Source organism: Capricornis sumatraensis, chromosome 6, assembly GCF_032405125.1.
Source record: "Capricornis sumatraensis isolate serow.1 chromosome 6, serow.2, whole genome shotgun sequence".
NCBI lineage: Eukaryota > Metazoa > Chordata > Mammalia > Artiodactyla > Bovidae > Capricornis > Capricornis sumatraensis.
This window is the reverse complement of record NC_091074.1, coordinates 121042668-121185289: the sequence shown is the minus strand read 5'-3', so window position 1 is coordinate 121185289 and position 142622 is coordinate 121042668. Positions and strand designations below refer to the sequence as shown.

Genomic DNA, 142622 nt, shown 5'->3' with positions numbered 1-142622 from the left:
ATTCCAGCTTGTGTTTCTTCCAGCCCAGCATTTCTCATGATGTACTCTGCAAAGAAGTTAAATGAGCAGTGTGACAATATACAGCCGTGACGTCCTCCTTTTCCTAGCCAGCACAAATGACTACAAAGCACCAAGAAAATGCCATGTGCAATAAGGAATGAAGTTTGTCTCTAGACGGGCATTTCCTGCAGTGTTAATAGTCATCTGGCCAAAGCAAATAGACTGTGCAACTGAAGATAATGAGCATAATTAGGACTGAGTCTACAAAGCCCTGTCTTTCCCAAAGGACAACACTCTCTGACTCTCTATATGTGATTCTGCACTTTCACCCAAGGCTGGTGCGGACAGCAATTGCTGTCCTAAGCGCATTATCCACTGTGGTTTCAAGACGGCTGCATACCAGAAGACCACTTCAGAGGACACAGCGTCAAAGCAGGGTGTGGTGACATCCAGCCTGAGCTGAGGCACGCAGAGGCTCATGGAGGAGAGACGTTCCCCAGGAACCCCGGGTGACGGGCATCAGGTAGATTCTGTCCTGGACAGTGTGTCAGCAGGGCTGAGCCCATTTTTATGATGGTGTTCTGCTTGAGATATTTCAGTTCCAGCTGTTGCCTAAGGACAAACGTCCCCCTAATTAAATCCTCTGCAGTAATTCCGGTCTACGCAGCAGTGGCACACGTGTAGAATGAGTGTGTTTGTTGCAGAATGAAGCTGGTCCTTAATTAAAGAGCATGCAATAGTGAAAGAAAGCAGTGAAGTCCATTACCAGTGTCCTTAACGCGCTTCAGGTGAGCTCCAGGGGATCACTGACCTCGGGGGAGAATTTCTCTCTCCCTGCTCCTAAGAGAGCTCTGCTGACGGGGTCACCAGCCCTCACGTGCTCTGATCATTTCTTTGCTGGGAGCTCACAAGTTCGTATTTGCTCTTAGGATCCTGAGGCCTGGCCATGGGGGACCCTGAGGTCGAGGGGCTTCCAGAGCAGGTGTGAGGTGCAGCGCCTCCGTCCAGGTGCTCTGGGGAAATGTTTCCTGATCAGCTCACTGCCGTTTTGATGAGACGCTCACAATTCTGTCAGCCCTGTTCCCACAGAAAACATCTTTAAACACATGGGGAAAGCTTCAAGAGAACCAGGGAAGGGAGAATTGCTTATGTGCCAGGTACCTGAGTATGCGGAGCATTAGACCCTGCCAGGCCCAGGGATCCTCTTTGGGGTTTCCCACTTTTGATGGGATCCTCGTTTGGATTTCTCGCTTCCTTCATTTCCTCAGAAATTAAGGAAGCTGGGAAAACGGATGTGGGGGCGCCCACTGCATGGAGTGCGGGGGGGCCAGGCGCCTGCAACGCAGGTCAAGGTGCCCTGCGGCTGCCTGGGTGCGGCCTTGAGGGGTAAGCGTGCAGACCACGCGTGGGATCACTGCAGTGCTCAATGGCGTGACGGCGCGGCCTGCCACTGAGGCCTGTCCTCTCAGCGCTGTGACATCATCTGGAAGCACTAAACGGGCGCAGGCATGCAAGCGTGTCTGTCCTCAAGCCCAGCCCCCGACCCAGAGGCGTGCACACCAGTCACTCCCTACGTGTGATAAGAAACCCACCGTCTGGTACTTATTAAAGGGAAGGAGCACATGGGGAAATTGAATCGCTTTGTTCTGTGAAAAGAGCAATGTATTTTACTGACTTTTAAGATATATTTTTATTGTCTTCTATTTTGAAATACTAAATAACCCCCAAAGCAATAATACTTCATAAAATAAAATTGCTTTGAATTGCATAATTTAAAGCGAACACCCAGATTCTGATACACAACAATAAGGTAGGACTTTAGTACCTGTTTCCCTTCCCTTCAGGATAGATAAAGACCTGCTCGTAAGAAGTCTGACAGGAGTGAGCAGAGAGGGCCGGGAGCTTCAGAAGCAGAGAAGCAACAGAGAGGACAAGCTGCGGCTCCTTCTCTTCGGTGTTTAAACGGTGCGACAGTTCAAAGTGCAAGTTATCAGCACAGCCGAGGCTATTTCTAAGGCATGATGTGAAGCTAACGTCCTCTACACCCTCAGCCAGGGGGCTTTTCAGCCAGCCTTCAGTCAGCCAGGGGGCTTTTCTAGCTCTTTCGAAGAGTCTCCTGCTTGGAGACAGAGCTACTTCTACTGCTAATAATTAATGGTAACAGTGAAATAACAAAGAGTGTTTAGTGGGTGCTGGCTTTGGGTAGGGCTCAGCAGGTAAAGAGCCCACCTGCACCGCAGAAGACACAGGAGACGCGGGTGCGATCCCGGGGTCAGGAAGATCCCCTGGAGGAAGAGACAGCAGTCCACACCAGTGGGAGAATCCCACGACGGAGCCCGGCGGGCCACAGTCCACAGGGATCACAGTCTAAACTCACGCACAACACGGCTTTGGTGGACAGTGGGCTATGCCACATACTTCCATAATTATCTTTATTTCAGCCATACTGAGGAGTATAATTTTTGATTCCCAGGTTACAGATCAGAACCTTGAAGTTCAGTAAAGTGAACTCTCTGCCCCGGACACTGAGGCGGAGAAGCTGAGGAAGACAGTCTGGGCTTGAATCAACCGCTCTTGCGATGACCCCGTGTCTCTCCTTCCATCACGGACCGGGGGGCTCTGGCTCCTCCCCTGGCCTCAGGCTCATCACCGGGAGGGCGGTCTCCTGTTGAGGGGCAGGGAGCACCGTGGAGGGAGCATCCTGGCATCAGAACTGCTGCCCTGAGGCCAAGCCAGACACTCCTGAGGACCCGGAAAGACTGTCTTCTGTGTCGGCGGTGAGAGCAGTCACATCCACGAAACCCCAGGAGGCTCCACCTACCGCTGACTTTGTGTCCATGTCTACCATCAAATAAAGCAACAGGGCTCTCCTCTCAAAGTGAACACAAGTCTCAGTTCTTTGGGGAATTTAGTTTTGAAGGTCAGTTAGGGTTCAAGAGAGTTACTCTTGTACAATTACCAAAAGGAGCACATCTTTTTCAAAAGTAAGTCCCATTTGCTTTTCTTGCAAAATCTTCCATTTTGGATTAGCTTGAAAGCAAAAAGTGCTTATGAAGTAAAAAACAAAAACAAAAGCAAAAAACATTCTTCGTATGCTTGCCTGAGACTTACGTTTATCATACAGATTTTATTTCATGGGGAAAGAAGCCTGAATGCTCATTACAATGTGGAGGAAAAGAAGAAAATGAAACTCACCGCTCATGGGCCAGCGGGAATCACAGATCACACTGTTTAGGGTTACACGGCATTCTGCTGTGCCATTATCAATATGAGCAGTTAGTTAAGATGTTATCACACTCTTCACAATAACCCACCAGCTTTATCTACTGCGCCTTGGACCCACCGACCTCAGCCACTACTCTGAGTCTATCAGCTAATAGCCACGCACACAAATCTCGTGTTTGTACAGCATTTTCCTGTGTTTCCTGCTTTTGGTGTTAACAACAGGACTATGAAGAAAAAACTTTTAACTCCATTTCTATTTATTACTGAGGATTGCGTTATAGGTGTGTTTGTGTTCGGTGGGAAAAGTACCAAAATTTACCCGCAAATATGGAACCAGTTTACGGTCCCAGGGAAAATGCCAGAGAACTCCAGCTTTCTTTAATCTAAGCCAAGTCTTATCACTGTGTGTGTTTCCAATGTTTGTTTATTGGTAAAAATGTTAGCTTTTAGTTTCAACATCTCTCACCACCAGTAAGAGGGAACACTTTCTCATGTGAATTAGTCTCAGCTTCAGCTTCGGCTGCTTCCTTCCCCAAGAAGGAGCCCTCTGCCCCATCCATTCACTTCTCCCGTTTCATTTTCTTGCTCCCAGAGGGCAGAGATCATGCGCTCCTGGTAAACCCGGCACGTTGGTTACAAGTGTGAATCGTAAGCCGAATCCATGGTGCGGGGGTCCTAACTCTCACTCGTCTCTCACAGCAGTACGAACGGCTCAGGCTGTTACATGTTGAGACCCTCAGATACTCCCTGCCTTGTTTGCCCATTATTCACTAACTACAATTTCCTGAAAACTATGAGATACTAACTATTAAGGGCTCATGATCTCAACCCGCGCACCCTTCATTGGCAGGCTTCAGGGCACACATCATTTTAACAGAAAAGCTTTAAACTCCTGCAGCCCCTTCAGATCTTCAAATATTCTCAGCAAGGAGCAGTTGGTGTCTCCTCCACACGGCAAGAGGAAATTCAACGTTTGGTCAAAGGGTGTTTCGGATCAGCATTTTTAGGTCGAGAAAATTTCCTCGTATTAACTCAGCTGAAAAGCAGAATCTGCTCTCCAGCCCCTCCACGGTAAGGCGTGGAGATGGGCAGGCTGTGGACGGAGACCCGCGCTTGCTTTGCGGCGTCTCCCCAAAGCCATCCCGGCTGGAGGGAAGTGTCGTGCCTCCCCTGCACGCACGGCTCGCCGGTCATCGAGAAAACGCAGAAGCACACACTGGTTTCCATGCGAATAACACCAGCACGTCCCAAAGCGGTTGATTCTATTCGAAACTGCCGCGCTTTCGTACAGTGACGGTCTGACCACGCGCTACTCACGCCTGACAAACCCAGTGTCTCCAGATGCTAAAGTTGCTCGCGGAAATCCAGGGCGCCCTTTCCACTGCAGCTCCCGGGATTCTCGGGCAGAAACGCCTGGGCAGGGGCGCCCAGCCGCGGGGGGCGCCACCCAGGCCCCGCCCACCCCGAGCTCCCTTCCACCACGCCCCCCAAGACCCGTCTGCCCCTCAGACTCCAGCACAGACGCTCCCCAGGCTGGCGGTTCGATGGAATGACTAACGTCATTCAAGTAGCTTCAGATTTTCAACCTGTGGCTTCCAGAAAGTGGGTGAAAGTCAGTGCCTACTAAGCTGACCAGAGTAGATCCCTGGAGACACAGCCTGGCCCCCAGTGGCGCCCACTGGTCTCTTATGAATATCCCAGAGTGCAGTGAGGGTGCGGTGCATATATGCGGTGGAATGCTGCTCAGCCACAAAAAGGATGGAATAACACCATCTGTGACGACATGAACGGACCTAGAGATTACCACGCTAAGTGAAGTAAGCCGGAGAGAGAGACAAACATCAAATGGTATCACCTACACATGGAATCCACTAAAAAGCAAGCTTCTTACAAACCAGAAATGGACTCCCAGATTCCAAAAGCAAACTTAAGGTTGCCAAAGGGGAAACACAGGGGGAGTGATAAACCAGGAGATTGGGAATAACAGACACACGCTACGATATATGAAACAGACCCGCACCAAGGACTTCCTCTGCAACACAGGACACTGCGCACAATACACTGTGAGAACCTGTAAGGGAAAAATCTGGAAAAGAACACACACACACACACACGTCTGAATCACTCTCCTGCGCGCCTGAGACTGTCGCAGCGCTGTAAACACACACGTCTGAATCACTTTCCTGCGCGCCTGAGACTATCACAGCGCTGTATATCGACTAGACTTCGGCTGCTCTGTTTGCTGCTCCGTCCCCTAAGTAAACACAGATGTTCCTGGGGGTGGAGGCTTCCTCCATAGCTGTCGCTGACATGTTGACTGCACACTCAGCACGATTCCCTGGATCCTTATTGACCACGATTCCTGAACACCACAAGCTTGGGGGTGAGAGAAACACAAACTGCCCACACACCCTGGGGACCAGCCCGTCCTCTCACCGGAAGGCCAGGAAGACACTCGAAGGCCAGTGCCCTTGCCATCACAGGATCCCATGCACACACATTTTGGGGACATTTTCATCAGCTTTGGCATTAAGATTTCTGAAATAAGGAGCCATATGCCATCAGTTTAATTTGGGCTTAATTTTTAAACAGCCTCCATGCTTAAAAAGATGAGAGTGTTGAATAATGTTTTATTTCAAATAGTATTTAGGGCTTTCTTATAAGATTATTTTTAAAACTGCTTGAAGGAATTTCAAAGCCTGCTTAACTTTAGGCTGTCTCAGAGGCAGACGGTTTCCATAGTTTTGTTTTGAGAGTGCAGAGATGCTATTCTTCCAGGCACGTTGAGAAAGCACTTTCTTTAAAAGGTTACAGAACCTTTCTTCCTTCTATCACATTCCTCTTAAAAAAGTAACCAGTCTCAAAGAACAGATAAATATTTTATGTGTGCTTTTAAAATTTTCTGTTTTTAATACTAAGAACTGAGATATTTTGGTTTCCTTGTAGATAGCATCTGCTGACTATATACACACTGAGAGGATGTATGAATGTGTGAATGTGTTAGATGTAGGTATGTACATGTGTGCATTTGATAGGTGGATGCATGTACGTGTATGCATTTGATAGGTGTATGTATGTACTTGTGTACATTTAATCAGTGGATGCCTGTACATGTGTGCATTTGATAGGTGGATGTATGTACGTGTGTGCATTTCATAGGTGGAGGTACACACGCATGTACATTTGATAGGTGGATTCATGTACACGTGTACATTTGATAGGTGGATGCATGTACATGTGTACATTTGATAGGTGGATGTATGTACGTGTGTGCATTTGATAGGTGGACATATGTATGTGTGTGCATTTGATAGGTGGATGTATGCACGCATGTACATTTGATAGATGGATGCATGTACATGTATACATTTGATAGGTGTATGTATGTACGTGTGTACATTGATCAGTGGATGTATGTATGTGTGTGCATTTAATAGATGTATGTATGTATGTGTGTGCATTTGATAGGTGGATATATATGTCTGTGCATTTGATAGGTGGATGCATATGTGTGTGCACATTTGATAGGTGGATGCATGTACGTGTGTGCATTTGATAGATGGATGTATGCACGCATGTACATTTGATAGGTGGATGCATGTACACGTGTACATTTGATAGGTGTATGTATGTACGTGTGTACACTTAATCAGTGGATGCATGTATGTGTGTGCATTTGACAGGTGGATGTATACATGTCTGTGCATTTGATAGGTGGATGCATGTATGTGTGTGCATTTGATAGGTGGATGTATGTACGTGTGTGCATTTGATAGGTGGATGTATACATGTCTGTGCATTTGATAGGTGGATGCATGTATGTGTGTGCATTTGATAGGTGGATGTATGTACGTGTGTGCATTTGATAGGTGGATGGATAGACAGACATTTGGTTTAAAAAGCCCCCTTTGGAGCTGATTCAAATGGTAACTGCAGTTGCCCCGGAAATCCCCTGTGTGTCTAAAAGAAGAGAAAGCAGCCCATTTTAATCGCTTTTATGTTCTCTCAGGACCCCACCAACAAGGTGAGCTAGATGGGCCTTTTAGGCAACTGAGCAAGCAAGGCAGAGCAAACTGGATTAAGAGGCAGAAGATAAGACCCACAAGACTGCCGGGATCTAAGTTACTTAAGCACATGGTTTATCATTAACCTCCAAACCTAGTTTATGCAAAATACCACCACTTTGGGTGAAAACCAGAGGAAGGGCTGTACCCGGGTAGCCAGGCTGCCTTTGAGGAAGCCGTGACAGCCGCCGGAATGCTCCCTTCTGTGCGTCCTGTGAGCATCGCTGCCCCAGGAAGGGGGAGCTGCAGACTCCGCCCTGAAGCCTAAGGGGAGCAGCGCGGCGTGCAGGACACCGGGGAGCCGTCCTGCGCTCGCTCCTGCCCCTGCTGCTGGCCCAGGCGTGGGCCCCCCACACCCCCAGCGGCGCCCACACGGCCCACCGGTCTTGGCACTGGCTCCTGCTCCAGGCCCGTGAGACTGCCTGAGGGAAGGACTGTGTGAACTGTTATTCCCAATATGTCATGGCTGACACAAGCGCACAACACAGCAAAAAGAAACGGCCGAAAATCTGAAATTAAAAATGACAGACTTACAAAATCTGAACTCAGAAATCTGCTGCACCTGATACACGCGTAACAAACAGAGCAGAGACATTTTGTCAAAACGCGTATTTTATTCAAGTTTTCATGTAAGTGATTAACATAGAGAATTGAGAAATTTTCCCAATCCCAAATTTCTGCTTTCACCTTCTGAACTAAAGCAGTACTGAAGCAGAATTCTCCACTGTGGCCGCTTATAAGCTCACTTTGAAGGGAACACAGGGATATCAATGTTTAAAGCGCTGGATGACAAGTGAGCATCCTCTTGCCAATTAATTGATCTCTTCAGGACTATCAGCCCGCAGCCAGGGCGGCACATTTCTAAAGGACTCCGTGCCTCCTTCCATCATCTCTTGTGCGGAAGCTGCTCATCGGTTATGCAGGCAGAGAGAGAGAGAGCAGATATCCGTTTCTTCAAAGTCAGGGGACCCGTTCCTAATCTTTATCAAAATGAATCAGGGGTGACTGCATTTCCAGAATTCCTTTTCAATCTTTTTTAAGTGGTCAGTTCCAACAAATTCTCTTGTAACATTTTAATTAATCATCAATGAAAGACACTGACTCTGTACTTCATACACGTTTGGGTCAGAGTTGACAAGCCCACCTTAAAATATTGCATATTGTCCCTGGCCTTCCAGGCCCAACCACAAAAAGTCGCCTCTGTAAGTAGCCACAGCCTGGTCTCTCAGGGAGGACGTGGGTCCGCCCCCGGGTGGAGCTGAAAATACTCCGGCATCTCTCCTCTGCCACAGGAGGATGGAGCGCAGAGCCGCTTCTAGTAAGCACAGAGGACAGGCCTCCTGTCACAGGAACTCGACTGTTCACAGGGAGAACACGGGGCTCCAGATGGCAACTGTACAACAACGTTGGTCACGGCGGTCTCACTTTTGCACAAGCGAGTGTAAAGCCCTTCCCAGGTGGCCAGGACAGGGGTGGGGTGCTGCACTGATGGAAAATGGAAGGAGGGAGGGAGAGAGGGCAGTCTACTCACCGTGTGAAACTTGACCTGAGACCCACGTCCTCAAAACGCAAGGGTCACCCTCCTTTTCAGTCTGAGCCCCTGCTGGGGGGCAGGTGGCCCAGGCTGTGGGGTGAACTGAGGGTGCAGCAGGGGCTTAGGGGTGGCCGCCAGGAGAGAAGACCCCAAAGAAATGGGGAGAGAAGACCCCAAAGAAACAGGGAGAGAAGACCCCAAAGAAACAGGGAGATAAGACCCCAAAGAAACAGGGGGGAAAGGAGACCCCAAAGAAATGGGGAGCTGCTGCCCCACCCTGATCGCCCAGCCTGAGGGCAACACAGCCGGGTCCAGAAGCCTGACTGCGGGTCTTGGGGTCTCAGGGGCCAGCGCCCACTCTGGACACTCACTGCGTGTGGAGGACTCAGCAGTGAGCCTCCTTCTAAGGGGCTGAGGGCCGCTTTCTTACCAAAGTAGGCTTCTGAGCTGATGAACCACGTCGAGTGTGGGAACCTTAATTTTCTGCTCAGCACCAGAGAAATGAGAGTTACTGAGAAGGATGAAGACAGGCCCGCCCTCCCTGAGTCAGCCCGCTCTGACCCTGATATCCGTGGTGTTCTGAATCATTGGTTTAGAGAATCCTTCCTGTTACCTGAGCCCGCTCACTTGTGCCGTTTCTATCCCCAAGTCTCGGGTCTGAAAGTCTCTCTCTCTCTCTGACTCTAGGCTCCTTGGAATCCTGCTTCCTGAAGATAACCTACAATGTGAGGCAACTATTTCTCAAATGAGTAAACACAAATTCTAAAAAATAGCTTTGCTCTTAGAAACTCCCTCATTATCTCATTTCCAGAAAGATGAGTAATCTCCTGAATAACTGATTATCTCAGACCTAAGATCATGTAGTTTGGCTGATTTTAAAAACCATGAATTTGGTGATACAGAGATTTTAATTATAGTATTTTGAAAGTGTGATAACTGTTAATGTTTAACAGAAACTATCTGAAAAAGAACAGCTGATTTAAAAAATGCATAAAGATGAGTTTTCCTATAATAAACTCATTATATTCAATAGGATAGAGTTTGGGATTAGGTTTTACTTAATTTCCTGATTCCTGTAGGTAATAGCAGCTTGAATAAGACTCTCTTCATACACTTTCCTGACCTGTGGAAATCAAATACTCCTAACAGATGACACCACCCTTATGGCAGAAAGTGAAGAGGAACTAAAAAGCCTCTTGATGAAAGTGAAAGAGGAGAGTGAAAAAGTTGGCTTAAAGCTCAACATTCAGAAAACGAAGATCATGGCATCCGGTCCCATCACTTCGTGGGAAATAGATGGGGAAACAGTGGAAACAGTGTCAGACTTTATTGTTTTGGGCTCCAAAATCACTGCAGATGGTGACTGCAGCCATGAAATTAAAAGACGCCTTACTCCTTGGAAGAAAAGTTATGACCAAACTAGACAGCATATTCAAAAGCAGAGACATTACTTTGCCAACAAAGGTCCATCTAGTCAAGGCTATGGTTTTTCCAATATTCATGTATGGATGTGAGAGTTGGACTGTGAAGAAGGCTGAGCGCCGAAGAATTGATGCTTTTGAACTGTGGTGTTGGAGAAGACTCTTGAGAGTCCCTTGGACTGCAAGGAGATCCAGCCAGTCCATTCTAAAGGAGGTCAACCCTGGGATTTCTTTGGAAGGAATGATGCTAAAGCTGAAACTCCAGTACTTTGGCCACCTCATGCGAAGAGTTGACTCATTGGAAAAGACTCTGATTCTGGGAGGGATTGGGGGCAGGAGGAGAAGGGGACGACAGAGGATGAGATGGCTGGATGGTATCACTGACTCGATGGACGTGAGTCTGAGTGAACTCCGGGAGATGGTGATGGACAGGGAGGCCTGGCGTGCTGCGATTCATGGGGTCACAAAGAGTCGGACACGACTGAGCGACTGAACTGAACTCAGCAACTGGCTTTGTTACCCCCTTGTGGGAAATAGTTACTAAGTTTGGGTGCAGTTTATTTTGCTGTCTCTCAATCATTAAGCATCATTATTGAGGTGGGAACATGGAAGGGGCTTCAGGCCCCAGTTTCCTTCCAATATGCTGCCGTTTGAGCATCCAACATGGGACTTTCAGGCTCCAGGGTGTCCTGCTCGGGCGCTGAAGCTGAGGGGAGGGCTAGGGAAATACCTGACCCCAGGAGACGCAGAGACCCTCACCCACCAAACCTGGCGTCACCCCCCTTCACTTGGCCTCTTCCCAGTACTGATTATAACTTAACTCCTGCCCAGCATTCACCACTTACACTTGCTTCAGACATGCCATCTCCTATACTCTTTCAGGAAAATTTTGATTTGGTTATTAACATAAAAAAGGGAAAGCTGTGAAACCCAAGTACACAGTCTGGAGACTTATCTAAATGCAGCAACCTTTGGTGAAACCAGAGCTCATGACTTTCAGCTTCCAGCAAGCCTCCCCAGGGCACAGCTGTGCTCCCCAGGGGGTCTGCCCCAGGGGGTGGCCCCTGACCCCTGGCCCCTGGCCCAGCCCTGCTCCCTGCACCGTGCCGTCATGCCTGCGGCTCCTGCTCTATCAGAGAAGTCGACTCACCGAGCGAGGCCCAGGCTTGGTCAACTGGACTGTGGCGGCCCCTCCAGAGGAAGAAGGTCCCCAGAATCGAGTCCAAACCAGAGGAGTTCAGTGGGTGGGGCAGGAAGGACTGGGAAAGTGGAATCAGCAGAGCGAACCATTTCGCACAGGATGGACAGGCAACACGGTCCTGCAGTGCGGCTCGGGGAACTGTGTTCAGTACCCTGCGACACTACCCTGGGAGAGAACGTGGGCGAGAGCGTGTGCAGGGACACACGCGGGTCCTCCCTTGCAGCTTGGTTGGTACAGCATCTGCCTGCAACGCAGGAGGCCCGGGTTTGATTCCTGGGTCAGAAAGATCCCCTGGAGGAGGAAATGGCAACCTCCTCCTGGATTCTTGCCTGGAGACTCCCATGGACAGAGGAGCCTGGCGGGCTGCAGCCCATGGGATTGCAGGAGTCGGACACGACTTAGTAACTAAACCACCTCCACCGTATATAATTTATATACATGAATCGCTTTCCCATGCAGCAGAAATTAACACAATATTGTAAATCAACTACTGAAAAATCTATGTGTTATGGCCAGTAACAGGCTGTATATCTAAAAGAGTGATCCCCAACTATCAATGAAAAATTCAGCTGAAGAGAAAACAAAAACCAGAGGAGTGTGATGCATCAGAGCTCAAGGCCAAGGCCAGTCCCGCGGGAGACGCGGCTCGTGGTCTCAAGCAGCCACAGACGCTGCGAGAGAGGGGGCGCTCCCCCTGGGCGAGTGGGTCTCAGGTGAGTCCGCAGAGGCCCAGGGACAGGGAGGCAGCCCGTCGGGGACAGTGGAGCCTGGGGCGGGCGGCCTGGGGCTGTTCAGTCGTCCTTCCGCACCAGGGGCTGCCTCGTCTCAGACCTTCACCTTCCTGACTGCGGTGGTTTGCAGGCAGAAGGCAGGTATGGAGGCCAACCTCAGCCCTCCCAAAGAAGGGGAGATGTGGGTGCGGGCCGGGCCCCTGGGAGCGACGTCCGCTGGGGGCCCCGCTCCTGACCCAGCAAAGGGGCAGGTCACCGCCATGTCCAACCTGATGACCGGCTCGGAGTGCCGGCGTTCCTCCCGGCGCATCCACCCAGGGCTCGTATCCGCCTGGGGCTCAGTCGGCACTCCGGAGGACAGGAAGGGGTGATGGGGAGACTGACGCGGCGGGGGCTGAGCGGCCTGCCCCCCCGGCTCTCAGCGTCCCGCGGGCAGGAAGCGCGTCTCCGTCAGCGCCCAGCTGCGGCCTCCAGAGCGGGACGCGGCGCAGCTCAGACACCCGGAGCCCCGGGAAGCTGGTGGCGGCGCGCAGGGCCCGACGGCCGCGGCGGGCTGCTGGCTCACTGCGAGCGGAACTCACCTCATTTTGGAGGAGCTGCCTTTATTCTCCTCAGAGGGAGGGAAAGGAACGTTCTGGGACCCGGAAGCAAGAGGCACCACGTTCGGATGCTCTGAAATAATTGAAGATGTGATAATACAAGCATTTTGTTTTCAAAACTATTCCCCTATTTGATAACTATTTTGTTATCAAAACTTAGGGCTGCAATTCCCTGCCCGCGACCTCAAGGCCCCTGTTCATTCGTCTCCCCCTCGGGGATGTGACTGGAATGTAGGTCATAGTTTAGACAGTCTGTGGATGTGCGAGGTCACTTTCTGCTCCTTGTCACCGGGCACCGCTGAGACACACAGCCTTCCGGCTTTCTCGTGGAGTCCGCGGGGCCCCCAGGACCGCCTCCCGCTGTTGCCGGGGCCGCAGATGCAAAGGTCTGGGGTCCTCGTGCGTCCAGGCTGCAGGCTCTGGGGCAGGGCGGCTCCTCCTCACCTCCGGGGTCAGACGTCATGTCTGTTCCCAAGTGACTGCTCCTCAGCCCTTGTCCTGCCCAGGGTTGGGAAGCTTGGCCCGTCTGAGAACCTGCCCCCTCGGTTCCTGGCTTCTCCCTATGGGGGTTCCCAGGGTTTGTCCACCAGGTCCTGCTCCGCCGCTGAGACCAGGCTTACCCTCTGCCCTGGTTAGCGGCCTCCACGACCCTCAGGGATCCTGTCCCCGCTGGAATCCCGCAGGGTCCATGGCCCGGACCTCCCAGGAGGGTGAGCCTTCGGGGTCACGCTTGGCGCCAGCACTAGCCGCCCACCCGTCCACCACAGAGGGGCGGAGAGGCCCGGGTCTGGGGGTCTCGGCAGGGACTAGGCCACCTCCCCCGGGAGGCTTCTCGCCGGGCGGTGAGCGCGCGGCCGCCGGGCGGGGCGGGGGCGGCGAGGCTGCCCGGAGCCCGCGGAGCACCGGCTTTTCAGCGCCGTGCTCCCGCACCCGTCTCAGGCCTGCGCGGTGTCCGCAGCGTCCGGAGCACCGGCAGAACGTCGCGTCCCAGTCCTGCCCGGGGAACCGTGGGTGTGGGCAGGACGGGGGCCTCACGAGACTCCTCAGCGAGGAGCTGACCCAGGGCGGCGTGCGCTCACTGCACCGCCCGCCTCGAGAGTCACTGGAGGACCCGTCGGGACGGGGTGAGGGCGAGGAGGACCCCTCAGGATGCGGTGAGGGCAGGGAGGACCCTGCAGGAGGGGGTGAGGGCAGGGAGTACCTTTCAGGATGGGCTGGGAGGACCCTTCAGAACAGGGTGAGGGCGGGGAGGACCCTTCAGGATGGAGTGAGGGCCAATGGGACCCCTCAGGATGCGGTGAGGGCCGCGAGGACCCCTCAGGATGGGGTGAGGGCCAGGAGGACCCCTCAGGACGGGGTGAGGGCCAGGAGGACCCTTCAGGAGGAGGTGAGGGCCAGTGGGACCCCTCAGGATGGGGTGAGGGCGGGGAGGACTCTTCAGAACAGACTGAGGGCCGGGAGGACCCTTCAGGATGGAGTGAGGGCCAATGGGACCCCTCAGGATGCGGTGAGGGCCAATGGGACCCCTCAGGATGGGGTGAGGGCCAGGAGGACCCCTCAGGACGGGGTGAGGGCCAGGAGGACCCTTCAGGAGGAGGTGAGGGCCAGTGGGACCCCTCAGGAAGGGGTGAGGGCGGGGAGGACTCTTCAGAACAGACTGAGGGCCGGGAGGACCCCTGGGGACGGGGTGAGGGCCAGGAGGACCCTTCAGGAGGAGGTGAGGGCCAGTGGGACCCCTCAGGATGGGGTGAGGGCGGGGAGGACTCTTCAGAACAGACTGAGGGCCGGGAGGACCCTTCAGGATGGAGTGAGGGCCAATGGGACCCCTCAGGATGCGGTGAGGGCCAATGGGACCCCTCAGGATGGGGTGAGGGCCAGGAGGACCCCTCAGGACGGGGTGAGGGCCAGGAGGACCCTTCAGGAGGAGGTGAGGGCCAGTGGGACCCCTCAGGAAGGGGTGAGGGCGGGGAGGACTCTTCAGAACAGACTGAGGGCCGGGAGGACCCCTGGGGACGGGGTGAGGGCGGGGAGGACCCCTGGGGACGGGGTGAGGGCGGGGAGGACCCCTGGGGACGGGGTGAGGGCGGGGAGGACCCCTGGGGACGGGGTGAGGGCGGGCGGGGGTGACCGGAGCAGCCCTCCAGCAGGACCGCGACCACTGGGAGACGAGGGGATCTGGGCACCGCACAGGGCTCGGGCCCGCACGCCCCCCACCCCACAGATGGCTCTGGAGGAGGCAGTGTTTTTAGCCTCATGTGTCTTAGACCTAATGGATTTTAACGTTCGAGTCAACACAGTGGATATTACTGGATTCTGAGTCCATTATGTAAAATTCCATGGCTGATTATTTAGGCTACAGGTGGCGTGATTTACAATTCGCCCTCATAAGGCTCAGCCTCTGTGATAATTAGGGCTGAGGAGACCTGCTGTGCCTGATTTCCGCTTTTTGTTTTCTTTTTTTCAATCAGACCTCGGGGTCTGATGAACAGTGAATGTGAAGGCCCACATTCCTATCGAAAATATTCACACTGCTCTAAGGTCTGGAGCTTTCCTGCCTCCTTCGTGATTGATTTCTGATCACCACAGCGCTGTTGGGGGGAGCCAGGCCACAATCTGTACCCCACAGGGGCTGATGTTTAGATAGAACAGTGACTGTGTGTCCAGGGCTCAGGTGACTGGCCAGCTCAGCTCCCAGAGAGTTTGGTGAAAAGCATGGGGTGTTTGGGAGGGAGGCGGTCGGGAGCACGGATGAGAAAGGCCTTGCTGATAGGGAGGTGTCCTCGAGGCTGAAGGAGGCCTGGGAGGGTGGCTGACATGAGCACCACTGATGGAGCGTGGGTATCGGTGCGTGATGGGCACGTCACCTTATCAGACGCATCTTCCCCACATCCCCACCAGGGTTCCCATCTGGCTGCTGCCCCCAGACCCTCGGGGAGGGGTCGAGCCTTAACAGCTCGGCAGGAAGAAGACCCTGGGCTTGGAGGACTCCCGCAGCCCTTCAGGCATCAGGAAAGGCTGTGGTTCTGTGATGTGGAGGCTTAAATTTGATTTCAAGGGAGATTTTCAGTGATGTGATGTTTTAGCTTGGCTTGGAAGGATTAGAAAGGACTTTTCAAAGGCAAAAGAAAGTGGGGAAAAATTTTTAAGGATGAGTGAAAGCAGGAAAACGAAATGGATGTTTAAAAACACAGTTCCCTTCCGTGTCCCCAGCCAGGGGCTCCCCGCAAACGGGCTGCCAACCCCATCTTGTGTGACGCCCACCGCTCCACCCCGACCTGTCGCTCACACCCTACACGCGTCCTCCTGGGGCCTCTGCCCCCACTGGTCACTCCTCCTGGTTCTCAGCGTCCCTCATGTCCTCACCCAGCATCACGAGGAGCTCAAGGGAGGAATGAGGCCTCAGCCCCTAAGAGTTTACCTTCTCACCAGAATTTCTCCAGCTCCAGCCTGGATCTGAGGCTTCCAGAAACAGCACATTGGCAGACCTGTGGGTGTCAAAGCAAATATTAGGATGATAACCAAACAAACTTATTCCTGTTGCTTCAGGTAAGTGATTTGGTGAAATGAGACCTAAAACTAAGGCCTACTATTGTTACATGAGCTGCGACACCTGGGAAACCAGGAGGCATCCCGTGACCTGAGCCCCCTCCCAGCTCTGCTCCTGGGTGAGGCCCCAGGTTAACCCCTCATCCCGGGATCAGCCGTGGGGCCTGCACGTCGCTGGATAGCAGCGCGGGCTCCCCGCATATCCTGGGATCACTCCCCGCCCGTCCTGGGATCACTCAAGCCCCCACGTCCTCCTGCAGCAAAGCCTCCCCTCGGCCTGTGCCCAGGGCCCCACATGGCCCCACACCCGAGACCATGCCCTGCTGCCCATCTCAGCTGCCTGGGGCTGGCTGTGTGCTCAGCACCCCCGAAATGCTGGGATGGGACCCCCACCCCCAAGGTGGAGAGGAGCCAGGACGACCCTCCACGCGTGAGCAGATGTGAGCGGTCAGTGCCCAGCCCGGACCTGCGAAGCCTCCCCACCCACCCAGGGGGAGGAGAGGAGGCCACACGCCTCCCCACCGTCCCCTTCTCAGTTGAGGGCTTAGCTCTCAGAGCAGGTCTCAGCACCAACCTCACAGGCTGGGGCGTTGTTATGCCCAGAGTCCGAGTCCCCAAAACTGAGAGAATAAGACGTCCACAGCAATGCAAAAGCATGAAGGGGTTTATTACCAGCTCGAGCCAGGGCCCAGGTTTCATCCAGCACAGTGGAATCCGACAAGGGCCCCAAGCTCTGAATCACATCTACTTTTATACAGACGGTTCTTTGTTTCTGTAACAGCATAGCTGATTGGTTAAACCATAGGCGCGGGCGGGACTTTTAAACCTCGCACCCCTATCTGGATTGGCTCGGGTCTGGCGCGGGTGGGGGGCTAGGGGGATTTTTCTGATGGGTCTAGCTACACCGCCTGCGGGCCTGCCCCTTAGAGCCTGTCCTGGCTTCAGTTTGGTCCTAACAGGCGTGGCACCCAGCCGACCTCTCTTCCCACGGTTTAGGTGAAAGTGTAAAGGGCACTCGGCATGTGTGACTCACTGGAGCTGCAGTCCGAAAGTAAGGGGCCATCAGTTGACTCATCAAGGTTCCTGGCCTAATGCAGGGTCTGGTGTTTTACAAAGTCATGGTGAATACTTGTTTCATAAATAAACATCTGCAAGAAAGGAGCGAATCAGTAAGAAGCCGTGCGGGAGACAGGGCCGGGCTGCAGGGCCCTCACCACCCCACCGTGTGTGTGGTCGGTGGCGAGCTAGTCCGGCTCGCTAGGCTCCTGCCCCTCCTGCTCCGCAGAGGAAGAGGGCAGGCTCATGACCAGGAGGCAGACCTGGCTAGACAGCGACAGGAGCCCGAGAAGAGAGGGCCGACTGCCTGCGTGGGCCCGATTTTTTCTCTCTTCCATTTAAAATATCATCCCAAACAGTAAGAACCCGCGATGCATTTTCAGCTGAGTTAGTCTGTGTCGGGTGGACTGGATTATAGCCCTGACCGCGTAGACGCTGCTTCTGCACTACGGGATAGAGAAATGTAAAACTGACTTTCTTTAATGTAGAAAGAAACCATTTTTTTCCTCGAATGAGTCTAGTTAAACATGAGAAAAAGACAAGCATGTGCATTCAGGGCCCCAGGTGGCACCCCAGTGCCCATGGAACAGGAGCAGGGCACCTCCGGGGGAGACACGGGAGGACGCCCGCAGCGGTGAGCCTGGGGGCTCGCCCCTGTGCTGAGACTCACGAGTGTGGCCTGAACGGGCTTCCTTGGGGACAGGACGAGGCAGGTGGGCAGCCCCGAAGCTGACCACTGCAGCCACTGTGTCCTGGCCCCGGGGGCCACATCAGAGGACGTGGCAATGCCTGCCCATCACCATGGCAACAGGAAGACCTGACCACACTGGGTAAAGGAGAAATTCAGGTGAGGTCTGGAAACGTGAAAGGAACCAGATTGGATTTCCCGAGGTAAAAAGTCAAGTAGCAGATATTAAAAGTTCCTTGGATGGAATTAGAAGAACATTGAGCAAGAGAAAGAAGAATTTGTAAAAGCTGAGACCTATCTGTAATCACTAGCCAAGCTCAAACAGAAAAAAATGAGAAAAAAGAACAAAGCTTCAATCCCCTGTGACAGTGACAGTGTGAACAACTCACACGTGGGTGACTTTAAGGTGCAGAAAAAATATCAATGAAAATCTTCACTTCAGTTCAGTCACTCAGTCGTATCCAACTCTTTTTGACCCCGTGGACTGCAGCACGCCAGGCCTCTCTGTCCATCACCAGCTACCAGAGCTCTCTCAAACTCACGTCCATCGAGTCAGTGATGGCACCCAACCATTTCATCCTCTGTTGTCCCCTTCTCCTCCTGCCTTCAATCTTTCCCAGCATCAAGGTCTTTTCAAATGAGCTCTTCACATCAGGTAGCCAAAGTATTGGAGTTTCAAGTTCAGCATCAGTCTTTCCAATGAATATTCAGGACTGATTCCCTTTAGGATGGGCTGGTAAAATCTCCTTGCAGTCCAGGGGACTCTCAAGAGTCTTCTCCAACACCACCGTTCAAAAGCATCAATTCTCCGGCGCTCAGCTTTCTTTATAGTCCAACTCTCACATCTATACATGACCACTGGAAAAACCATAGCTTTGACCTATGTTGGCAAAGTAATGTCTCTGCTATTTAATATACTGCCTAGGTTGCTAATAGCTTTTCTTCCAAGGAGCAAGTGTCTTTTAATTTCATGGCTGCAATCACCATCTGCAGTGATTTTGGACCCCCAAAAATAAAGTCGGACACTGTTTCCACTGTTTCCCCATCTATTTGCTATGAAATGATGGGACCAGATACCATGGTCTTAGTTTTCTTAATGTTGAGTTTTATGGCAACTTTTTCACTCTCCTCTTTCACTTTCATAAAGAGGCTCTGAGTTCCTCTTCACTTTCTGCCATAAGGGTGGTGTCATCTGCATATCTGAGGTTATTGATATTTCTCCTGGCAGTCTTGATTCCAGCTTGTGCTTCATCCAGGCCAGGGTTTCTTATGATGTACTCTGCATAGAAGTTAAATAAGCAGGGTGACAATATACAGCCTTGATGTACTTCTTTCCCAATTTGGGACCAGTATGTTTTTCCATGTCCAGTTCTAACTGTTGCTTCCTGACCTGCATACAGATTTCTCAGGAGGCAGGTCAGGTGGGCTGGTATTCCCATCTCTTTAAAAAATTTCCACAATTTATTGTGATCCACACAGTCAAAGGCTTTGGCATAGTCAATAAAGCAGAAGTAGACGTTTTTCTGGAACCCTCTTGCTTTTTCAATGATGCAAAGGATGTTGGCAATTTGATCTCTGTTTCCGTCTTCTTGAAATCCAGCTTGAACATCTGGAAGTTCACAGTTCACGTATTGCTGAAGCCTGGCTTGGAGAATTTTGAGCATTACTTTACTAGCATGTGAGATGAGTGCAATTGTGTGGTAGTTTGAGCATTCTTTGGCATTGCCTTTCTTTGGGATTGGAATGAACACTGACCTTTTCCAGTCCTGTGGTCACTGCTGAGTTTTCCAAATTTGCTGGCATATTGAGTGCAGCACTTTCACAGCATCATCTTTTAGGATTTGAAATAGCTCAACTGGAATTCCATCACCTTCACTAGCTTTGTTCGTAGTGATGCTTCCTAAGGCCCATTTGACTTCTCATTCCTGGATGTCTGGCTCTAGATTAGTGATCACACCATCGTGGTTATCTGGGTCGTGAAGATCTTCTTTGTACAGTTCTTTGTATTCTTGCCACCTCCTCTTAATATCTTCTGCTTTTGTTAGGTCCATACTAATTCTGTCCTTTATCGAGCCCATCTTTGCATGAAATGTTCCTTTGGTATCTCTAATTTTCTTGAAGAGATCTCTAGCCTTTCCCATTCTGTTGTTTTCCTCTATTTCTTTGCACTGATCGCTGAGGAAGGCTTTCTTATCTCTTGTTGCTATTCTTTGGAACTCTGCATTCAGATGCTTATATCTTTCCTTTTCTCCTTTGCTTTTCGCTTCTCTTCTTTTCACAGCTATTTGTAAGGCCTCCTCAGACAGCCATTTTGCTTTTTTGCATTTCTTTTTCTTGGGGATGGTCTTGATTCCTGTCTCCTGTACAATGTCACAAACCTCCGTCTATAGTTCGTCAGGCACTCTATCTATCAGACTTAGTCCCTTAAATCTGTTTCTCACTTCCACTGTATAGTCGTAAGGGATTTGATTTAAATCATACCTGAATGGTCTAGTGGTTTTCTCCACTTTCTTCAATTTCAGTTTAAATTTGGCAATAAGGAGCTCATGATCTGAGCTACAGTCAGCTCCCAGTATTGTTCTTGCTGACTGTATAGAGCTTCTCCATCTTTGGCTGCAAAGAATATAATCAATCTGATTTCGATGTCGACCATCTGGTGTTTAGGATTTGAAATGCAGTGGGAACCAGGATTTAGTGCTAAAATCTCTTGTGGTTGAAGTCAGTGGTATTTTGAAAAGAAATTGATTCACTTAAGATCCAGAAAGCTATAAAAAATAATTTGAACCTACAGAATTTTTAATTTTAGGATGCAATATAAATAATATTTATGTATTTTTTTTATTTTGATGTTGCTGTTGTTTGGTCGGTCACTAAGGCGTGTCCGGCTCTCTGTGACCCCCATGGACTGCAGCCCGCCAGGTTTCCCTTCACTGTCTCCCAGAGTTTGCTCAGACTCGTGTCCATTGAGTCAGTGATGCCAATGTTAATATAGTTATAATATAGTCAATTCTTAATGACATTCAGGATTTTGGAATAATGTTCACCTTGGTGGCTCAGACAGTATAGTATCTGGCTGCAATGCAGGAGACCCAGGTTCTATCCCTGGGTTGGGAAGATCCCCTGGAGAGGGGAAGGGCTGCCCACTCCAGTATTCTTGCCTGGAAAATCCCATGGACAGAGAAACCTAGTAGGCTACATAGTCCATGGGACCACAAATAGTTGGGTGTGACTGAGCAACTGACACTTTCACATTTCAAAACCATTGTATTTCTCTAAGATTTAAGAAATCAGAATACAATTCTGAAATAGGTGATAATCAAAGATGAATAGTGACATGCTCAGTCACATACATATTAACTACCCCCTCTTTATATAAAACAGATTTGTTCCAACTGCCAAAATGAAACAGGAAAAAATAACTAGTAGTATATATAGGAAGTGCAATGCTTAGATCCAACCAGTCCCTCCTAAAGGAAATCAGTCCTGACTACTCATTGGAAGGGCTGTTGCTGAGGCTGAAACTCCAGTACTTTGGCCACCTGATGTGAAGAGCTGACTCACTGGAAAACACCCTGATGCTGGGAAAGACTGAAGGCAGGAGGAGAAGGGATGACAGAGTATGAGATGGCTGGATGGCATCACTGACTCGATGGAATGAGTTTGAGCAAAGCTTTGGGAGTTGTTGACGGACAGGGAGGCCTGGCGCGCTGCAGTCCAAGGAGCTGCAAAGAGCTGCACAGGACTGAGTGACTGAACTGAACTGATGCTTAGATAAGATCTAGTCATGTTAAAACTTAATTTCTAAATCGGATGATGTAGTTTATTGATTTGATATGAGCATATATAACATGTTATGCTAAATTCAGTTCAGTTCAGTCACTCAGTCGTGTCCCGATCTTTCGACCCCGTGGACTGCAGCACGCCGGGGCCTCCCTGTCCATCACCAGCTCCCAGAGTTCACTCAAACCCGTGTCTTGAGTCGATGGTGCCATCCAGCCATCTCATTCTCTGTCGTCCCCTTTTCCTCCTGCCCTCAATCTTTCCCAGCATCAGAGTCTTTTCAAATGAGTCAGTTCTTCACATCAGGTGGCCAAAGTATTGAAGTTTCAGCTTCAGCATCAGTCCTTCCAATGAATATTCAGGACTGATTTCCTTTAGGATGGACTGGTTGGATCTCCTTGCAGTCCAAGGGACTCTCAAGAATCTTCTCCAACACCACAGTTCAAAAGCATCAATAATTCAGCACTTAGCTTTCTTTATAGTCCAACTCTCATATCCATACATGACTACTGGAAGAACCATAGCTTTGACTAGACAGACCTTTATCAGCAAAGTAATGTCTCTGCTTTTTAATATGCTGTGTAGGTTGGTCATAATTTTCCTTCCAAGGAGCAAGCGTATTTTAATTTCATGGCTGCAGTCACCATCTGCAGTGATTTTGGAGCCCCCCAAAATAAAGTCTGACACTGTTTCCACTGTTTCCCCATCTATTTCCCATGAAGTGATGGAACTGGATGCCATGATCTTCGTTTTCTGAATGTTGAGTTTTAAGCCAACTTTTTCACTCTTTCACTTTCAAGAAGAGGCTCTTTAGTTTTTCTTCACTTTCTGCCATAAGGGTGGTGTCATCTGTATATCTTGATTCCAGCTTGTTTTTCATCCAGCCCAGCGTTTCTCATGATGTACTCTGCATGTATGTTAAATAAGCAAGGTGACGATATACAGCCTTGACGTACTCCTTTTCCTATTTGGAACCAGTCTGTTGTTCCATGTCCAGTTCTAACTGTTGCTTCCTGGCCTGCATGCAGATTTCTCAGGTGGCAGGTCAGGTGGTCTGGGATTCCCATCTCTTTCAGAATTTTCCAGTTTATTGTGATCCACACAGTCAATTCTTTGGCGTAACAAATAAAGCAGAAGTAGATGTTCTCTGGACTCTTACTTTTTTGACAATCAGCAGATGTTGGCTATTTGATCTCTGATTCCTCTGCCTTGTCTAAATCCAGCTTAAACTTCTGGAAGTTCATGGTTCACATACTGTTGGAGCCTGGCTTGGAGAATTTTGATCATTACTTTGCTAGCATATGAGATGAGTGCAGTTGTGCGGTAGTTTGAGAATTCTTTGGCATTGCCTTTCTTTGGGATTGGAATGAAAACTGACCTTTTCCAGTCCTGGGGCCACTGCTGAGTTTTCCAAATTTGCTGGCATATTTAGCATAGCACTTTCACAGCATCATCTTTTAGGATTTGAAATAGCTCAGCTGGAATTTCATCATCTTCACTAGCTTTGTTCGTAGTGATGCTTCCTAAGGCCCACTTGACTTCACATCCCAGGATGTCTGGCTCTAGGTTAGTGGATACACCATCGTGATTATCTGGGTCATGAAGTTCTTTTTTGTACAGTTCTTCTGTGTATTCTTGCCACCTTTTCTTAATATCTTTTGCTTGTCCTTTATTGTGCCCATCTTTGCATGAAAAGTTCCCTTCGTATCTAATTTTCTTGAAGAGATCTCTAGTCTTTCCCATTCTATTGTTTTCCTCTATTTCTTTGCATTGATCACTGAGGAAGTCTTTCTTATCTCTCCTTGCTACTCTTTGGGACTCTGCATTCAAATGGGTATATCTTTCCTTTTCTCCTTTGCTTTTTGCTTCTCTTCTTTTCACAGCTATTTGTAAGGCCTCCTCAGACAGCCATTTTGCTTTTTGCATTTCTTTTCCATGGGGATGGTCTTGATCCCTGTCTCCTGTACAATGTCATGAACCTCATTCCATAGTTCCTCAGGCACTCTATCTATCAGATCTAATCCCATGAATCTATTTCTCACATCCACTGTATAATCATAAGGGATTTGATTTAGGTCGTACCTGAATGGTCTAGTGGTTTCCCCCACTTTCCTCAGTGGAAGTCTGAATTTGGCAATAAGGAGTTCATGATCTGAGCCACAGTCAGCTCCCAGTCTTGTTTCTGCTGACTGTGTGGAACTTCTCCATCTTCGGCTACAAAGAATATAATCAATCTGATTTCAGTGTTGACCATCTGGTGATGTCCATGTGTGGAGTCTTCTCTTGTGTTGTTAGAAGAGGGTGTTTGCTATGACCAGTGTGTCTCTTGGCAAAACTTTGTTAGCCTTTACCCTCCTTAATTCTGTACTCTAAGGCCAAATTTGCCTGTTACCCCAGGTGTTTCTCGACTTCCTACTTTTGCATTCCAGTCCCCTATAATGAAGAGGACATCTTTTCTGGGTGTTATTTCTTGAAGGTCCTACAGGTCTTCATAGAACCATTCAACTTCAGCTTCTTCAGCATTACTGGTTAGGGCATAGACTTGGATTACCGTGATATTGAATGGTTTGCCTTGGAAATGAACAGAGATCGTTCTGTTGTTTTTGAGATTGCATCCAAGTACTGCATTTCAGATTCTTTTGTTGACTATGTTAAATTAAGTAACAGAAAACTTAATACAATGAAGAGGGAAAAGCTGGCAGTTAAAGAGAGGAGGTAAAATTGAAAACCTTTCCCATCAGGACAAGACACAGAGCGCTGGCGAAGACTGATGAGTCTCACGCATTCTGTTTCTGATATAGGTGGAGCCAGCCCCGATCTCTGTGCATTAATGCTGCTTCCTTCCTTTGCTTTATCAGAGTCCATTGTGGCCCGTAGGTTCCTTTCACTGTTGTCAGAGTGGAGTGGAAGTACTTTTGGATTTGAGTCTCCATGTTCACAGGTGGGCAGGAGGAGGTGGGGGTTGGTTTGGACCCTGCACTGCAGGTTCCGGAATAGGGCAGAGACTGGAGTCCTGGGGAGAAAGAGATGGTGGTTCAGCCAGTGGAGTCCCTGAGGGGTCAGGGCGGTGTCACCCCGTTTGCTGTGAAAGCCCCCTGCTGCCCTGGGGCTGGAGCGGGACGGGGAGGACTGAGGTGGCAGGGGTGCGGCTGGACCTCAGAAGCAGGTCACAAGGCTGCACCCAGCCCCCTCCCCGGTCCCCCCTGTGGGATCCGGGCCTGTCACCTCCTTCAGTTTAAGTCTCTGTATTCCACACTTCAGAATTTGTGTGAATAGTGACATAACGTTCCTGCCTCAGTGTGGAAAATGTAAAACATTGAACAGCGTAAGAAAAGGGTGTGACCTGGATGCCTGAGTGCAGGCAGCCTTTTATACACTTCTGGCTTTTTTTGCTATGCATCCTATTAGCTAAAACCATCCACTAGGTGCAATTGTTGTCCTGCGTTTTAAATTGTGTCTTTATAAAATGATGATTTTCACACTTTTTAGATATATTCATCAGTACTGCTGAATCTCTGCCCAATAGGCTATTATATCAACGGAGAGGCTTTGCAGCTGTTCCCGTGAGAAAGGACTCAGCACAGCCCCTCCAGGTTGCTCTTGCCAGCTTGCTCATCTGTGGCTAAGCTGACTGTGTCCCTTAGGAATCCTTGGTAGCTGTTAAGTTTACTCACGGTTCATAATCCCATGGGGAGAAAATGCCAGATTTCTAAATCCCACAAGCCTTTCCAGTTCTCAAGCTGGTTGTTTTCATTCGTCAGAAATGCATCAATAGGTCATGTTTTGGGGATGGATTTGTGTGATTCATTTTCTAAATCTAGCATCTCTCCCCTGACTATGGAGGGAAGAAGGCAGTGGCGGGGGGGGGGGGGGGTGTGAGGGGGGGGGGTGGTGCTCTCTGGGGTGGTGCTCTCCAAGTTGCTGAGGGAAAAAGAAACACCATCAGTTCAACATGTTATACCCAGCACAGCTGCTCATCAGAGCTGAGGATGCCGGAAAAGCAAGTCCAGGTGGACGAGAGAAGAGTGTGTTCCTGTAACAAGACCTGGGAGCCCCCAGAGACTGGACCCAGTGGGCACAGACCCCCTAGTGCCCTCTGTCGATGGGATGTGCTCTCTTGTCTGTTAACTTCAAAAGTGAGACTTTATTACTGATTTTTCTAGAAGCTCTTTCCACACCTTGCACTTTTCTTGTGCTGTCCGTCTGTTATCGTAGGTGTTCCTTCTGGGATCCCCGTTCTTCCTAAAGAACATCTTTCAGTTCAGTTCAGTTGCTCAGTCGTGTCCGACTCTTTGCAACCCCATCAATTGCAGCACGCCAGGCCTCCCTGTCCATCACCAGGTGGCAAAGGTCTCTCTGGGACTGAAATCTCTCCTTTTACCACACCTTGCTTCTGAAAGACTTACAGAATTCTGGTCTATTTTTTGTTGCTCTTTTGGAAGTGTGTTTCCTCTGATGCCCCTGTTGCTGCTCAGAACTCTGCCATCACTGGACTTGTCATTGGTCAGAGACTGTTTGCGTCTGTGTCTGAAAGACCTTTTTTCCTTTGTATTCTTCAGTATCATGATGGCCTTGGTTCTAAGCCGTCCTCCAGCATTTTCTCTGAGAATTCTGCTCCTCTGCACAGCACCTCTTCTCCTTGTGGGGAATTTCACCTGGACATGAGGGACTGTGAAGTATTACTTATTTTCTTGTATTTTTGATTATTTCTCTTTGTGTTTCTTAGAAATCTGATGGTCAGCATTCTTTGCAAACTATATTTCTGTAAACTTTATCTCTGAGTGTTATAAGATTGGGAAGGGCGTTTATAATGCAGAAACCATAAGAAGAAGGTGGATAGACTATAAAGAAATGTTTTCTAATCTCATAAAAAAATAGACAAATTACAAAATAAAGTGAAAACAAGATAGAAAGTTATTTCTAATATAAATGATAATTGAAGAGTTATAGTTTTAATTAAAAAAAAAAAACGACTTCCAAGATTGCAAAAAGAACCCAAGAGGAAAAAAATGTACAAAGGATATAAACTTGCCTTTAAATAAAGAGATTGCAGCTAGTCATAACTATATGAAAAAGATTCATCCTGTCCCAACCAAAGCAGTGGGAGGACCGTAGGTTCTTGGATTTCCTACGTTGGTGATGGTGTTGTCAGCAGATAAGGGAGCACTCCACTGCTCGTCTGGTCTGCCCCAGTACGGTGCAGAGTCAGTCAGATGAGGGCTGCACCGCTTTTGCCGGCAGGAGGGCACGCCGGGACCCCCTCGGGAGGTTAGAGCCTGGGGCGTCTTCCAGACCCCCCTGTGTCTCCTGGGGCTCAGCTGTGCATCCTGAATCCCACTGTGACAGTCCCCAGCCATGAGCAAGGCCACATCCATGCTTCTGGTGAGCCTGCCAATGAGGTTCTGCGGACGCAGCACACGTGCTTTCAGCCACGGTATTTCCTCATTTGCTCTTTGATCCTTGCAGTGACTCGTGGTTTACAAGGAAGTACATAGTTCACTTTGCAAATACTTCAGGATTTCCAGATACTCATGTTTAATCTGCTGTGAATGGGGACATACTTTGTCTGCCTGGCACATGATATGAGTTAGACTGTTGAGGGCTGTGTGTTCATGGACGCCTGGCTGTGGCTGCTCAGCACCAAGCCTGAGGGCTCAGCGAGGGCTCCTCTTCTCCGCAGATCTCATAGGAAAGGCCTGAGGTGCCATTCATGGTCTCATGGAAACTTGGGGAAGGGCTGGTCGCACAGAGGCGACAGGCTGGGTCGCGGCATGGCTGATGCCTGTGGGCTCAGCGCTGTGTGGTGGTGACGTCAGCCTGCCAGGGGTCAGTCCCCAGTCGGCTTCATGCCTGCCCTCCTGCTGGCACAGAGGCAGCATCCATCCCGGACCCGGACGGGGCCAGAGGCAAAGCCAGCAGTCTCGGTGGGTCTAGAGGGTCTGGGGACAGCTGGGAGCTGCCTCTCCCACCGTCTCGCTGACCCCTCGACCCCGTGTCTCCTGGATGGTGGACTGACCCGGCTTCTTCACCTCCCGAGTTGCCTCTGGGGAGCTGGGGAGCACCTGAAACTTTCCCGGGGCTTTGAGCTGAGGGATTTCTTCTTCTAAACGTGGTTTTAGGGAAAGCGCTCCTTGCCTGTGATCTTTTCCTGTTCTCCTTTTACAAGGTATTTCCCTTTCTTGAGGCTCCGCAAGAATAGGAGCGACCAGTGCCACTGACTCTGCCCACGTGTGGGCTTCTTTCAGCTCCTAGAGCGATTTTCCACTTAAAGACGTTTTAACTCTTAATGTTGTATTTGCAACTTTCCAGCCCATTGAATGCCCACAGAGTGGTGATACCTTTTAACCAAGTTGTCGCTGAAATTTACAGAAAGAGACTCTCATTTAATTTAAATTATATGCAATGAAATAATTTATGAAAGTACTGTACAACATTTTTGTTAAGGAATATGTAGACATATTGTCATTCAGAATCTCTAGTGGAAGAAATTCCACGGACGTTAGGTGACCTTAAGATCTGATGCTTTGGTCGCAGTTTCCGTGACCTCGTGGGGAACCGCATGTCTCATTACAGCCTGTCTCAAACTCAGAGCGACCAGATGAGCCTTCTTTTTGTCTGCAGTTAATTCTTTATCACACACGCTCCAGTCTAACCGGGTGTCGTGTAAGGATCGAGTTTTCAACCACAGCTCAGGGTTAGGGCCTCTCTTTGCAGGTAAAACAGATGAGAAAGGGTGATTTTCATAGTAAACAGCAAAACGAGAGAAAGTGCCTAGGAGCGAACTGAAAGCCTCTGATGACGAGTCATTCCTGAAGGTTCTGTTTCCTCCGGATCTCGGGGCCAAGCACCACCTTCAGGAGCTGTTGTGTTCTCGAGTCACTGGGACTCCACACAGAGAAAACGAACACTTTTGGATGACAATATCCACATTTTCACCCACTGTTGTATATGTACATTTAAGATAAAGTGAAATCATGGTTTATCATCTCTTTTACCAAGAATACAATGGTTTCTGCAGAGCTTGTATTTGCAACCAGATGTTTATCTGAAAGTTTAGCCCCATGAGCTCTCTGAAACAAGTGTAATAAATGGACCGATCTGGAATGCTCTGCTTTTTAATAAATAAAAATAGAGGCATGTAACGAAAGCTTGTTTTACGTGCTTCACGGAGAGAAGATGCTTTTGTTTCTCTTGGACGGCGGTGACAGACGCGGTGCCGGAGGGCAGCTGGCTGATGCCCAAGCCCAGGTCTGGACGCAGGACCGTTTCCTTATCCTGATGGCCTGTCCAGGCCCTGCCCTCCCTGGTTTTCCACGTTGTCCCCGGGTGAGAGCTGACGCTTCAGAGCTGGCATTCCAGCCCCGAGTGCCCCGTCCTCAGCTTCAGCACTGCGGCGTCTGCGCCCACCTGGCCGTGTGCCCCCGGGGCAGCAGGCATGAGCAAGTCAGGGGGACAAACCGCCACCTCCTTTAGAACCTGCGGCATCATCGGGGAGGCACCTGGGCAGGCTGCTCACAGGATGGACACGCGCCCTGCTGGCCGGGCTCCTGTTCCAGGTCTCTCCCTCTGCTCTTTCTCCCTGGTGCCCTGGCGCCTCTGCCTGAGCAGCGCACGCTTCAGAGGAGGCGACCCGGCGTGGCACGTGGTCCCGGATCGGCCGGGGAGGCTCGTTTCCAGCTCATTTCCCGTTGCCTTTCAGCACCTCAGTGCCCTTCTCTGCTGGGGCCTCCTCCTTTCTGCCTGGTGTGACCCCCCCGTTGCCCACACCCACCACAGCCTCTGTGCCCTGCAGACCCCGCTGTGCTGCGCGCCGGTGGTGATGGGCAGAGTCAGGAGGGCGGAACCGGGCGCAGGATCCAGGGCGGCGCAGGGCGTGTGAGCGAGGAAGCCCAGGGCGGAGGCCCTCGTTGGTGCCGCCTCGGGGGCGGGGCGCCCGGACCGCTTTCCGGCCGGAGCCCAGGTCTGAAGTCTGCAGGTCCGGGACTGGGACTGGATTTTCAGCAGGAGAGAGGGAGTTTCAGCATCAGAGTTTAACCGGGATGGACGTAGACTTTCTTGTTTCTTTTACAGGGCTTTTTCTTCGTAGCAATAGAAAAGAGATGTGCTGAGCTACACAATTTGCTGGGAAAGATGCTCTGGGCACAAGTACATTATACATTGCTTTGTTCCCAGGAAACCTTTGTTCATTTTTCCCCGAGAGCAATCACCTCAATTTGTGAAGATACAAAATCCAATCATCAAGTGTTGCTGAAGAACCAAATGTGTGTAAATCACTTCTTTCTTGAACACAATCTGGTTTCCAAGGAACAAAAACTGCCTCCTGAGGAAAACCCCACCTCCTGTAGAGTCATTGCCTTTTCCTCAGTGAATAAGAAGCAGGTTCTGAAAAAGAAAATCTACGCAAACATGTGTGCCCAGTTTCATTAGATGAAAGCCTAGTTGCTTTTCCTTTTCTTTTGGGCAAATCAGAAACTGGCGAGAAAGAATTTCTTGCTACAGCAGCTTGTATGGTTAAGACATTTCTCTCTTCCAAAGCAGCAGGGTTTGTATCTGCTGATGGATGTCTATTTCTCTCAGTTGGCGTTTTCTTTTCTAGGATGTGGGAGAAACCAGATTCTCCACCTGAATTTTGGGGCTTCTGCTGGAGACAGCCTTTATATTCTCCGGCTTACGTGGTGCTGGTCCAGGCAGAGATGTCCCCACAAGGGTGAAATCTGGCGCCCGGGGACATCTGTGCTTTAGCTTCAGACATGTCTACAGAGAGTCCGAGAAGGCACTGGCACCCCACTCCAGTACTTTTGCCTGGAAAATCCCATGGACGGAGGAGCCTGGTGGGCTGCAGTCCATGGGGTTGCCAAGAGTCAGACACAACTGAGCGACTTCACTTTCACTTTTCACTTTCGTGCGCTGGAGGAGGCACTGGCAACCCACTCCAGCGTTCTTGCCTGGAGAATCCCAGGGACGGCGGAGCCTGGTGGGCTGCCGCCTACGGGGTCACACAGAGTCAGACACGACTGAAGCGACTCAGCAGCAGCAGCAACAGCACAGAGCAACTTTCTTTGAAGAGAGAAACTGACTCTCGGTACACTGGCCCCTCAGGACTCCAGCCAGAGTGGCTGTCTGAGGTGATGTCCCAGGAAGGCTTGTCCCCACAAGCCCACGATGACCCCTCCTCTGCAGGACCGGGGACCTTCCCCCAGGGAGCCCTTCCCGGAATCGACAGGGCTGCTGCTGCTTTGGGATGGGCCCTCATAACTACTTCGCTTATTCTCACAAGAGTTACTAGTGTTAAGGCAGGCAGGTATTACCACAGCTTCATGGATGGGAGAATAGAGGAAATGACCGTGCTCAAAGACCCAAGCTGTTTATTTGTTTATTTTGAGAAGCCAAGTGAGGAGAGAGGAGAGAAGGGGAGAGGCCTCTTATCTTTGCTCCCATTTTTTCCAATGTGTGTGATTGGATTATATGCTGAAATTATGGATATAAAATGCATGTGTGTGTATTTTCCTGCAAATAGCCGTAAAATCATATAACCTTTTTTGAGAGAGATCAAACTGAGAGAATTTCATATTTGCCAAATGTCCACTTTCCTCTTACACCACAAGGCTGGAGGGCCAGGGCAAAGAGCTAGGGTACGTGGTGGGGCGGGATGGTGTCTGCTCGCTGCTCCTCGGTTCTGAGCACAGCCAGGGGACCTCCTGGGGTCTCATAGCAGGGGTCTCCTGGGATCTTCTCTCAGGGGACCTCCTGGGATCTTGTGTTAAGGACCTCCTGGGATCTCATAGCAGGGGTCTCCTGGGATCTTGTGTTAGGGACCTCCTGGGATCTCATAGCAGGGACCTCCTGGGATCTTGTGTTAGGGACCTCCTGGGATCTTGTGTTAGGGACCTCCTGAGAATATCCATCAGGGGATCTCCTGGGAGTCTCATGATCTCTGGGGCCTCCCAGCCACCCTTCTCTCAGGCTCTAACAGGGTTGTTTTGGAGAGAGGAACAAAAAGTAACTAGACCTTCAGAACAAGAGAAAATCTCACACGGGATCGGCTTTCTGTTTTCATTTCCATGTTCTTAAAGATGCCTTGTACTTGAGTTGGCCTGGACTCAGTGGCCAACTGGATAATGTGAATTAGAATAATTAAACAGTGCTTTCCGTGAAGAGGCTGGAGTTTGGCAAATGCTCTGAGTCCACAATGCTGAATTACAAGGAAGGAGAGAACACTTACAGCAGCGTCCGGAAGCTCAGGCCGAGGCAGGAAGAAATCCATCGGCCAGAGTCATTCCTGAGGCTGCTGTCTTCTTAAAGAGCCCAGAGCCTTGGAGACTCCCAGCAATTCTGTGAAAGATCCAGGGAGATTGCTTCCTTAGTGAGTGGGACAATTTTTCTTCCTTAAATAGAGGATTTGTTCCTATAGTAGAAAAGACAAAATGTAGTACTTTTCAAATTAAAGAACAGATTGTGTTGTTTAAAGAAAACATCCTTGGCATTCCTGAAAGATGAAGCATCTTAGGAAAGCCAGTAAAATGCTCAGCATTTTCAGAGTGAATAGCTAAGGGCTAAACTTTACAGAATATTCCTAAAATACAGTATATTTTCCTCATTAATAGCTTTAAAGTAAAGTTGAAATATCACTCTGTAGTTAATCTGTCAATGAGCGACTGAGTACACCATAATATACTATATGTACATTCATGTATATATGTATTAACACATGATTTTCTGACACAGATTTTTGGAATGTTGATTATTGACTTAATGCTGGGCCAAGTTGTCTGGAAAATGCACAAGTTACAGAAAATGTGGGAAGATGGCGCCTGTCTGGCCAGAGGACGTGTCTGAGTGGCAGCGGGTTGGTGACAAGCTCAGCTGCCCGGCCTGGCTGTCCTGGGGACCACGAGGAGATGGGATTCTGAGGTCAGGAGTGGTCGTGGAAGGCGCCCGAGAGTGGACCCTGGGGCCAGAGGGTGAATTCCGATGGGGGTGCATCCCTGTCCTGACTCCGGAACCTGCGAGCCTTTGCGGAGCAGGAGAGCATTCACAGCTGCGGCTTGATGTCCGTAATTCCGGCTTGGTGAGGTAAGTGGGGAGCTGTGTGGCTCCTCTTGGTCATTCTGGGAGGTTTGTAAAGAACTTCCAGGAAAGCAGCTGGGGCCTCCAACTTCCTTTGTAGAGGTGATAGAGGGCCGTTTGGGCTATCTGGTATCGGGTGAGTTTGGTCATCTGACTGTTTTAACACCCTTGTTAATTGCATCCTTGTTATCCAGCTTAATATCATGCAGCCGTCCACAGCATTCTCGCGTCCCCTCCGACCCCTGGAACTTCAGTTGCATCCCGGCTGTGAACCTCTACCCTCCTCTTCCTCTCCCCATTTCCCCAGGCCCTTTAGCTAACAAGCTCTCCATTTTGTTGATTTCCAAAGAATTCTGTTTATTGTTTCTATTTTCTAAAAAAAAAAAAAGCTCATGTCTGTTTTATAACTTATTTACTTCTTGTTGCTGACTTTGGGATGATTCTCCTTTTAGTCTCTTAAGGGGAAAGATCAGATCACTGATTTTGGGACTTTCGTTTCTATTTTAAACATTTAGTGTCATTAACTTCCTCTAAGCGCTGTGGCTGCCTTTCATAGCTTCTGAGCTGCCATTTTGGCATCTTTACTTCATCTCCGGTGCTTTCTGATCCTGCTTATGATCCTTTCTCTGAGATACAGGTTGAACGCGGTCCTTTTTGGTTAGCATTTCATTTTCACTCAAAGGAACGTGTGGCATCATTAGGGCGTCCAAGCTTCTGATGGGTGTTTGACGGTGTGCGCTTCCACAGTGTGCCATAGGACTTACTGAAGGTGTTAGGTGTTGAAGAGGGCTTCCTTCTTAGCTCAGTCGGCAAAGAATCTGCCTGCAGCACGAGAGACTTAACCAGCAAACCACCACGGATGTAGCGAACAGACTGTGGGCACAGGGGGAGGAGGGCTGGCATGGATTGAGAAAGTAGCACTCAGAGATGTACTGTCTCACGTGAAACAGCCAGCTAGCGGGAAGCTGCTGTAGGGCAACGGGAAACCAACCTGGCGCCCTGAGATAGGGAGGGGAGGGAGGCGAGGTGCATGGCTATGGCTGGCTCACACTGTGGTACAGCAGAAATTGACGCAACGTCGTAAAGCAATTTTCCTCCAATTAACTGAAAAAACCTTCGGTACCTGGTGGTGATTTAGTCACCAGGTCGTGTCCGACTCTTCAGACACCATGGACCAGCCCAGCAGGCTCCTCCATCCATGGGATTCTCCAGGTAAGAGTACTGGAGTGGGTTGCCATTTCCTTCTCCAGGGGATCTTCCCAACCCAGGGATGGAACCCGGGTCTCCTGTGCTGCAGGCAGACACTTTACCAACTGAGCTTCTCTACGTCTATTCCTGCACATAGGTTCCTGGGTACCATTCTCTAGATTCCATACGTATGGGTTAATGTACAGTATTGGTATTTCTCTAGTTTCACTCTGGTAAGGGGCTCTGGGTTCACCCACCTCTCCACAGCTGGCTCAGATCCACCCCTTTCTATGCCTGAGTAACAGTCCGTTGCACACGTGTGTGCCGCAGCTTCTTATCCGTCCATCCGTCGACGGCATCCAGGCTGCTTCCGTGGCCGGACATTGTGAGCCGCGCTGCAGGGAGCACTGGGGCGCTCGTGTCCTTCAGAACCGGGTTTTTCTCAGGGTGTACGCCAGTGGTGGCTTCGCTGGGTCATATGGTAGGGTTATTCTTAGCTGTTTAAGGAACCACCATACTCTCTCCATAGTGGCTGTATCAGCTTATATTCCCACCAACGGTGCAGGACGGCTCCCTTTTCTCCACATGCTCTCCAGCGTTTGTTGTCTGCAGGTTTTTGATGAGGATCGTTCTGACTGGTGTGAGCTGATAACACTGTGGTTTGGGTTTGCGTTTCTCTGGTAGTAAGTGTTCTTGCCTGGAGAATCCCAGGGACGGGGGAGCCTGGTGGGCTGCCGTCTGTGGGGTCTCACAGAGTCGGACACGACTGAAGTGACTTAGCAGCAGAAGTGAGTGGCGTCGGGCACCTTTCCATGTCTTCCTTGGCCATCTGTGTGTCTTTGGAGAAACGTCTCTTAGGTCTCCTGCCCATGTTTTGATTGGGTTCTTTGTTTTTGTGATGTTGAGTTACATGAGCTCCTTATATGCTTTGGAGATTAATCCTTGATCAGTTGCTTCATTTATAATTATTTCTCCCATTCTGATGGTTGTCATGCATCTTGTTCATAGTTTCCTTTGCTGTCCCAAAGCTTTTAAGTTTTATTAGGTCCCGTTTGTTATTTTTATTTCCGTTACTCTAGGAGGTGGGTCAGAGAGACTCTTTCTGTGATTTATGTCAAAAGTGTACTGCCTGCGTTTTCCTCTAAGAGCTTTATAGTTTCTGGCCTTATATTTAAATCTTTTAAGCGCTGAAGGTTTGAAAACAATAGTAGGGAGGATGCGGAAAGGGCTGAATGACATTATAAGGTTCTCGTGGTTATACGGGAGGTCATGTATTACCTGAAGGCAGACCGTGGGGATTGTGGTATGTTAAAGATGTGTGGTGTAAATTCCAAGTCAGTCACGCGCACATTTAAAAAGAATTATAAAGTTAAAAAAGAAAGAGAGCGGAAAATATTAAGTAATAAAATTATTGACTCTAAAAGGCAGGGCAACAAGGAAAAGACGGATGAAACTAAAAAGCAGTTGTTAAACCATAAGCATAACTATGTCACCTTCCATTATAATGCCTTCAGCCCTGCATCAGAAGCCAGGGGACGGCAGGTTGGGTAAAGAGGCGGCGATGGCTGCTCTTGCTGTCGACAGTTGTCTGTTGGGGAGGTTGTAATTGGGAAAGTCTTGCCTGTAAGGCATCCTCCCGCCTCCCTGGGGCTTCCTCTAGCCTCACTTGCGGTGTGCGTCTCATCCTCGTCTCTGAGTGAGGCTTCCTGCTTCTCTGGATGCTTCTGAGGCTTCCCCTGGGTCTTCGGAGATCAGTATGACCGTGGTGTGTCTGGGTGTATTCTGTCCTGGTTTTCCACCTTGGTGATCTCCCGTTACAGGCACAGATTTTTCAGTCTGAAGTGTGTAGGCAACTCCGTGGAGCTCTTCATAAAGACAACTCTTTAATAAAGTCTGTCTTACAGATTTCTCCAGGATTTCCAGTGCAGTTAATTGCTTTTCTGCTGAAACTCTTCTGTCCGTGATTGCACCCAGCTTTCCGATGGGTTGTACCTGACTTGTTAATCGTGGCTCCTTCAGCTGCATGTGCTCACGGGCAGGCGTCTGGCTGTAAGGGGGTGTCGGGAGATTCAGCATTTCTCCCCATGTTTGGCCAGACTTCCTTTCTTGTGTCTCGGTTCGGGGGCTTTGGCAGGTAAGAGGGAGGGCAGTGGCACCCCCGGGGGCTTCCTGCTTGTGAGGGGCTGTGCCTGGTCCATCCGGGGGCATCCTGTGGCCCTGGGATGGGCGCGTGCGCGTCTCTGCAGGGCGCCTGTCAGCTCAATTTGGAAAACTATTGTTCACCGTGTGCACTTGAAGTGACTTTGCTGAAACACCACCTTTCTTTGTGTATAGCCTTGTTATTTCTCAAATAAGTTACTGTGAATGGTCCTGCTTCTTGGTTTGCTTACTCGTTAATGTACTGTCCTGTGGTCTTCTAAATTGCCGCTGCACCCTCAACACTTCATTTTACTATTGCAGTGACCCCAGTGGTGTTGTCTAGGAAGTGAGTTATTGCAAAGCGGATGCTGTTAGAGATGAGACTCTGCTGACTAGTATGTAAACGAACCTGAAAGATGCAACGCACCTTAATTTTAAAAATTACACTTTGTTTTTTAATAACTGTTGTTATTGTTCAGTCACTAAGTCATGTCCGACTCTGCAACCCCATGAGCTGCAGCATGTCAGGCTTCCCTGTCTCACTGAGTCTGCTCAGAATCATGTCCACTGAGTCAGTGAAGCTGTCTAACCGTCTTATTATCCCCTACTCCCTCTTCTCTTTTCGCCTTCAGCCTTTCCCAGCATCAGGGTCTTTTCCGATGAGCTGGCTCTTCACATCAGGTGATTGGATGTGAAGAGTATTGGAGCTTCAGCATCAGACTTTCCACTGAATGTTCAGGGTTGATCTCCTTTAGAATGGACTGGTTGGATCTCCTTGCAGTCCAAGGGACTCTCAAGAGTCTTCTCCAACACCACAGTTCAAAAGCATCAATTCTTCAGCACTCAGCTTTCTTCACAGTCCAACTCTCACATCCATACATGACCACAGGAAAAACCATAGCTTGACTAGACGGACCTTTTTCAGCAAAGTGGCGTCTCTGCTTTTTAACGTGCTACAGTCCATGGGATCGCGAAGAGTCAGACGCGACTGAGTGACTCATACTCTAGGCTGGTCACAGCTCTCCTTCCAAGGAGCAAGCGTCTTCTAATTTCACGGCTGCAGTCACATCTGCAGTGATTTTGGAGCCGAGAGAGGGAAGCCTGTCACCGTTCCCCCTTCTTCCCCTTCTATAACATTCCCCATGAAGTGATGGGCCTGGATGGCCCCGTTTTAGGTTTTTGAGTATCGAGTTTTAAGCCAGCATTGTCACTCTCCTCTCTCCCCCCAGCAAGAGGCTCTCTAGTTCCTCTTCCCTTTCTGCCATAAGGCTGGCTTCATCTGCACATCTGAGGCTGTTGATGTATCTTCCAGCAATCTTGATTCCAGCTTGTGATTCATCCAGCCTGGCATTTCGCATGATGTACTCTGCATGAAAGTGAAAGAAGAGAGTGAAAAAGTTAGCTTAAAGCTCAACATTCACAAAACTAAGATCATGGCATCCAGTCCCATCACTTCATGGCAGATAGATGGGGACACAGTGGAAACCATGTCAGACTACTTTTTTGGGCTCCAAAATCACTGCAGATGGTGATTGCAGCCATGAAATTAAAAGACACTTACTCCTTGGAAGGAAACTTATGACCAACCTAGACAACATATTAGAAAGCAGAGACATTACTTTGCCAACAAAGGTCTGTCTAGTCAAGGCTATGGTTTTTCCAGTGGTCATGTATGGATGTGAGAATTGGACTGTGAAGAAAGCTGAGCATCAAAGAATTGATGCTTTTGAACTGTGGTGTTGGAGAAGACTCTTGAGAGTCCCTTGGACTGCAAGGAGATCCAACCAGTCCATCCTAAAGGAGATCAGTCCTGGGTGTTCATTGGAAGGACTGATGTTGAAGCTGAAACTCCAATCCTTTGGCCACCTGATGCGAAGAGTTGACTCATTGGAAAAGACCCTGATGCTGGGAGGGATTGGGGCAGGAGGAGAAGGGGATGACAGAGGATGAGATGGTTGGATGGCATCACCAACTCAGTGGAGATGAGTTTGGGTAAGCTCCAGCCAGGAGTTGGTGATGGACAGGGCAGCCTAGCATGCTGCAGTCCATGGGGTGGCAAAGAGTTGAACATGACTGAGCAACTGAACTGAACTGAACTCTGTGTTTAAGTTAAATAAGCAGGGTGACGATATATAGCCTTGAGGGACTCCTTTCTCAAATGTGAACTGGTCTGTTGTCCATGTCTGGTTCTAACCGTTGCTTCTCGTCCTGCATAGAGGTTTCTTAGGAGGCGGGTAAAGTGGTCTGGTATCCCCATCTTTTTGAGAATTCTCCACAGTTTGCTGTGGTTCACACAATTAAAGGCTTTAGCGCAGTCAGTGAAGCAGAAGTAGAGTTTTTTCGAATTCCCTGCTTTTTCTATGACCCAACAGATGGTGGCAATTTGATCTCTGGTTTCTCTGTCTTTTCTCAACCCAGCTTGTACATCTAGAAGTTCTTGGTTCATTTACTATTGGAGCCTGACTTGAAAGTTTTTGAGCATTACCTTGCTAGTGTGTGAAATGAGTGCAATCGTACAGTAATTTGAATATTCTTTGGTGTTCCCTTTCTTTGGAATTGGAATGAAAACTGCCCTTTTCCAGTCCGGTAGCCACTGCTGAGCTTTCTAAATTTGTTGGCATCTTGAGTGCAGCACTTTAGCAGCAGCATCTTTTAGGATTTGAACTAGCTCAGCTGGAATTCCATTCCTCCACTGGCTTTGTCTTAGTTTTGCTTCCTGAGGCCCCCGTGCCGTCACCCTCCAGGATGTCTGGCTCTAGGTGAGTGGCCACACCATGACTATCCGGGCCATTCAAATCTCACTCTGTGCAGCTCTTCTGTGTATTTTGCAGTCTCTTGTTAACGTCTTCTGCTTCTGTTAGGTCCTTGCCATTTGTGTCGTGCCTGACATCACTGTCATGACAGAGATTACGTCCTCGGTCTCTGTTGCAAGAAGGTGGATGCCCCTCTCACTACTGAAGTCTTCAGCTTTTTATGGCAAACTGAGAATAACCCTGTTCTTGCTGTAAAACAGAGACAGCATTCTCAGTAGACCAGGTTTGTGAGGGAAAAAGCTCACAGCACACTAAGGGATGCCGTTCGGGTCGACTCCTCTACGGGCCGACCGTACGGTGACTCGCGTGAACTGTTTCACAATATGCTTGAAGTTTCTACTTAAAGGGAACTCCTTTTCTAAAATATCTTAATTACATGAGATCAGTTCTCTAAAGATTTAAGCCTAGTTAGAATGAAATTGATCATACAAAAGTTATTTTTTAAAAGTTTTGCTAGTTGTAGTGAACAGCGATTTATTAAAAATAGACGTCTCAGTTATTAACTTTCCTGGTATGCTAGTTGGTGGTAGGAATGAAATGTGGTGGTGAGCTCAATTGGGTTTGTTTTTAGGTTGGGGTACTTTGAGTTTTACGCAATTATAACCAGGTTTGAACTGTTTATTGGTGAGTCTGGCGTGTGGCTGGCCCAACCACTGCACCGTGGACTTCCGAACTGTTTTTTAAATCATGACAGATGACAGATAAAAATGGGCATTAAGACTGTCTTGCAGTGATTTCCAAGGAAGATTCTCAATTTTAATGAGAAGCTTCCTTGCAGCTTTTAGAAAATAGCTGTTTGCATTTTGTGCCGTGAATCAAATCCGGTTCGAGATGACATACTGACCTGTGCTTCTGTAAATAAATTTGCATTTGTTATTTGGAATTTAGTATGTTTATAACCTTCACAGGCTATGAGTGGATTCTGGTAATCTTATCTTTTTTATTTTATTTCGCGTTGGTATTAGTGTTGAGAATTTATAGCCACTCTTGACTATTCTAAGGGCTTTACAACAGACTGTAATAGTTTTACCACTTATACCGTGATAAGAAAGGACGTCTAATTTGGAGAAGATTTGGATAGTAATTATGTTTTACTCTTACATAAAAATAAAGACAAGCTTATGAATTACATGTATTTAAAGTCTTCTTAAATTTGACTTTTTGAAGTTTCCCATGCAATGTAATTTTCAGGTCTGTCTTTTTGACAGACTTGGTGATGTATCAGTGCATGTGACAGAAAGTGCTGTTTCAAAGCATCTAATGTCAGTGTGGCAGGAGAGAATAGGATTACGACAGCGCGAATTGCACGCACATAATTGTCTTTCAAAGAACCGTCGTGAAGAAGGAAAAGACACTGTTTGGAAAAGAGCACCTGGGAACGTCTGTTTTTGCATAGAAAGTTCTGCCGCGTGGGCAGCCTGCTCTGTGGCCACCACACCTAGTTCTGTGGACGTGTGTACCTGAGTCACACCTGGGAGCTCAGGAGATGTGGGGGCGCTGATGTCGAGTCTTTAGACACACTTACACACGTGCACACACACACACACCCGACACACGGGTTCATCATCATTTGTCAAGGTCCACGGTCCATCTAGTCAAGGCTATGGTTTTTCCAGTGGTCATGTATGGATGTGAGAGTTAGACTGTGAAGAAAGCTGAGTGCCAAAGAATTGATGCTTTTGAACTGTGGTCTTGAAGGACTCTTGAGGGTCCCTTGGACTGCAAGGAGATCCAACCAGTCCATCCTAAAGGAAATCAGTTCTAAGTGTTCATTGGAAGGATTGATGCTGAAGCTGAAGCTCCAATACTTTGGCCACCTGATGGGAGGAACTGAGTCACTGGAAAAGACCCTGATGCTGGGAAAGATTGAGGACAGAAGGAGAAGGGGACAACAGAGGAGGAGATGGCTGGATGGCATCACTGACTTGATGGACGTGAGTCTGAGCAGCTCTGGGAGATGGTGAGGGACGGGGAGCCTGGCACACTGCTGTCCTGGGGTCACAAAATATTGGACGTGACTGAGCGAGTGAACAACAAGCAAAGTCGCCTAATCTCGGATTCACGCCAGAGAGCGAGGGGCTCTCCTTTCACCCTCTCTTCCTTCTTTCTGTTTTAAAGAAGATCGGAGGCTCTGTCCGGTGGGGAAGACGTCCTGTTAAGGTGCTCTCTGCCCGCTGCCGTCGTGTCTGATGAGGGAGTGGAGTGTCCTGGTTGAAAGGCCGAGGCTTCTGCTGGTGTCCTTTGTGTTTGAGAGAGAAGGGGATGAACTGTCAGAACGAGCCGTTCACCTCCAGCGGTGGTTGAAGGGTGTTGGCTTGTGATTCAGAACAAAGTAGTGGCCACTATGACGTGCCAGAAAGGGATAATGCAGTGAGACAGCCAGCCGGTCAGTCCGCACGTGGTGCGAGGTGTGAGGACGGGGCCAGAAATTCAGGCAGCCAAAATGAAGACAGAGCCTGGGCACTCAGAACAAGATGAAGACGGAGAGGGTGGACACTGAGAAAGTCAGCTGACGTGTTTGTCCTGAAGATTTATTTATTGCTCATCGTTGAGCTTTAGAATATAGTCAGTTATGGACTTACAGATCAGTATACTGTTCAAAATTATTTGGAATACTAATTATCTCTCTGTAGTCCATTATGCAGTCAGCTTTAATAATTAATCAGTTTCTATCGTTTGCGTTTTAATGTTTTTCTTTTAACTTAATTAAATTTTGAATTTGTAAAAAATTACATTGTGAAAAATTAAAACTATAGACAAGAAAACTCAGAGAATTCTCAATCCAGTCCCTATTCACTCAATCTGGATATTTCCTGCACATGTTGGTAATCATTTTGGTTACTTTCTGGGTTAGGTTATGATATTTACTTCTGAAAAATTAATATGTTCTTTCCTCATTTTCTTATAGATCCCTCTCCTTACAACATCATCCTTCAGATGGAAGTTATCAGACACTGTGTACATGGCATGGCGCCTCAGCTTGCCTTGAGCCCAGCTCCATGCTGGATGCTGGGGTCCCCCTAGATGCTGGGGTTGCCATGAGCCTGGCTCCATGCTGGATGCTGGGGTCCCCCTAGGTGCTGGGCTTGCCATGAGCCTGGCTCCATGCTGGATGCTGGGGTCCCCCTAGGTGCTGGGCTTGCCTTGGACCTGGCTCCATGATAGATGCTGGTGACCCCCTAGATGCTGGGCTTGCCTTAGCCCGGCTCCATGCTGGAGTCCTGGTGACCCCCTAGGTGCTGGGCTTGCCTTGAGCCTGGCTCCATGCTGGATGCTGGTGACCCCCTAGATGCTGGGCTTGCCTTAGCCCAGCTCCATGCTGGATGCTGGTGACTCCCTAGGTGCAGGGCTTGCCATGAGCCTGGCTCCATGCTGGATGCTGGGGTCCCCCTAGGTGCTGGGCTTGCCTTGGACCTGGCTCCATGATAGATGCTGGTGACCCCCTAGATGCCGGGCTTGCCTTAGCCTGGCTCCATGCTGGATGCTGGTGTCCCCCTAGATGCTGGGCTTGCCTTGAGCCTGGCTCCATGATGGATGCTGGTGTTCCTCTTGATACCTCAGCTTGCCTTAGCCTGGCTCCGTGCTGCTGTGTGACTCTCCCCTCTTGGTGGCAGAGCAGTCACTGCATGGCAGTGCAGTGTGTACCGGTGCTGATGACACTGCTCTTTCCCGGCCTTGGGGAATACAGAAGTGTTGCAGGTGGTATTTCTGCGTGTGCTGTTTTCTGTAGGCGAGGGCTTCTTGAAGTTAGAATCTTTTTGAGGAGGGTCACAGGGTCGAACAGTAAAGGCACGCTTCACTGGGGGATTTGAGTTTCTCTCCCTGGGGTAGTGCGTCTTGCACTTAACTGAACAGTTTATTTCCTTCAGGGGTTCACCGGTGGAGGCTGCTGGCTCGGGTTTGTGTGTTTATGAGTCAGAGCTTTGATACACGGCTCCCCAGCTGGGAGCGCGGGGCCTGCGCGTCTGGTTGACCAGGTGTATTTCCACCTTCACCTGCCTCCTGGCTATGCCTCCGGTGTGAGCTGTGGGTAATCTTACCTGCTCTCCTTGTCAGCCTCTAAGCTTTCTGCAAGACGTCTGTCAAACTGTAAAAGCCACAGCTTTGCAGGGGGACCTGAGATTAGTCCTCTGACTTAATTGTGCAGTCTTTCTCCTTTGGCTATAATAGAAGTGCCGTGGAACCGTCACCTAATTAAACGCTGACCAAACACGGCGCTGATGGTAAAGTTGTTAGAGAAAAGCGCCACCTGGGCTTCTAGTGGCTAATCCCGCGGCGACGGCAGGGAAGTCCGGCTGCAGGGGAGCCGGGCCGCGGGTGATGGGACTGCCCTCCTGGCAGTCTTGGGAAGAGCCTCCCAGGGGCCCTGAGGCTGCCTGTTCCCCGCTCAGTGCATCTCAAGTGTGAAGACTGCTCTGTACTGCCATATCACCGCACACATTTTGGAGCTGGTAAATGTGTTTAGTGCTCAGTTAAGGAATTAAGAAATTCCATTGCAGTATAGTCTCTGGACAATTCATTGAGTGGTGATCTAATTTATTATCATAGCATTATAAGCAGTAAAGACAAAGTGCAGTGAAGTGGTTCTGAAGCTTAGCATTAAAACTTGAATTTGCGTTAGGTAACAATTTGTTTTTACTTAAAAAAAAACAGTGTTTGAAATATGCTGTTACTGGAATGCTACTCAACCGCTGTTTTTAGTACCAACTGATAATAAATAAGGGATAATAAAGTGAAGGCTGTTTTTGCGATTAAAATTATGATGGCTTGCTGACACAATTAGTAAATTCCTTGAATTTTGACCACATGGTTTGTTCTTGTATACTGTCCCATTGGAGTTTTGTTTACATCACATGAAACTGGCTGTCAAGGTGTTGGGAATGGCTTTGGACAGTCATTTCTAGAATGCGGGGTTACCCAGGACCCATCTATATAGGGGTGATGTTAGCATAAGAATTTCCCAGCACAATGGAGTGATTTTAGCATTGATTCTACGTTTGTGCCTTGAGTTGCATTTATTTGGAGAATAAAAGCTATCTTCATTTCATATCCTAATCCAATTTATGTCCATCATTTTTGTAAGAAAGAGTGATTTCTCTGTAAGAAATGTGTTATTACGTGACAGAAAAGCCCAGGGCTGTTACATTCAGTGTTCTGGGTGTTGAATTTTATTTTTAAACATAAACTAATGAGGTGTGTGTGGTTAGTACCACGTGGGCGTGATGGAGTATGTGAACCGTTTATCGAAAGTTAAGGGGAAAAAACGTCTAACAGGAAATTCTCTAATTCAACCTAATATGACATTAGGGTGGAAAATTAGCTGATTTTTCTCATGTAAATTTTCCCAGATAAAGAAACTGTATAGAATTTAGTGTCAAGCATGTACTTCTAACTACTGCAAAGTTTCTAAACTAGAACAGTGTCTCGGAAAGAGAGAAGCTGATTTTCTTGACACTGTATGAGCTCATATTACCAGCACTTCAAATCAGGAAGTGTACTGACGTTAACTGGGAAAATGTAACGCCTTTCTTTTACGTAACACTCTTTAGATTTCCTACTTTGGTTCTGATTTTACAAATGAAAAGACTGAGGTTTTTTTCACAGAGCAAACAGGCAGTTTGGTGGAGGAGGTCATTTAAAAAATTAAAAGACGCTTACTCTTTGGAAGAAAAGTTATGACCAACCTAGATAGCATATTCAACTTTGCCAACAAAGGTCCGTCTAGTCAAGGCTATGGTTTTTCCAGTGGTCATGTATGGATGTGAGAGTTGGACTTTGAAGAAAGCTGAGCGCCGAAGGATTGATGCTCTTGAACTGTGGTGTTGGAGGAAACTCTGGTGAGTCCCTTGGACTGCAAGGATATCCAACCAGCCTATCCTAAAGGAGATCAGTCCTGGGTGTTCTTTGGAAAGAGTGATGCTAAAACTGAAATTGTGATACTCTGGCCACCTGATGCAAAGAACTGACTCATTTGAAAAGACCCTGATGCTGGGAAAGATTGAGGGCAGGAGAAGGAGATAACAGAGGACAGGATGGTTGGATGGCATCACAAACTCAATGGACATGAGTTTGGGTAAACTCCAGGAGTTGGTGATGGACAGGGAGGCCTGGCGTGCTGCAATTCATGGGGTTGCAGAGAGTCGGACACGACTAAGCGACTGAACTGAACTGATCCTCAGAATGGGGCTTCCCTTGTGGCTCAGTGGTAAAGAATCAGCTTGCCAATGTAGCAAACGCAGGTTTGACCCCTGGGTTGGGAAGATCCCTTGGAGGAGAAAATGGTAACCCACTCCAGTATTCTTGCCTGGAAACTCTCATGGACGGAGGAGACTGGCGGGCTACAGTCCATGGGGTCACAAAAGAGTCAGACACGATCGAGCAACTCAACAACAGTAAACTCAGAATGATGAGTTTAAAACCTTTGCCAATTTCATAGGTGAGAAATCTCTCATTGCTTTCGTATGAAATCAATTTTTTACCCAAATGTGGAGTTTGCTTCATTTGCCCAAAGTTTCAATGAAAATATTGTCCCATATAAAGTGTATTTTAAGGGTACCAGTGTTTATTTTAATCAGGTGTGATTGAAAATGTGGACATGGAAATGACTGTCATGAAAGAAGTTTGTTATTCTCACGGATCCCTAGAACAGGAGGCGTGGCACGCCGTATGAGGGGCAACATGGAACAGCGACAGAATCAGCCAGAATTACTCAGGAGGCAGAGGAAAGGAGAAGAACGTGGACAGGAGCCTCACCTATGATTTCCACAGGAAGGCAGGGTGAGCCGGTTTTTCAGTGGTCATGTATGGATGTGAGAGCTGGACTGTGAAGAAGGCTGAGCACCGAAGAATTGATGCTTTTGAACTGTGGTGTTGGAGAAGACTCTTGAGAGTCCCTTGGACTGCAAGGCGATCCAACCAGCCCATTCTGAAGATCAGCCCTGGGATTTCTTTGGAAGGAATGATGCTAAAGCTGAAGCTCCAGTACTTTGGCCACCTCAGGCGAAGAGTTAACTCATTGGAAAAGACTCTGATGCTGGGAGGGATTGGGGGCAGGAGGAGAAGGGGACGACAGAGGATGAGATGGCTGGATGGCATCACGGACTCGATGGACGTTGATTCTGAATGAACTCCGGGAGTTGGTGATGCACAGGGAGGCCTGGCGTGCTGCGATTCATGGGGTCGCAGAGTGTCGGACACGACTGAGCGACTGAACTGAACTGAACTGAACAGACAGTTTCAAGTATGACTAAATGGATAATGGAAGTGTTATAAAAATCCCCTTTTCCAGGAATAGACACGACTGAGAGACAGCTGAACTGAACTGAGTCAGAGCAGGTGGGTCAGGCTGTCCCCCTGGGTTCCAGGTCCCGGCCAGTGAGGAAGACCTCTGAGCGTCCAGGAGGGACATACCTATGCAAGGACCCGATTTAATCAGGTGCATCCTCCTTCCAGGGTCAAGGGTCAAGCCAGGCCCTCCATGGGAAGTAGGGTGGGCAGTGGCCCTGGGTTGGTCTTGCAGGATGAGACTGCATCCTTACAGGATGAGACGTGCGTTCCACCGCATGCCTGGCACATGGGGCAGCTCGGGCATGAATTTAGATCAGCGTGGGAAGTGTGTGTGTGGGGGGGCCGTATCCCCGTCCTGGGAGGACTGTGTCCCCATCCTGGGAGGACCAGACACCTCCCTCCCTCCTGGCCTCTGCTTCCCACCCTTCGGTCCAGCCCGCCCGCTGGAGTCTGGGGTCGAAAAGGCCCTTCTCATCCGGAGGGTGGAAGCACACCCGCAGATCCTCCAGGGCGAGTGAGGAGTCAAGGTTTCCTCCAGGAAAAGAGGAAGCTGGAGCAGGAGGAGGAGCCCCGTGGAGTCTGGGGAGCCGTGAGGCCCAGCCGGGCAGCAGGGGCGTCCAGCCGGGCAGCAGGGGCGCCCAGCGGGGCAGCAGGGGCGTCCAGCCGGGCAGCAGGGGCGCCCAGCGGGGCAGCAGGGGCATCCAGCCGGGCAGCAGGGGCGCCCAGCGGGGCAGCAGGGGCGTCCAGCCGGGCAGCAGGGGCGTCCAGCGGGGCAGCAGGGGCGCCCAGCGGGGCAGCAGGGGCGTCCAGCCGGGCAGCAGGGGCGTCCAGCGGGGCAGCAGGGGCGTCCAGCCGGGCAGCAGGGGCGTCCAGCTGGGCCACTGCCGCCAGGGCCTGAGCTCCGACCGCGCGCTGGGCTCACACATGTCTCTAACGTTTGCGCCGCCTCCAGTGATGTCCTGAGTCATTTTCCTGGCCTCGGGCATCTGGCCTGTTGCTCAGGTGGGCGTTTGGCTGGTCCACCTTGCCTGCCTGCTTGGACTCAGGAAGGCGAGGTGAAGTTTGGAGCCTGGATGGCCAGAGGGTGTCCTCCCTGTGGCCCCCCCTCCAGTGGTGGGTGGACCGGCCTTGCTCCTGGAATGTTCTCCATTTAAACAAGGAGAGGTGCTTAAAATCCAGTAACTTGCCTGGGCACGTGGGGTGTGCGTCTGGATGATGATGAATCTATTTTTAAAGCAATTCTCTGCAGTCAGAATGTGCAAGTAGATGGTGCTGAGTCTTTGTTTTGGAACATGGAGATTAATTTCTTCTAGGTCCTTGTTAAACCTTTCTTGCATCTTCTCAATCCTTGTCTCTAGGCTATTTATCTGTGATTCCATTTTGATTTCAAGATTTTGGATCATTTTCACTATCAACATTCGGAATTCTTTCTCGGGTAGATTCCCTACTTCTTCCTCTTTTGTTTGGTTTGGTGGGCAACTCTCCTGTTCCTTTACCTGCTGAGTATTCCTCTGTCTCTTCATCTTGGTTATATTGCTGCGTTTGGGGTGGCCTTTTTATATTCTGGTAGTTTGTGGAGTTTCCTTTATTATGGAGCTTCCTCACTGTGGGTGGGGTTCTATCAGTGGCGTGTCAAAGTTTCCTGGTTAGGGAGGCTTGTGTTGGAGTTCTGGTGGGTGGAGCTGGGTTTCTTCTCTCTGTTTTTGAAGACAATGGTCTGCTTTTCTGGTTGCCTGATGTCCTCTGCCAGCCTACAGAAGTTGTTTTGTGGAGTTTGCCCAGCGTTGAAATGTTCTTTTGAGGAATTTGTGAGGGAGAAAGTGGTCTTCCCGTCCTATTCCTCCGCCATCTTTATGCTCCTCGGAACATGGAGATTAAAAGGCTTTAATTTTTTGCTAAACACAATGTTTTGTTAAAGTGTAAAGTATGAGTTTATGCCTCAGGTAGAAAGTTATCATGAGGATGTTCACAGCACGGGCTATGTCCCCGACCTGATAGCCACCCAAAGGGTTGGTCTATGGTGCGTGCTCTCAGGCTGACCGGCCCGACCCCAGTGACCGTCCCTCCTGCTGGACAACATGGTGACCCACGGTGTCCAGAAGCTTGGGTGACGAAGATGCTCTGGGGCCTGCGGTTCCCCCAGACCCCTCCTCACTGAGCCCGCCCAGCTCAGACGTGGCCACGTCTCTGCTCCACCACCTCTGCTTCTCGACTGGGCCCAACAAGCGCTCTCGGGGGCTGGCGCGGGAGCTGGGAAGCAGACGTGGGGAGGGCAGCGTGTGGTCCGCACCAGGGACGGCTCTTGGGGGCAGGGGTCAGCAGGCTTTTCCAGTGAAGGACCCGATGGTGTTTCCTGCTGTGCGGCCTCTGCGGCCGGGACTCTGTCCAGCTCTTGCAGGGACGAGTAGCTGCCTCGTGTGGAGAGTGAAGAACTGGCATTGTGTGTGCTAACAAAAGTACTCACCGGGAAAGCGTGCCTTCATTTAGCACATTGTGCAGCAAGATGTGGGGAAGAAAACGGCACCCCACTCCAGTACTCTTGCCTGGAAAATCCCAGGGATGGGGGAGCCTGCTGGGCTGCAGTCCATGGGGTCGCTAAGAGTTGGACACGACTGAGTGACTTCCCTTTCAATTTTTACTTTCATGCATTGGAGAAGGAAATGGCAACCCACTCCAGTGTTCTTGCCTGGAGAATCCCAGGGATGGGGAAGCCTGGTGGGCTGCCGTCTATGGGGTCGCACAGAGTCGGACACGACTGCAGTGACTTAGCAGCAGCAGCGAGATGAGTCGCCAGAGAAAGTATTTACCATGAGATCTCTCTTACATGTGTGATCAAAAAAAAAAAATAAAACCGAAGCCGCACTCAGAGAACAGGCTGGTGCAAGAGGCAGGGTGGGGGTGGAGCGAGAGGTGGTGAACTTGTTTTTTTTCTATGTAGTTTAAATAAATAGAATTAAAAATAGAGCTGATAGATCCTCTCAAAGGTACAAAACGGGGCTGCCGAAAGAAGGATGAAGAGACATTGTAACCTTGAAAATGTGGCCGGTGGTCGGTGTCTTCCCAGAAGTGAACGAGGACAGCATGCTGGTGAGTCCGTGCTTTTGCAAGCAGACGCCTCGGACCCTGCCGGGCGGTGACCCCGCTCCTGCCGTGGCTGCCCCTTCTCTCCTTCACCTGCCCCTCCTTTGGCATCTTAGAAGCCTCGGTCAGATCGGCCGCTGTAAGAGTCTTGGAGCTCCTGCTGACGCTCGCTGTCTGAGCGGGACCTGCGGCCGCGGGCGTGCTCCCCGTCTGGGGAGCGGCGGGTCGGTGGTCACGGTCTGTGCTTGGTTTCCGTCAGAGTTTCTGCCGTATCTTTGGAGTCATGTTACCATCTTTACAGAAGCATCCAGTCCCTCAGGATCGATCCAGTGATCAAAACCTTTACAAAGGGCCTGTTCCCATCTTACTGTGAGGCTATTTGTGCATTACTCGTTTCTGTTAGGAATTTAAGCAAGATTGCTTCATCTCACTGTAACTACATTCTCACAGAGTGAATCTGTAAGCTTCCACTACCAGACTGGGAAAGAAAACAGAAGAAACAGATTATTGTGGCAAAACGCGCACTTGTGGCGTGGCCGATTCTTCAGAGGACATAGACGGCGGCTCCGCCAAGCCACTTCCTGGAAGGCCTTCCCGGGAGGACGTCGCGGGCTGGCCTGCCCTTGACCTCAGAACGCGGAGCAGCCCCGACTGTCCTCAGGCCAGCAGCTCCCATCGGGCAGGCTCGTGCTCAGGCTCGCTGGTGCGGCCAAGTCGCTGCAGTCGTGTCCAACTCTGTGCGACCCCACAGACGGCAGCCCAGCAGGCCCCCCGTCCCTGGGATTCTCCAGGCGAGAACACTGTCCTCCTCCTACGCATGAAAGCTTAGTAGCATCCCAACTAGGCACTTGTGCCATTTTCTTTGTAATGTTGTGAGTTAAAATGCAAAGAACTTTAGTGCAGTAAAGATGGGTGTGAGCGATTATACAGGAGAGTCTGTCTTCTGAGGGACTTAGTTATTAAGTGTCTCAGCCGTATGACTGTTTTGACACTTGCAGGTCACGCTCCGCTGAACCCCGCCGCGTTCAGTAACGACAGCTCGCGATATCTACAGTGAGGAGTGCGTCCTGCTTTATGGTCAGAGTGAAAAGTAAAGGCCTCGCCACTGAAATCCCAGGCACACTGGGAACATTTAGACACGTGGGGCGCATTGTTTCCACTGACTGCACTTTCCAAGTGAGCCCATATTTTCTATCTTTTTCCAGACTGAAATCCTCGTTCAGACTGTTCGCCTGACAGTCAGTTGCTCTTTGCAAACCTGTAACTCTCTGGAGAGCTTGTGGAAGCTGGTGTAGACCCCTTGCTAGAAGCAACAATGTCTCTTGGTGCTAATGAGAGTCGTCACTCACTGTTGGAGTCAGATAAATCCCCACTTATAGTATATAAAGGCTTGTCCTGATAACTTCAGCAACAATGTCTGAGTAACTGACAGCTGAATCTGGTAATAATAAATGGTGATTCATTAATTTTGTTGTGATTGTTTCAATGTCTGTTATGACTTTAAAATGCGTGTACCCCTCTCTTTTTCTTAAGATTTTCCTCACAATTGGGTTTCATTTTAAAATGCAGTTAAAGGAAGTAGATGTCTGCTTTAAATAACACTGAAATGCTTTTTCTGTGTCAAATCCGAGTTATTCAAATATTATTCCATTTTGTTGAGTCTTTTGATCTTTGGGGCTCATTATAGCAGTCTGTTTTTACAGAAATAGAAATCATTCAACAGCATAAGAGTCCTACATTTTTTCCCTTCAAAAAAATGCATCTTAAGTAGGTCGTCATTGACAGATCCTGCTTGCTGCCTTTGATGGCTGTGAAGTCATGGGGGTGGTTGGTGGGGAGAATCTGATACCGAGTGGCAGTTACAAGGTCAGTGTTGCTGATTAAAGTCTGACTCAGATTTTAAAGCCTATGATTAGAGTACTTTATCTGACGTTTTCCTCGGATCATGGAAACATACAAGCCCTGCCTCTCTCCACCACGGGCACCTTCCTCCCTGTGGAAGGACGGGTGTGTGTTTAGACTTCCCGTGTCCGTGTCCGGACTCTGCCTGCCCACTGCCGAGCCCTGTCGGGCTGTCCTAGGTGGGGGCTCTGGATGGATGGGGGAGGGTGTCAGTCATGGGGAGCTGAGGTCAGGGGCCCTGGCTCCAGCCCAGAGCTGCCCACGGGCCCCGTGCAACCCTGAACCCACGGTCACCCCCTTCCTGCCTTTCGCCTCCAGCCCCCAGGAAGGCTGATTTTCTCTTCCTCCTGTTTCCAGCTGGGTCGTCCTCAAAGCTCCCTGCCCTGAGAGTCTCCCAGGGAGTTTCCAGACCCCGCTCCCCCTGCCTGTGACGTGTGGGACCTCCCCCCCCGCCCGGCAGTGGTCCCCGAAGCTCGGCCAGGGTGCCCATTTGCGGACCTGCATCCTCTCCTGAGATCCTGGCCTCAGCCTTTCTCCTCCTTCCTCCCTTCCTCCTCCACAGCTCGGCCCCAGCCCTGCCAGCCCCAGCCTGTCCTGCGGCTCCTGTGTCCCCAGCCCGGAGAAGTGCTGGGGCTCCGTGTGGAGTTTCTCTCCACCATTGCCAGCCTCAGGGTGGATCCACTCATCCCACGAATCTGTTGATGCCAGGGAAACCTTGTGTCCTCAAAGACGAAGTTCCCTTCTTTCTGTTCCAAATTAAAATAATTTGGATCTTTCCTTTGAAATTGGCATCACACCTGATGACAGGATCAGTTTACAAGAAGTGATGAGCCGTCATTTCCTAGGAGGTGTGACTCATGACAGCGTAGGCATCCCGCCCCTCGACTCTGCTGCTGCTGATGCCTCGGAGGCGGACAGAGCCCGGCCTCCGGGGTGGACAGAGCTCGGCCTCGGAGGTGGACAGAGCCCGGCCTCCAGGGTGGACAGAGCCTGGCCTCCAAGGTGGACAGAGCTCGACCCTCCAAGTGGACAGAGCCCGGCCTCTGAGATGGACAGAGCCCAGCCTCCGGGGTGGACAGAGCTCAGCCTCGGAGGTGGACAGAGCCCGGCCTCAGAGATGGACAGAGCTAGACCCTCCAAGGTGGACAGAGCCCAGCCTCCAGGGTGGACAGAGCTCAGCCTCCAGGGTGGACAGAGCCCGGCCTCCAGGGTGGACAGAGCTCGACCCTCCAAGGTGGACAGAGCTTGGCCTTGTAGGTGGACAGAGCTCGACCCTCCCAGTGGACGGAGCCTGGCCTCTGAGGTGGACAGAGCTCGACCCTCTGAGGTGGACAGAGCCTGACCCTCCGGGGTGGACAGAGCCTGACCCTCCGGGGTGGACAGAGCCCAGGCCTCCGGGGTGGACAGAGCTCGGCCGCCCACAAACAGGATGGTCTCTGAGTTTGCTCTGTGTTCATTTTCTTTCTCCGTCAGTTTTCAGTCAACGAGGCGGATGGATTTTCAGCTGATGCCGATGTTCATTTGAACTCAGAGGCTTACGGAAAGCAGGTTGGCGCGCGTGGTCAGCAGCGCCGCCCTCCCCCCGGCCCCCGTCGCTCCGCCCGGGGCCATGTGCATCACCCTCAGCGGGTGCTTGGACGGAGAGCGTTCAGCCAGAGGGCGCATGCCGGTTTCTCCCGCATCGTTTTGTTTTTTTGTGCCTTGTTAGGAAAGCCTTCCTGAGCCAAGAATATGTTTATTACATTTTTGAATTCTCCACACCTGGAATGGAGTAGGGTCCAGCTGACAGTTTCCTCTTGGAGTTCATTGTCCCGATGGTGTTCACTTTTCTTCCTCACCATCAGCGGCGCCCGCCAGCACCCGAGGGACTCTTGCTGGGCTCTCCTGTGGTCTTGTGGTCATTTTTTCAAACCCTGTATCATTGTCCCCCACAGTTTCGATTATTATAAATTGACAGCGCCGTATTCCTTCAATTATAAGATGCAGTGAATATCAACACACCTGCTATTGTACGAACCGCTGTGAAGAGCAAGGCTGCCAGCGAAGTGTTGAAAGAACCTCCTTTGTGACGTTCTCCCTGACTTCACAGATGCTAAATCACGAACAGAAATCCACGTGAGAACCAGGGCAAACCTCCCACCACTTCATTTCTAGCAGCGCTTCAACCCCTCCTGGCCTTGTTTTCCCTTTAATCGGGGTCTTTCTGTCAAGGTCTAGACTGATTCACATTCTGGCTGGAATACAGTGGCTGTGTAGACCAGTTTGGGGACAGTTTCCCACCCGCAGGCATTTCTGTATTAAATTAGTATTTCTTTAGTATTTTTCAATGAAGGATTAAATTTTCTTGTTTTAAGTACTCATGATGTTTTGCATATTCTTGAATATTTAATGATTTGGGGGGAGAAATATTCTGAGTTTTTTTCTCCTGGTTCTGTTGTATGAAGGCGTGAGTCATACTGATAGCTTTCACTTTTATCCTTCCATATTTCTAGGCGTTCCTAGTTTCCAGATGTCTGTACTCTTCTTTGGTCTTATTTATGGACATGATTTATCATCTGTGAATATTGTTAATGTTGTAAATTGTTTATGCCTTTAAGAGTATTTTTCCCTACCTCAAGGTGGGCAAAGATAAACTGAGAAATTTGAATCCCAGCAGGGAATTGAGAATTCTAGCGTCTCACCTTCTAGAATGACATTTACCAGAGAGGTTGTAACCAGCCTGTCTGTTATAGACTCACAAAATTAGTGAGCATCTCTCTCAGCCTCCAGGAGGAAGTTTTCCATATTCAACACAGAATCACCCATGCTCTGAGGCTTCTTCAGAGGTTTCCCGGAAGGTCGGGGAAGGCACCTTTTATTAGAAGGCTTCGTTGCGAATGACGTTTGTTAGGTGTCTTTCGAGGCTTGTTCATGATTCTACAAGAGTCTCTGTGCTCTGAGCTGTGGTGTGGGGGCTCCCAGGGGCCCCGTCCACCCGCCCCGGGTGGTCCTGCCCCACCTCCATCCCCGGCCGGGCTGTGTGTCCACGGCCTTGGGCAGGAGTGACGATGCTTAGTTAGAAAAAGCGGCTCCAGTTTGGGCCAGGCTCTTCCTCTCTCGTCAGCCTTTTGGGGGACGCCTGCTGTGAGCGGCCAGGGGGAGGCGGCCCGAGCCCAGCCCAGGGTCCGCTGCTGGCAGTGCGGGAGCAGCTGGCGGCCGACCTGCCACCCGAGCCCCCTCCCACTCGACTGCCGTCCCCACGACTGACTGCGGCCGCAGGAGGCCCACAGAGAAGCTCCAGGCAGGCCCCTCCAGATCCCAGGAGCCCTGAGGTTTGGGGGGTCTCACTAGGCCCTGGTGGGTGACTGTTACACGGAGTAAATGACACTGACATTCAGGTGAAAAGCTACATTCCCTTCCTTGTTCACTGCTCAAGACGTAGTTTCATTTTTATATTTTTCTGCGTCTGGTTTGGCAATATTTTCTTTAGGATGTTTGCGTTTATGTTCAAGAAGGTGATAGATAAGTTAATTTATTTTGTTATAACCTCCTTGCTAGGTTTTTGTATCCAGCTTGGCTTGGGTTTATACAAGTTAAATGGTGTTCCTTTTTAGTTTTTCTCAAAGACTTTGTGAATTTTTTTTCTTGAAATATGTGGAGTTCACTGATGAAGCTGTATAGCCCTAGAGTTTACTTTGTAAAAGAATTTTAATAGTGGATTCAGCTTTTAAAACAAATGTAATATTTGCATAAAAACCGTGATGAACGAGAGTAACCAGGTGGGTGTGGCTGAACCAATAAAACTTTATTCACAAAAACAGGCCCTTGGCTACCCTGATATTAGATTGATTTTCAACAGCTTTTTAAAAATAAAAATGCATTGAAAGATGTAAATATTCTCTGAAACACCATTTCAAAGAGCTGCAACTTCATTATCTATTCAAAATGGATTCTTATTTCCACTGTGATTTTTTTTTAATTTTTATGGTTTCTTATTCATTTATTCATTTAATTGGAGGCTAATTACTTTACAATATTGTGGTGGTTTTTGCCATCCATTGACATGAATCAGCCACGGGTGTAGGTGTGTCCCCCATCCTGAACCCCGCTCCCACCTCCCTCCCCACCCCATCCCTCAGGGTCATCCCAGAGCACCGGCTTTGAGGGCCCTGTTTCATTTGTCAAACTTGGACTGGTGACCTGTTTCACATATGGTGATACACATGTTTCAATGCTATTCTCTCAAATCATCCCACCCTCGCCTTCTCCCACAGAGTCCAGAAGTCTGTTCTTTCCATCTGTGTCTCTTTTGCTGTCTTGCATACAGGGCCCTCGTTGCCGTCTTTCTAAATCCCATATATATGCATTAATATACTGTCTTGGTGCTTTTCTTTCTGGCTTACTTCACTCTGTATAATCGGCTCCAGTTTCATCCACCTCATTAGAACCGATTCAGATGCATTCTTTTTAATGGCCGAGTAATACTGCATTGTGTATATGTACCACAGCTTTCTTATCCATTCGTCTCCTGATGGACACCTAGGCTGCTTCCATGTGCTGGCTGTTGTAAACAGTGCTGCGGTGAGCACTGGTGTGCGCGAGTCTCTTTCAGTTCTGGTTTCCTCAGTGCGTATGCCTTGGTGTGTTTCTCCCATTCCGAAAGCGGTCTTTTCACCTTGCTTATAGTTTCCTTAGTTGTGCAAAAGCTTTTAAGTTTAATTAGGTCCCATTTGTTTATTTTTGCTTTGATTTCCGTTCCTCTGGGAGGTGGGTCATAGAGGATCTTGCTGTGACTTATGTCAGAGAGTGTGGTTCTTACACCTTTGGTCTGTGGTGATTTAGACGTTTATTAATCAATTTTGTTGAGAAGGAGGTTTGGTGTTCTCTTTCGCTGCTCAGTTTCCGCTGCAGAGAACGTGAGGACACAGTCCTCAGCGAATCACAATCAGTGAATCTGACCCTGTGAAAAAGTTTCATATTGGAGTATTTTAAAAAAATTTTTATTTAGTCGCTAAGTCATGTCTGACTCATTTGCGACCCCATGGACTGTGGCCCACCAGTCTCCTCTGTCCATGGGACTTTCCAGGCGTGAATACTAGAGTGGGTTGCTGTTTCCTTCTCCAGGGCGCCTTCCTGACCCAGGGATGGAGCCCACGTCTCCCGCACGTGCAGGCAGAGTCTTTGCCGCTGAACCCCCGGGCAGCCCCAAGTTGGAGAGTAGTTGACTCACAGTGTTGTGTGTGTTTTAGGTAAACAGCAAAGGGATTCAGTTTCCCCGTCTAGGTTGCTGCGAGACACTAGGTTATAGCTCCCCGAACACTAGGTCTCCGTCGGTTATCTGCTGTGTCTCTAGTGACGTTAGTGACATATAGTGTCGTCTCGATCCGCCTGCTGCTGCTGCTGCTAAGTCGCTTCAGTCGTGTCCGACTCTGTGCAACCCCATAGGCGGCAGCCCACCAGGCTCCCCGTCCCTGGGATTAGACGTGTATTAAATATTCTGTTTTTACCTGCAGTGAAGGTCTTTTAGCAGGAATCTCAATCCCACTAAGTTATAATAAGAGGAAGTCATACCGCGTTACCGTTTCTCTGTTCTTAGTGTGCAGTTCCTTCAGCAGGAAAAGGTCTGTATTGACAACGGATCAGTGTCCACCAGCCCGCCCTCGGGCCCCGTGTGTCCCACTGTTTCTGCTCCAGCCTCGGCCCTGCCGGCGCTCAGTCCCGCCCCCGGGCCCGGCTGGGGCGGTGGACCAGACCCTAACGGCCTCGCCGAGCATCCCACCTGCCTTCTCCCCTCCCCCAGGTGCGGGGCTGTGTCCGAGGCCGTGCAGGCCAGAGCTCTGCAGGCACCGGGGGGATGGGGTGGCCATTCCAGTGGTCTCCCGTGACCCGTGCCGCCCACTGACCAGGCCCCGCTCAGCCTGGGGCACGTCCGTGACTCCACGTGGAGGAGCCAACTTCTCTAGTTTATCCAGGGTGACTTTCTGACTCATCCATTCTTCACTTGCTAACAACATGTTTCATGCAAATCCTATAAAAACTGATTCAGAAGAAATATTTTAAAAATCCCACGATTTTGTTGAACTGCAGTGTTGGAGGAGACTCCCGAGAGTTCCTTGGGCTGCAAGGAGATCCAACCAGTCCATCCTAAAGGAGATCAGTCCTGAATATTCATTGGAAGGACTGATCCTGAAGCTGAAACTCCAATACTTTGGCCACCTATGTGAAGAACTGACTCCTTAGAAAAGACCCTGATACTGGGAAAGATTGAGGGCAGGAGGAGAAGGGGACGACAGAGGATGAGATGGTTAGATGGCATCACCGACTCAATGAACATGAGTTTGGGTAAACTCCGGGTGTTGGTGATGGACAGGGAGGCCTGGTGTGCTGCAGTCCACGGGGTCGCAAAGAGTCGGACACAAGCGAGCAACTGAACTGAACTGAATCCAGCCCTTGTTAGATGTGTGGGTGTGTGGTGAACACACAGGTTGTTTCAGACTCAGGCACATTTTGCCAGGGTCCCTGCTCTCTGTCCTCACACCTCCCACCTCTGCTCTGTTTCAGACTAAAACTGGGATCGCCCTGTTGCACGACGAAGTGTCTGGCCACACCTATGACGTCCGCCTGAAGCTGACGAAAGAGGCACTGACAATTCAGAAACAGGATGTCGTCTGTGTTAGCGGCAGCCGTCCCAGTACAAACGTAAGTGCCTCCGCGCCTGCAGCCCCAGGGCTTGTCTAGACCCTGGCACCCCGATACGCGGGAGGGGCTCCCCAGACGGAAGCTCCCGGGGCCCTGCAGGACGTGGCCTGACGGTCCTCAGCCCTGTCCAGATGCCCACGTTGCTGCAAAGCAAAGTCTCTTTGCAAGCTCGTGTTTGCTCTCTCGACGGCCGTCTTAATTTCTGTATTAATATATTTTCCTTGAGGAGCTTTATATTAAAAACATCCCCAGACAGCACACCATGAGACTGAGCGCATTCTCATGGGAAACTAGAAGGCCGTGGTGAGGAAGGTCGTCTCCTTCCTGAAGGAGCCCCAGGGTTTCTGCCTGGAACCACAGGCAGCGAAAGGTACAGCGGGTGCTCTTCAGCGTCCACCTGCTCCTTGCCTCCGTAAATGCACAGAGAGTTTTCACATAAAGCCTGGTCCTTCTCGGCTTCAGTTATAAGTGAAATGTTCTTAAAGGTAAGAAGCGTGTATCCGATGTTTTAGAATATTGAATAAAGATTAGGGAACAATGGTTCTGCAAGTTTTATCTCCAAATTTAACTTGAGACCACTGCAGATGATGAATTAAATACATGACACCTTATATTTGCAGTTTCCTGTTCTCCTCCCAGTGGGCTTAAGTGGCTATGGATACATTCTGGGAGAATTCTGGAAGTACCCCAAGGCTCTGCCATCCCCAGGTGGGCTGGCTCTACTGGGGGCGCTGGAGACCCCTTCTTTGTGGGGTTTCTGAGTCCTTGTAACCTTTACCGCGGAGATGACGTGGGCAGGACGCTTCCACCCGGTCTGTCTGCAGTCCTGTGGTCAGTGTGCCGTCATCAGCGCGGGAGCCCTGATGTCAACTGACGGCACCACGACCTTGCCTCCGTGTCCTCACACGCACGTCTCCCCCTGGATGGCATCCTCCTCCTTCTGTCCTGGAGCCTGAGGCTGCCCCCCACCCGGGTCCCGCCCCTGTTCTGGCCGCAGACCTCGGTCAAGGGCGTCCCCTGCGCATCGAGGGTGGCGGAGCCTCACAATGAGGGTGGGCGACAGGACGCTCCCCTGGACCCTCAGGCCCGGGCTCTGCATCCCGTCCTCTCGAGGACGCCCCCGCCCCACCCCGCGGATCCTGCAGACCCGCCTCCTCCAGCGCTTAGAAGAGTCCCTCGGAGCCAGAAGTGCCGCTCTGCAACAGGCTGGCAGCCTCCTGCTCGCCTGCACAAGGTCCGTCCCTTTGCTGATTACCTTCCACGTGCTCTCAGGACCGTGGGTGGCGGGTGGAGAGGGGTCCGGAGGAGGCAGCCAGGGTGGCTCTGCAGCCTCTTAGTCGTGTCGCCTTTCTTGATGGTGAGTTTGTAATCGATACGAAGTTTCAGATAAGTTATAGTAAGAACAGGTAATGTTTCTACACTATATCGTCCAGTTCAGTTCAGTCACTCAGTCGTGTCCAACTCTTTGCAACCCCATGAACTACAGCATGCCAGGCCTCCCTGTCCATCATGAACTCCCGGAGTTTATTCAAACTCATGCCCATCGAGTCGGTGATGCCATCCAACCATCTCATCCTCTGTCATCCCCTTTTCCTCCTGCCTTCAATCTTTCCCGGCATCAGGGACTTTTCACATGAGTCAGTTCTTCGCATCAGGTGGCCGAAGTATTGGAGTTTCAGCTTCAGCATCAGTCTTTCTAATGAACATTCAGGACTGATTTCCTTTAGGATGGACTGGTTGGATCTCCTAGGAGTCCAAGAGACTCTCAAGAGTCTTCTCCAACACCACAGTTCAGAAGCATCGGTTCTTCAGCACTCAGCTTTCTTTATAGTCCAACTCTGACATCCATACGTGACTACTGGGAAAACCATAGCCTTGACTAGACGGACCTTTGATGGCAAAGTAATGTCTCTGCTTTTTAATATGCTGTCTAGTTGGTCATAACTTTTCTGTTTCCACTGTTTCCCCATCTATTTCCCATGAAGTGATGGGACCGGATGCCATGATCTTCGTTTTCTGAAGGTTGAGTTTTAAACCAGTTTTTTCACTCCCCTCTTTCTCTTTCATCAAGAAGCTCTTTAGTTCCTCTTCACTTTCTGCCATAAGGGTGGTGTCATCTGCATATCTGAGATTACTGATATTTCTCCAGACAGTCTTGATTCCAGCTTGTGCTTCATCCAGCCTGGCATTTCTCATGATGTACTCTGCGTATAAGTTAAACAAGCAGGGTGACAATATACAGCCTTGACGTACTCCTTTTCCTATTTGGAACCAGTCTGTTGTTCCATGTCTGGTTCTAACTGTTGCTTCTTGACCTGCCTGCATACAGATTTCTATGTATTGTCCAAGGAAAATAAATTATACTTTTTAGAATTCAGTGTCAGATTCTCGGCCCAAGGTTACCTTCTTGATGAAAATTATTGGATCCTTCATAAGAAAAATGGGTGTATGTTCATAAATTTATGTTTGCAGTTTCAAGTGATGTATTGGTGCCCAAAGCTTGATGTTGAAATTGCCTGCTGTATATCAGAGGGTGGTTCCCAAGGTTATGTTCTCAGCCTCCTGGCTCCATCTTTAATGATCTCTGCTGCTTCCAGAGAAGCCTCATTTGTAGGAAAGGAGTGAAATATTCTTGAATAGACGTGTGTATCTGGGCTAGGTAATTGTGAGGGGGACTCAGAGGACATTTTTGATCCAAGAAGAACATGTTCAGCTCCTGAGATCAGAATGCCTTTTCTACACCAGACTCAGAATCCCTCTGGATCCAATCCCACTGATTGGAGAAACAGTTGAAACCCGTGTTCTTCAGTTGATTATAAAAATAAAACTAACCTTGACCCGAGAATTTATCATGAGTTTGGAGGATGAAAAAGACGACTTCCAACAACAGTCATGGTATTTCTGCAGATCATATGGCACCTCTAGGGGGTCAGAACACAGTGATTCCCTTATGTTCCTATTGCTGAGTGTTTCAGTGTTAACCTCCAACAGAAAACCGGATGGAGAGCATTCATTTTCCATCATCTAAAATTACTCTGAGCTGCGGGAGAGGGAGGTGTAATAATTATTTCCCAGCTGATCAGCAGAAGAAATGAGTGTGAATTTCACATCTCACTGAAACTTGAGTCCCTGTGTGGGGCCCAGGAGATGAAAAATGCATCATTGGATTCAACACACATTTACTGCGTCTCACCATCCATGACTGATGCTGAAGCTCCAATACTTCAGTCACTTGATGGGCAGAACCAACTCATAGGAAAAGACACTGATGCTGGGAAAGACTGAGGGCAGGAAGAGAAGGGGGTGACAGGGGATAAGATGGTTGGATGGTCTCACCGACTCAACGGACATGCACTTGAGTAAACTCTGGGAGATGGTGAAGGACAGGGAGGCCTGGCGTGCTGCGGTCCCTGAGGCTGTAAAGAGTCAGACACGACTGAGCAACTGAACACCGCCACCACCCATGTAATGTCAAGCAGAGGTCAGCTTGTCGCTGAGGCTGCAAGGCCTTCAGAGTCTAAGGGCAGACACCCCGCTCCTGTGGGGATGAGTCACGCTGGTGCTCTGAATTCCAAGGTCAGCTTTCTTAACAGGAATACTGCTGCTGACTGATCCTTACATCTCGAGCTCTGTTGTCAGCGGGAGGCTCACGCTTGCTTCACGACCAGCAGGCTCTGTGCCCCAGCACTTGCTCACAAGCTGAGACTGGAGGGAACCTGGTTCTCCCGGAACCTGGCCCAGTTTGCGCTGAGCTTTACACCTGGGGTTGCACTTATACTCTTTCTTGTCTGTTTGAGAAGACAGGATTAAGGAGCAGACTCGTATTAGTGTTCATGAAACTGCTGGAAAAATAATCACTGTATCAGTTCTGGGTGGATGTTCTTATCAGGAAAGAGGGAGAGAAAGCTGGGTTCACCCTTTTATAAAACCCATAGAGTCTCAAATCTGCTGAGTCAACATTAGAGTCTAGAATTGGCAACTTTATATTTCATTTGTATTCCTGTCTCTTCCGATCAATACGGAACTCTGAATAGTTAAAATCTCTGGGTTTCCTGTCCTTTATCAAGCCCATAGAAATGGTATGGACCTAACAGAAGCAAAAGATATTAAGAAGAGGTGGCAAGAATACACAGAAGAACTATACAAAAAAGATCTTCACGACCCAGATAATCACGATGGTGTGATCACTCACCTAGAACCAGACATCCTGGAATACGAAGTCAAATGGACCTTAGAAAGCATCACTATGAACAAAGCTAGTGGAGGTGAGGGAATTCCAGTTGAGCTATTTCAAATCCTGAAAGATGATGCTGTGAAAGTGCTGTACTCAATACGCCAGCAAATTTAGAAAACTCAGCAGTGGTCACAAGACTGGAAAAGGTCAGTTTTCATTCCAGTCCCAAAGAAAGGCAATGCCAAAGAATGCTCAAACTACCACACAATTGCACTCATCTCACATGCTAGTAAAGTAATGCTCAAAATTCTCCAAGCCAGGCTTCAGCAATACGTGAACCGTGAACTTCCAGATGTTCAAGCTGGTTTTAGAAAAGGCAGAGGAACCAGAGATCAAATTGCCAACATCCGCTAGATCATGGAAAAAGCAAAAGAGTTCCAGAAAAACATCTATTTCTGCTTCATTGACTATGCCAAAGCCTTTGACTGTGTGGATCACAACAAACTGTGGAAAATTCTGAAAGAGATGGGAATACCAGACCACCTAACCTGCCTCTTGAGAAATCTGTATGCAGGTCAGGAAGCAGCAGTTAGAACTGGACATGGAACAACAGACTGGTTCCAAATAGGAAAAGGAGTACGTCAAGGCTGTATATTGTCACCCTGCTTATTTAATTTATATGCAGAGCACACATCATGAGAAACGCTGGACTGGAAGAAGCAGAAGCTGGAATCAAGACTTCTGGGAGAAGTATCAATAACCTCAGATATGCAGGTGACACCACCCTTATGGCAGAAAGTGAAGAGGAGCTAAAAAGTCTCCTGATGGAAGTGAAAGAGGAGCGTGAAAAAGCTCAACATTCAGAAAACTAAGATCATGGCATTTGGTCCCCTCACTTCATGGCAGATAGATGGGGACACAGTGTCAGACTTTATTTTTTGGGGCTCCAAAATCACTGCAGATGGTGACTGCAGCCATGAAATTAAAAGGTGCTTACTCCTTGGAAGGAAAGTTATGACCAACCTAGACAATATATTAAAAAGCAGAGATATTACTTTGCCAACAAAGGTCCGTCTAGTCAAGGCTATGGTTTTCCAGTGATCACGTATGGATGTGAGAGTTGGACTGTGAAGAAAGCTGACCACCGAAGAATTGATGCTTTTGAACTGTGGTGTTGGAGAAGACTCTTGAGAGCTCCTTGGACTGCAAGGAGATCCAAGTCCATCCTAAAGGAGATCAGTCCTGGGTGTTCATTGGAAGGACTGATGCTAAAGCTGAAACTCCAATAGTTTGGCCACCTCATGTGAAGAGTTGACTCATTGGAAAAGACCCGGATGCTGGGAGGGATTGGGGGCAGGAGGAGAAGGGGACGACAGAGGATGAGATGGCTGGATGACACCACCAACTCAATGGATGTGAGTTTGAGTGAACTCCTGGAGTTGGTGGACAGGGAGGCCTGGCGTGCTGCGATTCATGGGGTTGCAAAGAGTCGGACATGACTGAGTGACTGAACTGACTGACTGACTTGAGTTTTCTAATTATCTCCTAAAGAGAGAATGTGCTTTGCCATATGAAGAAGCTGGCTTGCTATGTTTCAGACTTTCTGTTTAGATTGCTTCATTTTTATATTGTGTCTGTACATTTGACATTTTTTATTTTTCTAAATTGTAAGGTTACCTTTGTGGCTTGCATGAAAAGAAGTGACAGAAGGAAAGAATTTAAAAGATCTCTATGTTGTATCTGGCACTTTAAGTCATAGCACATTTATGGCTGAAATGTATTTTAGAGAATTCCATATCCTCAGTTTGGGAAATTAAGAAATAGCGGAAGTTGTTGGTCTGAGCTCACAGGGTTAATTACAGGGTTGAGGCAACATGGAGCTGCTCCTCTGTGCCTGAGGGTCTGGGTGCTGCCTGTAACTTCTCAAGGTCGCACCCAGAGCATCGAGAGGAGGGAAGGGCAGGCGGTACTAGACCCTGGCAAAGCTCGAGACAGGTCACAGTGAGCCCAGCCTGGCCCAGTCCTTGGACTAGTTTTTGCTGCCCAGCTTAAGCTGGGCAATGCGGGGAGAGCGGACCTCAGGGGGAGGCCCGGGGCTGATCCAGGGGAAATGACTGACCGTAGTCCGTCCACCCAGAGGGAGGAGGTCCCAAGTCCCACGGGGAGAGTGTGACCTTGAAGACAGTCCCCCCCCGCCCCCCCCCCCCCCCGCAGAAAAAATTCTTGCCTGGCCGGCATTGGCTTCTGAAGGAAGAGGGACAAAGCCAGGCAAACGCCCCTGAGGACACTAATCCCGACCGCCCCTCACCTGGGTCTTGTGCTGTGGTTTACTTTGTGGCCTGAAAATCCTCCCGCTGAAAATGCAGTTAGATGGTGTCAGGTGCAGGGGGCCCTGGTGCACGCAGACGGAAGGTGCAGGCCTTCTGGAACAACATGCACACTCTCCACCGGGGCCTGAGAGGATCCCCACTCCGGGTTCTCGCAGACTGTGGGGATAAAGCCAGGGAAGAAAGCCACACGAGCAGCGGTGAAGAGGTGGGTCTGCAGAGACGTCGAGCTGTGAGAGCCAAGTGCCTCACGTGAAAGGCGTGTGCTCATTGCGTCTGAAGACTAAACAGAAGGCTCTAACAGTCTGACAAAGGAAGGAGAGATTGTATAAAGTGATCCAGGCTTTGTGAAACCAGCGAAAGAGAATAAAGAAAAAATAAATGAAATTGAAATCTCAGTGTACCAGTTAAATAACATTTGGAAATGAAAAGTCAGAGCTGCAAGGTAGATCTGAAGAAATCTCAGGAATGAAAAGCAAGAGCTGGAGAAGACAGGTGAGGGGTTCGGGGCCCTGGCGCAGCAGGGGAGCTGGCGGATGACGTGCTGGAGACGCAGAGGGCAGATGGGACATGGGAGCCGGGACCCGACACCGGCGAGCCCTGGGTTGGTGGAGGACGGGGGTCTGGGACCCCCGGAGGCCCTGGAGGGATGCCCGCTCTTCCGGTCCATCCCCGGCTCCCCTGGTCCGTCAGGAGGGCCCTCAGCTGGGTCCTGTCTCTCTTCTGGGGTCACGTGTGTCCTGCGTGTGCTTGGCCTTCTTCACAGGCTTTGTCTGGCTCGTGTCACAGACCCACAGAGTGATCGGAGAAATCAGAATCGGGCCCAGAACCTTTCTCTCTATGTTCTGGGCACTTCGTACACTGGCCCGAGCCAACCTCAAGGCTTTGATTGACTGGCTCACTTTGAGTCGGGAGAAACCCTGCTTGTGGCATCGCTAGCTAGCCCTGTACACGTGCTCTGGAGGAGGCAGTCCTGTTTGAAGTCTGCTTGTCTTGGAAGGGCCACCGCCCTTTTCCTTGGGTGGGTCATTTCCAGAAGAACTGTTTCCACTGGCAAGGACTGGTGGGGGGGGGAGGGGAGCCTGCATGTAAATGGATCCGAAAGACACGGAAGGGGCCCTGGAGAGCAGGGGTCGGTCCTGAGCGGGGACCAGGGCGCCGTCTCTGGGTGGAGGCGGGAGCTGAGGGTTTAACCGGGGAGGCCAGTCTCACGCTCTCTGAGGAGGGCGGGCAGCGTTTTCGCAACGAATGGAGGATGGATTGCCAGCGAGTTCTCAGGAATGTCCCAGCTGCCGGGACGTCGGGACTCTGACTCTTGTGGAATTCGCCCTGGTCCTGGCCCTCGGCACCTGCATTCGCTCATTAAATGTGTGTGGACTCAATCCATAGTCTTCTCTTCAACAAGGACAGTTTGGCTTTGAGAGCATGAAAACCTTGGAATACTGAATGTGTGTGTGCTCAGTCGTGTCTGACTCTTGCGACCCCATGGACTGCAGCCCGCCAGCCTCCTCTGTCCATGGGATTCTCCAGGCAAGACTCCTGGAGTGGGTTGCCATTTCCTCCTCCAGGGGATCTTCCTGACTCGGATTGAACCTGCGTCTCCTGCATTGCAGGCAGATTCTTGGCCGCTGAGCCATCTGGGAATCCCACGAAGAGTGAATGGAAGGGCCAAATTCACTATAAAAGCTTACACTGTGGTTTAGTTTAAGGATAGAATAAATAATGGTTTATATGTGTTTGTGTGAGTGTGCACACAAGCCATTTGATAAGGAAATAAGACACAAAAATGTGTCTTTCAGTGAAACTTTAAATAACTAAAATCATAATAGCAAAGCATTTTGTATAGTCTACTAAACATTTTATAATTTTTTCCTTTAATTATGTAGTTTTTCAACATATGAAAAGTTGAAAAGTGGCAAGCAGAACCCTATGTAATTATCCTCCATATTGGCCGTATGCCAGCGTATTTGCTGTGAATCTCTCCAGTTTTTACAGAAATTCTCAAAGCAGTGCACACCCTTTTATTATTCCCGTTGCTACTTTTGGAGGTGAACACGCTTCCTACACCACTTGATCAATCCTTGGCCAACCCTGTTCACCGACAAATAGTCAGTGTAGGCCAAACACACACCTTACATGTTTGAACACTTGAGAGGGGGTGTGACCAACGGCAGGGTTAGTCTTGGCTTCTCGTCAGCACCGGCAGCTTTAAACTGGGTCAGGACGTGAAATGGTCGATCGTTTGCAAGTTGGCATCGATTACTTGGTGGCTGATTTACGAATGGTGAGCTGTGCTGAGCAGCACGGTGCACAGGCAGCCTCTTTGGGGGTCAGTGGGGAAGGCAGACTTTAGAAGCGGGGAGCTGAGCACGTGCTCTGTAGCCTCCCCGTCTGCTGCCTGGGGACGGGGCCTCCATCCCTCAGAGCCAGAACGGGGTGAGATGGCCGACTTTGCAGGGCCTCGGGCGGATCTTAAACCAGCACAGCGCGGCCGTTTCTTACCAGGCTGCCCGTTTCCCTCTAGCACTGCCGAGTGCAGGCTCGAAACGGTGCTGTCGCTGTGGGGATTAGGCTGCTCCCCTTTCGAGATATAAACGGCTACTGAAGTTTTTTTTAATTTTTAAATTGAAGGATAATTGCTTTACAGAATTATGTTGGTTTCTGCCAAACATCAGCACAAATCACCCATAGGTATACATATGTCCCCACATGTCTGAAGTTTTAATGAAGAAGCTAATGTATACATTTTGCATTCGCTTTCTGATTGTCCATTTTAACCTAAACCGGGTTTGTTTTCTAAATTTTTTAAAGCACAGAACTGTTACGCTTCGCAGACAGCCTGTGGACGGCCTGGGCCTGAGCATAAAGGTATGACTGCGTTGCTTCTCCCCGACGCTTCCCCATGGAGGCCTCCGCTCCATCTTCACTGCGCCCCATGCCTGTCTTCCAGGGTGGCGTGGAACACGGCGTCCCTGTGGTCATATCGAAGATATTCAGAGACCTCGCAGGTAAAAGCAGCCACGTGGCCGTGTGTGCGTGGCTGCAGCTTGGAGCATAGTGCACTGTTTTCAGTGGGAAGACAGCCGCTGTGTGTGTCACCTGGCCATCCGCCTGCCGTCTTATTTCACAGCTGTCTGCGCTCTCATCCCCGATCCTGCCAGCCCTTAAGAGAGATACTGACCCACAGTGTGGCATCACGTTGGCCCCAGGAGACACGGACATGGCAGCGATTTCTCAGGAAAGACAGACCCCTCTGGGGTGTGCAGTGGACTGAGGGTTAGTGTGACGAGGTTCCAGTGTAAAACCGTGTCACAGCCGCGGGGCCAGGCAGGGAGGCTGCTGGCCGTGGTGCTGAAATGGTGGTGATGGTTTTGGGAAGAGCTGCCTCTCCTGGGAGGTCAGAGTGTGTAGGGCTGAGGGTGAGGGCACGTGAGTACTGGGCAGGTGGCTTTCCATCAGGGTGCATGTTTTTCTGATAAACTCTTTGGTGGCATTTTCAAATCCAGCTCTTACCACCTCCTCCGCTCCCCCGGGCCGCCCATCTGCCTGTTCTATCAGGGCAGGTCCAGGAGGTGATCCTGCCTGACCCAGGCAGAGGGACACCCGACCCTGAACGTGAAGCCCGCATTGTCGAGGGCCAGCCTGAGTGTTGAAGGGGATGAGGTCGAGGGCCAGGGTGTTGAGGTCCTGGATGAGATCCCTGGACTCCTGGGCTGGGGGAACAAGTCACGCTTCCCCCCAGGATGCTCAGACCTGGCCCACATCTGGCAGGGGCCTGCTGGCATAGCCTGGTGGCCTCGGGCCTCATGCTGCCAGAGGTCCACGGTCATGTTTTCCTGCAGGGACTGTTCGTGGTGAGGTAAAGCCCCCACTGTGGCTTTGACCTCAGTCGTGTGGAAAAGAGGTTTTAACAACACGTGTGTTCTGCATGAAGACTCTTTTGTACCAAAAGGACACTCAGGATGCAGCTTGACTGCAGTTTCCCCTTTTTCCAGCAGAGTCACAAAGCCCGCCCTTAAAGCCTGCAGCAGGTGGACCGCACTTTGTGGGCGTTAAGGGTCCTGAGCCCATGAAGCTGCCTGCCTTCCGCAGGGGGTGGTTTTCCTGGAGAGCCCCCAGCTGTTGTTAGGAGGGAAAAACAAGAGCCTGGACCTCCAATGCTGGTCTTCTTGGCAACACAAAAGGATTCCAGTCTTATCAGGAAATATGGCTTTAATTATAACCATGAAGACCCAGGTCTCTGAACCAAATGGCCGTTCTTTTTCAAGGTTTTCAAAGCACTTCAAAGAAGCATATACTTTTCTGTTGGACTGCCATCCTTTTGTTGTGTGAGACAAGTGCTGCAGTTATGCAAGTGAAGAGCTTGCAGGGACTCAGTGGCCCCTGTGTGTAGATCGAGGGTCTGCTAGGAGGATGAATCAGGCCGTTGCTGGCCTCGGAGTGTATAATCATTTCCATGTGACCATAACCATCTGGCTGGCTGATTAATGATTGACAGAAGGATTGCTCAAATCTGCTTGTGAACATTCTTAGTTCCTTTTTGTAAGTAAAATTTTAAATTTGTGGGTATGAATATGTTTCAGAAAAGGATGAGAACAGGGCAATGAAAGGTTGTTGCTGAGCTGTGAAAGACACTGGGATTCTTGGCCTCTGGAGGAGAGGAATTCAATCCGGGGCCGGTGACAAGGCTTAATCGCTCAGAGCTTTTGTGTAATAAAGTTTTGTTAAAGTATAAAAGAGATAGAGAAAGCTTGTGACATAGACATCAGAAGGGGGCAGAAAGAGTGCCCCCTGCTAGTCTTCAGCTGGGTGTCATATAGCTACTAGCAGGCTGCTAACTAGAAAAAAGAGATGTCTCAATACTCAGAGCCCTCACGACTTGAAGAAACACAGAATCTAGGGTACATACACCGTTCGTTAACATAGCTTACGACACACATTTCTGTAAGAAAAATGCATTGGTTAGCTCAAGGTCTGAGGAAAGTTCAGTTCAGGAGGGGCCGGGCGTCGCCGTGGCAGCCCAGAAGCTTAAACCTCCTTTTAAGTTTGAAGAGCGAAGGAAGGAGCTGGCACGGGCAGTCTGTTTCCCCCTGCCATTTAAGAGAGAGAGAAACGTGTCGGCCACATGCGGCCTGTTTGCCCCGTTTGGAGACCCCTGGCCTTCCTGCCTGACCCCTCTCAGGAATAAGCTTAAAATCAGAAAAAGATCGCTCAGCCCAGGAACAGCATCTCCCTTCCCTGCGGAGGTGTAAACAGGCCGAGGCGGCCTGCAGGGTGACAGAATCACCTCCTCCGCGTCTGCGGCCCCCTGGGTCCGGCCCCCTAGGCAGGGCTCGCATGCGCAGACATGGCTCCTGGAAAGAAGACTCCGCTCTCCAGCTCCAGGAAGTGTCGTGAGCATCTCAAACCCAGCGAGTCTCCCAACCACGTCTTCCTCGCCTCCCGCACCTCTGGGCCCCGCATCCCGCCCGCCCGGGCCTCCTTCCCACCCCCACATCCTGCCCTGGCCAGGCTGGGGAGCAGCCCCGCCCCACCCCAGGGCGCCCCTTCCTCTGCTGCGACTGTCCCACCCACGCCCCCTCTTCACTGTGGGTGCTCTATGCCCTGCCCTCCCGAGTTAAATGCTCAGTGAGCTGAGATCTTGGACCCGGGATGGTCTCACCAAGTTCACATGGTCAGGGTTTGGCTCAGGACACGTGCGTGTTGTAGGCAGGGGGCCCTTGGCCGAGCTGCCGCGTGTGTTGGTGTCAGGAGGGTCCTTCGTGTGCAGGAGCCCAGGCTCCGGAAAGTTGTGCACATGTGAGGCAGGTTCACGTGACGCCGATAACCTGGTAACCTGCACCCCAACCACCAGCCCCCCGAGTTAGGGTGTTTCCTGGGGGTGAGACCCTCAGGGGCAGGCCTGGGACCCTCCCACAGGGCTTCGCCTCGCTCGGTCCCCTCCGTGAGGAGGCAGGTTCACAGTCACCCCGGAGGGGACCTGGAGCTGGAGGGCTTCTCTCCCGCTTCATGTGGGGACCTGAGCGGCCAGCATCCTGACGTCCGCCTGGAGTTGCATCTAGGGATCAAGCGCCTGGAAACCGTTCGGTTCAGTTCAGTCCTATCACTCAGTTCTGTCCAAGTCTTTGTGACCCCGTGAACCGCAGCACGCCAGGCCTCCCTGTCCATCACCGACTCCCGGCATTTACCCAAACTCACGTCCATTGAGTCGGTGATGCCATCCAACCATCTCATCTCCTGTCGTCCCCATCTCCTCTCACCTTCAATCTTTCAGTCTTTTCAAATGAGTCAGATCTTTGCATCAGGTGGCCAAAGTATTGGAGTTTCAGAGGTCAGAGAAGAATATAAAACCGTTTATTCAGTTATTCACCCGCAGACCAACCCACCTGCTCTCGATGGCCGCCTTGTATGGATCAGACTCTTCTGGGCATTCTGGAAAGACACTGCCCCTGTACACTTATGTCCAGTGGGAGAAAACTGGCCGTCAGTGAACAGATCATAATACGTGTTCAGACAGTGACCACCGCCCTGAAGAAAATTAAACGACGCTGGGGTGTGCCGAGCAGTGGACGGAGCATCTCTGTTGTTACAAGGTGGTCAGTGGAAATCTCTCCGTGGCTGATGCTTAAGCAAATATTTGAATCAAGCACAGTAAGGTGTGAGCAGGCCCTGCCGGGCGGCATCCCAAACTCAGAAAGGAGGCAAGATGAAGGGTCGATGGGCCTGTTTGCTCAGAAACGGGGAGCCCGTGGGGGAGGGCAGCTGGGGAGGAGAGGAGGGATGGGAGGCTGGGGCAGGTCCTCAGCATCTCGTCCTGGAGAGGGACTTGTGTCTTGTTTATGAGTAAGGGGGTGACGGGGCCAAGAGGGGTCGTTTTGGGGTGGTCCAATGCAGGGTCAGAAGGTCTGTTTTACATTAAAAACCGCCCGGGTTGCTGTCCAGAGAATGTTCCAGAACTGGGCAACGTTGGGGCACCAGCCTTGGCGCTGGGGGAAAGGCGCAGGGAGGCCGCGTGCCCAGCTGTGGCTTCGCTGTCCTTGCCACGGGGTCAGGGTGGGGCTGCGTCAAGGGTCCCCTCAGTGAGGACGGGGGCTTCCCACGTGGGCCGGGCATCGGCCCTGGGTATGTGGTTGGCACAGGTGCTTAGACACTTGGTTGCCGCCCTTTGCCTTCTGGAGGCATGGCCTGGAGATCTGTCAAACGGAGCTTGGGGCGCTGCGGGGCCTCCTGGGGGTGAGGCCCGAGGCCTCATGTGTTGTTTCCTCCAGCACATTCACCTGTGTTTGGCACCTCACCCCCGTGAAATGCTGCCGCCAGACAAGGCTGGTGAGGAGCTTCTAGCTGCACCTGTGAGACTTCTTTAATCAATGGATCTGGCTGATCCAGTGGGAAGCTTTCCCTTCCCCTCGGTCCTTGCCTCTCCTCTGGTTCTGTCTCCATCTACACGGCAGCTCCTGCCTCGGCGTTCCTTCTGAGGCCGCGTGCCCCTCGTCCCCCAAGGAGTCCACATACGTACGCGCCCCAGGCTTCAGGAAGCGGGCGACCTCTTCAGGGAATGCCGCTGTTCACAGCCCATCGCAATGGTGTCTGTGCTCAAACTTTCTCATAAAGTGAAGAGAATGTTTTTAAAAGCATATCATTGACCTTCCAGGGCTTCCCTGGTGGCTCAGGCGGTGAAGCAGCTGCCTGCAGTGCGGGAGACCCGGGTTCGATCCCTGGGTCGGGAGGATCCCCTGGAGAAGGAAATGGCAGCCCACTCCAGTACTCTTGCCTGGAGAATCCCATGGATGGAGGAGCCTGGTGGGCTACAGTCCACGGGGTTGCAGAGAGTCAAACACGACTGAGCGGCTTCGCTTCATCCACCTTCCAGCCCTTTGGTCCGCAGCTGCTCTGACGGTGGTTCAGCCCCCTTTGTGGCTCCTTGGGAGGGGAACACATCGCCTTGGTGACGACCCCCAGGGCCTGGGCGGGTCCCTGTTCAGGACCCAGGACGGAGCCAGTGCTCCCTGGACTGACTGCTTCACAAGCGGGACCGCGGAGAAGCCCCAAGAGCAGGCGCTGGACAGCAGCGTTCAGGTCACCAGGCAGAGCCGCGTGGAGCCTGGTAGGACACTGGCAGGGGGTCGGGTGAGGGCTGCGGAGCCTGTGGGAGAGCTGCCACAATGCCAAGACTCAGCGCTTCTGCCCAGCTGCCTACCAGCCTCCCCACCCTGTCCCCGGGGGCTTCTCCTCATGGGAGTCAGCTGTCAAGGAGCCCAGAGCTCTGGTCCTCCAGGCCTGCCACCGAGTCCCCCCACCCCACCCCACAGCAGCCATCTGCTGCAAAAAGACAGTCACAGGCGGGGCAGGGGCTTCCGTGTCCCCCCTCCCCCAGGTCAGCCACCGCGGCATTCCCACCTGCAGCCACCGCGGCTGGGCTGGGTGCACGTCCTGCAGACTGTTTACTTAAAACTCTCCGTTGCGTGGATCCAAGCTGGCGTCCCTACTGAGTCTTCTGGCCGGGGGGCTCCACGCATCCTGCGTGTCCTCCAAGGATGGAACCTCAGCACAGCTCTTCAGACTGTGTCATCTTTATTTTCAAAGTTGGTGGAGTTTTCCCCCATTCTGAGCCAAGAGCGTGTGATACGAGGCTGGACGAGGGCTTCCCCGCCTCTCTCCCCCCAGCACCCCGTGTCTCAGCACCTCTGGGTCAGGGTCTCCGTCTCCCCACTTACCCTCCTCTTGCAGCACCACTCGCCCAGGGTGCTGATGAGCTCCGCACTGAAGGGCAGGCTTCCTGGATGAGTTACCTTAACCCTGGACTACCGGAGGCAAAGCTCGTCTGGGTCGCCTTAGATGCACGCACTGGCGCTCTTATCTGCTCACAATGTGTGAACGTCAGGTGGTCTGAAACAGCGAGTAGGCTCAGGTCATTCTTCCCCGAGAGAAAGAGGTGACTGACACATCAGACCTGGTGGTAAATTCCAGAGCAGGATGCTGTGGTTCATAAACAGCAGACCCCGCCAGCGGTGGACCACACGGCGGGAGGATGCTCTGGGCACTCGGGTCTGTGAAGGGCAGTCTCTCCTTCTCCGACTCTGGGTCACGGGGCCACAGACTGGAGTGAGCAGCACCGGCAATCCTGGGCTTTATAGTGAGGACCAAAGAGCTCTTACAACAAAGGAGCGAGCGTACCACCTCCGTTTTCGCAGTGAGTGCAGAGGTGTGGGTAACATTTTCTGGTAGTTCATCCCTCCGATCTGAAGGGACGCTTGTGTGGCGGGAGGCTGCCTCCTGGGGGGACACCGGGTGTCTGCTTGTCTGCAGGGCCAGGATGGTTTGGGTTATTTCAGGCCGGCCCGCGTCCGCACAAGGCGCACAGCATGTCCTTGTAAACATGGGGGTGAGTCAGCGCTCCCCCAGACTCCCGCTTTTTAATCTGAGTATTCTGTACCATCTTTCCGTATAAAAAGCCCACCCCCGTGCTGTGGCGGAGGGTGAACGTGTGTCGGGAAGCAGGGCTCCTCGGGAGTTGAGGGCGGGGCAGGGGCTCAGCCGGGGTCAGGTCAACCCAGGTCCTGTGACCGCAGCGCCAGTGACCCCTGCTGGGTGATAGTCGTGCCCACAGGTGACTGGTCCTGGGCCTAAAGGACTCGGTGCTTGTGAAGGACAATGAAGTGGGTATGAGACACCAGAGACACGGGATTTCCATGTTATTAACCCAGATTCTTCGTGCAGTTAACACTACGGCTTTTCAGGAAGCATTATCATTTTCTAACATTCCCCAGAAGTTTATGTGAATGAATGTTTAGCATGTCTGAATCTTACTAATTAATTTGCAGAGAAAACAAATTATTTCTGTTATAACACAATTATATTGCAAAGAATGATTAAATGTGCATAACCTCACATAACGCTAGTGATGGCAATTAACTGGACTTGAAAAGGCAAGTATAACAGAAATAGAACATTTCCTTGTAGCTAGTTTGCATATTTGAGTTTATGTGGATTGAAATATACATGGTCTATTTCCATTTTACATCCTGATGTAATGACAGGGATACCACAGAAATAAGCTGCAGCCGCTTTCAGCTGAAACCCACTAACTGTCTTAATCTGACCAAAAAGTTTATTTTATTTAGGAACAGTAATTAAAATTTTTAATTAAAATCAAACTTCCACGATACTGTTTTATCATCCATTTTACCACTTTCCCTGGTGGCTCAGTCAGTAAAGAGTCCATCTGCAATGCAGAATATGTGGGTTTGATCCCTGGGTCGGGAAGGTCCTCTGGAGGAGGGCATGGTACCCCACTCCAGTACTCTTGCCTGGAGAATCCCATGGACAGAGGAGCCTGGCAGGCCACAGTCTGTGGGGTCACAGAGTCGACACGACTGTGCGACTTCCCTTTCACTTTTCACTTTCATGCACTGGAGAAGGAAATGGCAGCCCGCTCCAGTGTTCTTGCCTGGAGAGTCCCGGGGACGGGGGAGCCTGGTGGGCCACAGTCCGTGGGGTCACAGAGTCAGACACGACTGAGCGACTAAACCACCACCACCAATTTGTGTTTTAAGACTGAAAACCATCAAAGGGACAACACATCAAAGATTTAATTGGAAAGTTTTTAAAACTGGCTTTTTTAAATGATGGAGGGAGAGAGAGAGACAGAGGTCTCCATTAGTAGGTCTCACCTAATGAGCAATGGAGGTTTTTCTGGGCAGTCTCTGTAAATGTTAACTTCATTAGCTACCTAAAATACTGTTGCATTTAGTGGTATAAAGATTGTATTTTATTTTCAACAAAATTTAATATAGTTAATGACTAGAACTAACATTAACAATTGACATTAAATATTTTTCTGGAATTTAAAGAATGCCACTGTTAAAAAAGAATAGCTTATCACTTGGTTTTCAATATTTAACCAAAGACATAAAACTAATCTAGATGAAGGCGAAAGACCCCTGTGAGAATGGGCCCTGTGTGTGTGTGTGTGTGTGTGTGTGTGTGTGTGGTGTGTGGTGTGTGTGTGTGTGTGTGTGTGTGTGTGTGTGTGTGTGGTGTGTGTGTGTGGGGGGGTCCTCGGCCATCACTCACCTGCGTCGTAGCTGCTCCAGCCTTCTTGGTTCTCACCGTGGGTACAAGATGCCTTCGGCAGTAACCCTGAGGGGACTTTGAAAAAATAGAGGTTCTCTACTGACAGGACCTGGAAATTACACAGCAGACCTGGTCACACAGTGAGACCAAGGTCACCGGCAGAGAGAGAGGGGCCTGGGGGCGTTTTCACTGAGGAGGGAGGGGGCTTGTGTTTCCAGGGATCCCTCTTTGTTGGTGAATTTAAACATAACAGCGGGAACTTAAAACCCCAAGAAGAGCAAAAACAAGTGGCCCAAATGATCAGTCACTGAAATCAACCCAGACGTCTAAAACACCTGAGCCGGCGAGCGGGCGGGTAGGGGGCTCCCGGCTCTGGCTGGGGGTGTGGACGACAGAGTGTTGCTGCAAGCTGGGCCCCTCAGGGGGGTTCCTGGGTGAGCAGAGCCGAAGTCAGGCACTGGCATTAAAGAAAAGACAGCTGTCAGGGTTTACACTGAAAAATGCTTTACGTTTGGTGCAAATTTGTTCAGTCTTGTTAAAAGGAGGTTTCTTTCTTCCCCTATGATCATAGGAAAATTAAGGAGGAATATGCTGTGGAGATTATACTCAAACTGTGCAATGCAAAGGTTTTCTCTCCTTTTTCCTTTAGTATTCTGAGCACATTCCCTTTAATTAAAACAGTCTGTGTGAATGTGTTCCCAGGAAAGGGGAGGATCCTAAGGGACCTCTATCATTCCTATTTTATTGTCTGTGTCGACTTAATGGAAAATGGGGATCAGACTTTCCACGTGTGTAATGGAACCCTTCATTTGTGCTTCTCATTAAACACGTCTCTGTGTTTGGAAAGTAACTCTCTTAACGTGCTTAAAATCAGCTGAATGTGTAGCCGCATTGGAGGGGCTGGTGCTGTGACGTTGCATTTCCCCACACCCGTGTACATATGTGTACATGCACAGACACATGTGCTCATGTTCCCATATCACACATCCACACATGCATGTGTGTGCATAGATATGCACATGTGTACACACATACAGTCACCTGTGCACTCATGCACACAAACTCCCACATGCACACACATCCATATGCGTGCACGCATATTCACACGTGTGCACATGCTCATATTCAATGTGCATACCTGTACACATGCACAGACTGCCTCCCACATGCGTGCACACACACACACGCACACACAGATACCCACATGCACACATGTACCCATATGCACACATGCATACATTAGCCCACACAGGCTCCCACATCCACGCACATGCACACACGTGTGCACACACTCACGCACCTGCACACACTGTACCAGTTGCTGCAGACTGTGCTTCAGCCACCACCACAAGGAGTATGACGTCTCTGAGTCTCTGTTAACACTGTTGCCCCTTTTGCGACCCTGCAGCCAACCAGACAGGGATGTTGTTCGTAGGGGACGCCCTGCTCCAGGTCAGTATCTTGAACTTCAGTCCTTAGCTCTGTCGCATGTTAGTTCCTGTTAGTTCTGAACTGAGACTCATCAATTATTAGCCTCAAAATTCTTAATTTGTCATCTTTTCAGGTTAACGGCATTAATGTAGAAAGTGCAACCCACGAGAAAGTGGTAAGTGTGTGACTTTTCACGGATGCTCTTCTTCCTATTAGATATTCTCTTACCCTGATCATTTTGCTTCTATGTGTGCATTTCATGCGTGTGCTCATAGGCGCCTCTCAGGTGCTGTGAAAGGTGGATTTGGTGGCTCCTATTTTGAAGATGGAGGCTGAAACTCAGGGAGTGAGGAGCCCTCCCGGGTGGCCCGTGTGAAGCTTGTGAGGGTCCCCCTGGCTTTGCGTGCTCATCCACCTTGGAGGGCATCTCAGGATGCTCACCTGTGGTGCACGTCTGGGATGCTGGCCCGTGGACATGGGGGCCACAGGCTCTGCCCCAGCCCCTTTCCAGATGTGAGCCTTGACCAAGGCTGGGTCAGGCTCCACAACGCAGCATATTAGTGGTTCATGGCCAAGAGAAGGATTCCATTAACTCTCTCCAGGCACGGAGGTAAGATATATGAGCTGGAGGGGACACATGGTTTAAGGTTTAGGTTCAAATGGATGACGTATAATTTACTTCCTAAACCTTACATTTGTGTTATTTATCAATTTCTGCAAAAGCTTGCTTTCTTAAGGTGAAAATACGCACAGTAACTCAAAACGAGACAATGCATAGCTCGGTAGCTCTGTCCCAGCCCTGGGGAGGAGAAAAGCATTCGTCCGAAAGGAAAGCTTCCGAGTAAAGATGTGCAGACTTAATACACAGAGCTATTCCAATATCTGACTAATATAAATATACCTTTTGCACCAAATTATCAAGTTATAAGTCCACAGTCTTATGTGATACAAAAGCCATGCTTGAATCAGCGTGGCTAACAACATACATGATCTCAGCTTTTCAGGTTCATGAAGTTCATAAAAATGTTAACTTTGTAGAAGACCTCATAAATCACAGAGTTTCACACCCTCATTTTTCAGAGTAAACCCTAGATTCAATTAATACTAAAAGGGAAAAGGGCAGTTCTGCTCAACAGAAAAGGTCACAGGATGAACTTCTCCCTGTGCGTCGCCTCCTGCCTCGGAATCGCCTCACTCCTCCAGGGTGGCGGGAACTGCCGATGTCCCGCTGTTGATGGCACCCCATGTCCCCATCCACACTGACACGGAAAACTGGAGCAGCCCTGGCAGGGAGGGAACTTTACTTAATTTTATTGAGCAAATTCCGAGACCTCTCACCATGCAGAGAGGAAGGGAAATCGATGTTTGGGAAAGTGCTTGGTCTAACCTGCATGCAGAGGTTAGTGATGGCAAGGAGGCGGGGACGCTGGGGTGATGGGTGCCCCTGCGGGTACCCCGGCCCCACTTGTCTGCTTCGGAGCCCCCACCGCAGACCCAGCCTGTCGTCCACTGAGGCCAGAGTAGGGTCTGTGCTTGGTCCTGAAGGATCTCAGAATGAGAGATGGTGCAGAACTGCGTTTCTATGCAACATGGTCAGAATTTTTTTCAAAATCTCAAATGTTAAATTAACTTCTAGTCCAGTACGGCAGTCCAGGGTCTTAGGTACTATGAGAGCCATTGATTAACAAAATGCCATAATCACCAAAAAGGCACTGACTCATTTCGTGAGGCCTCCTTTTCAGGTTGAAATGGGTTCTTTTTTATACGCGTTTTAGTCACGCACAGCTGCTTTGTTACCGCTAAGATCTCAGGCCAGATCATGAGTTCTGCTGGTTTTTAACTCAAGAACCCTTAGGAATAAAGCCTTCCCTTGTGTTTCGAAAATGGCAGAAACAGAATCTTCCAGATTCCAAGCCGTGGCCCAGCCCTCACCCCTGAATCCTCTGAACCCCCTGGACCCCCTGAACCCCGCGGACCCCCTGAACCCCGCTCCCAGCATCTCACGGGTGTGGTCGCACGGCTCACTCAGCAGATCAAAGCTGTGTTTGGTAGAAGGTGTCCTGCGGGAGCTGAGGCTGGTTGCTTGCTTCTCCAGGTGTGTGTGTGCGTGTGCGTGCGTGTGCTTGCACACACGAGTGCAGATCCGCGTGACAGAAGCAGTGGGCGAACTTGACCCTGGAGAGGGTCCTAGAGCTCGGGCTCTTGCTGTGCAGGTGATGCCCGGGTGTTCAGCGTAAAACCCCATGAGCTGAGGACCTGGCAGCTTCTGTGGGGGCCAAGCCCTCCCCGGATGTGGCCGCTACCCTCGGACACCCACACCCGCAGAGCATTGCCCAGGGGTCCCTTCACTTCCCTGCGGGAGGAGAGAGTGCGGTGACCCAGCACTTTGATCAGAATCGCCCGGGGCCACTTGTCCCAGCAGACAGGTTGTCAGCCGGGAGGGGCTGAGGTGGTGCGCTCCTGTCTCTGGGGCCTCGGGCGTGGCGGAGGGTGGTCCCAGACGAGCCCCTAGCCGCCGGGCCGTCCGATCTCATGCTCACGGTGCTGTCCTGCTCTCCCTTCGCTCAGCTGACCCGGGATCGGGTGTTCAGCGGGGTTCACAGGCCGAGGCACGGGGCGGGGCAGGGACGTCAGGGTCTGGGGGGCATGGGAACATCCCCGGGTGAGAGGAAAGGCATTCCTGGGTTCTCCGGGCAGAAGCGGGTGCCTGTGCACATGAGGGCCGGGTGGGGTGCCCTGCCCTGGAGGTCACATGGAGGCATCAGGGACCTGCCCGAGGGGGCCGGGGCCGGAACGCTTACAGCTTCTTATTTCTGGGCTGTGTCTGCTGTGTCTGGATCGCGTTGGCCTGACTGACAGGAAACACGTCGGGCTTTCACAGCTGTGCTAGCGTGGGCAGCTGTCTGTAACTGCGCATGAAGGGCCTGAACCTGGGGTTGGGTGACTGTGTAACTGAGAGGGGCGACGCGATGCACTCGGTTTCTCCAAACCAAAGGGTCGTTTCCACCCTGGAGCTCGTGTTTGCAGCTTGCAGCATCACAGCAGACACGCAGGCCCGTGTGCCCATGTCTGAGGTTTGGCGATTGGTACTCCGCGTGGGTTTTTCCCACGACTTTGGTTTCGGGGTGGGGGGAGCGGTGTCGAGTGTGTGGGAAGCCTGGCCTTGGGCCCAGGCCGATTTTTGCACCTGTGTGTGGATGAGGCGTGGAGCCATGTGGCTGGGGACACACCGCATCCGTTCGTCCCACCTGGGGAGGCTTGTGGAGCTTCCAGAGTCTCAGAGGTAATTGTCAACACTGGCTCCTCGAGAGATGGGCGAAGCGTGTAGCGGAAATGGACGTGTTAGTCGCTCAGTCGTGTCCGACTCTCTATGACCGCGTGGACTCTAGCCCACCAGGCTCCTCTGTCCATGGGACTCTTCAGGCAAGAATACTGGAGTGGCTCCCCATTTCCTCCTCCAGGGGAGCTTCCCAACCCGGGGACAGAATTCAGGTCTCCTGCGTTGCAGGCGGATTCTCTCCCGTCCGAGCCACCCGGCAAGCCCTGGGGGGGGGATGCAGGCTTTCTTTCCATGGCCCCTCTGCAGTGGTGAAGTGGCTGTCCTTTGTCACACTGACAGGTGCATCTTCTGAAAAATGCTGGCGATGAGGTGACCATCACTGTCGAGTATCTCAGGGAAGCACCGTCGTTTCTGAAGCTCCCATTAGGTAAGTGGGGGGCCTCATGGGGGGCCAACCTCTTCCTCCTCACGTGTTATTGCTCCTGCGACGTCCTGCCGTGTAACACGCCCGCAGCCTGTTCAGAAGCAGGGATTCTCACGGTCAGGATGCTGTGTGCGTCCCGTTATCCCAGAGGGATAGACAGACAGGCTGCCCACACTTGTCTTCTGGCCGCACAACCTAGGGTGGGATGGTAAGGGGGTCGTGAAAGAAGACGGCCTCACTCTTGGAGCTGCTCCTCGACGGCTTGGACGCGTCCGTGTGAAGACCCGTGAGTTCATCGGGTTCCCTCGAGCCCGCTGAAGCCCTGCCTGTGCAGTCTAGTGTCTGAAGGGGAACCGGGGTGATGGGGCACCTGCTTCACCCGAACTGTGCCAGGGGCTTTGAGGGCGAGCCTGCAAACAGGCTCCTGACTTTTCAGGAAGAAAACCAAGATCGCAGAAGTAACCTGCACAACACCCACTGAATTTCCTCATCTCTGAACTGGTGGTAATGATCAGTACCTACCACACCAGGGGCTCGTGTCTCGAAGGAGTGACTGCAGCATCGTGGCCGGGCTGTCAGCTCCGTCCTCCGCGACACGGACGCTGGTGACTTGGGAGGGACCCGTGTGCATCCCACTCCCCTGCAGGTGCACACTGGTGCTCGTGGCCCGGTCTGTGGGGTGGGGATGAGGGCGGTGTGGGGCCCCTGCTGAAGTCCCTCAGCTCCGGCCAGTGCCTGTCGCTTGGGGACTTTACCCCGTAGAGTCAGGTTTTGTCACCTTTCAGGAAAGTGGGAAGTCTGGATTTTAAAGCAGTGTCTGGGTTTTGATTAAACAAACCCATGTGCCGGTCAGACTTGGCTTCCCAGCTGGTCTGGAGTTTTTGCCTAATATCACTTATCCCCCAGTAGTTGGCTTTTGATGGTTAATGTTGGCCTTGAAACTCTTCAAGCTAAAGGAAAACAAAGGACCTGTGATTCAGGCAGGCAGCAGCTCTGACCCTCCAGGACCCACGGGGCCCTTCCCGTGGTGTCTGAGAACAGGAGAGGTGGGGCCCCTGGCTCTCTCCAGAGATTGCCCACTGGGTGGGGAGCGGGGGCAGGGGCAAGCCTGAGTGTGGTGGCTCCTGGGTCCTGGGGCCACTGGCACCCAGTCTGGCATCTGGTGAGGGATCTGGATATGTGGTCGGGGCTGACGTGGCTGGAGACTCGTGTCCACACCTGTGTCCACGTGCAGTGAGCACTGGTCTCACTGTGCCCCTGCTGCCCCCAACCACCCAGAGCCACAGGGGCAGGCAGTGGGGGACGCTTGGGGACAGGCCCACGGGCTGGGAGTACACAGCGACTCCTTTCTGTCCCTGAACTTGCTGAGAGCAGACAGAGGGCTCGAGACGGACTTGGCCCCCCAGTCCACCCGGGTCCGCGCTCCAGGCCCAGCCGTGGCTCCCTGCTGAGTCCAGAGCTGCTTCCTCTTTTTACAAATATCACTTTCCTCGAACTCCCCTTATCTTCCTAGTTTTCACTAAAGCAGCTTGCAGTGAAAGATAATCAAAGGTGTCAAAGAAAGGAAGAATATCAAGTTATCAGAAAGTCAAGAATAACTTAGGAAATTAGCATCGTTATCCTAGCAACGGGGCGTGCAGGTTCGTGGGGGCTGGAGATGGGCCGGGGGAGGCCGCTGTCTCCCTGGGGGTGGGGAAAGGCTGACCTGCTTGCCCCCTGCCGCGCTTCCCAAGGGCCCCAGACGCGCGGCCGTGCGGCGCGGTGAGGGCCGCGCTGGTTCGCAGCCCAGGGGCCAATCTGTTCTCTCCAGACCTGGGAACGGCTCACATGGCTTAGGGGTCTAAGCCCATCCTGTTCCCGTCCGCTTCCCCCAGGGATTGTTGGGGACCCGCCGGGTGGACCTGCAGGTAAGCCCCGGGAGCCCCGTCCGCAGTACCGTCTGTTCATTCACAGGGTCCCCGGGACCATCCAGCCAGCCGGGCAGCGGGGCCTCCTCGCCCCTCTTCGACAGCGGTCTGCATCTGAACGGAGCCTCCAGGAACACAGTAAGCACGCGTCTCCTATCTCCTGTCTAACCAGACTGTGTGTGGTTCCCGAGACACTCCTGGTGTCGCCTTGTGTGTGTGACAGGTTTCCTGTGTTCTCACGTGGAACCGAATAGTTAACCGCTCTCCCCCCGCCTCCGGGAGCAGGAGCCTGCTCAGGGCTTCTCGCCAGGCTCCGTGTTCTCTTCCAGGCCCAGGGACGGCTCACACCGCTTAGGGTTCTAAGTCCATCCTTGTTCACATCCAGACCCCGGCCGAATGTTTACGACAAGTGGAGTCTCGGGCGCAGCAGTGACCTGAGCGGAGTCTGGGTCACACCAGTGCCGCCAACCCAGACCTGAACCTGAACCTTGTCGGGCCCATCCACACCCTCGCGGGCTCCGTCCTGGCCCCGCCCCCGCCCCACCCTCGCGCTCCGTCCTGGCCCCGCCTCCTCCCCCCCGCCCCACCCTCGCGCTCCTTCCCGGCCCCCGTGGTTGGTCCCTTCTCGTGCTCCTTTCACAGAAAAAACACGGAGGGGTTGCTCCTGCATGGCCTGACCGTCCAGAACTGCTTCCTTTTTCCGGAGAAGTGACTGGTGCTTCCATCAGATGTGCTTGGAGCGTGGGTGCTGCCCTGGGCCTCTGAGGGGCTCAGGGTGCCAGTGCACCTGTGGCAGATGAATAAAGAGCTAAAATTAGAGGACGAAGAATTTATGGTGATAAATGGCTGATTTTCTAAGTTAAGCTTTTCAGAAAATGAACGCAAAAGACTAGGGTCGTTGCAAAGAACTGAATGACTCAGGCGTGTACAGGAACAGAATACTGAAGCCCAAAATGGAAACCGAATTTCGCAGAAATTGTAAGGAAACACATAAGAAGCCTGTAAACAGTGCCTGCAGATGGAGAGCAGATGCAAAAAGAAAAAGCAATTAAAATGAAATACATCTTAAAATGTTAAACAAACATATACGTTAAGCAACGACTTGAATCTTCCAGATGGAAGGGAGGCTGGTCTCCCAGGCAGAGATAATGAATGCGTGAACGATAGAATGATATTTAACGGTTTCACTAAAACATGAGGCACATGCTGAGAAGCAGACAACTTTGAAATAACAGCTCAATAAATGTTGCAGCACCGTGGACAGAATATAGCACGTCACCAGAATCTCACGCTGCTGCTGCTGCTGCTGCTGAGTCGCTTCAGTCGTATCCGACTCTGTGTGACCCCATAGACGGCAGCCCACCTGGCTCCCCTGTCCCTGGGATTCTCCAGGCAAGAACACTGGAGTTCCTTCTCCAAGAAGGAACACTGCCATTTCCTTCTCCAATGCATGAAAGTGAAAAGTGAAAGTGAAGTCGCTCAGTCGTGTCCAACTCTTAGCGACCCCATGGACTGCAGCCCACCAGGCTCCTCTGTCCATGGGATTTTCCAGGCAAGAGCACTGGAGTGGGGAATCTCACACTACATCCCCGTAGACCCCAGTTGCTGTAGATTCATTTTACCTGTGTTTGAGCTTCATGTAGAGTCGTACTCGCCTCTGACTTTGTGACTGAAAGTCGACCTTAAAATCCACCAGCAAAAACAGGTCACTTATGAAGACTGACACTTTCACTAACAACGTATTTCTCGACAGTGACAATGGAAGCCGCAAAGCAGCCCAGTAAGTAGTATTTTCAAAATCGTGGAGACAAGAGCCATCACTATTGGTCTATCTTTGCATTCCTTGCAAAAATGTATTTCCAGAACAAGTTGAAATAAAGACTTGTTCTTAGGAAGAGGATCTGAAAGAGTCTGTCACTAATAGGCTTTCACTAGGAGAATCTCTAAAGGCCACATTTCAGGAGGGAAGACACGAGTGACCCCAGAAGCGTGTGGAGATTAAAGGAGGGAAGTTGTGGACAGGAACGCGATTAAAGGAGGAAAGTCGTGGAGAGGAGCGCAGCCACTTGAGTTGGGCTGGCAGGGGCCAGCCCCGCGGGGGCTTTCCTCTCGTGCAGCTCGGGGGCCACTTTCCGTCCGCGTGATTCCTCTGTTGCATTTCCCACCAGCCGCTTCTGCTCCCAACAGTCTTGGCCCGGGAAGCGAGGCACCTCTGCTCACGTTACTGCCTCAGCTTGGCGGGGCATCGGGTCATGCCAGGGCGTTGCGTCAGCTCTGAAGCCCCCAGTCCTGTGTAAAGATACCGTGTGTTTCTAAAAATAGTATTTGCACACTCCTCCCTTATTTTCATCATACCCTTTGGCAGTTTATTGACCTTTGTCTTCAGTAGATTCCAGTAGCTGTAAAGACTTCACTTGTCTTCCAGACGACCTCCCGAAGAAGAGTCTAAGAATCGCGCCCTGCTTTTGCTCCACCGTTCACGTTTCATGAGATGTTTTAATCTTATCATCATGATAATGACTTCTTCTCATTATTATGATAATGCTGTATGATGACTCTAATAATGATTTCAATTAGAAGAATATAACAGTAATCTGCTATCAGATGTGTTGATCTGCTTTTAAATTATTATATCACTGTAACACTTAAAAATGTATACGACCTAATTTAGATACTCAGCCGTCTTCAGGAAATGAATTAATTTTGGTAAAATAGCAAAGTAGACATTTCCACTAAAAATACATCAAATTCAAATAAGAAAATTGTTTACATGTTCTTGTGGCATCCAGAGACCACACAGCACAGCGCTGCTGTCTCCTTCCTGAGACGTGTGTCTTAGTTCAGCTGCAGAAAAGGATTTGACAGCGACCCTTCTCCCTCAATAATAACTAATATTTGATGTCTAATTGAGCCTTTAAGAGATGCTCTTTGGAGGAAGCAAAGTATTGTAGTGAGAAACACGCTTGATTAAGGTAAGGCACTATGTGAACATCTCTGTGAACCTGCCTGTCTCCACAAGTCACCTTATTGAGATGCACTTGTCCCGTGACCTGTGACCTGCCCTCGGCCGGCTCACAGAGACACACAGAGCCTGCTGCCGCGCGAGTTTCCTGGGCTGCCGTGTCCACACGCAATGTTCTGCTGGGGTCATGGAGGGCGGTCTAGCTGTCCAGGAAGGGCTGGGCCCCTGAGAGTCAGATGAGGACAAGTTTAAATATTGCCAGTCCATCTGGACAGGAGGTTTTCAAAGAAAATTAGCCCTGGAAATGCGGTGAAAACTGAAGCTCTGTTTCAGAAGTATTTTAGTTCTGGGTCTATTTAAAGCAGAATTGGGAAGAAATGGATGCCTCTCAAGCCCCCAGGGCCCGAGGCACTGCTTCCCGTCTGCGAGGGACATCACCACAGTCAGGAGCAAACACAGAGCAGCTCAGGACCGATGCCCACCAAGCCTGTGGAGGCCGCAGCCGCTGTATTGGGGCCACAGCCCAGCTGCACCAGCCTCGGGACCTCCCGGGGAGAGCGGCAGATCTAGGTTCTTTCTCCCTAAGGAGCCCCCAGAGCGCTTCCCTCCTGCAAGCCCCCACTTGCTGGCCCGAGAGGCGCTCACTCTGCCGCCCAGGGCTGGGGCCCTGGGCGCCGTCATCCTTAGACTTAGGGTGTAAGTCCACCAGTCTGTTCTGGGTGCCTGGGCACTCAGCTGAGGACTGTCGAGTGCCCGGGGTCCAGTTGGCAATAGGGCTGCGCCCCTCCTATCTCCAGGACCCGCCCTCTCCCACTGCCCCCTGTGGCCTCAGGTGGCTCCTCCAACTCCCAACATGAGCAGGGTACCCCATCACGCCCGAAGCTGTGCTCTGGCGCCTGACATCTGTTTCTTCTCCCATCCCCCCCACATCAGTGGGCACCAGCTTCACAGCCAGTCCGGAGGCTGCAGGCATCCCAGGCTCCCAGCCCCATCCCTGGGGGACAGTCTGCTGTGAGGGCCACTCCCCAGAGATTTTCCGTGAGATGCCCTGTGTCCTGATGTGTGGAAGACTTCTCCCAGCAGCACAGGCGACTGGCCAGGGAGACGGATTCATAGCCCCTGAGACTGTTACGATACGAAACATGCCTTCCACTGGGCGCTCGTCTGGCATGGACTCTGGGTTCTGGGTGGTCCCGGTGGCTCCTCAGGAAAGGCTGGCATGTGTCCTGGGGCTGACCCTCCCAGAGCAGTGGTCCAGGGTGGCCTCTGGGTGCAGGGAGGGCCATCTCCTTTCTTACTGACTCCAGAGCCGTTTAGAAAGGGAGTAACAGAGAGGGGTGCTAGGGAAGCTCTTCCCGAGGCAGGGACTCCTATCCTGCCCATCTCACGTGCGACCCCATAGCCCCCAAGACTTGAGGAGGCAGGTGGCACTGGGGCCTCTGGGCTGGAAGCTGGGTCCGTCTCTCTGAGGTCACCAAGGTCATGTCTCCACTCCACACCTGCCTCCAAGATGGATGTTTCTCTGCTTGAGTGATGGAAAGCCAGAAGCCTGCAGGAGGCTGTCATGAGTGGGGTGGTGTCTCTGCGTGTGGCATTTGTCTTGAAAAAGCATCTTCCTAACAAACTCACCTCCAGCACCAGGAGTCACCTGTGAATGCATTGCAGTTCTGAGAGTCATCGGGAAAAACTCGAATGTACGAGGTGAGCGGGTTCAGGATTCCAGGGGGAGCGACTGTTTCTGTTGATCACTGACGGCATGCTACACAGGAAAGGGTCTTGTATTCTTCTCGGCCTTCTAGATATTTAACAAAACCCGAGAGGATCACGAGCGTGGACGCCCTGCCATCCTGGTGTCTGTGACGTCATAGAGAACAACATGGAGAGCTTCAAATGTGTGATCGAACCAAAGAAGAGTGATGAGTCAGGAGAAGCGGAGCTCACCCGGGCGTGCACACTGGGCGCCCAGATTTAGCCGACGGCACGGCACTTTTATCTTGTTACGAAACTGGAAATGACTCAGATCTCCCTCAACAGGTGAACGAAGGGAGAAATGCTGGCACACACACAGGAGCATACCACTCAGTACAGACAATGAACAGTCTGCTGCTGTTATCCAGTTGCTCAGTCGTGTCCAAGTCTTTGTGACCCCAAGGACTGCAGCACGCCAGGCTTCCCTGTCCTTCACTACCTCCCAGAGTCTGCTCAAACTCATGTCCACTGCGTTGGTGATGCCTTTCAACATCTCAGCCTCTGTTGCTCCCTTCACCTCCTGTCCGTAATCTTTCCCAGCTTCTGCTGAAATACACAGACACGGAGACCCTGTCACTGACTTCCTGCCGAGAGAATGAAACTACACACACAAGTACCTTCTGTACGATTCTGCACATAGAAGTTCTGGAAGAGCCAGAGATATCTGTGGTAATGGAAGTCACGCCCGAGACAGTCTGTGCTGGAAGAGACACAGCCACAGACGCAGGGGGCAGGGCTGTGTGGCTGGGGTGGGATTGTTCTGTGTGATAATTTGGGGCTTGGTTGCACAAGGTGTTTACATTTGTCAGAATTCATCACACTGCACTTAAATCAGTACCCGTCGTTACGTGCAATTTACATCAGTATAGCTCAGCTGAAATAGAAGAGCAAAGTGGAAAGACCCCGGCCACTCAAAGGAGACAGGGAAACGTGAAAAATTGGCTTCAAGCCTCTTATTTGAACATCAAGTTTTAAACCATTGAACGTTTTTCTTGGGAAAGGTGATTTAAAGACACATACCAGCCCCAAGAAATGAGACAGGTGTGGGGCAGGGGGTGCACAGGTGGAGCGCTGGGGAACAGGGAGGCCTGCCCATGCTTGTTCCCAGCCTGTATTTGTGATTCAGGGGTGGTGTGATTGCGGGGAGCACAGGTGGAGCGTTGGGGAGCACGGAGGCCTGCCCACGCTCGTTCCCAGCTCGTATTTGTGAGTTAAGGGGTAGTATGATCGCGGGGTGCACAGGTGGAGCGTTGGGGAGCACGGAGGCCTGCCCACGCTCGTTCCCAGCCTGTATTCATGATTCAGGGGTGGTGTGATCGCGGGGTGCACAGGTGGAGCGTTGGGGAGCACGGAGGCCTGCCCACGCTCGTTCCCAGCCTGTATTCGTGATTCAGGGGTGGTGTGATTGCGAGGTGCACAGGTGGAGCGCTGGGGAGCACGGAGGCCTGCCCACGCTCGTTCCCAGCCTGTATTTGTGATTCAGGGATGGTGTGATTGCGGGGAGCACAGGTGGAGCGCTGGGGAGCACGGAGGCCTGCCCACGCTCATTCCCAGCTTGTATTCATGATTCAGGGGTGGTGTGATCGCGGGGTGCACAGATGGAGCGTTGGGGAGCACGGAGGCCTGCCCACGCTCGTTCCCAGCTCGTATTTGTGAGTTAAGGGGTAGTATGATCGCGGGGTGCACAGGTGGAGCGTTGGGGAGCACGGAGGCCTGCCCACGCTCGTTCCCAGCCTGTATTTGTGATTCAGGGGTGGTGTGATTGCGGGGTGCACAGGTGGAGCGCTGGGGAGCACGGAGGCCTGCCCACGCTCGTTCCCAGCCTGTATTTGTGATTCAGGGATGGTGTGATTGCGGGGAGCACAGGTGGAGCGCTGGGGAGCACGGAGGCCTGCCCGCGCTCGTTCCCAGCCTGTATTCGTGATTCAGGGATGGCGAGATCGTGGCTTTAAGGCGGCATCCTTGGCTGACACTCACCCGTGGAGTTCCTCCTTGTCTCCTCCTCTGTGCAGCTCGATCCTCTCGGGCAGTAAGTTGCCCAGGGCGCCTCCCATCCTGCTCAGGATCCTGAGAGACAGGTGAGCTGCTGTCCTAGGAGGCCCATGTCGGAGTGCCACTGCACCTCCACTCAGACTCTCCAGCTCAGAGACACCAAGGCGTCTCAGAGTCGCTGCTCCACGGGCTGGTGGGTCACGGTCGAACGTTTCAGAACCCGGATGGCCCTTGGTTCCTTATCCCCTGCGCCTGTGACAGCATCATAAATCAGAAGGAAGCGTGTTTTGTCCCCACCTTCTCTGAAGTCGGCTTCTTGGGTGGTGCGTGGCAGGAGATGGTGGCAGAGCGCCTGGGTGCCCTCAGCTGTGTCGGGGGTCAGGGGAGCTGACAGGTGCAGCCCAGGGCGCTCTGCCCAGATTGGGGAGCAGCCTCCTCACTTCTCCACCCTTAAGCTGATGTCCCATCTGGGGCAGAAGTTAGACTCATGATGCTCTAGGTCCTGCAGGCTATGAGCTGTCCTCTGACGACATGGACTGGCTCACAGAGTTTTAGCCTGCCCAGCACTGGAGTGGCCTAATCCGTGACCACAGCTCCTAGAGGTCTGTCCAGGCCCTCTTCTCTGGTGGCCATCAGGAGGCGGAGCTCCAGGCGCCTATATCACTGGTGTTGCCACCGTTTCCCCTAGACCCAGGCTCGGAGCTGCAGCAGGCAGGCAGCTTGTGTCCTGCGGCCGATGCGGGTCCAGGGATGGAGAGAGCTGGGAGCTGACCCCAGACGGGCTCCTGCTCTCCCGGGCATCCCTGACCCGCCTCTAGAGGGAGCTCGGAGCTGACCCCAGACGGGCTCTCCCTCCCCCTCATCCCTGGACCCTCCTCTGGAGGGAGCTCAGAGCTGACCCCAGACGGACTCCCCCTTCTTTCCCACCAGACCCTCCGTCTAGGAGGCTGTTGAGCATCACTGAAAACCCACTGATCTGCAGACACCTGGTGTCTTCCTTTAGCTTCATGGTTCTTGGGATTATACAAAGTATTTTTCTAAAGGAAACATCAGTAAAATCTGACATGAAACTGGGCTTGTCAGTTGCCTGTAAGTGAGAAGCGTTCCAAGGCAGAGGAAACAAAAAGCCTCCTATATATAGTCTGATGCCAAATGTGCTCAATGAGTTATGAAATACCACCTGATTTTATAAAGGAAAACGTTGCTTTTCTTAGTGGGAAATTGCTTTCTATCCTACATTTTAAAAAGTAGATTGAAAGTGATTCTATAAAATAACTATATTCCTATGCTTATTTGAATGTTGGTTACTCTATACTGGAATTCATTATGACATTTTAATTTTTTTTAAGTGTGGACCATTTTTAAAGCCTTTGTTGAGTTTGTTGCAGTATTGGCTTGTTTTGTGTTTTGGTTTTTTGGCCATGAGGCATATGAGATCCTATCTCCCCGACCAGGGGTTGAACCAGCACCCTCTGCGGTGGAAGCAAAGTCTTAGCCACTGGACCTCCAGGAAAGTCCCCATTACAACATCTTTAAGTGGTGGTTTTGCAGGGTTATTCTAATAATTGAATATTGATGCATGTTTGTGTCACAAGTTTGAATCAGTGAGAAGAGCAAACCGCCCTCAAAGAAAATGCACAAAAACATGGGTCTTAATGAACTCTTACACCATAAACATAGTGTGTGAATGCAACTAGCCGTGATAAAATTCAGTGAAAACTGGTGGCTGAAGACATGCCCCAGTGCATGACAAATCACAACCATTTCTTACACGGCAGCAGCAGTTCATGCAGGCAGAGGGGCATCCCAGTAAAGCCAGTGTGAAATCTGTAGCAAAGGGATAAACCTGACGCTTTCCAGCGCTGCGCTCACGCGACACCAAAAGCAGGTACATCACCAGATTTCAGCACGTAAAGCAGAAGAGGGCCGTCAGTGGCGATTCATGAAGCCTGCCTCACACCTCTGATCTCACAGTGCCTTCGCTTCTGGGCTACTGGCTGAGGACTTGAATGTACGTGAAGGACGTTCGGAGGGCACGCGTGCGCAGCCTCTAGTTGCTGGGGACCCAGGGCCTCTCCAGAGGCCACAGAGGAGGGGCCTTCCTGCCCCTCCCGGCCCTGGTGGCCCTGCATCCTGGCCGGCGGCCGCGTGGCTCCCGGGTACACCTCCAGCTTCACAAGGCCCCCGCCCCCCTGTCCGGGTTCTGCCTGTGTCCCTCGGGTAAGGATTGAGGCCATCGTGTCAGGGTGCCCGGACAGTCCAGGGTAGACTCACATCAGAGTGTCCTCGGGTAAGGATTGAGGCCATCATGTCAGGGTGCCCGGACAGCCCAGGGTAGACTCACATCAGAGTGTCCTCAGGTAAGGATTGAGGCCATCGTGTCAGGGTGCCCGGACAGCCCAGGGTAGACTCACATCAGAGTGTCCTCGGGTAAGGATTGAGGCCATCGTGTCAGGGTGCCCGGACAGTCCAGGGTAGACTCGTATCAGAGTGTCCTCGGGTAAGGATTGAGGCCATCGTGTCAGGCTCGTATCAGAGTGTGTCCACATGCGTGTGCTCAGTTGCTCAGCTGTGTCTGACTTTGGGACCTTTGCGACCCCGTGGACTGTAGCCCGCCAGGCTCCTCTGTCCGTGGGGTTCTCCAGGCAAGAATCCTGGAGTGGGTTGCCACGCCCTCCTCCAGAGGACCTTCCCGACCCGGGGACTGAACCCAGGTCTCCTGCGCCTCCAGCATTGCAGGCGGGTCCTCCACCCACTGAGTCGCCTGGGAAGCCCCCCCATCGCAATACCATTAGTCTAATCAAACCCGGAAAGACTTTGTCCAAATAAGGCCCCGGGATGGGGCCTGCTGGGTATTATCCGGAAGTGTCAGCTATTCGGCCCGAGATGCTTGAACGCTCATGCGGAGTTTGGCCTGAAAGGAGTCATCCCTGTATACAGCTTGCTGGCCTTGTTGGAATGTTCCTTTTGTTTTGGAGTAGAATTGATTAGCCATGCTGGGAGAGTTTCAGGTGCACAGCAAAGTGATTCAGTTATGTGTACCTGTGTCTGTTCTTTACCGAATTCTTTTCTGGATCAGATTGTTGCAGAGTGTAGAGCCGAGTCCCCTGTGCAGCAAAGCAGGGCCGGGGGGAGCGGCTCCATCGAGCGCTAGTGTCCCCGTGACCTGAGCAGGTCGGCCGTCGTGTAAGCGCAGGCGGGGTCAGGCGGGGTCTGGCCGCCCCAGGCGGGGCCTCCCTGCCACTCCGGGTGGGTCTGGCATCGCTGCCCTGGTTAGTGGCTTTGCTGTGCTCTGGGGATGAGCCGTGTTCTGTCCGCCTGTCCTTGAGCTGGGACCCCTGCCTTTGTCACCGGAAGCCACAGCTGCTGCGAGGACGCTTCTGGAGAGGGAGGCAGACAGGGCCGCAGCTGTTCCCTGCTGGGGGAGGGATGCCGCTGGCCCCGCCCGCAGGACCGGGGACGGACCGTCTCTGACCCTGCGGCTCTCTGGGCATGTGCAGGCGTCACGTCTCGGAACGTGGTTGTTTGTGTGGCTTCATTCAGCCTTTTGAGCATCTTCCTGATAGCTTATGGTGAACGAAGTTGGGATTCGTGATCTCTGAAGATATATTTTCGGGACCAGGGACCAGGCTTGATCACTTGAGAGCCTTTTGTGTAGCGGAGTTTCATTAAAGTGTAACAAGGGACAGAGAAAGCTCCCCCGGGCCCAGACATCGGAAGGGGGATGGAGAGTGCCCCCTCGCTAGGCTTAGCAAGGGAGCTGTTACTTTTCCAGTCGGTTATCACAACAAATCAAAAGAGGGTCTCGAGGTTGTAAAGATCTTACCAGACCCACTCCCACAATTTGCATGTTAAGATGACAGCGTCAGTCGGTTCTTAAGAAGGAGAAACGTGTTTTAAACAGGACACGTTGCTGTTAGATGGCCATCGTACAGAGTTTAAGATAAGTTGTTTTGTTGTGTAGCATCAGCTCTGGGCTTAAAGGAAAAAAACGTCTTAAGTGGCTAAGTCTTCCCCGGCGGCTCAGACGGTAAAGCGTTTGACAGCAGTGCCAGAGACCCGGGTTCGATCCCTGGGTTGGGAAGATCCCCTGGAGAAGGAAATGGCAACGCACTCCAGTACTCTTGCCTGGAAAACTCCATGGACTGAGGAACCTGGTAGGCTACAGTCCACGGGGTTGCAAAGAGTTGGACACAACTGGGCGACTTCACTTTAAGGCTAAGGAATGTAGAAAAGAAAGCTTGTCCTTTCTTCCCCTTGAGAGCTCTGATCCCTCTCCTCTCTTCGGGGACCCTGAGCTTCTTATCCACCTAAGAATGAATTCTCACTCCCCTCACCCTCAGGCCCCACGCCCGCACACACCCCCGCTCCTTTTGGACAGACGCTGCGGGCTTTGCCATTAGCCAATGAACTGGGCTTGTGACCACCTGTTAGCATCTTGGCAGCATTAATGTGTATGAATCCCACTATGATTTGACCTTCCGGCTGGGGGAGGCAGCTCATAGCCTGTCTGACTCACAGCCTTCCTCAGGGCCCCAGATTCCTCCCAAAGCCAGTCTCTGCCCCCAGCCTCTTCCCTGTGACTCGTCTCCCTTTGGTGCGGTATTTTGTTTAAAAAATAGATGAAGAATATAGTTTACTTTGACCTAGAAGGGCACTTGTTTCTTCCCAGAGCTCTGAGTGTGCACACACTCTTGCCGCGGCCGAGACGAGTTAGACCTGAGTTTGCAGACGTGCTGTCGGGGCCTGTCAGCCCCCCTGTTTTTGGTGCTCTCGACTGATCCTGTGACCCTTGATTCTCGTCTGTTCTGCACAGGCTCCGTCCTCGCCTTCCTCGCCTGTAGCTAATGAACCAAAATACGAGAAGCGCTGGCTAGACGCCCTGTCACTTCCTCTGTCCACGGCCCGAGTCTCAAGGTGCAGAGCTGGAGCGGACACGTTCAGGTGTGTGACCGTGGTCTGGAGTGGGACACGCCGATAAACCCAGAGGTGCATGTCCTTGTCGTCAGGTGGATTCAGCGTTTGCAGAAACAGTAACCATCGTCGCGATGGTCAAACGCTATCGGAGCAGGAACCGACTTGTCAGGAGCGGGTCTGTCTAGCAGTGACTGTTGCTGTTCCCTCCTCTGAGACGTGGTCATTAGCAGAAGAAGTCATATTTCCAGTTTCAAAGGCGAACAGAATTAGGCCGAATGTAAGACTGCGCTCTCATCCAAGGTGGATCCAGTTCCAGAAAAGTCCTCAGCCTCCCTCTGGGCCTCGTTTCCTTCACTAATAAAATGAGAAGGCTAGACCAGACCTCCGTTCAGCGTATACTCGCTAGCCTGTGAGCCAGGTTGATGAAGTAGCTTCGGTTTCATCGTTAAGGGCTGGGTGTCCGTCACTGTTCTGGGGAAAAGCTATCGTTTTCCCCGCTGAGCTCGAGCAGTGTGTCACCTGTGGGTGACTGCGTCAGGGAGGCTGAGAGCCCAGTGGCTGGTGCGTTTGCTTTCTTTCTTAAGAAGGTGAGTAGAGGCTGCGTGAGCACTGGAAGAGAGCTTGAGGTTTGGAAGCAGGGCTTTCCTTGATGAAGCGCACCTGCCTGCCATGGCCACTTTCAGGTAAACACAAGGCTTCTGCAGGAGGAAGGCCCCCACCCCCTGAGTCAGCCACACGCCCCTCCTGGGCCTGAGATATGCTGTCTCTGCCAACAGCAAACCAGAGGCTTCCCTGTGGTTTTAAGAAAGCTTGTTGTTGTTGTTTTACCATTAAGTTGCGTCCGACTCTCGGTGACCCCGTGGACTGTAGCCCGCCAGGCTCCTCTGTCCGTGGGATTCTCCAGGCAAGAACACTGGAGTAGGTTGCCATGCCCTCCTGCAGGGGGTCTTCCCAACCCAGGGATCCAACCCACGTCTCCTGCATGAAGGCGGGTTCTTTACCAGCTGAGCCTCCAGGGAGCCCTTGACAGAAGCAAACACATCTTACTAGCTCTGCTGACTCTTACATGGGCAGGGAGGTACACAAAGTAAAGTGACTGAAACTCTGCCTGTTACGGTGTGTTTGTCAGACACACAGCAGTACTAAAGTGGCGTCTGGAGGCTGAGCGGGCCTGTGACCCTCCGGCCCCACATTGAGGGGAGGAGAGCACGGGCATGCTGCCCGAAGCAGCCTGAGTTAGTTCTGTGGCTCCTGGGGACCCTAGCTGCAAGACCTGCAAGGACAGTTTAGAAGCTGCAAACCCTAAACTAAATGCTTTTTAAAATCAAAGGCTCCCGACTACAGCCTGGGAAGGATTTGGAGGAGATCCTTTGAGTGGATAAAAATCAGTGGGATAAGCAGGTCAGAGGTCAGCACCCTGGGGTTCCAGTTGTAGGACCGAAATGTGGCACCATCTCCTGCCTGTTCGCCTTTTCTGAAAGCTCAGCTCAGTCGCTCAGTTGCGTCCAACTCTGCGACCCCACAGACCACAGCACGCCAGGCCTCCCTGTCCATCACCAGCTCCTGGAATCTGCCCAAACTCATGTGCATTGAGTCGGTGATGCCATCCAACCATCTCATCTTTTGAAAGTTATTTGGCCAAAAATGGTTGAGTTTCCTTGGTTTTCTGAAATTGTTTCCCAAAGAGTCTATAAAAAGCAGATGCGTATTTAAACCTAACGTTTGAAATTTGTTTGGAAATGATAAAAATCAGTCTTAACAGGTATGACTTTTCCCCCAGGGCCTGCAGGAGTGTCTCTGGCCAGAGGGCCTCTGGTGCCTGCTCGCTGTCAGGAGGAGGTTAGAGTCGGAGGTTCTCAGGCACAGTGGGAGCTAGGCTTTTGCTGAAGCGTCCTGTCACCATTAATGAAGGTCAAATCATTGACCACACAAGACAGAAAAAGGTGCTTCCGTGAGAATCTGGGGGAGAACGTCCGGATCGAAAGGAAGCCAGGCGCAGGAGCAGAGCAGCGTTCGGTAGGAGGTTCGCTGATGCTGAACAGGCAGAGCTGTCCCGGCGCTCCCAGACCACGTGTGCAGACGCTGGGACATGGCCACACGGCCTCGCAGGTCGCTGGGCAGCAGCTCATGCTTCTGGCTACCAGGCAGTTACTAACACATTCCTCTGACTCTGTGTGAAGAGAAGCGTGCTTCCTAGTGGGCCTGGTGTCTGCGAGGAAAGCAGGACACTTCTAAGCAGGCTCTCATCCGTTTTCTGTTGCTATGGTTAGCGCAAATTTAGCTTCCAAAGTGCACGTTTATCTTCTCACAGTCCCCACGGGCCAGCTGGCGCGCGTGCTGGGGTCTCTGCAGGCTGGCCTGGGGTGGGGCCGGGCTGGGCTCTCGCCTGAGACCAGGTTCTCTCGGGTGGAGGGCGGCATTCAGTTCCTCGGGTTTGGGGGCTGGGTCCCCATCTCCGTATGCGTCCCGGCGGCGTGTCCCGCCTCTCAGGCAGCAGCAGGCGACCCCTTGTCCTCGGCTCCTGACTTCCTGTCTCTGACCTCCAAGCCCGATGGGAAGGACTTGAGACCACATTGGGCCAGCTGGATAATCTTCCTGACTTAAGGACAGATGACTTCAGATCTTAACTGCAGTAAGTCCCCTCCATACGAGCAAGTTCCACTTCAAGAGCAAGTTCGCAAGCCTAATTTGTTCCTGTAAGTCCAACAGAGTCAGCCTAGGCACCCAGCTAACACAGCCGGCCAGATCGCGCTGTACTCTGATGTGTTGATAACACTTTTCACACAAATAACACATAACAAACACACAGAAACGAGGAGAGCATTTTTGATCTTGCGGTTCAGTGCCTGGAGAAGTAGGGCAGTACGATGCCTCGGCTGGCACACAGGAGCTGAATCTGCTGAACGGGTAGAGAGCGCCTGGGCGGGGGGCAGACCCGCAGCAACAGGAGACGGGGGCGAGCTGCAGGCCCACCCCCGCCTGGCGCTGGCGGGGTGCACGGCCACGGCTCTGAGGTCTGCATCCTGAAGGCTCGTGTGTAGGGGACTTACTGTGCGCTCGCAGAGCCCAGCAGCAGCACAGGGCTCCGTGCCCTGCAGAGCAGCCAGGCTCAGCTGCCTGCGCTCGGAGGCTGGGAGCCCGGCCCGAGTGCCTGCGTGTTCAGACCCGGGAACCTCGGATCAGGAATCTGTCCGGTGAAGACGCTCTCAACCTCACTCTGCAGTCGCGTGCGCTCTCACGTGGTCCCCATGACAAGTCCCGTTTAGGTGCCGAGACGTGGGCTAACGAAGCGCCCACTCTGTCTGGATTTCAGAAGCTGAGGGGAGGGCTGTCCTTAAGAACAAGGGAAACGTGTGCTTTAGAGACGGCTGTCGTAGGTCCAGCCATGCGCAGGGGACTTTAGATGCTCTGAAGCCTGGGCCTCTGGACTTGGGTCAGTGGCTTTACCCCCGGGGGGACAGGTGGTGTGGAGGAAGGAGCGGGTTTGGAGGGAACCAGCTCTTATCCCGCTTCGTCTGGGGGCTCTTGGGGCCTCGGGACCTGCACGGCTCGGGAGCCCCGCCTGGCGGCCCAGCGGGTGGGAGACACGGGCGTGCTCCTCTAGCCCTAAGGTCGTTTTATGGAGAAAACGTGGAATAGCTCAGGGTTTATCGGAGCTAAACTGCTTCAGAAGCGTGCTGCCGGCTGTGGGTTCGTTAGCGGTTTGTGGGGCGAGGAGTGCCTGATACAGGAGCAGGGAGACAGTCTGAGCGAGTCCCGCGGCGTCTGCGTGCCCGCCCGCTCTGGGGGATTCGGTGCCCAAGGCGCTGCTCCTGTGGTTCCGCCCAGACGAGCCCCGCCTGGGCCCCCGCTCCACGGTGGCCTCGAGAAGGGCAGGGAGCCGCTCCCTTTGCCCCTCTTTCTAAGGACGGAGGAGGGAGGGAATCAGCAGCGTTGGCTCTGTTTGTCCCCCGTCTTCCGTGTTTGTGAAAGTGACAGAGATCTGGCATCTTGTCACTGACAGTAAGACCCCGTTCGGCTGTGTCGGGAGGGCCGTTGTTTCGGAGGAAGGAGCGTGGATGGGACCCAGGGGCTTTACGGCAGCCACACTGGGACAGACTGCAGGTGAGTGCGCTGTGAACAGCGATGCTGGGAGTCAGAAGGATCCCGCTGACGCCTGGTTTGCTTTGCAAAGGATGGCTTCATGTTTAACGCTCGTGCCAAGCTCCCTCATGTTTACTTGGGAAATCCTGAAAGCACAGCACACTTGGTGGAGCAGAGCCGGGGAAACAGCATCCTGGGGGCTGTAGGCGTCTCCACAGAAGGAGGGCCTTCTGCAGGGTGGGGTCCTGCTGGGGCTCATAGCAGGGTCAGGAACCCAGGGCCCGCTCTGCACTGGGGCTTGAAGAGTGGGCCCCTGTGCTGGTGGCTGAGCTTGCCTGATCCGGGCAGGTGCAGGTAGGGGGCACTAGGGGCAGGGCCTGGGCAAGGCCTGCCTTGGGACAAGGTCGTGATGGGCCGCGGGGATGCTCAGCCAGCTTCATCCATCCTGCAGAGGGGGCTCTGGGGAGGAGAGCCTGCTGGAGCTGAACAGTTACCTTCTGGTGGAATAAATACGAAAACATGTTTAAAAATCAATTTACTATGAAAATAAAATTGAAGGTTGAAAAGGGACAAAGTATCGTGACCTGTAAATCTGTTGCCGGAAAACAAACTCGCCTGTTTCACAAACACGTCTATTCGGCTGCTTCAGAGTCTAACAGGCTCTTGGTTTAGATGAAAACCACATGGATTAAGTAGTTAAAAGTCTGGATCTGAATTTAGAGATGAAGGCTAATTAACAGCGGGGAAGCTGGAGGGCAGTGTGGATAAAGTGTGTGTTTTTCACGGAGGGAATTGTTCAGAGCGCTCACTCCCCAGTGCAGAGCACGCTGTTTCAGGAAGCTCGTGTTTTCGGCCAGTAGTTCAGGGTTTCCTAGTAGATAAATCGAAGGAGGGCGCTGAGCAGAACTGGGTGTGGCGTCTGCTTCCTCGTGGCCCCTGCTAGGATAGTGCACTGGGCCAGCGGGCACTCCTGTTAGAACGGAAGTGTCCAGGGGTTTGAAAGGTTTGCTTCATAGAACTGAAAGCCCTCAAAGGCTGATAAGTGCCTCCTGGACACAGAAATCCTGATGGAAAGACTAAGAAGATGGAGAGAAAGACGTGGTATTTGTGTCTAATTTCCTTAGCTATAGACTCAAACTACAGGTTCTATTCAAAACAGCTGTAAAAAGAAAGCTTCAAGGGTTAGAGGTCCCCGTGCTTTTAGGCACCTATGAATCTCTCAGACTGTGTCCTGCTTTATGATGCTGAATTATTTCTCTTTTCTTGATTTACAGTGTTTTGAATTTTGTTCAGACTAATTTCAGTCATTATGCAAAGTGGAATTTTCAAAGGCGTGGTTAATTAGGAAGGATTTAGGAACATAAGGACGACGATGAGACAGGTTCTGCACACACGTTGGCAAGCACAGAGCTGGTTCTCCCGCCTGCGCTGGGTGCAGCTCTGTGCCTATAATTACGTGCCCAGGTGTGCTGGGCACGGGCTCTCCCTCAACCCACCTCGCCACCGCCCCGCCCCTGCGGGCAGCCCTTCAGGCATCTGCACCCTGCCTTGGGGGACAGAGGTTCTGCGTCCGTGGGCCGTGGGCTTGAGGAGGGGGGAGGCTTGCACATCCAGAGGCGTGTTCTCCAGCATTAATTCACCAACACTCTTGCGCACCTGCTCCGTGCAGCGCTGGCTAGCTGGGGGGCAGGGTGGGGAGGTGGGGAGGATGAGCAAGCCCGGGAGTCCGTGCCCTCTGGAAGCTTCCTGTCCATCAGGAATGCAGGGCCTGAGGTCAGAGCAGAGAGAGGCCTGCATGAGGTGGGTTTCCTCCCTTTCCTTCAGCGGGACCCCGGGAGGGGCCCCACCATCTGGCTGGGACCCGCCACCCCATCGGTCAGCCCCCTGCTCCCTGACGGGCCGGGGCTCGGAGGACTCAGCCCTGGGCTCAGGACAAGGGTGACAGGTGGATAAGCTGGCCTTTGGGGCAGCACGAAGGGGAAGCTATCATCTATTTTTTCCTGAATTTGGTGAACTTGGGTGGGGTGGTGCCAGAATTTTCCAGTAACAGCGGCTTTTTAATAAACACACTGGTGCACGGAGAAGGGTGCTTGCATTTAAATTGGGTCTTTGTTAATATTTCATGTGCGTCCTTGGAGCTGCCGCTGCATGGTGGGAAAGGTAGAAAATCTCTCTCTAGCTTCCATGAAAAAATACCACCCACGCCACAGAGGCAGGCTTGAAAAGTGTGACGTGTGAATGATAGTTTGGAGATGTTTTTCAAATTCTGAGGGATACGCACACTTTTTCCCTCTCATTTTGGCTAGTGAATATTCATAACTCGATGTGAGTAAACAGATACCAACCTCTCTGCTTCCAGACATGAGGGCTTCAAGTTCCTCAGAGCAGAGATGCTGGTCTCCCCTGGGCACCATCAGGGTATAATGGACGGGACTGGCCGGGGCCGGGGGGCCTGGGGGCTGTGGGTCATGAACCCTGGGTCAGCGGTTCTGCGGGTCATTTTGGAATATTGAGTGTATTCGTTCTTTAAACGAAAGACCACACAACGTGTTACAAAGAGGCTTTGTAATTCCGGGTTCTTTTTCTCCGATGTCGCAGCTTTGATGGCCAGTCAAGTCGGGTGCTGCTGGGGTTCCCCGGCACAGCTGAAGGAGGTGTTGCAGGGGGGGGTTGTTGCTGTGGGACCCATGCAGGTGTCCAGGGCCGTGAGATCACCAATCTGTGCTGTGTGGTCATGGAGCCGACCTAGCAGAGGTGTTTGTGCAGAGCTTCTCAGCAGGGTCGGAGGGAGAGTCCGCGGGGTGGGGGGGCTGGCTTCTGCACCGGGGAGCAGTGGCAGGACACGGGGGTGCCCCCGGGAGAGCCCGTGCTGGCGGTGTCTGTGGAGAAGCGGGGAGGAGCTGTGAAGGGGCAGGAGACCCAGACCGCTCCCCTCCAAGCGCAGAGCTGACGCGACGTCGAACTCGCTGTTTCCCAATCTCCTGAAAAGGTAAGCTGCGTGAACGTTGAACCTTACTGGAATAGATTTCTTTTCTTAGCCAGAAACTGAATCGCTTCAACCCCTACAGTAGGGAACTGTCTTCCTAGATTTCTCTTTGAAAATCAGACTTTGTCTCCAAGCGTGAGGAAATCCTGGAAAGGGTAGACTTTTCCAAAAGCACACGGGCACGGCCCATCCTCCCCTTGCCTGAACTTGGCTGCTTCCTGGGAACTCAGACCCCAAACACGCTGCCTTCTCTGGGTGTAGGTTTTACTGCTGATCTTTAAGAGCTGATGTGCGATCTCACAGAGCAGCTGAGTCCTGAGCAGCGGGTACTCCGCGGTTTCTAGTTCTGACCGTGGCCTTGACCATGTGGTTAAAATGCTGAGAATCCTGAGCTGATGCTATGACAGTAGAACCGTGAGGCAGGTTCCACCTGCGGACGGCGGAGGGGGAGGGGCTTGCAGGGGAGCCCGAACGCCGCACGAGTTGAACGTTGAGAAGACAAAACCTCAGAGTTGATCGGGAGACTCCTCCATTCGAGCGAGCACGCACACGATTTGTGCGACGGACCCCAGCATGACTGCTATAGTAATAAGCCAGAAAGCAGGGTTTCTTGCCACACTTTGCGGGTGTGTTGGGGTCTGTCTTCAGCATCGATGCCAACACCACCACTGTTTCTGCTCATGCAGTTTTAACTGCACCGCTTTCCTTGGCAGACAGCCTCCTCAAGCAGCAGCGTTTGCATAGGACCCGCGGGTCTGCTGGAATCACATTCGTCACCCCGCGTGTCTCTCCCAGAATTTCCGTTTTAGTGTGGTTGGCATTTTGAAGTCTGTCATGTGGACGGGGCTCCCAGATCTTAGGTGTCTGCTTGTCTCACGGAGCTGAAGCATGGGCATGCTGGGATTCAAAACTCACCCCTTTTCCTCAGAGAGCCGACTGTCTACACCCGGTGCCTGGGTGTTTGCTGAAGCCCTTTTTCAAACTAGGAACAACCGCTGTGTTGAGTGTTTTCTAGCATGAGAGGGTTTTGGATTTTGCCAAGTGCTTTTTCTTCACCTGTTGAGATGATTGTGTGATTTTTAAAAATTCTGTTGCTATGATGTATGACGTTAATTTCCAAGTGTCAAACCAACCTTGAATTCCTGGGGTAAATCCCATTGATTATGGGATATAATTCTTAATAGGTGTTCCTAGATCTAATTCACTAGTGTTTCATGGAGACTTTTTTCATCTGTATTCAAAACAGATATTAGTCTGTAGTTTTCTTGTGATGACTTGTGGTTTTGGTATCAAGGTAACTAAGTTGAAAATGTTCTGTTCTATTTGGGGGCGAGTGTGAATAATTGTTATTAATTCTTCTCTGAATGTTTTGTAGACCTCAGTGGTGAAACCATCTGGGCCTCATCTTTTCTATTTGGTTAGTTTGGGGCTAAACATTGAGTCTCTACACTTGTAATGTTATCTTCTCAGATTTCTTCCTAAATCAGCTTACGTAGTTGTATCTTTCAAGGATTTGTCCATTTCATCTAATTGCCCTCATTTAGTGACCGTAGTTGTTCATGTAGCTTCCTTATAATCCCTTTTGTTCCTGTGATACCGATGGCGGCGGTTCCACTTCCACTTCGTGTCCTGGTCCTTTGACCTTCTTTCTTTCTCCCTTGGTCCGCATAGCGGAAGCTTCGTCAGTTTTGCTAGTCTTCTCAAAGAGCCAGACTCCTTCACACTGGTTTTCTCTGCTCCGCTTCGCTACTTCCAGCCCCAGTCTTCATTATTTCCTTCCGTCTGCTTTCACTGTGTTTAGTTTGCTCTTCCTCTGTGTGTATAAACACATATATATTTAAAATTACTAAAGAAATGTCAGTGCTTAATTAGAAGATATTCTCTAATATAAAAAAAAGCAGAAAAAGAGGAACAGAAACAAAAATTATGTGAGACACCTAGGCAACGGAAAGTAGAATGGCAGACCTGAGCCTAACTATACCAATAATAGAATCGCATTTCAATGATTGAATAGCCCAATTAAAAGGTAAAATTTCAGACTAAATAGAAAAGACAGATCTATCTTCAAGAGACACATTTTAGATACAAACAGTTAAAGAAAAGATGAGAAAGATATCGTAAACAATAAACACAAGGAAGATGGGGTGGTTATAGTAGTGCCACACAGAACAGAATTTTAAACTAAAATTGTTAGAAATAAAGAAGAGAGAGGTATTTTTTAAAGGTAAGTGTTTAAGTCATCAGGAAGCTATAACCATTAACACTATGTGTGCCCCAAACGGAACCCGAAATGCATGAAGCCAGAACTAACAGCAGGAGGGGCAGGCCGCTCAGCAGCGACAGCGGGAAGCCTCGGCTCCCGGCGCCAGCACTGGACAGGAGGCCAGGGAGAACCTCGAGAAGACGCTGGGCTCCAACGCAGCCATAAGCCAGACAGACCCAGTGACGTCTGGAGAGCCTCCATCTGCAGGAGGAAAGGGGGATTCTAGGGTTTTGAACTTGGTTTCAGTATATCTGTCTAGGATGCTGAGACAGGGTAGTTTAAGCCCACAGCTTGAGCTGTGCCTCCCGTGGTGGCAGCGTGGCGTTGCTGAGCAGGGCTGACGGGGGCTGGGGACAGCACTGCCCCCTCCCAGTCCTGAGGCCCCGGGCCCCAGCGCCTCCTCCCAGCATCTCTTCTCTTCCTACTTCAGGTCCAGCGCGATCCAGGTGCAGGCCCTGGATGGGGTGAGCTCGGGGCCCCTCCAGTTTCACGCGGCCCAGGAGCGTGCCGACTGGCTGAGGGTGGTGTCGGCCAACATCAGCAAGCTGATGCTGCAAAACATGAGCATGGAGACGGCCCCCTGTCCCTGGGCTTGCTTTTCAGTCCATGGAAATAGTCATGACTCTTTGTTATTTAAGATTAACCCTAAAACAGTTGGTCATGACATCAAACAGAAGCACGTACTTTTAAAGCTTTTATTTGGAGGATAATCGCTTTACAGTATTGTGACGGTTTCTGCCGTTCATCTGCATGAATCAGCCTCGGGCCTCCACGTGTCCCCTCCCTCTTGAACTTCCCTCCCCCGTCCCACCCCGCCCCCTAGGTTGTCACAGAGCACTATTCACAGTGGCTAGGACAAGGAAGCAACCTAGATCTCCATCGATAAGCGAAGGGATCAAGAAGTTGTGGTGTACGCGTCCAGAGGAATGTTACTCAGCTGTAAAAAGAGCACATTTGAGTCAGTCCCAGTGGCGTGGATGAGCCTGGAGCCTGTGATACAAAGGGAAGTAAATCAGAAAGAGAAAGACAAACCTCGTGCTCTCTTTTTCAACACATTGAATCTCTAACTAAGAAAAAGGGAAAGGTTAAGTCACCCGAAAGTTTCCCGGCGTGAGAGGAGAGGCTGAGTCAGCGTCTGGTCTCTTCACCTTGGCCTGTCTCTTGTCTCCCCCTTGCCACGCACCTGCACAGCGTTCCCTGTGAGCGTGCACTTTACATGTTCTCTGTCCAAATGCACTGATGAAATGTGACATGTATTTGGGGAACCCAACTCGGGTAGAGATGTAACTTTCCAAAACATAGAGGTAGCTTAGAAAGAGGCACGGCCCCCAGATATTCTCAGCGGCTCACAGCAGGTCCCCAGGAGGGAGCAGGTGCTCTGTCTCCTTGAATGGTCCGTGTAATGATCAAGGTCAATATTGAAATAAATAAATGTACTAAAACCACATGAGGTGGGAGCAGCACCTGAATAATTCCGAAGTTCCCTAGAGCAGCCCGTACCCTGGCGGTAACATCGTGGCCACAGCCGCAGGGGCTCACAGAAGGAGCAGCCCTTGGCCGAAGGTGGCCGTGGACCAGTCTCGTGGTCCTCAGGCCCCACTGGGTGACTCGCCCCACTGTGCACATTCGCGCCCCTAGGCCTGCTCTGGTCCAGGCCAGCTGGGGGCGGGCGGGACCTGTGTGTTTGGAGGCCCGAGTTGTGAGGGGAGGGCCCCGCAGCCACCCTCGCGGCCCCGTCTCTCTCACTACCGACTTGCTCCTGGACGCTGCCCAACACTGGTTCCTGAGCACTTTGAAATACCAGGGAAGCAGAAACGCACGAGATTCATATTCCGACGACCCCAGGGGCTCTCAGCTACACAGGAGGTGCCACGTGTGCGCTAAGTTGCTTTAGGCATGTCTGACGCTGTGCCGTGCTATGGACTGTAGCCCGCCAGCCTCTCTGTCCGCGGGATTCTCCAGGAAAGAATACCGGAGTGGCCTGCCATTCTCTCTTCCAGGGGATCTTCCTGACCCAGGGATCAAACCTGCATCTCTTGAGCCTCCTGCATTGGCAGGCGGACTCTTCACCACTAGTGCCACCTGGGAAGCCCCCCAGATTCTCTCTAAGACCTCAGTTTTCCAACTTGACATGTGATTTCAAGGGTATCTGGGTGGATAAAAGGCAAAGAGAAAGGCCAGGTGGTGGCCGCTTGGTATTTGCAGAAGCACTGGGCTCCGTGTGAATCTCGCACACTGGGGTGCTGGGCGGGGCAGAGCGAAGGAGACTTGAGCCCGAGAGCCAGAACTGCGGGTGCAGAGCCCCGCTCCCGCGGCAGTCTTGCCTGATCTATTATTCTGGACCTTTGTGTCCTCGCTGGTTGGACTTTGCAGGATTGCTGGGAGAATCGGGGAAGGAGTGTGAGCTGTGAAACTACAGTCGCCTGAGATGGTGTGTGCAGAAGGCATTTCCCCCAGGCTTTCAGATGTTGAAGTGTAAGCTTCTGCTGCCCCATAGCTTCTCTTACATAAAGTGCTGCTAACTGAGAAACAGCAGAGTCGGCGTGCTCGTCTCGGGTGCCCTGTTATGAGACTCACTGCCACACAGTCCTCTGTGCTCTGGTTTGGTTTTCAGGAAGGAAAAGCATTATAAAAGAAACTTACTTCTGGGGACAGTTCATGCAGCTAATTAATTTCAGTTGCCAATTAGACAGGTTGAATAATTACGCCATTAATATAATTATACTGACTCCTTGCTTCCCTCTCTCTACAGATGAAAATGGCAAATAAATGCTGTTCTCCTTGTGACCAGGTAGGATTTGTGGTTTTCATGTTGATCATACAATGTCTCCAAAAGTTGCCTCTTTCTGGTTTTGAAACCTGATTTGGAAATTTTGGCAGAGAAGCATTAGCACACGTGTGATGAAGTCACCGTCCTCACCTTCAGAGCCACCTCCGTAAAGCTGCTTGTTTATCCTGGAGATTGCAGGGCAGGAACCGTCCCGCCTGAGGGTGCCAGGTTACCACCGGGTGGTCTAGGGGCGCCTACATTTTATGAAGGAACCGGGGCCAAGCGATGACCCAGATGTGACTGTGGAGGCTTCGGGGGGCTTGACGGCTGAGACCAGCCTGTAGGATTTGGAATCGGCAGCATCATGTAAGCTTCTTGGCCAGCTCCTTCACTGGGACGTTTCACTCTGGGGGGCCTTTGGCAGGGCAAGTGCTGCTGCAGGCAGGTGGGAGGAGAGCACTGTCCTGCCCCGGCACGCAGGCCTTTGTTCGCCTGGAGCAGGGTTGCTGCAGCCCCACGTCCTCAGGAGCCCTCAGCCCGTTCCTTCCAAGAGCAAAGTGAAGTAAAGTGAAAGTCACTCGGTCGTATCTGACTCTTTGCAACCCTATGGCCTATACAGTCCATGGAATTCTCCAAGCCAGAATACTGGAGGGGGTCGCCTTTCCCTTCTCCAGGGGATCTTCCCAACCCAGGAATTGAACCGGGGTCTCCTGCATCGCAGGCAGATTCTTTACCAACTGAGCCACAAGGAAGCTCCAAGAGCAAAGTCCAGCTTATAATATACCCGGTTTTCTGACTCAAGGACAGCTCACTCACTAGGCCTGTAACTATGTAGTTGTATGTCAGATGAATAAACTTTGAAGTCACTACGTTCTTTTTCTATCTCCTTTTTGATAAAGTCATAGTTTAAGCTGTAAGTGGGAATTTTTTAACTGGAGAGTGCATGAGCTTTCCACAGCTCTCACAGGTTTGAGTAGTATTCACTGCAGTCTCAAGTCAAGAGAACAAAAGGAATGCATACGGTCTGCTTTAAACAGTGCTGAGGGATAAAATTTGTATTCAGAATGGAAGGCATTCAGGAGCGTAAAACCTGCCAATCAAGTATTTACTGAAAACTAGGAAATTAGGACCATGTCTTAAACCCCTCTAAACAACAGGTTTAAATTAGAAAAGAGACACAAAGAAAAGTTCTTTTATTTCTTGTGATGTTGTTTCTAAATTTATGAAGAAGTAGCTTTGTTTAGGGGCGTCCCCGGAGGCTCAGTGGTAAGGAACCCTCCTGCCAATGCAGGAGATGCGGGTTCAGGCCCGGGGTCGGGAAGGTCCCCTGGAGGAGGAAATGGCAGCCCGCTCCAGTGCTCTTGCCTGGAGAGTCCCGTGGACGGAGGAGCCTGGCGGGCTGCAGCCCTTGGGGTCGCCAAGAGCCGGGCTTGACTTAGTGGCTAACCAGCAACAACAGAAGCTTCGTGACACAGCTAAGTGAGAGCGGCAGCCTTTTAAGGAGAAATGGCAGCCCGCTCCAGTGCTCTTGTCTGGAGAATCCCAGGGAGGGGGCAGCCCGGTGGGCTGCTGTCTATGGGGTCGCACAGTCGGACACGACTGAAGCGACTTAGCAGCAGCAACAGCCCCATGAATGTCTGAGCTAATACAGGGCTCGTTCCATCTCGTCACACAGACAGCGGAGTTTTCCTGCTGTGCTTTGTGTTTCCAAGACATTTCTCTCGGACTTTTCCCCCAGGACCCTCCGCCCCCTAGTTCACGCTTAAAGCCTGTCTTCTTGAGTCTGAAACCGGCCTCTGGATCCCAACACTTGAGTTAAATCTCAGAGACAGTTTTGGGTGAAGTAGGGAAGAACAGCTTTATTGCCTTGCCCATGAAAGGGGGCCGCAGCAGGCGTACTCCCGGAACTGTGTGCCCCCCAGGGACGGCTGGGCCGCGGGGCGTCCCCTCGTCCGGCGGGGGGAGTGCTGATCAGCATCCTGGCACGTGCAGGGCCCGCGTTCGCCTGGCATCAGGTGAGCTTGTGCTGGGCTTCAGTGGTTCCTATCAAATGGATACCTTCTCTCTGGAATGAAGAGGCTTCATCAGGGAGTTTACATCTTCCATCTGGTGGGGTTTTCATTCTGCAGAAGAGCTCAAAACACTGTTCTGCGTGCCCCCAAGGGGAGGCAGGACCCAGCCCCAAGGACGCGCTTCTGGCGCTCCACGCCCCCTCCCTCTCTCCGCATCCGGTCCCGTCCCTGATTGGCAGCTGCTGAGATCTGCCCTTTGGAACCCAGGGAGGTCCCCGAGGCTGAGTGAAGCCTATTCCCCACAAGCTAGAGCTGGGGACACGGAAGGCCTTTTTTGTCCAGGAGCCCGAGGGGCCTACGTGGTTTTAGGACCTCGGAGAGCCTGCCCTCCAGGAGCCCCTCCCTTCAGCTGCTCCGCGGCCTGTCACAGTGACGTCATCCTCTCCAGGACTGTCCAAACACATTACACATGGTCGGCGGTCTGGAAACACGCACACACGAGTGCCCATTACGCTGAGAACGCGCAGCTTTCGAAGGACTTGAACCTGACCTGTTCCGAGGACACTGCGTTCTCGTGGCCGTACTTGACTGCCCGGCAGGTTGAAAAGAGCACCCATCTGGAAATCAAAACGTGTTTTGTTTTACTTAGAAATTAACTCTTCTTTCTCAGTGAATCACACGAGAGAACCATGAACTAGTTCAAGGAAAGTTAAAACCATCTGAGGAGCAAAACTCCCGGCACAAGGGACATGAAATGAGTTAGGTTTCAAAGGCCTCCTGAGCAGCGGAGTAATTCTGCAATGGTTTTATAAATTTTATCACGTATTAAGCCACATTTGTATGATGTCAGTTTTGGTGGTCTGATATGAACAGAACCTGGATTCTGATCCCACTGACCCCTTCTCTGGTGGTGTAGTTGGAACAAATTAACATCTGAGCCCCAGTTTCTTACTCTATGAAATAAGACAGTGGTAATGGCAGAGTACATCATGAGAAACTCTGGGCTGGAAGAAGCACAAGCGGGAATCAAGACTGCCGGGAGAAATATCAATAACCTCAGATATGCAGATGACACCACCCTTATGGCAGAACGTGAAGAGGAACTAAAAAGCCTCTTGATGAAAGTGAAAGAGGAGAGTGAAAAAGTTGGCTTAAAGCTCAACATTCAGAAAACGAAGATCATGGCATCTGGTCCCATCACTTCATGGCAAATAGATGGGGAAACAGTGGAAACAGTGTCAGACTTTATTTTGGGGGGCTCCAAAATCACTGCAGATGGTGACTGCAGCCATGAAATTAAAAGACACTTACTCCTTGGAAGGAAAGTTTTGACCAACCTAGATAGCATATTGAAAAGCAGAGACATCAGTTTGCCAACAAAGGTCCATCTAGTCAAGGCTATGGTTTTTCCTGTGGTCATGTATGGATGTAAGAGTTGGACTGTGAAGAAAGCTGAGCACCGAAGAATTGATGCTTTTGAACTGTGGTGTTGGAGAAGACTCTTGAGAGTCCCTTGGACTGCAAGGAGATCCAACCAGTCCATTCTAAAGGAGATCAGCCCTGGGATTTCTTCGGAAGGAATGATGCCAAAGCTGAAACTCCAGTACTTTGGCCACCTCATGCGAAGAGTTGACTGATTGGAAAAGACCCTGATGCTGGGAGGGATTGGGGGCAGGAGGAGAAGGGGATGACAGAGGATGAGATGGCTGGATGGCATCACTGACTCGATGGACGTGAGTCTGGGTGAACTCCGGGAGTTGGTGATGGACAGGGAGGCCTGGTGTGCTGCGATTCATGGGGTTGCAAAGAGTTGGACACGACTGAGCGACTGAACTGAACTGAATGGGTACTCTAATGTGGTTATTTTTTTTTAACCTTAATATTTTTGTATAACTTTGAATTTACTCAAGGGGTGGATTTGATTATCTGGAAGGAAACACACTGTGTGGGGCTGTGAGAGAGCTAAGCCCTGCCCTGATATGCCAAGTTTTTAGTAGAGGACTGTTTCACATTTCTCCAAAAGCTAAACATTTTGTATGCATGCTAGGAGTTTAGATTTATGATGTTAGACCCTGTTTAAAAAAGGAAAGTTTTTTTCTCATTTTTAGCAATTAATCATTGATTTTGGAAGGTAATAAAAATAGTATTTGAATAAGCATGAAAAAATAAAGGCATTTGACAACCGCTGAAATTGACACATGAAAACAAAAGGAAACAGACCCGGAAGGATAGTAAGAAAGGCATAGAGTATAGATTTAGACTTTTATGTCTGGCAAATAAGATGACTAACTTGTCATCTGATCTAAAAGTGATAGTGAGACGACGGGAGTAAATTTAGAATTGTCCCAGGAAATCCAGGACAAATGGTCACCTTGCCAAAACAGCAAGAACCTATTTTACAAAATAAATTTCTTCTGAAAAACCTCACTTACAGTGGATACCTGAATCAGCAAAACCAAAAGAAGCCTAAATAACTCAAGGTTTTCGAGCTTCTTCAGTGGAAAGGAAGAGACTAGTTGGGCAGTTATTACCTGGTGGGCGTTAGCTACTCATTTTCACTCAGTCAAGTGAAAAAATGAAGAAAAAGGAACTTTCTATAAATTGAAACCAGGAAAGATAAAGAAAAATATGCTCTTTATTTTAATGGTTATATGCCCTTAATTTAATACAATCAGATAGGTGTTCATAAAATTATGGTTTTATTTCTTGGAATATTTAATAGGTCATTAGAAAGTTCATAATACAAAAGATAAAAGTAGCTTTTCTTAAAATTATTTATGCACTGCATATACCTAACGAAGAGCCATAGAGCAGGCAATGTTCCCAGTGACAGCTGAGCGACAATTTATTTCTTTGCTAACTGATCCAGGCAGAATTAAGTTACATACGGAAGTGCATTAACTTCACATCCAATTTACAGACGTGTCAGGTTATTAACAGTCTGTGTGTCACCGTCTTTGCTAGAAGATGAGCTCCCAGTTTGCTCCTCAGTATGTGACTTCCTGCTGGACGTGCGCCCAGCACTGTACCAACCAAACAAGGGAGGAAAAGCAGCAGCTTAAAGACTGCCACAGCCGGGGGTCGTGCCCGCCGGCCTGGAGCGAAGGGGCCCCCACAGCTGGTGCCCGTGTCTCTAGAGAGAGAGGGCAGCTCTCAGGGAATCAGAGGGGTCTCTGTCCCCAGTACGCTGTCCTCACGAGAAGACCACTTGCTGCTGCTCGGCTGGAGACAGTCCCAGCTTCTCCAAGTCAGCCTGGAAGTCCCACATTCAGCCTCCTGCTCACCCTTGGTCCATCTGTAAAGGGAATCTATCCGCCTATCGTCTGTCTATCCATCTGTCTATCCATGCTTAGCTATCTATCACCCGTCTATGGGTCTGTTCACCTGCCCGTGTGTCTGTCGTCCACCTATCCGTCCATCCATCCACATCTGTCTTATCTGTCTACCTGCTGCTGCTAAGTCGCGTCAGTCATGTCCGACTCTGTGCGACCCCATAGACGGCAGCCCACCAGGCTCCCCCGTCCCTGGGATTCTCCAGGCAAGAGCACTGGAGTGGGGTGCCATTTCCTTCTTCAGTGCATGAAAGTGAAAAGTGAAAGGGAAGTCGCTCAGTTGTATCCGACCCTTAGCGACCCCATGGACTGCAGCCCACCAGGCTCCTCCGTCCCTGGGATTTGCCAGGCAAGAGCACTGGAGTGGGCTGCCATCGCCTTCTCCTATCTGTCCACCTATTGACATATTTTCATGTCTGGGTATTCAGCTCTGTCTTAAGCTAAGTTACCCCGTATTAGGCTCCAGTGTATCATCCACCTCTTGTGGGACCTACATCACCATCTCTGAGTATTTCATGAAGACAAAGATTGTTGGAGACTTGGCAGCATTTTGAAAAGTAAAGAAAAAAACAACAGAGTTTTTCCTCGTTACAGGCAAAAGAATTACTTATATTATGTAGGCCCCATACATATGTGTAGGCCCCTTATGTATATGTAGGCGCCTTACATATGTGTAGGTCACTTACGTGTATGTAGGCCCCTTACGTGTGTGTAGGCCCCTTACATATATGTACATGAATTACTGCGTCTGCCCTGCCCCTGTGAGATCAAGCTGAAGCTTGGTCTGCTAGGGGTCCTCAGCAGAGGAAATGTCTGCAGTCTTAGGGGCCCTCACGCCATTCTGCTAGAGACCCGCCAAGGGCTGTTTTCTTTCTGTGACTTGGTTTTCCTTCTGAATGGTGTTCATTTTTTGGTCCTACCAGCCTTTACTAAATTAGTAGTTTGAAAGAATCTGGGTAAGATTCCTGGTGATAGACACAGTATCAAAGCCGATTTTTGAGCTTGCTAGTGACTTAAAGATTTGCAATAATTGGAGAAGGGGGTGACAGAGCATATGATGGTTAGATGGAATCAGCGACTCAATGAACGTGAGTCTGAGCAAACTTCAGGAGATGGTGAAGGACAGGGAGGCCGGTGTGCTGCGGTCTGTGGGGTCACAGAGTCAGACACGGCTGAGGCGACTTAGCAGGCACATATACAGTGACAGGTGGGGTCACTCACGCTTCCTTTCAAGAAATTTTAAGGAACAAGCCCTCCTTGCCTCGTGGGTGTGGAGCAGATACAGGTAAAGGCATGGGCCTCGTCCTCAGAGAGCGTGTGATGTAAGGCAGACGCCGAGGGAAGTGGGAAAAGACACCCAGGGAAGACACCCCGGGTTCTGCCTTAGCTTATTGTTAAATTCATGCACTCAGTTCTTAAGCTACATGACTGTCTCCATTGACTTTTCAAATCATATTCTGACTCGTGACAGTTCGCATTGCGTGTCACTGGTATCTAATGTTGTTGTGTCATGTTCGGTGTTGAAGTCGAGCTATAAAGAAGCAGCCATTTCTCCCCCATGTATTAATGAAATGTTTACTACAGAAAGGGAAAATATACTAGTTGTTTTTGCAACCTCAGAGACAGATTAGAAATACTAATCTCTAATAGAATGTGATTAAATAACTGTTTTAAATATATGTAGAAGGCAGAACTCTGATATAGCTGAGACATCCAACACGGGCCAAAACTAAGGTAACTCAGAAGCTCGTGTCCCGAGCCCGGACCGGTGCAGCAGAAGCTTGTGTTCCAAGCCTGGCCCGGTGCAGCGGAAGCTCGAGTTCCGAGCCTGGCCCGAGCCTGGCCCGGTGCAGCGGAAGCTCGTGTTCCGAGCCTGGCCCGGTGCAGCAGTCTGGACCTGGGTGTCTCACATTTGTGCCGTGTGCCCAGATTGCAGGGTGGTCGTGGCCGGGTCGGACTGTGGGGTGGGCGGCCTGCTGTCTGCCCTCTCCACCCAGCGGCCCCATGCTCTGAACGGGGCCTGGCAGTTCATTCTGAAGGTTTTGCTCCCCAGGTCGTCCACATGGGCTGGGTCAGCGAGAGACTGGAAGGTGCCGGCTCGTCTCAGACCTTCAGACCCAGGTTCCTGGCGCTGAAGGGCTCATCCCTCTACGTCTTCGTCTCTCCTCCGGTAAGCGGGCCCTCGGGGCTGGGAGGGACGCTGAGGAGGCCGTCGCTGAAGAAGCGTCAGGCCCAGCGTTTGGAAGCGGTCAGGAGGGTGTGTGGCGGGCCCGCCTCCAGCTTGACATCTGCTGATGGAAAGGGCTCCGCTGTGGACCCCGGGCCCTTCTCACTCTGAACTCATTCATCAGCCGGCCACGTTTTCCTTCTTTTCAAGCAGCCACTGAGACGTGAGAGTGTTTTCCTGCTGAAGGTCCCAGCGGCTTGGAGGTGGGGGTGCAGAGGCGTGGGGGTCTCTGACCACTGTTTATGTGGTCAAAAGAGCCACAAAGCAGGAGAAAAGCCTTCTCGTCAGACGTTTCTAACTTCATGGTCAAATGGTGAAACACAGAGAGACAGCTCACTCATGTCCTCCACGTTTTATAAAAATAAACAGCCTGATCTAATGGGGCCCCCAGCAGAAATTTAATCCCGAGTGCTACAGTTTGCGGTTTATTTTCTAATTCTCACCAGCACCGCTTTCTCAAAACTGACCCCGTGTATGTGTGCCCTGCCTCCAGGCTTATCGGTTAAGGCCGATGCACTTTTGAGTCCGCTAATCAGAGCTGCAAACAAACAGCAAAACCTGATCGCTTCAGGACCTAAAAGTTGAGATGCAGGTCGCCTACAGCATTGCTGCTTTACTGCCATTAAAAATAAGCGCAAGGGTGTCCCTCCCTGTGGGGCCGCACGCTCTCTGTTGCCATCCGCCCTCCGCCCGTCAGCGGAGGCTGTAACCGTGTCTGTGGCCCGGCTGCTGTGAACGGTGAGGGACGTGGGGCGCAGGCTCTCGAGACTCAGGGTTTGTTTCCTTTGCGTAAATTTCCAGGAGTGGGATCGCTGGATCGAGCGGTACTTCCGCTCGCGTTTCTCTGAGGAGCCCGCGTGCCGGCTCCGCGGTGGCCGCGCGGTTCACTCTCCGCACATCCGCGCGGCGCTGCCGTCTCCTGCTGGGGTGATGGACGTGTTTATGACAAACAGGGGCTGCTGGTTTCACGCGCCTCTTCAGACTCATCAGTCGTGTACGGCGCATCTGTCAATCACACCTCAGTAAAGTTCTAAAAATAAAAAATAGTAGAGGACCAATCAAGTTTTACTCTCAGACATCTAGACAACAATGCGTGTCTTCAGTGACAAGCAAGGTTTTCTTTAATAAGCTCCTTCTTGGGGAATAATTTTAGAGGGTGAGATGATTCAGTAGTATCACCGACTCAATGAACATGAGTCTGAGCAAACTCTGGGAGGTGGTGAAGGACAGGTTAGCCAGGCGGGCTGCAGTCCATGGACCCACAAAGAGTCGGACACGACTTAGGGACTGAACAATTTCTGGCAGAGAAGCTGTGTCCAGGGAGCAGGATTCCCTGCAGGTTCCTGAGTGCTGACCTTGTACAGAACTGGGGTCCCTGTGTTGAAACTGAAGGATCATCAGTGGCAGAACACGGGGAACTAAACGGATGCCTCCAGGCCCATCTGCCCACAGAGCTTTTTTCTGTCCCCAGGACTCAAGCCAGGATTCCACCACGGACCTGAGTGTTTCAAAAACCAAGGCTGTGAATTACGAATGCTGGAGAGTTATCTACAGATTTGCATAATCACTGAATTTTTCTCAAATGCAGTGATGTTCTTTATTGTTGCTAGGAAAGTAAACAAGAATAACCACAGATAACCCCGACGGCCTCAGTCCAGGCCCTGTGATGTCACGGACGGCAGCTGGGGTGTGGCTGGCAGATCCGGAATCAGTACTCTGGGGCTCTGGGCTGAGGGGCCCCCGCTGGCCCAGGACAGTTGAGGGGAGGAGGGGAGGGCAGGGTCAGCCCTCCTATTACGACCCTCAGGGTATGAGTTTTTCCCACACACAGCATTCTAAATTGTGAGAATGCTTTAAATGTAAATCAAATTTCCATACTTGCTCTGGGGAAAGATGATTTCATCCACTTCCCGTGGCAGCTTCAGTTTCACAGACAGAAATTCTAACCCAGGGGTCACAGGGTCCTCCAGTATCTCCAGATGGATAGTGTCATTTCTGTTAACACCAGGCTTTGCTTGTTTATTTTGAAATCCCACGGCAAATTTTCTTGGCATCGATCTGCGTCACAAACATCACATCATACGAATCGATCACTGACCTCAGCCGCTGGGGTGTGTTTGCCTGGAGCCAGCTGCTACCGCCTGAATACTGTGCTCAGAAGCTTGAGACCTGCTCAGCGCTCTGCTCTGAGGGGGGCCTGGCCGAGGGGCTGAGTCGTCTCTCTGTACCCCAGGGGTGGGCCACCCCCCCGGCCTCGCTGGAACTGGGAGCAGCTTTTTCGTCTGCTCCTCCCTTTCCTTGGGTGGCTTTCGGGCTAAGCCCGACTCTGCGCCCCATGGACCGCAGCCCGCCAGGCTCACCTGTCTTTCCCCATCTCCCAGAGCTTGCTCAGACTCATGTCCTTACCATCTCATCCTCTAAAATTATTCCCCGAGAAAAAGCTTATTGAAGAAAATCTTGCTGATCACTGAAGACACTCATTATTGTGTAGATGTCTGAGAGTAAAACTTGATTTGCCTTCTAGTGTTTTTTAGTTTTAAAACTTCTACATGACAGGTCGTTTGGGAACAGCGTGCACACTGCATCTTCTCACAGCCGCGCCACCCCCCTTCCTGACTCTGGATTCGGGAGGTACAGATGCTCAGCCGACCCCCGAGGTGGAAAGGGCGGTGCAGCCGGTCTGGTCCTCTCTCCAAGCCCTGGCTGCCTCTGGACCGAGGTCGGCTGTCCCGGCTCTCACCAGTCAATTAAGGTTTGCGTGAATCCAGTGGGGGGGCTGGCGGCTGCCCCTGCACAGGAGCTGCCCCTCCGTGCTGACCCTGCCCACCATCTAGGGAAGCCGCGCCCCTCCCGCAGCGGGTGAGCGCCCCATCGGGGATGAGGCGCATGGTGGGCGGGGCACCCGGCTGGTTCCTGGTCCAAGGTGGGGGAAGCGCTCCCGCCCCCGGGGAAGTGCTCCCAGCCCAGCAGTGAGTGTCAGCCTCGCGTGGCCTGAGGCTCTGTTGCTAGGTGCATCGGTGTTAAGGATGGCTACCTCTGATGTGAGAACTGACCGTTCATCCTGATGTAATGACCTTCTTTGTCCCTGATAGCGCCCTTATTGTAAGGTGCGCTTGTTGTGCCCAGAGTCCGAGTCCCCAAAACTGAGACAATAAGACGTCCACAGCGATGCAAAAGCATGAAGGGGTTTATTGCTAGCTAGGGCTCAAGTCTCATCCAGCGCAGTGGAGCCTCCACGAGAGCCCCGAGCTCTGAATCACATCTACTTTTATACAGACAGTTCTTTGTCTTGTAACCGCATAGCTGATTGGTTAAACCGTACGCGCGCGCGGGACTTTTAACCTCGCATCCCTACCCGGATTGGCTCAGGTCTGGTGCGGGCGGGGCGGAGGCGGTGCTACAGGGATTTTTTTCTGATTGGTCGAGCTACACTGCCTGCGGGAGTTCCCAGTGCCTCAGCTTTCCTAGAGACTAAACCTCAGGCCTAGCGTGCCCCTTAGAGCCTGTCCTGGCTTCAGTTTGGTCCTAACAGCGCTCTGTAGGACAGTGATACCCCTCTGCTTTCTTTTGATCAGTGGAGTCTTTTCTCCATCCCTTGCACCCAGTCCACGTGTGTTTTGGGGCTGACGTCGGGCCCAGGCCAGTCCGTCTCTTTGGCTCCAGGAAGACTGGTGAGGCTTCCGTCTGTTCAGGCCTGTACAGGCTGCTGGTCACACAGGATTGCTCGTGCTCAGCCGCTTACCTGTGGAACCAGAAACACAGTAACTTTATGAATAGAAAAAAATTAAACATTGCTCCTACATAATGGCATTATGCTGGCTTACAGTGAAATGTTTAAATAATTTTCACAGACTGTCCGAAATAACGAAAGCATATTTTAAAATGGGGGCTGAAAGATTTAATGAGACAATGGAAATATTCACTCAGCAAAATGTTAGAGAAAAGGGCCTTGGGGAAAGAAAAAGTTGTAAGTTGAGGAGTGGAAGCTTTGGGCTGTAAACGGAATCTTCCCACTTCCTGGCTGAGAGAATTCAGACGCCGCACCCACCCTCTGCTGAGCTGCTAGCTGAATGCTTCACAGGATCAAGCTGAACACAAAGAGGCTTCATTTATATACTTAAAATGTCTCTGAAACTCCAAAGCATTTGCATTTCACAGATGAAATTTTACGCTTAGTACTCGGCAACTTCTCACTGTAAAAACAGCACACAAAATATGGACAGTGAATATTTACATGCGTGTAGATTTACATATGTGCATGTTCTGTCTTTCCTTGGGTGCTTGTATCCTGGAGCTAGCGGCAAATAGCCAGTAATGATTTCTGCTTTGCCCAAATCTAAAGCAGCCGTGTGTGAAGCTCTTCCCGCTATACGTATTTATGTCCTGCGTGCTGACATGGAGGGAGGTCGAGCTGGTGACGGGACTGTTGGTGACTCGCAGCGTCTCACCTGCATCCTGGCCCCGCTGGCGGGCTCTGCGTCCAGGCCCAGGCTGAAATGCAATTTGTGCAGCACGATGCGTTCGAGGCTGCAGAGCTGCTGCCTGGAGAAGGCGCCGCGGCACAGGGCCAGGAGCTGCTTCACGCACAGTGGGTGCACCTGCCCCTGTTTGCAAGCGATGAGCAGAGCCGTGACCGGAGTAGCGGGAAGCAGCCTGCAGCCTCGGGAGGGGCTCGGGGCCACCAGGCTTCTCGGGGCTGGGATGACAGGTACAGCTCTGTTGCGCGGCGGGGTGGGGGTTGGAAGGACAGCAGATAAATTCCTCTGGGAGAGCGGAGCCCCGAAGGCACCCGTCTGATGAGCCCTCGGCCTGCCGTCTAATCACACCTCTTCCCCTCTGTCCGCGGGGCGTCAGGCACTGCCAAGAATGCCCGGCCACCCGTGTGGGGCCTGCTGTCTATCGTTCTGTGTCAGAATGTCTCAGTGAACTTTTAAAAGGCCAGAGAGTCTGTGGTAAGTGATTTAGGAACAATGAAAGAGAAAGTCCTGTCCTCAAGGCTGGTTTCAGAGCTCCTCCAAGACAAGAGGAGGGAGACGCTGAAGGAGTTTGGGAGAAGGGGGGAGAAAGGCTCTAAGGAAGAGGAAGCCTGGGGCGGACGTGGCCGTGGGTTCCCTGGGCCCAGGTACCCGCGAGAGGATGCAGCCAGCCGGGAGGGTGGTGAGCCCAGGTCATAACCAAGGGCTGATCAACGCTGGAGAAGCTGGATTCTGGCCTTCGTGCGTACTTGACTGTCCTTCCCTAAAGTGAGCAGTCATTTCTGTTTGCAAATTGGAATCTGAAAAATAATGTTTCAACTGCTCATGTTTCCAAACACCATTAAAATGTGTTAAACAGCACTTATGAAACCAATTTTACAGCATCTAACAGCATTAACATACACATTACATAGCAGTTGCCTATGAATATGCAAGAACTATCGGAAGTAGCTTTAAGGTTGTCAATTAGGGAAATATATCACTTAAAAATTATCTACCTGGAACGAAATAAATCAAGAGAAGATGCGTAAGCTGAAGGCGCACCAGACAGTTACGTACCTAGTATAGAATATTATTACTCTGTGTCTCTTCTGTGGGTGCATGAGCGTTCCACGGCAATACCTAAATGTTCCAGGATGTTACGTCTGAGTGTCTGCAGTTTCAATTCTGTTTCAGATGAGATGTGCTCAGGTGAAATAGAGCATTGTCCAGACAGAGGGCAAGGCTTTTGAGAATCGATTCATAGACTTTGTTTGTGAGGCTTGCAGCGTTGAGGCCCCGCCCCTCTCATCACCCTGCCTCAGTGGGCATGGGTCCCAGCTGATGGGTGACCACCACCACGGGGTCCCCACACAGCTTCCAGAGGCTCTCAGGGCGGAAGCACTTCTCTTCAAGTCCAGGGAAGAAACAGTTCCACCCAGATGCCCGAGCCTCTTCTCAGCCTCAGGTGCCTCCCTGGTGGGGGCGTGTTCTCCTTGAAACGGTCACCGTGACCCAGAGGGTGAGGTGCCCAGCCTGACTCACGTCCAAGGGCGCCGCCGCCGGGGCTGAGCCCGCACCTGCCAGGATCACGGGAGCCGGGCGTGGAGAGGGGTCTTTCCCAGGTGCGGGGAAGAGGAGGCTGACTGTCAGCAGGAAAAATTGGATAGAAGAGACACCTCCAGCCACAGGTAGTCACTGCAGACCCACAGCAGGCAGGGCCTTAGCAGACAGGGCAGGCCCGTGGCAGAGTGAGTGAGGAGGCGTGCCCCTGGGAAGCCCAGAACCGCCTAGATCCTCTAAATGCGACCCAGAGTCGGTCCTTTACTTAAGGTGAGAGCATCCAAAACGAATTCCTAAAGTGACGCCCAACTGTGTGTAAAGGTAAGTTCCTCCATCACCAGGTTCTTGAATCAATAATGTGTGTAAACATCGAACCTCACGCCAAGACTCCAGGGTGGGAGCACGCAGCTCGCTGTCGGAGTCCACCACGGCGCCGTAGTCCGGTTTCCCAACTGTCCTGCTCCTGTTTAGGGTTTAATTAAGGAGAAGACACATCGACTCCCCTTCCTGTTGTAAATGTTTAAATTCTCATACTGAAACATCATTTATCTAATTACACGTATACTTTAAGCCCTTTCCCCAGTTTTATTGAGCTGCAATCGGGGAAAATGTGGCGCGTGTGGAGTGTACACTGGGACCGTCTGATGACCGTGTGCCTTGTCCGCGAGCCCCACAGCGGGGTAATGAACAGCTCCCTCACCTCGCACAGCTCCCCTTACTTTGGGTGAAAACGCCCAAGATTCACCTGTCTTGTGTTTCTTTCAGGTGAGCACATTGGATTGGGTCCGAGCAGAGAAAGCCTATCACCTCTGTGAGGTTCTGTGTAAAGTTCACAAGGTAAGTGGAGCATCCTTCGCACACCAGATGTGTCCGTGCTGACAGCACTCCCTTTGTGGTTGAAAAGGGAGAGAGAGATTCACCGCTGTCGAAACAGTCGAATGACACGCGCGTACAGGTTCGTCCCACCACCGTTCATCGAAATTCCACAAAAGAAAGTCATAGAGGTGCTTTCAAGTCTGTTTTATGTCGGCTCTGCATTATTTCATTCTGGCCTTTTTATATTTACAACTTGTTTGTATGGCTTTCCATACACTTAGAAGTGGAAGGAAATGGCAACCCACTCCAAGATTCTTGCCTGGAGCACCGCATGGACAGAGGAGCCTGGCAGGCTGCAGCCCCTGGGGTCGCACAGAGTCAGACACGACTGAGTGACTAAACCACCACCACCGTACACTTAAGAGAGTTCCCAGGTGGCGCACTCGGCAAAGGACCCGCCTGCCAGAGTCGGGGGAAGCGCCCCTGGGGGAGGGCAGGGCAGCCCACCCCAGCATTCTTGCCTGGAGCACCCCATGGACACGAGCCTGGCGGGCTACCATCCATGGGGTCGCAAAGACTTGGACGTGACTGAAGCGAGTTAGCACAGTGTGCGTCTAAGACGCGTGTTTGGTGCTGGGATGTCTTCAGAAACCATCAGATTTTATGTGAGCTTCATTAATAGACTATAGCACCTCTTCTGTTTAATCCAGCATATTGTTTCAGAAAGATCGAGAAATGTTTAATCAGTAAATTTGCTATGAAGTACCTGAGATCACGCAGTTGCCAAGAGAGTGATCACAGCAGAAGCGTTAGGCTCGATCCAGGGCTGATAGTAGCAGCAACAGTGACAAGTGCGCAGCATTTGACAGTTTTAAGAAGGAGACTGAGACGCTTTAACCTCTGAGCCACCAGGGAAGCCCAGATATCCTATTAGAAGTCTTTAAATAGTGATCTTACAAAATCTCCCCCTTTCTCACGTGACTTTAATCCTTGATGTTGAACATATAAATTTAAAATTATAATATTTAATTCATCTTCCAAAAATTGAGATAAATGATTGTTTTAAGAACTAGTACTTTAGAAATTTTTAATGATTTATTTTCATAATCATTCAGAGTGTAGCCATTACTGTGTAGTCCAGAAATCAGCTTTTGTGGTTGTGGTGGTGTGATTCTGCAACGCTTTCTTCTCTCCATAAATTCCTTTTTCTAGCTCTTAAAGTCATGTGTCTGTATTTCACACTCACCATGAAAGAGATGAGAAAACTGAATCAATCAGACTGATTACAATTGTGACGAAATTATAAGCAGCCCCACATAGTGGATAGGAAAAGCACTGCTCCACGGTGAGGCATCCCTGCATGGATACCCCCCGCCCCACATAGGAGCATCCCTTCTGCATTTCTCAGTGGAACTAAAGTTACGCACCTGTTTGGCAGAGGAGCTTGGTAACGGTGTCTTCCCTTCGCTGAGCGCCCCGTCTCCCTCCTGAGTTAGTCCTGCCCCCCACACCCCCCAGGAGGGAATCCTCGTAGTGCCCGTCTTCCAGCTGAGGCTCCGAAGCACAGACTCGGGAGTAACTTCCAGAAGCCTCGCCAGAGGCGGAGGGGCCCAGGTTCCCATGGCCCGAAGCGTAGCTGAACCCTATTTTACTTTATATACATGATTCTTTCTTCCCTCTGCAAACGGAAGCGTATGCACTAACCCTCACATCACTTTTTGCTCTGCGGTTTAACTTGCGGATCTTCAATATACACAAAGAGGTGACCCCTCTTTAATACCGCTGACTAGTATTTAATTCCATGAATATATCATACTTTATTTTACCAAGCCCTTATCAAGGAATATTTAATTTGTTCCCTTTTTTGAAATTACGAACAATGTAATAACTCATTTTGCATGAGTGCAAGTACATAACCAAGAAAAATGTGTAGGGTGGAATTTCTGGGGCAAAGAATGTGGACGGCCTGCATTCTGATAACCAACACGGACGTATTGTGTACCACAGGGAACTCTGCTTCATATTCTGGAACAACCTAAATGGGAAAACGATCTGAAACATCATAGAGACGTGTATAAGTCAACCCTGAATATTCATTGGAAGGACTGGTGCTGAAGCTGAAGCTCCAATACTTTGGCCATCTGATGCGAAGAGCTGACTCATTCGAAAAGACCCTGATGCTGGGAAAGGAGAAAGGGGAGGCAAAGGGTGAGATGGTTCGGTAGCATAGCCAGCTCAGCAGACGTGAATTTGAGCAAACTCGGGGAAATCGTGAAGGAAACAGTGAAGGGCCTGGAGTGCTGCAGTCCATGAGATCCCAGAGTCGGACGCGACATTGCAGCAGAGCTCGCCCACGTCTGTGTAACGGCATCGCCTCGCTGTGCGCCTGAAGCTAACACAGCATTGGGAATCAGCCCCGTGTGTGTGCCTGCTCAGTGCGTCTGACTGTTTTTCAACCCCGTGGACTGTAGCCCGCCAGGCTCCTCTGTCCATGGGATTTCCAGGCAAAAATACTGGAGTGGGTTGCCATTTCCTCTGCCAGGGGGTCTTCCCAACCCAAGGATCGAAGCCACATCTCTTGCATTAGCAGATGAATTATTTACCACCGAGCCTATTCTTTCCCACCTTTACCACTGAAGCCCTAACTCAACCTTACTCCAATAATAAAAATCTTTTAACAGAAATGAAAAAAGAAATGCAAGTGAAAATCATGAAGTGGTATGTTTGCCGCCTAGAGTGTCAAAGATGGAAAGGTTGGTGCCGATGGGAGGAAGTCTCTATCAAAATGCAAGCAGCGCTTCGGCTTGGAAATCCCACCTGTGAGTGTGGGCTGGTCTCGCTTGTCGGCACCGCCAGCCTTGCAGGAAGCTCTCTAGCTTCCCTTCTGGGACCTGTTCTCCAACTGCTGCTCACTGGACCCGTGTGAATAATGGCAGGACCCTCCTCAGGTCCTGCTGGAAGAAACCGTACCCATCCAAGCTGGACAGGGACGATGCTCAGTGCGGGCAGACTGACCTCAGCTCCCCTAGAACAAGGGGCAGGGGGCCCCTGAGCTGCATGAGGAGGCGAGCGTGGGCCAGGTGGGCCCCACCTCCAGCCCCTGGTCACCCCCCACAAAGGGAAAGGGCCTCTGCGGTGTCTCCATAGGTGGAGATAGTTTTGCAGTTTGGTTGGGCCCCTCGGAGGGAGGGTGACTTCCTGGGCCTTCACCCTCCAGGGGCGTGGAGGGCACCACAGCGCTGGTGGCGGCTTTAACGAGATCTCCATCTCCAGGGGCGGAGAGAGGACTCAGACGGCTGCTCCGAGGGTGGCAGACCTGGGGAGGTGGCGGCAGTGGGCACGGGGCGGGGGCAGCGGTTGAGGCCGTGGGAAAGGCATGGGGGCCCACTTAGTCTCCACAGCGGCTCAGGGACCTTAGTTTTGTCGTTGATCCCAGCCTTCAGTCATAATGAGACGTTGCAGTTCGTAAGAACTGAGCTTGTTGTCTCCAGAAGGGCCACGGGCGGCACCTGGGGCTGAGCTGCGCATGGTCAGTGACCTCACCCATGTCTCGGCACCAGCGTCGCGCCGTTTTTTGGTGGGGCTCAACAGGTTTAGTTGCAGGAAGTAGCCACATCTGCGAAACCCTTAAGTCCCCTTCCCCGGGGATTTCTTGGGTTGGGCAAAGGCTGTTTTTAATTCTTCGCTTTGTTCTTGCACATAGAGCTGAGGTTTGTCCATTCAGATGAAGACTCACACGCACGTGACTGCTCCATCAGACGAACTCAGTCTTAGGAGCCGACTCTACACGGGAAAGTCACAAGAGTCAGATAGCTGTGCACACGGAAATATTCAGTGATGTTTTAAATTAGTGAACGTTGGATGAATTGTTCAAAAACCATTGAGAAATAAAGTTTCAGTGTGGCCGTGTATTTTAAGTACTCCATTAAAATCACATTTATAGAATTATGTATACAAAGAGGCGTGAAAGAAAGAAAGAAATGAAGTTGCTCAGCTGCATCCAACTCTTCACGACCCCATGGACTGTATGTAGCCTACCAGGCTCCTCCACCCATGGAATTTTTCAGGCAAGAATACTGGAGTGGGTTGCCATTTTCTCCTCCAGGGATCTTCTCCACCCAGGGATCGAACCTGGGTCTCCCGCATTGTAGGCAGACGCTTCACCAGCTGAGCCACCAGGGATTTGGAGTCTGGAGACATTGCCTGGAGGGGCTGTAAAAACAAATTACATAACAAAAAGGCAGTCAAAATGGAATTATCTGTCTTTTAAATTTCCTATATTTCGGCTATAATATTTTCTAATAAATAGAAGCAGGAAAAATCCAGGTAATTTTTTTTAAGGCGGTCAGACATGATGAATGTGCTAATTTTCCAGGTTACCTTCAGCTTGGGATCACAGATTAATTTTTCTTTTCACAATTGTTTTGGTATTTTTCACATTTACACAATCCAAACAAGGGTTTTGCACAAATGCAGCACCCAGCTCAAACGATTAAATGGCCACAGCAGAGATGAAAGCGCTGCAGAGACAGCAGGCGAAGCTGCGGGGGCGCCGGCGCCACGGCCCTGCAGAGCTTGTCCGTCTTCGTCGTTATCGCCGTTGTTCAGCCACTAAGTTGTGTCTGACTCTGTGCCAGCCCACCAGGCTGTCCGTGGGATTTCCCAGGCAAGAACACTGGAGTGGGCCGCCATTTCCTTCTCCACTCAGGTGATTTTTAAAATAGTCTTTGCATTTTGTTTTCCGAAGAGTGATCGTTAGGTGGTCTCTGTCTTCACAGGGTCTGGGACAGGGGGCGCCTCGGGGTGGGCGGCTGGAAGCAGGACGCTGCTTGTGCGGTCGCTGCCGCGCTCGGGAGCCCGGGCACTGCGTGTTGGACGTGCTCGCTCTCTGTGCCCCCGCAACGCTGCCTGACGGCCGGCGCGCTCGGCGTAAACGGAACGTGAGCCGCGGGGTGAGGCTGCAGGAGCCGCAGCCTCATTGCTGCCGTCCCTTAATTAGCCCGAGACTTGCACTTCGAGAGGGAGGCTCGGAGAGAAGTGAAATCTCAAGGTCAACAGCTGGCAGTTGGCCGGGAAGGTCCCAAGTGTTGCCTGTCTAGCCCAAAAGCCTGTTTTTATTCTACTGAAATGCCCAGCCCCCTAAACCACACCCAGTGTAGGAAAGAACTCAGCTGCAGTGTCCCCCACACAGACACTTGCTAAGGGTCCTTCTTCCCTTCTTTGGTGGTCGGTCCTGCCACTCAAGGCCGGTGGCTGTGGACAGAGTTTCTGAGAAGTCAGGTCCGTGACCGAAGGAAGGCTTGCTCTTCTTGGCTCATGACCGGATGTCCTATTTCCTGCATGTAGCTTTCTGTGCCTGGAGAATCCCAGGGACGGCAGAGCCTGGTGGGCCGCCGTCTCTGGGGTCACACAGAGTCGGACACGACTGAAGCGACTTCGCAGCAGCAGCAGCTTTCTTTGCCTCCGCGGCTGAGGTCACGGCCTCGGGGCGCAGCTGGGGGGTCTCACTGAATTCAGCACAAACACTTCACTTTTATCTTTGTCCTGGAAGCTAGACGTGGAAACAGAAACTGGTCACTGATAGTGCAGGTGAAAGGCGCTTGCGGCGTGTCGGGAGCGGGACACAGCCGACGCACGGGCGTCACCTTACAGGCTTGTCTCTGCCGCAGCGGTGTCGGGGGCCTTCTGCCGCGGGGGGTCCCCTGCGGAGCGCGGCCCAGGCAGGTCCCAGGGGCCACCCCCTCTAACTGGCGTCACCCCTGTCTCTTTCAGCTTTGGCTCCCAGACAACTGCTGGGCGCAAGCCAGCCTCTGCCCGGGCCTCCAGGACCCCGACAGCGGGGACCACGCGCCCTTCTGCTTCAGTGTCCTCGTGGGCCACGGCGGGAGCCGCGTGTTCGGTGTGGAGCTGGGCAGTGAGCTGGCTGCCTGGGAGCTGTCCTTCCAGAGAGCCACCTTCCGGGCCGTGCAGAGGACGGGGGTAAGCGGCCTGCTCATCTCTGAGCGACCTGAATCAGAGCTGGCATGGTGGTAATTCCGGGAATCACGCGTCTGCAGAAGCCGGGGGGACCCTGCCCAGATCCCCGGATCCACCGTGTCGGGAGCCGCCTTGGGAGGTCATGGAAGGAAGCAAGGTGGGCGTTTTCATCTCGTTCACCCCAGTGTTCAGCGTGAGGAAGGGGCCTGGATGCCAGCCAAGGGAAGCCCCTCACTGAGGGCACAGCTGGGTTCCACCATGTTTCCTGAGCAGTCCCTGGACGCTTGGCATTTCTTCAAGCACTTGATGGCCCTTCCTCACACTCACTGACCCAACGAGGAGCATAACACACTCAAGTGTTTGGGTCGTTTCTCCCTCCTCGGTACAGGAGATAAATCCCACAGCTCGAGGTGTGTGTGGATGGAGCAGTCCCCTCCTGAGACCTTATCATGTGAAAAATAATGACCCCGAAGTCGTCCCAGAGCTCTCTTAAACTGCCCTCGTTTCACCACTCTTTCTGCTCAGCGTGGATGGTTGCCGCTGCCGTGCTCCCGCGTCCTGCCCTGCTCCCGTGCCGTCTAATCTCCTGAGGGCTCCTCCCGGCGTATTTCTAACTTCTCAGCTCTCCTTGCTCCTTCTCTATGTCCCTGGCTCTTTGGTAAACCTCTCCCTGCGTCATCTCCTCCCCAAGTTCTCTCAGCGTCTTTCCGGTCATTACCTTGAGCTCTGTTGGGCGGATCTCTTATCTCCACTTTGCTTAGTCCTTCTCGGGATCCTCTTACTCCGTCCCTGGGGAAACATTCCTTTGTTCCCTCAATTCGCCCAGTTCTGTGTGCCTGTGTCTTAGGTGGGCCGGTTACTTTTCCCAGCCTTGGAGGTGTCCTGAGGCTCCAGCGGCACACAGCCCCCTGGACACCGGAGCTGTGCGCTCCAGCGAGGATGGGTGCCTTCGTGCAGACAGGGCTGACTGCGGGGGGCACACTGCTGGAGGGCTGGTCCCTGGCCCCGCCGGCGGCCAGGCCCCACCTGTGTGGAGGTCGCTAGATGCTGGCGGTGAGGCTGCGTCCTGATGCAGCTAGCCGTGGAGTGTGAGGGGCCCAGGGCTGGCCTTCTGGTGGCTGGGCCCGAGTCCCCTCGTGATCCCCTGCTCAGCCTGGGGTTCCAGGGCGGGTGGGGGAGCTGAGCCCGCACTCACAGACTCCGGGGAGGACCCCACAATGGCCCGCATCAGCCCCTGTGCCCATGCACCAGAATCCGCTTCCACACAGGCGCTGCACCACCCACACCCCAGGTGATCTCCAGCCGCCCCTGCCTCCCTGGAGACTCTCGAGGGTCAGCAGGTGGGTCTGACCGCAGCTTCCTCCCAGTTATCGCCCCTGCCTCAGAGGGAGGAGCATGTCCCCAGCCGGCGCAGCGCCCTTGCACAGGGGGTCCCGCCCCCCGATAGCATCGTCTTCCAGGAGCCATTTTGCCACAGGGGCAGAAGCTTGCCTGGGGAAACTTACCTTATCCTTTCACAGGGAGTGTCCTCCTCAGCAAGTTGGCTCAAGTATCTCTCGGTGTTGACCCGATTCCCCAAAGGTGTTATGGAAGGACACAGGAAATGTAGCCCAGAAATGTCACTGCGGGAGGAACTGTCTCCTGAAACAGAACTGGAAGGCGCGCCGTCCCCCGGGGGCTGGAGGGCTCACCCTTAGCTCCTGCCTCGTGGGTCTGGCATGCCTGGCGTCACCACCGCTGTGCCAGGATCCGTGCGCTTAGCTGAGAATTGGACAGAAGAGCAGCCTCCGGAGCACCGACCACGCCTCTGCTGCTCACACTCAGCCGGCAGTGCTAGGAGCTGTGGGCATCGATCGGCTGATGCTCGCAAACCCTGAGCCTGTCGGGGTCGCCCCGCCCGCCCCACCCACCCCCACAGCAGCCTCCTTCCCGCGGCCCTGGGCGCAGAGCTCAGTGGAGTCTCTGCTGCGTCTGTCCTTTGCTCTTGTTCTGGGTCAGACCCCTCAGAAAGTCTCCCGAGCGCAGCCGGGCCTCGTGTCTCGGGATGCACTTGCAGGCTTGCCTGTAGGAGCAGAGCGTGCGCTCATTCACGTGATGGGGACAAGTGGCATCACGGGGAGTTGTGGTCTGGGGTTAGAGTGTCTCTGGAGGACGCGTCGGGCTCCACTTTGCTAAGACCGGCACCTCTGCTGACGGTGCGGCTTCTGCACCTGCCGGCGGACCAGCGCGGGAGGCGCCACAAGAGCCTGTCCCAGGGACCTCCGAGCGCTTCGGGTTTCTAAAAGCAGGTTTTGAAAAAAAATAAATAAAAGCAGGTTTTGATGGGGGCGAATAGTGTGAGTGTAAGTGTCTGTCACTCAGGCGTGCCCGACTCTTGGCGACCCCATGGGCTGCAGCCCACCAGGCTCCTGTTTCCCTGAGATTTTCCAGGCAAGGGTCCTGGAGTGGGCTGCCATTTCCTTCTGCAGAGGATACTGAAGCCACCCGATCAATGTGAAGCTTCATTTTAAAAAGATATTTTCCCACAATTGATCTTTTTTCTAGTCCAAAACCTGTGCGTGCGGCGGGCAAGGGGACACGCTGTGCTTCACGGCGGACGTCGCTCTTGGGTTCACCTGTTTCGACAGCAAGACCAAGGCACGTGCCGAGCAGCCGGGGGCGGGCCGGTGGGCGGGGCGTGCGTTACATTTCAGGGCTGTGACGCCCGTCCATGGCTGCGGCACCACCAGCCCTACGGCCGTGTCCTCTGCACGGGCTCCTTCGTGGTGACCCTCTCTCTGAGAGCTCAGGGCCCCAGCACCTCACAGGCCCAGAGCCAGACGGGGCTGCCACCGCATCAGCCAACAGGAGCCAGTCAGTGTGACCGTGACGTCCGTGCCCAATAAATAACAAGGACTTCTTTCTAAGCACCACTGTGGACCCTTTAACTGATGAGCGGGGAGTGTTCACTTTCACGTGCGAGCCTTAGCAGCCATTCATGATTCTGTGTAGATAATGATTCTGCAGGTGGTTCCTAGAAAGTTACCACTGCTGAGTTTTTCCTTTTCATAGTCAAATCTGACCCGACACCGAGTGATGTTCTCAGAGCAGTTTCCTCAGCGACACAGGTAACCCAGCAGGTGTGTGTGTACACAGATAACTGAGCAGGCGTGTGTGTACACAGGTAACCCAACAGGTATCTGTGTACACTGGTAACCCAGCAGGTGTGTGTGACACAGATAACCGAGCAGGTGTGTGTGTACACAGATAACTCAACAGGCATCTGTGCACACAGGTAACCCAGCAGGCATGTGTGCACACAGGTAACTGAGCAGGTGTGTGTGTACACAGATAACCCAACAGCCATCTGTGCACACAGGTAACCCAGCAGGTGTGTATAACACAGGTAACCCAGCAGGCATGTGTGCACACTGGTAACCCAGCAGGCATGTGTGACACAGATAACCGAGTGGGCGTCTGTGCACACAGGTAACCGAGCAGGCATCTGTGCACACAGGTAACTGAGCGGGCATCTGTGCACACAGGTAACCGAGCAGGCGTCTGTGCACACGGATAACCCAGCAGGCATGTGTGACACAGGTAACCGAGCAGGCGTCTGTGCACACAGGTAACCGAGCAGGTGTCTATGCACACAGATAACCCAGCAGGCGTGTGTGACACAGGAAACCAAGCAGAAACCTGTGTACCAAGGTAACCAAGCGGGCGTCTGTGCACACAGGTAACCCAGCAGGCATGTGTGCACACAGGTAACCGAGCGGGCGTCTGTGCACACAGGTAACCGAGCAGGCGTCTGTGCACACAGGTAACCCAGCTGGCGTCTGTGCACACAGGTAACCCAGCAGACATGTGTGCACACAGGTAACCCAGCGGGCGTCTGTGCACACAGGTAACCGAGCGGGCGTGTGTGACACAGGTAACCGAACGGGCGTCTCTGCACACAGATAACCCGGCAGGCGTCTGCATTTGCTTAGGTTCTTTAACAGCACTGGCTGATGTTAACTGAATAAATGTGCTCCTGGGTCTAAAGCACTAAGGACTGCCTTCCTTTACAGACTGTGCTCTGGAGGTTCAAGTTCTCCCAGCTGAAGGGGTCTTCCGACGACGGGAAAAGTCGGGTGAAGCTGCTGTTTCAGAGTCTGGACACCAAGCAGATCGAGATGAAGGTAGGGACTCGTCCACGGTGCAGCCTTGCCTAAGTGAACCGGGTGCCCGGGGCTGGGCGTGCGGTTCCCCTGGCCTGTGGAATCACCAGAATGCAAGTGTGAACCCTCCTCAGAGTCAGCCAGGGTGTCATGGGGACCCAGGGTGTGTCTCCTGTTAGAGGCCTTAATATCCTAAAACTGTAGTCATTGAAACCCATTACTTGATTCCACCGAAAAGCACAAGTTTCTTAGTAAATATTAGCAGGAAATCAATGGTTAAACATACAGAAGTCAATTTTTAAGGGAAGAGTTGTACAAATTGCATTATGTGATGACTTACCTGTGATACTAAGGACACACTGCTCTGTAAATTCAAAGGATCTGGACATAACAAGTTATGTGGAGAGAGGGGAGGTGCACCCACCCGCATCCAGGTCAGAGCCCAGCATCACCCGGCCTGGGGACACAGCCCTGGCCGCCCTGAGGCTGCTCTGCCAACCGCTGGGTGGGAGAGGCCCGGAGCTGACCGGGAGCTGACCGGACGCTGTCCTTCCCCCACGGCCTCTGGTGCTGGACGCAGGCTGCTGAGGGTGTGCAGGGAACCCCGGCTGCCTCCACCCGGCTGCGCGGGCCTGGCCCACGTTGCCACACCTCCCCACAGGGAGCCACTCGAGGAATTTTCTGAACTCTGCCAGCCCGTCGTCAGTGCCTTGGGAGCGCTTACACCACAGCCCCCAGCAGCGCTGCGGCTCGGAGCAGAGCTGGGTCACGAAGCCCCCGAGTGGAAGACCCACACCTGACCCCTGGTGGGCCTGTCTCCACCCCAGATGTGTGAGCCTTCGTATTATGAGAACCAGAAAGTGGCTGTGCCCTGATGTGAGTTCCCGGAGAACAAGACATAAGAAACTGTTCTGTGCACGGTTATTCCTAGAGAGTGTCACGTTTAGTTGTATTTGTTTGGGACATTTTCAGAGGAAAATTACACAGGATATTCATTTACATTAGGCATCATTCATTTATTTAACAGTCATCTCTTTCAAGTATAGCTTTGCTCAATCTCCACGTTTAATTCTTTGGGAAAGACAGTGGTTAAGGCTTCCTTTGAAATACAGTTTGTATTCACTGTGGACAGTGACTGTAGCCATGAAATTAAAAGACGCTTGCTCCTTGGAAGAAAAGCTGTGACCAACCTAGACAGCACATTAAAAAGCAGAGACGTCACTTTGTCAACAAATGACTGTCTCGTCAAAGCTATGGTTTTTCCAGTAGTCATGTACAGATATGAGATTTGAACCATAAAGAAGATTAAGCGCCGAAGAATTCACACTTATGAACTGTGGTGCTGGAGAAGACTCTTGAGAGTCCCTTGGACTGCAAGGAGATCCAACCAGTCAATCTTAAAGGAAATCAGTCCTGAATATTCATTGAAAAGCCTGATGTTGAAGCTGAAACTCCAGTACTTTGGCCACCTGATGCGAAGAGCTGACTGATTAGAAAAGATCCTGATGCTGGGAGGGATTGGGGACAGCAGGAGAAGGGGATGACAGAGGATGAGGTGGTTGGATGGCATCACCCACTCGATGGGCGTGAGTTTGAGCACGCTTCGGGACTTGGTGATGGACAGAGACGCCTGGCGTGCTGCAGCCCACGGGATTGCAAGGAACTGGCCCCGACTGAGGGACTGAGCAGCAGCAAAGTGTGGATTCCCACAGCCTAGTGGAAGCTCTGCTCTTAGTTACAGAAGACTTTAGAGCCCTCCTCAGGCTTCCCTGGTGGCTCAGAGGATAAAGCGTCTGCCTGCAATGCGAGAGACCTGGGTCCGATCCCTGAGTGGGGAAGATCCCCTGGAGAAGGAAATGGCAACCCGCTCCAGTATTCTTGCCTGGAAAATTCCATGGACAGAGGAGCCTTGTAGGCTACGGTCCATTGGATCTCAAGGAGTCGGACACGACTGAGCGACTTCACTTCTTCACTGCTTCGGGCGTCGGGCCATTAGATTGCGCTCCGGGAGAGCTAAGAGCCCGGGGCGGCCGCTGCTCGTCCGAAGGCCCTCTGCCGTCTCACAGCATTTTCTGGTGAGCATCCGCTGTGTGTGCCGTGAGAGGGCAACGTGGGTGGCTCCACGAAGAAGTGCGATTGCCAGAGATTGACGGAGGCCGCGCAGGCGACGTTCACACTCATACGTTGATTGAAAGCATCACCCTTGTGAGAGACGCAGCATTCCCGAGAGTGAGGCTCGTGAGAGAAGGAGTGTTTCCTCAAGTTCAGGAACCTAGTTCTTTGTAGTCTGACAGCTCAGTGCAGACCCGCTCGGCTTCCTGAGAGTTTTACCTAATTAAGGAAAAGATCAAGGTATTAAAACATTCAGAAGTTGGTAATTAGACTAAGCTGCAGATCATATTTAAACTCAGTATTTCAGCCACAATGAAACGTTAAAGGAGTTTAATAAAAAATCTAGATCCTTAGGATGAATGAATTGCAGAGGAGACTGCCTGGGTGGCAGGGTTAGAGCAGGGGCTGAGCCTGACACTCACGCGCTGGCCACCAGCTCCCTGCCTGGACGGCAGGGTTAGAGCAGGGGCTGAGTCCGACACGTGTGCTGCGTGGCAGGGTTAGAGCAGGGGATGAGCCCGGCTGCCAGCTCCCTGCCTGGGCAGCAGGGTTAGAGTAGGGGCTGAGCCTGACACTTGCATGCTGGCTGCCAGCTCCCTGCCTACATGTCAGGGTTAGAGCAGGGGCTGAGCCCAGCTCCCAGCTCCCTGCCTGGGCAACAGAGTTAGAGCAGGGGCTGAGCCCGGCCGCTGGCTCCCTGCCTGGATGGCAGGGTTAGAGCAGGGGCTGAGTCCGACACTTCTGTGCTGGGCGGCAGGGTTAGAGCAGCGGCTGAGCCCGGCCGCCAGCTCCCTGCCTGGAGCAGGGTTAGAGCAGGGGCTGAGCCCGGCTGCCAGCTCCCTGCTGGAGCTGCCTGACCCCAGAAGCAGCACACGCGCATGCACGCATGTGCACACATGTGCATGGATGCCTGCAGCACGCTGTGCACATGCACACAGGTGCACATATACACAGACACGTGAACACACATATGCAGACACGTGCACACATACACGCAGACACGTGCACACATAAACACGTGCACACGGACACGTGCACACCTGTGCACACATACACGCACACACGTGCACACACATACACGAAGAAATGTGCACACATGCACACAGACACGTGCACACACACGCAGACACGTGCACACATATACACGTGCACACACACGTGCAGACACGTGCACACACTTACGTGCAGACACGTGCACACATATACACGTGCGCACACATACACAGACATGTGCGCACACACACATACACGTGCACACACGCGCAGACATGTGCACACACATACACGTGCACACACGCAGACACGTGCGCACACATGCACACACGCAGACACATGCATACACACGTGCAGACACGTGCACGCATATACACGTGCACACATACGCGCAGACACGTGCACACATATGCGCAGACACGTGCACACATACACACAGACACGTGCACACACAGACGCAGACATGTGCACACATACACGCAGACACGTGCACACACACACGCAGACATGCGCACACACACGCAGACTCGTGCGCACACACGCAGACACGTGCACACATATACACACGCGCACACACGCAGACATGTGCACACATATACACGTGCACACACACGCGCAGACACGTGCAGACACGTGCAGACACGTGCACACACACGCAGACATGCGCGCACACACGTGCAGACACGTGCACACACACGCAGACATGCGCACACACACGCAGACTCGTGCGCACACACGCAGACACGTGCACACATATACACACGCGCACACACGCAGACATGTGCACACATATACACGTGCACACACGCGCAGACACGTGCACACACACGTGCAGACACGTGCACACATACGCGCAGACACGTGCACACATACGCGCAGACACGTGCACACATGCGCGCAGACACGTGCACACACAGACGCAGACACGTGCGCAGACGCAGACACGTGCGCACACATATGCAGACACGCGCACACATACCCGCAGACACGTGCACACACACACGCAGACTCGTGCGCGCACACACGCAGACACGTGCGCGCACACACGCAGACTCGTGCGCACACACGCAGACACGTGCGCACACATGCAGACACGTGCGCACACATGCAGACACGTGCACACATATACACACGCGCACACACGCAGACATGTGCACACATATACACGTGCACACACACGCGCAGACACGTGCACACACACGTGCACACACACGTGCAGACACGTGCACACATATACACGTGCACACATACGCGCAGACACGTGCACACACAGACGCAGACACGTGTGCAGACGCAGACACGTGCGCACACATATGCAGACACGCGCACACATACCCGCAGACACGTGCGCACACACACGCAGACTCGTGCGCACACATATGCAGACACGTGCACATACACGCAGACACGTGCACACATACGCAGACACGTGCACACATACACGCAGACATGTGCGCACACACGCAGACACGTGTGCACACATACGCAGACACGTGCACACATACACGCAGACACGTGCGCACACATACGCAGACACGTGCGCACACATACGCAGACACGTGCACACATACACGCAGACACGTGCGCACACACATGCAGACACGTGCACACACATATGCAGACACGTGCACACACATATGCAGACACGTGCACACATACACGCAGACATGTGTGCACACACGCAGACACGTGTGCACACATACGCAGACACGTGCACACATACACGCAGACACGTGCGCACACACATGCAGACACGTGCACACACACACAGACACGTGTACACATACACACAGACACGTGCACACACGCGCAGACACGTGCACACACATACGCAGACACGTGCACACACACGCAGACTCGTGCGCACACACATGCAGACACATGCACATACGCAGATACGTGCACACACATACGCAGACACATGCACACACACGCAGACACGTGTGCACACACATGCAGACACGTGCACACACACGCAGACTCGTGCACACACATACGCAGACACGTGCACACCTGTACAGGGGCGCATTTGTGCATGTATATTCGCACATGTGCAGGTGAAGCCAGATTCCGTCTCCTAAATTGTGACACAGTGAGCCCGGCTGTGTGACATCCAGGCAGGGACCACCGTGAGCTTCAGGCTTTGTGGAGGCTGAGGACCCAACACAGATGGACTCAGGGTTCCGCACGGAGGACCTGAGTGCCAGCCCACGTTAGTTCCCAGAAATCGGGAGTTCACCCCATCAGTCAGGATGTCCGTGCACGAAGCCCCCCGAACCCCGCGTGTCCGTGCTGGCGGCAGCGCTTCCTGCTCTGTGCGTATTTGTTCTGAGCCCACTGCTAGTGGCCTGAGAGCGCAGCGCCTGCAAGAGTTCTGTGCTGCACCGCGCTGCGCTCGGTGTAAGCACGTTGCGCTTTTCTGGCAGGAGCTGGAGTTCCAGGACCTGACGGCCGTCCTGCACTGCGTCCACTCCTTCATGGCTGCGAAGGTGGCGTCCGTGGACCCCGCGTTCATGGACACTCAGAGCATCGCCGGAAGATACATGTAGCAGCTGAGCGGAGCTTCCGTGGACTGCTGAAAGTTAAACTATTTTCTTAAGAGATGACTATTTCCTGCACAATGGTGCCACTTTGTGTGATTTTATAATGATCCTATAGTTGTGATACCAATAAAATATGTCACTAGTTTCCAGAGACGAGTCAGCCTTGATCACTCTGACGGGGGAGGCAGCCTCCCCTCAGGCAGAGCTGTGGTTGAGAAAACTCAACTCCGCGTTGAAACACTCCCTCACCCACGTTTCTCAGACCGCATGGAGGCACCAGCAGCTCACGCTGCACCCCACACGGCTGAAACCCACACTTTATTTTCAGAAAGCCTATGCCAGGAAATGCCAAGAGCTCACCACATTTATTTTCCCCAAGAATGAAAAGTCTTCCTTTGAATTTCATTAATTTACCCCAGGACGTCAAATACAGTCCTGTGCCTCCATCAGCTGCAGGTGGCGACACTGAGCACAGAGTCAGGGAAAGACAAAGACCCGGCGAGGTCGCGCACATGTGGAAGCTTAAATCAGAGGAGCTCAGCTACAGGACAGAAACCGGCTCACAGACGCAGAAAGCAGACCCAGTCACCAAAGGGGAAAGGCTGGCAGGGAGGGATACGCTGGGACTTTGGGTGTGCCCAGTCAAGTCCGACTATTTGCAACCCCATGGGCTGCAGCCTGCCAGGCTCCTCTGCCCCTGGCATTCTCCAGGCTAGAACCCTGGAGTGGGTGGTCCTTTCCTGTTCCCCCTGTTCCCCCTCCAGGGGATCTTCCTGTTCCCCCTCCAGGGGATCTTCCTAACCAAGGATCAAACCCAGTTTCTTGCACTGCAGGCAGATTCTTGACCGCTGAGCCACCTGGGAGGCCCATTTGCACACTAATATTTCAAAAAGAAAAGGACACAAAGATGCCGAGGTCACTGACAGCCAACTTGACTTCACATGGAAAAGCCTTTTTCTCTCTGTAGCTGTGTCCCTGCTGGACACAGGGCTGTGTACACAGGGCGCCCATCTCAGGAGGCCTTTCCACCACTGTGGCCGCCTTGGACAAGTGGACACCGTGCTATTTGGCTGCCTTGCAGACCCGCCGTGGGGCAGAGGGGACACCGGCCACCCACTGGAAGTGCAGGGAAGTCAATCAGAAAGAGGATTGCTGGAAACACACAGTGGACACTGTGCAAAGCTCCTAACAGGCTAAACCCCGGGATAAAGTCAGCCCAGCGTAATTTAAAGGGAAGACTAATTTCTTGTCCACCTGGGCTGATAAAATTCACTTTTATCATAGAGAATACATCACAAAATACATCCAAAATTGTGAGTTTATTTTATGTACAAATATTCTAGCACACAAAGTATTGGGTATTTGTCATTAAATTGAATTAAACGGAATGCACATTTCAACTCACTATTCATTATAAAATAATCCATGTGCGTTACAGTGGGTTAAACAGTCAGATACAAGTAAGGCCTGCATCTTACTCCACCTCTGACCTGGTGATGAGAGGAACCGTGGCCTTGTTACTCCACCATGAGCCAGAAAAGGGGCCAGTGCTCACGGACGAGATGGGGATCATCACTCGGAGAATAACATGATGTAAACATGTCTCGCAGAGGCGGGAACAGTCACGGTATGCCGCGTGGTCAGGCCAGGCCATGCGGTGAGGTGTCCCCGGGGCTGGAAGGACCACAGGGATGCAGGATGAGGATGCCTGGGAAGCCGGATGGGGGCCCAGGAGGATGAGCCTGTGAGGGGGGCTGGGCCCACAGATGATGGGGACACCCGCTTGGGCTCGGGGTGAGCAGGGTGGGACAGGGCGGGTCCGGGGAGATGGCCATCCTCGTGACAGTCTCCTTCAGACCAGCACCAGGGGGGCATCCGCCTGTTGGCAGGGTCATCGGCATCTCTGAGCCTCGCTTCCTCGTGTGAAAATAGAAAGGAAGGCAGGGCCTCATCAGGATGTTCCAGGAGGAGCACGCGGTCACACGCGTGCAACGTCCCACCCTTCCTCCAGGCGCCTGGCCTGGGAAACACGTGTCCACGTTTGCTCAGCCCGTGGTTTCTGTAAATCCTCTCACCAGGAGACTATACTGCTTCCCGGGGAAGTTGCCCCAGTTTTGCTGCAAGGAAACACAAACCTGGAGTGCAGGGCTTTTCGCCACAGAGCCCTTTCAGCGTGGACTCCTGGATTCTAATGTGTCCTTTCTACAGCATTCAATCTTCATCCTTGTTGTCAAGCTTCTACATTCAGAAAACTCATTTTGCAAAGTTATTGAAGATCGGTGAGTGGGGGGAACTCCTGGCTTACAGAAAACATAGGCACTTGTACGTAAAATCTAGAAATACTTGTAATTTGACTTTGCAGTGACTGAGTAGAATCACGCAGTTTCAACGTGCAGTCTCCTCCAGCAGCCTGGGTGAGAATGTAAACTTCCTTCGCGTTGCAGTAAGGCTAAGGACACTTCATTGCAGGTTTGAGTTTATTCAGGATTCTCATCGGCGAGAGCCGAATATGCCCTCCACATCAACTCTCTTCATGTCCCAGCAAGTCAGTCACTCATGACTAAGCCTAAGGGAGAACTTTTTAAAAATTCCTTCTATCTTTAACAGAATTTTAAACAGAGTTGCTTTCTTATCTCATGTCCTTGTGGCAGAAATTGTGAGCAATAGAGGTGATGCGAACGCCGCCCTTACAGAGCCTTTCTGGGCCTTTCTCCTCAGCCTGGACAGAGCGTCCTCTGATTCTGAAAGGTCGAAGGCATTGGTCCAGGCACTCTTGTGGGCACCTGGGCGCTGAGGTCTCAGAGGATGTGTGATCCCAGGAACTGGGCCCAGGTCCGTCCAGCAACACCTCTGTGGATGATACACTCTGCTCTCCCCAGAGAACTGACGTCACAGCTGACCCCTGCCCTGCTCCACCGTCCCAGGGTCCCCTCCTGCTGGCCCCCAAGAGAACCACTGACGCCTGGCCTCGGAGGACATGGCTGACCCCCGCCCCCACCCCACCCTCCCCAGGCTCACTCCCCCGCTGGCCACAAGGAGAACCCACTCATGCCTGGCCTTGGAGGACATAGCTGACCCCTGCCCCCACCCCACCCTCCCCAGACTCACACCCCTGCTGGCCCCCAGGAGCACCCACTCACGCCTGGCCTCAGAGGACATGGCTGACTCTTGCCCCCACCCCACCCTCCCCAGGCTCACCCCCCGCTGGCCCCCAGGAGCACCCACTCACGCCCAGCCTTGGAGGACATGGCTGAACCCCGCCCCCACCCCACCCTCCCCAGGCTCACTCCCCCACTGGCCACAAGGAGAACCCACTCATGCCTGGCCTTGGAGGACATGGCTGACCCCTGCCCCCACCCCACCCTCCCCAGGCTCACCCCCTCGCTGGCCCCCAGGAGCACCCACTCATGCCTGGCCTTGGAGGACATGGCTGACCCCTGCCCCCACCCCACCCTCCCCAGGCTCACCCCCGCTGGCCCCCAGGAGCACCCACTCACGCCTGGCCTCAGAGGACATGGCTGACTCTTGCCCCCACCCCACCCTCCCCAGGCTCACCCCCGCTGGCCCCCAGGAGCACCCACTGCCACCCAGCCTTGGAGGACATGGCTGACCCCTGCCCCCACCCCACCCTCCCCAGGCTCACCCCCCGCTGGCCCCCAGGAGCACCCACTGCCGCCCAGCCTTGGAGGACATGGCTGACCCCTGCCCCCACCCCACCCTCCCCAGGCTCACACCCCCGCTGGCCACAAGGAGAACCCACTCATGCCTGGCCTTGGAGGACATGGCTGACCCCTGCCCCCACCCCACCCTCCCCAGGCTCACACCCCCGCTGGCCCCCAGGAGCACCCACTCACGCCTGGCCTCAGAGGACATGGCTGACTCTTGCCCCCACCCCACCCTCCCCAGGCTCACCCCCCGCTGGCCCCCAGGAGCACCCACTGCCGCCCAGCCTTGGAGGACATGGCTGACCCCTGCCCCCACCCCACCCTCCCCAGGCTCACACCCCCGCTGGCCCCCAGGAGCACCCACCCGAACCTCGCCTTGGATCTGCAGTGGAAGGACGCAGGTACCACACCCGCCTCTAAACCAGCCGCCAGTCTCCACTGGGGACCCATCTCTGCCGAAATGGGACTCCGAGCGCCCATCTGTCAGGGTGAATTCCAGACTCCTCAGGGGTGGGAGCAGGGGTGAGGGTTGGCTGGAAGACCAGACACAGCAGGACAAAAGGGGCCCTGGAGCCCACACTGCAGAGCGGGCGTCGGGCGATCCCTGCCAGCCCCGCAGCCTCGGGCTGAGCCCACACCTGGGGTCCCACCAGTGGGGTGGGCTTGAGGGCTTTCCCAGCCAGAGCCCAGGAGTGGACCACTGATGTGCCCGGGCTGGCCCTGCCCACGTGGCCTGGGGGTGGCATCATGGAGAGCCCCCCCAGGGACCCAGGCAGGACCACGCCTGCGGTGGCCGCCTCATCGTGGACAGGAGGGGCCCACATGTGGCAGGGGGCGGAGCAGGTCCCTGGCATAGACCGCGTCCATGGGTTGCGTGTGAACTGGCGGTGGAGGGCCCGGGGCCGTGGACACATGTTTCTTCACCAAGAGTCCACGTGAACCTCCCAAATGGCCCCCTTTCCCAGACTGTCTGTCAGCAGTGACTGGGGCATGTCAGGAAAGCCGTATAGGTTTTTGTTTATAACTCATCAAATATCAGCGCTCTTGATGCACAATATAAAACAGGTATCAGAGTAATAAACCAGAAAAGCCGGAGACCCTCTCAACGTCCACCAACACCTCCAGCATCCCTTCAAGTGGCTCAAATGCACAAAAGCAGGAATAAAGCTGCCCCTTGTTCCCTCTCTTTCCTGGAGGACGGTGACCTCGGTCTGCCCCCCGCCCCCTCGGGGCAGGGCTGTGGGGCTGAGCTTCCGTCAAACTCTCAGAGCCCCGGGCAGGCATGAAGGCTCGAGGCCCCAGGCTCCGTCACTGCCTGATGTGTTTGCTCAGCCTGAGCTCTTCTGAGCCGCCGGTGAGGACACAGCGGGGGCACCACTGAGCCAGAAACCTTTGAGGGCTCAGTGGGAGGGACGCTTCACCCTCCAGCGGGCACCACACGGACTCCGGGCTCCGCAAGGGTCATGAGAGCTCAAGGACCCGCTGCCCCCGGACGTGGCTGGCCACGGCGAGGACACAGCCACACCAGGGCTGGCCTCCGAGGCTGTGTCACGCTGACCCCCTCTGAGAGTCCACGTGGCATCCGCTGAGGACTCGGGGTCCCAGGTCTCCTCTGGGATCACCCTCACCCCAGGCCCTGACAGCCGTCACCAGTGGAGTCCAGGAGAGGCTCCTGGCCCGTATCTCCCTGAGCCCTCGCGTGTCAGGCAGCAGCCCCGCTGTGCCCCCCGCACTCCTCAGGCAAACCCCCGCAGCTCCGGCCTGCGCGCAGCTCCAGTGCTCAGAGCCCGAGCCCCAGCTTGGACCATTCCCCTTGCTCCTTACTCCCTCCTTCGACCGTTTCCCGAGTCAGAATGGGTCCCCAAGACTTCAGGTGGCAAACTCGACCTGCTGGGGGTCCCGGCTCTCAGGAAAGCGAGTCTCCGAGTCCCTGGCTCACTGACGGCCGGGTCTGGCCCCTCCTCTCGCCGTCCCAGCCTGCCCCCAGTGCTTGAGGGAGGGATCACCAAGACCGTCGAGGGATGCCCCGCCTGCTTGTCTGACTGTGGTCCCTGCAGAGGGAGCCTTCCAGCACTGACGATGGCCTTCTGAGGCTTCAGGGACCTCCCCATGCTCAGAGGCCTTGCGAGGCCTTGCACGTGTGTGAGCGTCTAACCTCAGCTGTCCTGCAGGAAGCCTCCTCCAGGCTCAAATAAGTCCCAGAGGAGACGGGGCTTCCCCGATGGTTCAGCTGGTAAAGAGCGCAGGAGGCACACGAGGTGCCGGGTCGATCCCAGGCTCGGAAGGCTCCCTGGAGGAGGAGGCGGACGCCCACTGCAGGATTCCTGCTGGAGAATCCCATGGACGGAGGAGCCTGGCGGGCTACGTCCACAGCGTGCCTCAGGCTTGACCAAGTCCCAGGAGAGAGGAGGGAAGACGAAGAGAAAGACGATCTTCATGCATCGAAGAG

General features: G+C 52.0%; 1 protein-coding gene across 1 annotated transcript; it reads left to right on the top strand.

The window, feature by feature from the left end:
- The first annotated feature begins 55062 nt into the window (after positions 1-55062).
- On the top strand, positions 55063-136514 carry SNTG2 (syntrophin gamma 2). Its single transcript, XM_068973664.1, has 17 exons — positions 55063-55080; positions 57863-58000; positions 67313-67369; positions 67452-67509; positions 76983-77026; positions 77139-77180; positions 80625-80712; positions 82663-82754; positions 94136-94263; positions 103999-104128; positions 106321-106359; positions 113736-113852; positions 120692-120763; positions 126515-126721; positions 129263-129355; positions 130771-130881; positions 136392-136514. Exons 1-17 carry the CDS (start codon positions 55063-55065, stop codon positions 136512-136514), a joined length of 1557 nt encoding a protein of 518 aa, XP_068829765.1.
- Positions 136515-142622: the final 6108 nt, after the last annotated feature.

Bases quoted from the DNA above. Each gene is read 5' to 3' on its own strand.
- SNTG2 (XM_068973664.1), top strand. The intron at 67,370-67,451 runs GTATGACTGCGT...CCTGTCTTCCAG, and splicing joins GCCTGGGCCTGAGCATAAAG to GGTGGCGTGGAACACGGCGT. The intron at 129,356-130,770 runs GCACGTGCCGAG...CTTCCTTTACAG, and splicing joins GTTTCGACAGCAAGACCAAG to ACTGTGCTCTGGAGGTTCAA.